At 36.9% G+C, this 103,927-nt stretch overlaps 1 protein-coding gene across 2 annotated transcripts; it reads right to left on the reverse strand.

Annotated features, from left to right (window-relative positions):
* Positions 1–12,978: 12,978 nt before the first annotated feature.
* AGL (amylo-alpha-1,6-glucosidase and 4-alpha-glucanotransferase) lies at positions 12,979–95,565 on the reverse strand. 2 transcript variants are annotated; one of them, XM_077746057.1, is made up of 34 exons: positions 95,267–95,565; positions 94,572–94,721; positions 77,524–77,734; positions 76,825–76,991; positions 75,837–76,040; positions 68,437–68,618; positions 67,968–68,079; positions 64,475–64,601; positions 64,035–64,137; positions 63,841–63,938; positions 62,812–62,951; positions 61,095–61,282; positions 59,411–59,534; positions 58,442–58,605; positions 57,782–57,883; positions 57,286–57,441; positions 57,039–57,189; positions 54,468–54,592; positions 54,264–54,376; positions 53,779–53,913; positions 50,584–50,714; positions 48,193–48,329; positions 47,806–47,939; positions 46,333–46,508; positions 42,473–42,575; positions 38,783–39,008; positions 37,466–37,577; positions 26,207–26,342; positions 24,805–24,917; positions 23,775–23,986; positions 22,442–22,539; positions 20,153–20,240; positions 19,908–20,041; positions 12,979–16,283 (listed from the first exon to the last, which is right to left on the reverse strand). In XM_077746057.1, the coding sequence occupies exons 2-34, from the start codon at positions 94,651–94,653 to the stop codon at positions 16,166–16,168; spliced, it is 4,602 nt and encodes a 1,533-aa protein (XP_077602183.1). In that variant the 5' UTR covers positions 94,654–94,721; positions 95,267–95,565; the 3' UTR covers positions 12,979–16,165. The 2 variants fall into 2 exon arrangements, with proteins under 2 accessions (XP_077602183.1, XP_077602184.1); XM_077746058.1 differs by lacking the exons at positions 12,979–16,283; positions 19,908–20,041; positions 20,153–20,240; positions 23,775–23,986 and having other exon boundaries at positions 22,451–22,539.
* Positions 95,566–103,927: the final 8,362 nt, after the last annotated feature.

Raw genomic sequence — 103,927 nt, forward strand, 5'->3', positions numbered from 1 at the left:
GTGTGTGTGTGTGTGTGTGTGTGTGTGAGAGTGAGAGAGAGAGAGAGAGAGAGAGAATCTCAACCAGGCTCCATATCCAGCACAGAACCTGATGAGGAGGTTCGATCTCAGGACTGTGAGATCATGACCTAAGCCAAAATCAAGAGTTGGATGCGTAAGTGACTGAGCCACCCAGGTGCTGCTCAGACATTCTTTTTTATTTTTATTTTAAAAAATTTTTTAATGTTTTATTTGTTTCTAGGAGAGAGAGAGAGAGAGAGAGACAGCGTGAGCTGAGGAGGGTCAGAAAGAGAGGGAGTCACAGACTGAAACAGGCTCCAGGCTCCGAGCTGGCAGTTAGCACAGAGGCCGACACGGGGCTCGAACCCACGAACCGCGAGATCATGACCCAAGCGAAAGTCGGACGCTTAACCGACTAAGCCACCCAGGTGCTCCAAGGCATTCCCTTTTAAAAGATATCTGATGGGGGTGATAATTTTTTATTATCTAAAATTTAAAAATAAATAAGTAAATAAATAAGCATAAGAAAATAGAAGATATCTGATGAAAAAAAGATATATGATGTCCAGGACTTTAAAACAACTGACCTTTTTCATAACCTCTCTATAAATGGTTCAAGTAATTTTACAGAAACAGTATCAAAAAGAGACCTTAATGGATTATTTCTTGGACCCTACTTGGCTCCACTCAGGAATTTATTCACCCCTCTGAGGTGTTCAGCAAAAAATTATATTCATTTACCTTGAACAAAAGACTGACAGTGTTGAACTTCACCTGAGCCTTGTGCCCTTGAAGAACAACCAGAGTTAAGATACTCCCCCGACCACCACACACCAATGTTTTGTGTTCCAGGAATAGGCTTATGGCAAAGACATACCCTTTCCCGTATGACTTAGATAAGACCCACTGTCCACTCTTTCTCATGACCCCTGTAAGACTTGAGGATACCTCTATTTATCTGTGACAAAGCCAAATACATACCTTTCCCTTTTCTCATGAACCTGCTGACAAGGCCAAACAGACCCTCCTACTTCTTGTCCTTTGTCTCATGATTGATTAGCTGAGATTAGAATTCTTTTCCCCTTGAAACTAACTGTGCTGGTACATTTTAGGTGTCAGCTCTGCTGGGCTAAAGGATTCTCAGATAGCTGGTAAAATATTATTGCTCTGTCTGTGAGGGTGTTTCCAGAAAAGATTATCATTTGAATTGGTGAACTGAGTAAAGCAATGGGTGGGCTGTGAGTCACCCATCCTTTGAGGGCAGAATAGAACAAAAAGAAGAAAGGATAAATTCACTCTCTGCTTGAGTTGAGACATCCATCTGCTTTGGTCTTCAGATGTCACAGCTCCTGATTCTCAGGCTTTTGGACTCAGATCAGGTTTTATATTATCAGTCCTTCAGATCTAAGGTCTTTGGACTCAGGCTGAATTATATCACTAGTTTCCCTCTTTCTCCAGTTTGCAGATTGCAGACTTTAGTCTTGGCCTTCATAACTGTGTAAACCAGTTCCTATCATGAATCTCTTCCTACACACACACACACACACACACACACACACACACACACACACACACACACACCTGGTTTTGTTTTTCTCTAGAGCCCTGACTAATACACTAGCTATCCACAGGGAAATAAAATATCCTTTCAGCTAACTAACTGAGACTTTTCCTGCTTGCAAAACAAGTTTAACTGTAAATCATTCCATCTACAACTTGTTTACTCCTCTTTATGAAACTTGAAGACAAAAACCACCTGCTGAAATACTCTGATCTTTGGATCTGAATGCTCTCTCTTTTGCAATAGCTTGAATAAAATCAATGTTCTTTCCTGTCCAGTTTTTGTCTTTGACAATAGCAAAATGAATTTTGTGGATTATTTATGGTCTCTATAATCAGTTGACTTTAAGACAGGGAGACCATACTTGGTGGGCCTAACCTAATCTACACCTGATGTTTCTACTTATTTCTTATTTACTACTGATCTGTTGTAGTGGGACTTTTTTTTTTTAATATTTTTATTTATTTCTAGGAGAGAGAGAGAGACAGCGTGAGCAGGGGAGGGTCAGAGAGAGAGAGGGAGTCACAGACTGAAACAGGCTCCAGGCTCTGAGCTGGCAGTCAGCACAGAGCCCGATGCGGGGCTCGAACACACGAACTGAGAGATCATGACCTAAGCGAAAGTCAGACGCTTAACCGACTAAGCCACCCAGGCGCCCCTGTAGTGGGACTTTTAAAGAAACATACTATCAGATTTATTCTCAGCAAGGTCAACAGTGACCTCAGTTCTGTTAAATTCAGTATATGATTGTCACATGTGATCTCTCTGTTGTGAGAAATAAGCCCACTGACCCGATCAAAGGAGGGATGTCGAGACTGGGAGCACAGTGAAGTGTTTAATCAATGTTCTTACAAGGGCAGGTGTCCGATGGGCAGGTACACTCCCGGCAGTCACAGCAGACCATTTATCTCCTAGCATGTTAAGTCCGTACCCTGCTTCCTCCTTGGCTGAGTACTACAGAGGTTACAGCCTTACTGGATGTTGCGTATGCCCATGTAATTCAAAAAGTAATCTGACTGGAACAGAGATTTTCAGTCCCTCCTTCCTCTGTTCTTTGGCACATGCTCATTGGAAAGCCTGCTAAAATAAACCTCTGAAACAGAGAGGGGAAGAATAACCAGGAAGTGAAGTGTCTAAGGGTTTGGGACTCCATTGTGTGTGTCTATGTGTGGGAGGGGTTTCGTACATATTTCCAATAGGTTGTGAACTTATTCTTAATAAGAGANAAACAGAGAGGAGACGAAGAACCAGGAAGTGAAGTGTCCAAGGGTCCAATAGGTTGTAAACCTACTGTTAACTAAACAGCACAGCTTTTATTTGGTATTTCTAAAAATGAACCATCTTTTTACTTCTTACATCTTTTTTTTTTTTTCTTTTGTGGGGGTGAGGCTGGATCTCAAGAAGAGGACTTGGAAGCTATCTGCTGAGTCAGCTCCAGGCTCAGAGCACAGCCTTGCCGGAGGGCACTTAGCAAGATGGGTAGCGGGAAATGCACTTGGGGACCTCATGCTTCTTAGTCTGAGTTGACCCAGCCTAAATCCAAGCCAGTTCTGGGCTTCAGTTCTCCTGTACACCTCCCACTCTTCTGCCCAGAACCCCTGCTCTCAGAGCCCTCAGGCAGCTCAGTGTGGGCATACTGGGGAACAGAGGTGGAATGGATGGAAGAGATCATTAGTCTCAACCTGCACTTCCCAGAGTTTGAGCCCCACATCCTGTGAGCTTGAGCTGAGCCCTGCTTCAGGTGAGCCCAGCCCGCTTCTCTCTCTCTCTCTCCTTTTCTCTCTCTCCCTGCTCTGCCCCTCTGTATTCCCTCTCTCTCTCTGCCCCTTGCTCATTTGCACCTCTCTCACTCTCTCTCTCTTTTTTTAAATGTTTATTTCTAGGAGAGAGAGAGAGAGAGAGAGAGNAACCGACTAAGCCACCCAGGCGCCCCCCTCTCTCACTCTCAAAAGTAAATCAATCAATAAACCTTCGCTATCCAATATGACAGCCACTCCTCATCTGCAGCTATTTAAATGGACATTAAATCAAATTAGAAACCCACTTTCCTCAGTTACCCTAGCCACATGTAGCTAGAGGCTCTCATATTGGACAGCACAGTCTAGGTCGTTTCTATCCTCCCTGGATCTCCACAATGCAATCCTGGGCCACACTTCCTGATAAAAGTTCAGTGGGCGGGGCCTGAAGGCCGACAGAGGCAGCTTTGCGCACCGCCCCACTGCCTCCAGAAACAAGTCAGCTTAGAGGCATCCACAGGTGAGCCCCCGGGGCCAGGCTAGCTCTGCATTCCACTGGGTGAGGCACAAACTTCCACCTCCTCAGAGAGGTCAGGCTGGTTCTCCATCTTTTCTAGCTCTTCAAGGCCCTGCTTATTCTTGGGTTGGGATGAACTGCAGACACTTCTTACCCTTCTCTAATAAGCGGTACTTATCAATAGTCTCCTGGCTTCCACAACACCACTATCTTGTCTATCCCCTCATTTCTCTGATGATTCCTTTGCTTCTTCTCAGTCTTCTTTATGAGGGGCCTCTTCTCTACCCGCTCCACGCATTAACAGTGATAGCTCCGATTTTTAGAGGTTTGGCACTCCCTTGCTACTGCACCTCACACACACTTTTGTGCCCGCACCCTCCCCCTACCCCAGCACACTCACTCTTGATTTAACTGGGATTCATTTTTTAAAAATTTATCTTTTTAAAAAATTATTTATTTATTTATTTANTCTGTTCTCTGTATTTAAGAGTCTCTTATGTTTTGTCCCCCTCCCTGTTTTATAGTATTTTTGCTTCCCTTCCCTCATGTTCATCTGTTTGGGATCATATGAATAAATTCATATGACATTTGTCTTTCTCCGACTGACTAATTTCATTAGCTTAATACCCTCTAGTTCCATCCCCATGGTTGCAAGAGGGCAAAATGTCATTCTTTTTGATTGCCAAGTAATACTCCATTATACATATATGCCATATATATGATCCCATATATATATAGATGCCACATCTTCTTTATCCATTCACCCATCAGTGGACATTTGGGCTCTTCCCACCTGGGGCTCATTTCTCATGAACAAGCTCACTTCACTGGTTGCTGCGATGGCTGGTAAGTGATCTCCTTCCTGTCACTGCTCATGCTCTCAATTGTACATAAGCCTCCCAGGGGTGGCTGTCCCTGCTCTACAAACATCATACCCCTTTCCAATGCTGCTACCACCTTTCAGCAGATAGAAACAGAACCCAGGAGCTCCAGGCCCTCCACCTCCTATTTATTTTTAATTTTTATTTATTTCCTTTAAAAATTTTTTTTAATGTTTTATTTATTTCTGAGAGAGAGAGAGGCTGCATGAGCAGGGGAGGGTCAGAGANCTCAAACTCATGATCTCAAGATCAAGAGCCTCATACTCTATACTGAACTAGCCAGGTGTCCCCCCATCTCCTATTTAAATTGGGCAGTTACATGAGCAAGGTGGGCAAACTGGGGTCTGTAGTGAGGAATGCAATGCCTCTCCCCCACTTGTTTTATCTGCAGTTAGAAGGAGTCTCTAGTTAATGCTGCTTGTTGCCTGATGCTTCACTATTTTTGGGAAAAATCATTTCTTGCAGCCTTGTCTCTCTCTAGGGCTCAGACTTAGATACCCATGGAGAAAAATGGAAATGGGGTCCAGTGTTCTCAAAATGCTGCTCCCCTCTAACGGCAGAGTTCTTCTCAGTTTTTTAATGAGTTGAATTCATTAAACTAGTTCTTCAACATTTAGGAAAAATCTGTTCCTAGGAAGCTCCGAAGACCATGAAGGCAGAGAGCTGTTGGGCCTCTCCATCATCACATCAGATAAGCCCTGATACTTCTGAACCTCCTCTCAGGGGCAACGAGGGCAAAGCTTCTCAAATGATCCCAGTGAAGGACCAATCCTTTTCTTCCCAAATCATTTTGGATTGATACTTTTGGTAAAATTCAATGAAAAGGAACTGCCAGAAAAATGTGATAAAAAACAATCTGATCAGGCAATGCCAGATCTAAGTACTTGTACTCAGTTTCTATATTTCTCTGTTTGTAGACCTGTAATACACTGTTCGTTTCTGTTCACTGGTTTGTGGAGCAGTCTGAGTAGCCCTGGTCTGTGGAGAGAACGGAGGCCAAGGTGGGAATGTTGCTTGCCATCTTGAGCTGTATCCTAGTAATATTTTTTCAGGATTTATTCTTCTCTTCCAGTTTCTGGTGAACCGGGAAGGCGATGACCATCTTCACTTCATTTGAACTCCCTGCTCTCTATTTGTGGGTGCCAAACTGTCTACTTTCTGAGTTATTATTATTATTATTTTATCATAAACGTTCTTCTAAGTCTCCTCTCTCTTTGGTTGATTGCTCCTTAGTAATGTTGACATCTCCACTGCAGAGTGTGAGAGGTATTTTGCAGGGAGTTAAACTGAATTGTTGACATTTTTTGTAGCAACTTTTGCTAGAGGTTAGGGTTAAGCATGAGTTTGGACGTGTTTTGTGAATTTCATTTTTAGTTCAGAAAAATATTACTATATACTTGATGTGAAGGATCATCCTTCAGAGCAAGGGCTCAGCTAACACAGAACAGGAATAGTCCTCTAAGCAGGTGATAGGTGTAGGGCAGGTGGGCACTGGACTCCCTTACCTCACCCTTTTCATCTATACTGCAACACTTCCCTTTCCTTTCCCAATTTTCTCCAACTTTTTTTTTTTTAATGTTTATTTTTGAAGGAGAGAGAGACAGAGAATGAAGGGGGCAGGGACAGAAAGAGAAGAAACAGAATCAGAGGCAAGCTCCAAGCTCTGAGTTGTTAGCACAGAGTCCCGCATGGGGCTGGAGCTCAAGAACCCGCAAGATCATGAGCTGAAGTCGAATGCTTAACCAACTGAGCCACCCAGGCACCCCTCTCCAACCCCTTATTGGGTAGATCAGCTTAACCTCTTGAGTTCTTTTCCAGGCTCTGGATTTTGAATCATAATGACCTGAGATCCCCAACTCAGAAGAATTGAGGAGGAGGGAATTATCCATATAAACCAAGCCACATTCACAATTGTTTTCTTTTACATATAAATCTCTGGGCCATGAATATGAAAGTAATGCTAGACCTGAAGTTCTTTTACTTCTGTTATTTGAAAACACCAACTTTGACTTTCTAGGACACTTGAGAGCAATTCGTGATCATTTTTGAGGAGAAAACAAAACCCCTTCCAGCCTCCAGGATCTTTTTCTTTTCTCCCAGGACCAAACAGAAATGGATAGATGCCTAATTCTTCCTTTACAACCTGTTGGAAGAGGTTTAAAAGGCCAGTTTTAAGAATGCTACCAGGAGGGGTGCCTGGGTGGCTTAGTCGGTTAAGCGTCCGACTTTCGCTTAGGTCATGATCTCACGGTTCGTGGGNGGTACGGTCATGTCTCATATTAAAAAAAAAAAAGTACGAGTTTCTAGACACATGTGCCCTGAAAGCCTCTGAGTTGAGTAGGAGAAGCTCTCATCCAAGATTGGCTGAGAACAAAATAGGACAGGATTGAGTTACTTTGTTCCCTAAAAGGAAAAGATTAAACTTTATAGAGTCATAGAAAATGCTGAGACATTTTATAGAGTCTACAGAAAACAGAGCTCACCTTTTTTTTTTTTTTTAATGTTTATTTCTGAGAGAGAGACAGCGTGAGCAGGGGAGGGTCAGAGAGAGAGGGAGTCACAGACTGAAACAGGCTCCAGGCTCTGAGCTGGCAGTCAGCACAGAGCCCGACGCGGGGCTCGAACCCACGATCCGCAAGATCATGACCTAAGCAAAAGTCGGACGCTTAACCGACTAAGCCACCCAGGCGCCCCTATATATATATAGTTTTAAAAACTATGTTGTTTAAAAGAAATGATTGCAATTGGAGAAATTACCGTATCGTGAATGGAAACGTGAAGAATTTGTAATTTCACTGTTGACTGTCGTAATTGGCCCTGTCTCTTACCGAGTGATTTGTTAAAAACTCATCGCATAATCAGTTAACTCCTTTCCAAGGGTAATGTCACCAGCCCCAAAAGGGAAGTGTGACTGGGAGTATTTGGAAAGGTTTATATAAAGAGTGACATGGCAGAGCAGATTAATTATGCTCCCTATTGATCCAAAAGGAAAGCGAAGTACCATTTACGAGAGGAAAGATGTACGTATTTTACCATTTATATCAAACTTACTATGTAGTTAGATATATTATGAAATGTGAAGAAAGCATGCATATCCTGAGTTCGCCTGGCAAAGGTCCGAGGTAGCTAGGGTAAAAGAGTCGGTTTCCCCAGCCGGAGGGAACAGCTCGGCCTTAGGGCAGTGCAGTCGGTGGGGAGTCGCTACGTGAGCTGAGCACACACTGCCCTCTGGTGGCGCTCTCCGAGTTTGCACAGCCTCCAGAGCTTCCCTGCGCGGAGACTGGCGCCCCTCTGCGTGTACAACGTTCCTGGATCTTCAGGGAGCTTGCAGAATGGCTCTCAAAGGCCTTCTTTTCAAAATTAAACATACGTTTAAGAATCTGGCAATAAAAGAGAAATCTTAATTGTACGTACGTTTTTTTTAAAATTTTTTTTAATGTTTTATTTATTTCTAGGAGAGAGAGAGAGAGACAGCGTGAGCAGAGGAGGGTCAGAGAGAGAGGGAGTCACAGACTCTGAAACAGGCTCCAGGCTCTGAGCTGGCAGTCAGCACAGAGCCCGACGCGGGGCTTGAGCCCACGAACCGCGAGATCATGACCTAAGTGAAAGTCGGACGCTTAACAGACTAAGCCACCCAGGCGCCCCCGTTTTTTGATTTTTTGTTTTTTAATTTTTTAATGAATTGTATGTGAGTGTTTAAAGATGGCTTTTTGTGACATTCGAAAAATGACTAGTGCTTTTTAACTGAAGAATTCTGTTTAGAATATAAAAGATTTACCATGTTCCATAGAAGTCAAAAACTACTTTAATAAATGCTCGTCTTGTTTTGATGTGAATTCTAACTTTTTTGAATTCTACGACCTCTCCACCGTAGGGTCGATTATACACCTTTGTCCAAATGACACACAATCCTCTGTTGTCACAAGAGGGCAAATGGCAGCATTCATCAGGGAAGTTGCCCAGAGGCACCCAGTTTTTTTCTTATAACTTGGAATTATAGGAAAAAGATCCCTGAGCTAGGCATCAGGGTACCTGCATCTAAAGAATCTGTGTAACATTGGATAAGGCACTTAGGTCCTATTTTTTTTTTTTTTTTTTTTTTAGGAAAGTGTAAAATGAGGGGCACCTGGGTGGCTCAGTCGGTTAGGCGTCTGACTTCCCCTCAGGTCATGATCTTTCGGTTCATGAGTTCGAGTCCCACATAGGGTTCTGTGCTGACAGCTCAGAGTCTGGAGGCTGCTTCGGATTCCGCGTTTCCCTCTCTCTCTCTCTCCTGCTCCCCTGCTCATGTCCTCTCTCTCCCAAAAAATAAATAAACATTAAAAAAAGAGAGAAATGTGTAAAAAGGGGTGTGTGTGGGAGAGAGAGAAAGAGAGAGAACTGATTACAGATGAAAAGATTTAGGATATGCTAGAAGCCTATATAAAACTCAGGCTAATTATATAAGTATAATTAGGACAAACAAGTTTATTGATCCAACTGAATAATAATTCTAAAAGGATAAATTTAGCAGAAATAAAAACAAAGACCATTTCCCACAGTAGATGGTCTCTAAAACCTTAGGTGGTAAAGCACAAAATGTAAGTTCAGTTACAATTGAAATTATGCAAGGGCTCTGTAAAGGTTTTTATGGCAAAGGTGTGGAGACTTTTTATTGATCTCTAACCTACAGAAAAGTGCATAAATCATAAGTGTGCATCTCATGTACAACTGTGACCCTTGTACAACAAAGGGGTTAGGATTCCAACCCCTCGTGCAGTCCAAAAGCTGCATAGGACTTTTTGACTCCCCAAAATCTTTAAAAAAATTTTTTTAATGTTTATTTATTTTTGAGAGACAGAGAGAGAAAATGTGAGCAGGGGATGGGTGGGGGGCGGGGCTCGGAGAGAGAGAATCTGAAGCAGGCTCTGTGCTGACAACAGGAAGCCCAATGCTGGGCTTGGACCCACAACCCGTGAGATCATAACCTGAGCTGGAGTCGGACACTCGACCAACTGAGCCACCCAGCTGCCTCATGATTCTCCCAAATTGTAACTACTAATAGCTTACTGTTGACCGGACTTACTGATAACATAAATAGTTAACATATATTTTGTGTGCTATATATATTATCTACAGTATTCTTACAATAAAGTAAGCTAGAGGAAAGAAAATGTTATTAATAAAATAGGAGAGAGGTGCCTGGGTGGCTCAGTCAGTTGTGTCTGACTTGGCTCAGGTCATAATCTCACAGCTCCTGAGTTCAAGTCCTGCAGTGGGCTCTTCACTAATGGTGTGGAGCCTGCTTAGGATTCTCTCTGCCCCTCCCCTGCATGCACTTTCTCTCTGAAAAATAAACTTTAGAAAAAAAGAAAAAAGAAAATACGTTTAAAGTACTATAGTGTATAAAAATCCATGTATAAGTGGACTCATGTCTTCAAAATTTAATGTGTTAAATGAATTTTTAAAATGTAAATATAAAATTACTAATTATAAAATCTGTTCTAATTTCAACCAAGCCATAAAATTTGCAATGAATTAAGACAATATGAACTTTGAGTCCTTGTTTTCCCAAGATCAAACTTTGGAACATGAAGGGAAAAAATAATTTGGAGAAACCACCAATTAAAATAAGTGCATAGATTATTGAACACCTCTGCTTACCTCTAGGAGACAATGAGCTCACATTACACCGGAGAAAGGACAGAATGTTTTTTGTCCACTAGTTGCTAGCCTTGGCTCCTGATGACCACAGACCAGTGTACTAGCCTTGGATTGCACACCTCTGTACCTGTCTCACTTAGACCACTGTCATTTGGGTTCTGTCACATGCCATCAAACTTTTTTTTTTTTTTTGGAGAGAAAGAGAGCATGAGTGTGAACGGGGAGGGGTAGTAGAGGGAGAGGGAGAGAATCTCATGCAGTTTCCATGTCCAACATGGAGGCTGACTTGGGGCTCAATCCCATGACCCTGGGATCATGACCAGAACCGAAGTCAAGAGTTGGATGCTTAGCCGACTGAGCCACCTCAGTGCCCCACATGCCGTCAAACTTAATCCTGATATACCATGGGTGACTGTCATGAATCTTTACTTCTCAATAAGGTAGGCATTACCATCTTTTTTTTTTTTTTTACCATTTACCATTCTTTTTTTTAAAGAAATTTTAAAATATTTATTCATTCATTTATTTATTTAATTTATTTTTGAGAGAGGGATGGGTGGGATGTACACAGAGAAAGGGAGAGGGAGAATTGCTTCTTTTAGTATTCTTCATGCCTGGGAGTGAATCCTAACTTCTTAGCAAAATTTTCATGTAGCAACTTTGACAGTTGGCCATGTCTTATGTTCTTATCTTTATTGTCTCTGACTTTTTTCTGCCTCACCTGGATAGGACACTTAAATTTGCAATGTATCCAAGTTGTGTAACCTAACCCATGCTTGGCCCTTGGGGTTCTGAATATTTAGGAATAGATCAGTTATCTTATTAAGGCAGATGGCTGCAGATACAGAATTTTGATGAAGTGATAAGGGACTATGTCTAGACCCAAACAGAGCAAGATCTAATGCTTTCTGTAATCAGGTGGCAACTGATAATAGCCATGCTTGGATGATGGCAAGAACTGTGAACATGAGCACAGAAACGTACAATTTTGAGGATCTTTTGGAGATGATTTGTAGTAGAAAGACTAAGGGTGGAGTCTTGGTTAAGTAATTTATGTGTTGTGTGACTGAGAGCAAGACTTGTTTCTTAAATGTTCATTTATTTATTTTGAGAAAGAGAGAGCGAGCGAACGGCAGAGGGGCAGAGGGAAAGTGAGAGAGAGAGAATCCCAAGCAGGCTCTACGCTGACAGCACAGATCCCAAAGTGGGGTCAGTCCCACAAACAGTGAGATCATGACCTGAGCCAAAACCATCAGATGGTTAACCAACTGAGCCACCCAGGTGCCCCAAGTCTGAATTTGTTATTCCAACTAACTGGCTATTAAGTTGAGCCAAAATGGATTACATACAAAATAGCAACAAAAAGCACAAAAATTAGTAAGAATTTCAAGAAGCTAAAAAGGTTTTTTGAATGTTGTTAGATAAGATTAAATATTGTAAATGTCAGTTCTTATCACATTAACTTACAGTGTAAGTAGGAGTTTAGTAAAAATAGTAAGAGAATACTTTTTGGATATGTAGGAATACTTAAGAAGAACAAAGGAGGGAATATAAAACAGGATTCTAAGAAAGGAGAGTAGGAGATTGGTAAGAAATAATTCTAAAAATATTAAAACAAAATATTTTAATAGTTCAACGAGTCAATGGCACAAATAATTTCAATAGTATATCCCAGAAATTAAATAATTGAAAAAAGTAATCACTACAAGTCATACTCAATTCATGAGTTTGGAATACAACAGTTTGAAAAAAACATAAGTAATGTCTCACCTCATTACTGGATACTGCTATAAAACACTAAATATTAAATCAGAAGAAAAAGCTTATTAAATTATGAAATGAGGTTGATTAAATTTTGAAGAGATAGAAGAGTTCGCAAAGATAAACATGAAAAGATTTGATTAATGAAAAATCAAATGCTTTTTGTAAGTTAAACAAAATACTTCCAATCCCTTCCAAAAAAACAAGGAAAATATTAGGGAAAAAACTGTAGCCAAAATGATAAAGTATTACTTAATAGTTCAAGGCTCATACAAATGGAAAAAAAAACCCAAACTAAACAACGTGCTTAAATTTATTATTTAGGCACATTGATCTGTTTGACAAATTCATTCATAAAACCTGTTTGATAGAAGTTTGGACTTCTAGGTTATTATTTTTTATCTGAAGATAGATATATCTCCAGTAAAAATGAAGTAATTAACGTGAATACCAAATGGACCAACTTTGGTCACTAGATGTGCTTCTTATTATTAAAAGTGAAACAATCTTTCTGGCCACTTTAGGAAGCACACATCTACATTATATCTATCCTAGCCTATGGTATTTGCCTTTTAGCAACTTGATGAAAGGTAAATAAAAAATTCATGATAGAGTAAAAGGTTTCAAGAAATACCAGGAGAGTATATAGTTGGTAACCAATCTAATTATATATCAAAAGTACATTTGCTCCTAATTTCAATATGGTTAATTAAGTAAATTGACAAAGAGCCTAAAATTCTTCTTCTTTTTGCCCTCACACATCTTGGAAAAAAATAACTACCCAGAAATAAACAGCCAAAAAAAGCAAGCCCCGAATAAATGGTAGTGGTCAATATCAAAACATTAACTGGTAAATAATGGAATGAAAGTAAAATATAGTCCTTTAGAAAATATTTTTATTTTCTTGGCACACAGACAGTCAAATGACATTTCTTACTAGATATAGCAGTTGAAGACATATTAGACACAGATTATAATTCACATAGGTTTTATTGTCCACAGATATGATGACAGGTGTAATGTTTCCTCAGCTATTCTTGAAACATTAAATTATCACAGCATACTAGTTCTACTGGGAAACTTACTTCTCATGTTAAAGAGTAAGATTGATCTGGATTAGTGAAGAACCAAGGCATGGAACCATCGCCGAAATGTCATATAATGATACTTCATCCAACATATTCAGGAATGAAGCATTCTATTTAAATGTTCTTTAGTCAAATGACATTTATGCCTCTAAAGTCTAAAACCATTATTTTAACCACTTTTGATGAAATAATATCTAACATGCCTTCTTAAGCTTTAAAAAATATCATGCAGATTATCACAATGTTCTTTCCCTAATATTCCTTATTGGAATATCAACCACTTAATTTTCTAGTACAACATGATATCCTTAAAAATTATGGAGGTAGGGGAATTGCCCTACAACCCAATATGGCTATGTTTTAGAAATTCTCAACTTTTATCTACCTACCTACCTACCTACCCATCCATCCATCCATCCATCCATCCATCTTATTTAATCATCAGCTATTACTTCTTGCTTTTATTAAGTACACTGGTTTTTCAATTATTTTTCTTACTACCTTTATTTATTATTTTAAAAATTTTAATGTTTATTTTTGAGAGAGAGAGAGAGAGAGAGCACATGAGTGGGGGAGGGTCAGAGAGAGAGGGAGACACAGAATCCGAAACAGGCTCCAGGCTCTGAGCTGTCAGCACAGAGCCCGATGTGGCTCTTGAACTCAAGGACTGTAAGATCATGACCTGAGCTGAAGTTGGATTCTTACCCGACTGAGCCACCCAGGTGCCCCATTTCCTACTACCTTTAATACAGAAGTTAAAGTACAGCAACATAACTGCATAAGCCTTTGAAGACTAATGGTTTTCTCTCTCAAGGAAGGACATTCCTTTTAACTACAAAGCTTAGAGGAAGTTATAAATTGAGCACTGAAGAAGGAAGGGAAACTTGGAAACCAATGTGTTTATAGACAGTGATCAGATTAATATCACAACTCTCCTTCAATTTCTAGATTTAATCTGCTTTAAGTTGGGAAGCCAAAAAAGCAAGCTAGTTAAAACTATTTTTTAAAAATTTTTAATGTTTATTTTTGAGAGAGAGAGAGAGAGAGAGAGAGCGAGCAGGGGAGGAGCAGAGAGAGTGGAGGACACAGAATCCAAAGTAGGCTCCAGGCTCTCAGCTGTCAGCACAGGGCTGGACCTGGGGCTGGAACCCACGGACCTCGAGATCATGACTTGAACTTAAGTTGGATGCTCAACCAATTGAGCCACCCAGGTGCCCCTAGTTAAAACTATTTCTAAAGTGCGGTCTGTTTTGAAGAAGGCTGTTCAATATACATTAAGTTGCATGAGCTTTTGAGCCTGGGAATTTGATATCTTCAATATTCATATAATTTTGCTACCTAAAAGTTTTAGTTTACTTTCTTTTCTTATTTTTATTTCTCAATCATACTTAAGATGGTTGGGTATGTTACCTTTAACTGAGAAAAGTATTATTGTACCATTATTTTATTAACTATAAATATACCACTGAATAATATTAAGTAGTGATGAAAGGATTTTTGCAACTATTTTCTTTCAACTAAAAGTATAATGATCTTATTTAAGTGTTTTCTGAGACAAAAGCAGTAAACAATAAAAAAAGTTCCATCTAGAGAATAAGTATTATTCAAAAATATCAACTCATATAAATGTTAAAAACCTTTTTCCTTTTATGACTTTTCAGATTTAAGGTAATGAACAACTTTTCAAATGATTCTTTTTGAATTCAAGAGAACTACTAAAGTCATGTCTATATTTTTATTATATTAAGATTGTTCTCAGTACTAAACTTGTCAATGTAGGCTTTAGTTAATAGGAAACTAGTATCTGCTATGATCTATCAATACACTTTCACACAGAAACTAAAAATAAGTGTTAAGTTTTAGAAAATTAATATAACACACACAAAAAGAAAATTAATATAACATTTTTTTTAAGTTCTCATAAATATGCCCAACAATGTGTATTTTGATAATGTGAACCATCTTGGGGCGCCTGGGTGGCTCAGTCGGTTAAGCGACCGACTTCGGCTCAGGTCAAGATCTCATGGTTTGTGGGTTTGAGTCCCATGTGGGGCTCTGTGTTGACAGCTAGCTCAGAGCCTGGAGCCTGTTTCAGATTCTGTATCTCCCTCTTTCTCTGACCCTCCCCTGCTCACACTGTCTGTCTCTCCCTCTCAGAAATAAATAAAACATTTAAAAACTTTAAAAAAAAGAAATAAAAACAGAATGTGAGCCATCTCATAGTAGGAAACTGGAACTCAAGATTAATTTTACAAAACTATTTTTAGGAAATAAATTCTTAAATGCTTGTGTTTTCTCATATATCCTATGTATCATTAACCTAAGCAAATTATGGCATTCATTATATTAAAAACATATTAATATTTTAGTGAAAAAAAACCCCACAATGAACATCTGTGCTCTATCTCTGAACATAACATTGTAGATAGATACTTCCGTGATTCAGTAATCAGTTAATATTTATCGAATACAGTGTAGAGGGTGCTAGGAATAATATAGTAAAAGGTGAGAACGTTAGTTAACTACAGCATAATCAATATGTATTATTACTGAAGAAAATATATACCAGAATCTAAGGATACTTTTCCATTTCTTTCATTATTACATTGTCATACTTAATTTTTACTTATGTACAAGTAGAAGATTACATGATTTTTCTGTTTCAAACTCTGGATTTCAAATTCTTTATTTCAAGACATTATAGGAATACTTCATGAATTCAAAAGAAAAACATCCCATTGGTAATGGTAGTTTTTCTTTCTGATTCAAATCAAAAGCTACCTCTGTACATTAGAAACAAAAGAAAAGAAAAAACCAAATCAATGTTTTTAAAGTCTTACCTAATTGGGCATCAATATTATATAAATGAGATTTTTAAAAATAACTTGAACCTCTGCATATAAAGCCTTTATATTATATTTTGAGCTTTCATTCCACAATACAAGTATTTGCATACTTAATACACATCCATGAATCAGCTATAAGTCATAAAGTGTTTCAAGAATAGTAGCAATTGACCAGGCTTGTGTTTCACAGCTGAAAGGGCAGTATTGGCCATTCTCATTGGTCAGTTCAGGAAGTCCTTTCCAAGGGGATCTTAAAGAAATAAAAGACATTTTATGAGATACAATCTAACACATCTTTTTTTTTTTTTTTTTTTTTGATATTTTTATTTATTTCTAGGAGAGAGAGAGAGAGAGAGAGAGAGAGACAGCGTGAGCAGGGGAGGGTCAGAGAGAGAGGGAGATACAGACTCCGAAATAGGCTCCAGGCTCTGAGCTAGCAGTCAGCACAGAGCCCGACGCGGGGCTTGAACCCACGAACTGTGAGATCATGACCTAAGCGAAAGTCGGACGCTTAACCGACTAAGCCACCCAAACGCCCCAACAATCTAACACATCTTATTTTGATTAAAAAATAGGCACTGCACTTGGTGGTTTTCCTTTCTAGTATAGAAAAACAATCATATCTAGTCATTTGCTACAAAACAGAACAGGATATCCTAAAAGATCTATGTATTAAGAATTTAGATTGAAATTATTCTTTGATATTCAATGTTTGGGATTTAAGACTTCCAACCACAAAAGATTCCTTTTTTTAAAATTTTTTTTTTAATGTTTTTTATTTATTTCTAGGAGAGAGAGAGAGAGACAGCGTGAGCAGGGGAGGGTCAGAGAGAGAGGGAGATACAGACTCCGAAACAGGCTCCAGGCTCTGAGCTGGCAGTCAGCACAGAGCCCGACGCGGGGCTCGAACCCACGAACCGTGAGATCATGACCTAAGCGAAAGTTGGACGCCTAACCAACTAAGCCACCCAGGCGCCCCAAAAGATTCCTTTTATGTATTAAAAACAGGGGGCACCTGGGTGGCTCAGTTGGTTGTGTGTCCGACTTCGGCTCAGGTCATGATCTCATGGTTTGTGAGTTTGAGCCCTGTATTGGGCTCATTGCCGTCAGGGCAGAGCCTGCTTCAGATCCTCTGTTCTCCCCTCTCTCAGCCCCTCTCCTGCTCTCTCTTTCTCAAAAAATAAATAAACATTAAAAAATGAAAACAGAAGAAACTACCATTCCAAGCATATACAGAGAGACAAATACCCTCTCACGTCTAATCTTAGTACTTTCAAATTAAGTTTATGAAATTCAAATTGTGATTATGTAAATTTTGACAAAATTTTAAAACTAATATAGAATAATGAAACATTGAGAGCTATGACTAGGAAAGCAGTGCCAATTAAAAAAAATTCTGGTGGCCCCTGGGTGACTCAGTCGGTTGAGCATCCAATTCTTGAATTTGGCTCAGGTAATGATGCCAGGGTTGTGGGATCAAGTTCTGCGTCTGGCTTGCACTGAGCATGGAGCCTGCTTAAGATTGTTCCCTCTCCCTCTGCCCTTCCCTGCTCTCATGCTCTCTCTCAAAAACAAGAACAATCTGGATTTTTATTCTAATCTCTCATTCTACTGAATAATAATACAGGTAGCATTTATTGGGCATTTATTATGTTCTAAGTGACTTATGTACATTATCTCATTTAATGCTCATGGCAACTCTGTAAGGCAAGTACCATAATCATTTGTATTCACAGAGCAGATAAGAGGTTTATAGACGTTAATTGTTCCAGGTCTCATTATCAGAACACAGTATTGTTATCCTATCAAGTTTATTCTTTTTTTAAACTTTATTTGTTTGTTTGCTTGTTTGTTTATTTAAGTAATCTGTATACCCAACATGGGGCTTGAACTTACAACCCTGAGATCAAGAGCTACATAGTCTTGTAACTGAGTCGGCCAGGTGCCCCTCAAATTTATTCTTTTTTAAAAAAGTGTTTATTTCTTTATTGAGAGAGAGTGAGAGAGACAGAGAGGATAGAGAAAATCTCAAGCAGGCTGCAGCTGTCAGCTCAGAGCCCAAACTTATGAACCACAAGATCATGAACTGAGCAGAAATCAAGACTCAAATGCTCAACCAACTAAGCCACCCAGGCGCCCCTCAGATTTATTCTTAATTTCAGTGTAATTTCTTTAAACATGAAACATAAAGTTAAAAAATCCAGAATTCTGTACTGTTTCATTTTTAAAGTTGGGTTATGGGAATGTGTTTTTTCCACCCTTGTTAACATTGTAACTCATGGCTGTGTAAAGAGCGTATGTTACATTATACTCTTCTGTAGGTATTAAATTTTTCATAATAAAAATGTAGAAAAATAATTCCCTTAGGTAAATATGGAGACAGTTTAGATAACAACCAATAATAATAACACTACCACCACTACCACCAGCTAGGTACCATATTTAAAAAACCATCATAGAGAAATTCAAAATATAGAAACTTGCTTCCAAATGATCAAGTTACTTCTGAGTAAAATGCCAAATTACTGAAGTTGGGTACCAGGGTATCTGTAGTGGGTTGAATTGTGTCCTCTTCAAAATTCATATGCTGAAGTCCCAACCCTCAATAACTCAGAATGTCAACTAGTTTGGATATAGGGTTGTTACAGATGTAATTAGTTAAGATGAGGTCATGCTGGAATAGGATGGGCCCCCAATCCAATATGGCTGGTGTCCTTACAAAAATGGAGAAATTTGGACAAAGAGATGCACACAGAAAGAAAGTGATGTGAAGACTGGAATTAGGCTGCCAGAAGCCAAGGAATTCCCAGAAGCTGGGAGACAGGGCTGGGAGAGATCCTTCCCTAGCATCGTCAGAGCGTGGCCCTACTAACAACTTGATTTCAAACTTCTAGCTTCCAGAACCATGAGGTGATAAAGTTCCTTATTTAAGCTATTCACTTTGTAGTGCTTTGTTATGGCAGAGTTAGCGAACTAATACAGTACTGAAATTAAGAAACAAAACAAGCTTATAGAACCAATAATATGCTGCTCATAGTTCTATGTGGAACTCGCACATGGAACATATCCATACTGATATAAAGAAGTCTTCTTTCCCTGCCTTTCTGAAAGAAATCCATTCCTCACATCATCAGGTGGGACAAAGTAGGAAGGCTTGATCCCATGAACCATGAGATCATGCCCTGGGCCAAAATCAAGAGTCAGATACTTAACTGACTGAGCCACCCAGGTGCCCCTATAATAAAGCATTTCTGAAAATTATTTATCGACATATCTTTATTTTTATTTCATTTATTTAGTTTTATTTAGTTTTAAGTTATTCTAATTTCATTTATTTATTTTTCAAATTATTCTAAATTTAAAAAGTTTTAACATACAGTGTTACATTAGTTACAGGTATACAATATAATGACCCAGCAATTCTATACATTACTTGGGTGCTCATCAGGATAAGTGTAGTCTTAAATCTCTTCATCTATTTCATCCATCCCTCCACCTACCTCTCCTCTGGCAACCACATAAATCTTTAAATTAGCTAACTCAAAATTCCGAGCATGAGTACTTTTAGTTTTTGTATTTATGCTGTTCTAATCATACCCCAAAATATCCACTATATTTAAAAAGTCAGACGATTCCACATGTATAAATCACACAATATCAAGTCTCCAAATCAAAATAAATAACAACCTAAACTAATTAAAGGAAGGTAAAAATTACATCATTGAATTTGTCATGTTAAATAAGAGTAAAAATTTCAAATTTTATTGCGGTACTTAGAGTATACAGAAATTAATTCTAAGTAGCTGTTATTTAACTAATATCTAATAAACTGACTAAATACTGTTATGGAAATTACATCCCTCCAAGAACTTACCTCTCAAGATGAACGTAATGTCGGGAAAGAACATTTTTAACCAAAAATACAGTCTTTGCATTAGCCTCCGGTCCCATCAATTTGGAAAAATACAATTTCGCACGAAGAAAATACCCAACGGGCCACAGCCACTCCTAAAAAAGATGATTTAAAGGTAAAGGAGGAAAAAAAGAGCTGTTAATATTTATAAAGTTATTTGAAAAATAACAAACTGAAAATTCTGAACAGAGAAATGAAATTCTTACAGGTCCTTGATGATAATTGAAACCTTTAGCAAGATTGTAGTTGTCATTGTCTAAGGCGTTGTCATAAATACCACAGTAAACCATATCACTGCAAAATTATTGAAATTTAGGTTAGAGAAAGACCAGACATCACATAAGCATTAGAAAGATTTTTCAATAGCAAAGGTAAAAGAAAGAATCAAATTATTTTGTCTTCCAAATCTATAGGATAAGCTCATCTTCCATTTAACCTTAAATTAGTATATATTGGGTTCAGAATGTCTTTTTTTACAATCCATTTAAAAAGATGTGTTTGTTTTTTAATGTTTTATTTATTTCTGAGAGAGAGAGAGAGACAGTGTGAGCAAGGGAGGGTCAGAGAGGGAGGGAGATACAGAATCTGAAACAGGCTCCAGGCTCTGAGCTAGCTGTCAGCACAGAGCTTGACGTTGGGCTCGAACCCACGAACCAGGAGATCATGACCTGAACCGAAGGTAGACGCTTAACCAACTGAGCTACCCAGGCGACCCTGTTTGTTTTTAAGTAAGCTCTCTGACCACCATGGGGCTTGAACTCACAACCCAGAGAACAAAAATCACATGCTCTACTGATTGAGCCCAGCCAGGCCTCCCCAAAATACCCCCATAATAGTGTGTGACGGAATACTGTGTGAGGGAATGATTAACAAATACTTACTGGCTAATACAAAAAAATATAGTATTCAGGTATCTTGCCTTCAAGGAGTTAGTCTGGCACTAAATATTAGTTAAATTCAATTATTTCACTAAGCTTCTAATATACTTATGATAATTAAAATATATACAAAATAAATTAGTAAACATTAAAGATATGGTTTTATTAAATATTACATATTGGAAAGATTGTTTTTAAGCTTCTCCATTAAGTTATTTAAAAATTAATTAACGTTAGTACATTATCAGATTACAAATAGTAACCAAATGGACATAGAAAATTTATACAAACTTATAAACTGAACAAAATATTACAGGCTTATTGCAGCAGATAACACAAGGTAGTTATCTATACTCAGTTTAATTTAATTGTTAGTTTTCTTTTTTCCTTTAGTGAGAGACAGAACTTGCCACATGAGTAAGCTGTATTTATTTATTTACTTATTTTCAAATGAGTAAGGTTCAACTGTGGGTTTTAGTTTTGACCAATGGCTTATAACACCTCTGAAAAATGTGCAGAACACTTCAGAATGCAGATAAGTATACATACAAAAAGTCTGCACCTCAAGATTGAAACAAGTACATAGTAAATTAGGAAAATTCTACAAAGGTGAGGGTATTATATAGAAATGCAACTCGGTCACCTATTGATATAGAAAGCAAATTAATTTTGGGCATCAAACTTTAGAAGAAAATCACAGAAGACAAATGGAGGTCATTAGAAATTCAAGAAAGTTGTAAAGGAAAAGAAACATAAAATGGTATAAACACCTAACTATAAAGTAAAAACAAAATCAGTTAATGGTCAAAAGAAAAATAGTGGTGTAATTATACAGAAAGAATGGAATGGCTGCTGGTGAGGATAGAGTTAAATCCTCATCTGTTACCACAAGAAATAACCAAACAGTGTCTAATATTTTTTTTAAAAATCAAGAAATAGTTGCATACACATATTATTTGGTAATATGGGGGGTGGCACCTGGGTGGCTCAGTTGGTTTCATGTCTGATTCTTGATTTCGGTTCAAGTCGTGATTTTGCTGTTTGTAAGATTGAGCCCTAAGCTCCGCTGACAGTGCAGAGCCTGCTTGGGATTCTCTCTTTCTACCCCTCCACCACTCACACACTCTCTCTCTCAAAATAAATAAACTAATAAAAAATTTAAAAAAGAAGAAATATGGAGGGATGTGCTAGGGGTAATACCTTGGAAAACTTTATAAAGACTATGTCGGAAGAGCCAGTATGTGTATACTTCCAATGTCCATAATAATCATGTATTACTTTTACAATCAGAAAAAATAGGCGTGAGGATATATTCATGACATATTAGTTTTATAAACATAAAACTTACTGATTATTAAATATAGGACAAGCATTGTGAACACTGATGTTTAATGAAGATACAGATGGTGTTTTTAAAAACTCAGTTTGAATGCAATTTTAGAGTTTACTGACAAGCAAAAAAATTATGGTTGATGCAATATAACATCAACAACATTCCTAATACTTATACTACAATGTACTCTGGCTCCTAATTTTTCATGCCAATATTAAATATAAATATAATTATATATAGAATACAATATGACTAATATTCTTAATATTCATATTCTAACTTACTCTGGATCCAAAGTTTTCATGCCGAGGGGACCAAGCAATTTTTTTTCTGCAATCTCCAAAGCTTTCCATGCTTTTTCTGCAGTAAAGAGCTCAGGAGCCTAATGAATATCAAAAGCGAATATTCAAACTTTATAAAATCATAAAAGAATTAGTTTCCACTCACAGTGGAACATTAACTATTCACAAACTTAGAAATGAAAATGGTTTAAAAATACAGTGTGGTTCAGAAATTGTTTCAAGTGCAGCAGCAGCTTAGCCAGATCTGACGCTATGGAGCTGATGTGGGAGTGCTGTCCTTGGCCTTAGAAGTGAGGAAAGCTGTTAGACATGATTATTTCCTTGTGTCTTTTTAAGAAAGTGTAGGAGCTTCAAAAGGAAGTTACCTCAGCTGTAATGACGGCAGAACACACTTACACCCATCTAATTTATTTTTCAGAAGATTTACAATAGCTTCCTTTAAGTATATCTAGTAGTCATTTTTTTGCTTTTGGGGTCATAGTAAAATACAGAATGACCTGCACTCTAACAGCATGAGTAAGTGTACTTGTGATATGGAGGAGAGAAAGCACTGGTGGCTAAGAATCTGCATTAATTGTAATGGTTAAACGAAATCAAATGCACACTGAATAGAAGCTATCTTTATGTACTTTTGCATTTTTTATTCTTTTTTTGCATTTTTTATTCTACTGAAATTTATAGTTCCATGTTTAATACTTTTTTTTTGACAAGGTGGAGACAACTAGGCATGCATGGAAGAACACATCCCATCTCTATTTTACTGTCCTTATAGTTTATTTTTAGACTAAGTAGAGGTAAAATAAAGAGAGTCTAGAATTCTAGAATGAATTACATCAATGCAACAAAGGAAATAGAATAGGAGTTGAAGCTACATTCATTAGTTCAGCAGTCCAGATCTTTTCAGCTGGCGTGCTCAGGCCCTGGTCAGAGCACAGGTGTGCCCAAATACAGATGCCACCAGCTTTCAAGTTGGGTGGGGCCTAGGGCTAACTGAAGCAGTTGCATGTGGCATGATCAACCTAATTCATTTAGCCCAATGTACTGTGTATCATTGTTTTCTATGTGTGCTATGATATGAAAAACATTGGTAAGCACTCCATTAGTCATCGTCTATTATTTTTTATTTTTTGATACCGAATGTCATAGGTAAAGGGTGGTATGCATAATGCTTAATTCATTTAAAAAGACTATATAAAACTAGCTAGTAAACAATTTACTTTCTGGCAACTACATGAATTTGAAAACAAATGGGAATAAAGAACTAAATACGCCCTATCACAACATTTTTGAAATTTGAAAGAAGCAATTCACTTACTACAACCATTGCTATGGTGAAATTAGGCCTGAGCTGATAGTCACACCAGGGGCTTGAAGCTCCGTAGCTATCCTTGTATATGCCGCGTTTGTGAACCAGATTAGGGTGCTTTTCGTTACAGTCGGAAGGGTCTTCTGACACATAAAATAGCTTTTCAAAGTTGTCTTGTATTTTTCTGTTCCACTCATCATATGAGATTGTCACAACCTTTCCTGAACCATGATAAAAGACGTGACAGTTTTAAACATTCAAAGAAATCCATACATTTAGTTACAGCCAAAGAGTAATATCAAGGCAATAAATTACCCACTTATTACAAGTGTCAGGGTCTTTTGAAGGACTCTAGCTTGAAATTAAAAATATTTTTTGTTGTATTACCAGAAAGAATTAGACTCCAGTGAATGATCCCTGATTTGTCTTTGTATCACTCTCAACGTGTTTGATAAAGTTACATTTACTGTGCACTTGAAATGAGGCTACTCTGAATTAAGAAGTGCCAGAAGTGTAAATATATACTGGAATTCAGAGAAAATACTCTCCCCACAAAAGAATGTAAAACAGCTCATGAATAATTTCATGCTTATTACATGTTGAAATAATATTTAGCACATATTGAGTTAATAAAGTATATTACCATAATTAGTTTCACCTGATTCTTTTTACATTTTTTAATGTGAGTACTAGAAAATTTTAAATTATATTTCTTTTGGACAGCAGAGCTCCAGAGAAAGGAATGTAAAGATTTCCTAAGTGTTAACAAAAAGCAGCTTGCTCAGTCACATTAAGGAAATGAATAGCACAATAAAGCAATTAACAATGATGCTTTTCATATCTCAGTTCAAAGCTGCTTTAAAAATATGGTTAGTAACCAGGTTTGTGACAATTTCATACTAGTAAATTAATGTTTTTTCTCTCCTCTTAATCTTAAGGGTTTTCTAATATTAGTTCATTGAGTCAAATGATTATTATGTAGATTAAGAGTATAGACCGTACATTTAAAGTCTTTTTTAAAATAAAGCGCAAAACTTACCATGTCTTTTTATGCGGACTTCATGATAAGGGAAAATTCTTTTTTTGGATAATTCCAGCAACCAACGGACAGCAGATTTACTCAGGCCCACAATTTCCACAGCAGACCCATCTCTAAAATTAAAGTAAATTTTACTCTGTGAGTTGGGTCATTTAAGCACTACTTAAATGGCATTCAGTAAACAATTCTGATGATCTATAAAATTAATATATTATAAAAATAACTAGCTATAAAAACCCTTTATTGAAATGTATACTGCATATATAAGAAATTTCTCCTCTAATTATTTTGCCACTGCTTCCCATCTTAACAATTAAAAAAAGTTGTGTGAAGTGAAATGGTGATTCTGGAGTTAAAGGAGACGGCAGCTGGAAAAGGGAAGGGATCAGAAAATACTGAAACAGAGGTCCACAGACAGCAAACATGGGATATAGGGCTGGAGACGGCCAGGGAAAGAATNCACGACCCTAGGATCATGACCTGAGCTGAAATCAAGAGTTGGATGTTCAATCCACTGAGCTACCCAGTGTCCCTGAAAGTTCATTTTTAAGGAAAATGGAAGGGAAGTCTGAGACCTAATAATGTACCCAAATAATCATGCTTTAAAAAGAACTTGCAGGGGCGCCTGGGTGGCTTAGTCGGTTAAGCGTCCGACTTTCGCTTAGGTCATGATCTCGCGGTTCGTGGGTTCGAGCCCCGCGTCGGGCTCTGTGCTGACTGCCAGCTCAGAGCCTGGAGCCTGTTTCAGTCTGTGACTCCCTCTCTCTNCATTAAAAAAATTAAAAAAATAAATAAATAAAATAAAATAAAAAGAACTTGCAAAGCATGTAACAATAGCTACAGCTTTAAAAAGAACTTGCAAAGCATGTAACAATAGCTACAATTAAATGATTTTTTTCATAGTTCTGACTGAAGATAATAAAAAAAGAGGTTCTCAGACTTGATACTATATTAAGCATTTGAAACCATAAAAAGAAATAATGGGAGAAAAGATAAAAAATTTAGGAGGAAAAAAGGTTTGAGAAACTAAAAGTATTTTATAAAGGACAGGATAATGGGTTGTTTTCTATATGTATGAAAGATGGGCATAATGAAATGTTTACAATGAAAGCATTGCAGGTTAAAAAAAGATCGTAATTAGAGGGATAATGAATCATAAAACTTCTCTTTGAGGTGCTTGTAGAGAATCACCCCATGAGAACTTCCCAAAAAGAACAAACAGCTTTACTTGATGACTTGTAACAAGAGACTTGTGTGTATTGTGGGAGAGGGAGGAGTGGCAGGGAGGAAGATTTTCACTGATTTAGTATGAAGATTCTGTGGTTAATAGAATAAAAGATTCCACAAGTACGTGGTTTTAAAAAGGGTACAATAGCAAAGGCACCATACAAATGAACACTACCTTGGAGTGGCCGGGATTCCTCTGTTTCTTGCTCTGTCACTTTCTCCCATTTTATCCATCCATGTGCCGCAATTTAAGCGATTTCCTCCATACACAAACCCTGTTTCTTCGTCAACTCCTGCGGTTATATTAAAGCCTGGAAAAGCAAAATGACACATTTATAAAATCTGAAAGGAATATAATAAACTGGACAGCTACTCTGGAGAGCAATGTGGTAATGCCTAAAGCTGAAGATGTGCAGGTTCTACCACAGAGAGATTTCATTTCTAGACACATACGTTAGAGAAATCCTTACCTATGGGCATATGAAGGTATATTTCATTTCTAGACACATACGTTAGAGAAATCCTTACCTATGGGCATATGAAGGTATGTACAAGGATATTCAATGCAATACTGTATTAGCGAGGAAATAAATAACTGTTGAACAGAGGAGTGAACAAACACCGTGCTTTATTCATAGGGTGTAAAACTCTCTACCATTTCAAATTAACGAACTAGATTTACATGAATCACAATGGACAAAACCCCCAAACAAAATGATTGAGCAAACAAAGTTGCAAAAGGATATGCAAATTAAGATATCTTTTCTTAAAAGTTTAAAATATAGACAATACTAACATATACAACCATATATGTCTATATGACTATGTCTAATACAATAATATTTGTATAAAATTTAAAAACATATAAAATAGTTATGTGTATATATTATATAATATACTGAACATATACTATATTATATACTGAATATATACTATATAATATACATTATGTTTACCATATTATATACTGAATATACTATATTATATACTTAATATATACTATAAACTATACATATATATTGTATATACATGATATACATACATAATATATTTACATATATCTTTTCACATATACTCAAACACAAATTCATAAAATGCAAAACATACATGTAAATAATAAACCCTGATTATAGCATAGTCATTAATTTTAGAAAGGGAGGGAAGAGAGAGAGATGATGAAGCTTTACATACATCTCTAATGGTTTATTTATTTTCAAAGCAAAACAGAAAGATCTGAAGAAAATATGACCAAATGTTAATATCTAATTTTATTTCTAGGTTTCAATGTATAATTTATGTTGTTTTCTCTAACTGAAATGTTTTACAATTAAATCTAAAAACAAATAATTCAGAGATATAAAAAATGTTCTTTTAAATATAAAATCTATATCTATTTAGTTTCTTACTGAAAGATAAAAAAGTATCAATGATTTTTACCAGTTCAATCAGGTATAAAATTTGTATGTTACCATTACAAACAATAAATTAAGTAAATGGAGTTTAACTATCGTTTTGTTTTGTTTTTTGAGAGAGAGAGAATGAGTGAGCAAGGGACAGAAGGAGAGGGAGACAGAGAATCTCACAATGGGTAGAGAGAGGGGGAGAGAGGAAGACTGAGAGAATCCCGAAGCAGGACTCCAACTCACCTGATATGGGGCTTGAACTCACAAACTGTGAGATCATGACCTGAGCCAAAGTTGGATGCTTAACTGACTGAGCCACTCAGGCATCCCTAACTACTGTTTAAAATGTAATTTAGAACATGCAAGAAGGAATATAAGTTTTTGAGTTTATGTCAAAATTTGTCAGTGAGTTAGTGAGTTATCTGAAATAGTTGAAATAGATCACTTAAAAAGATTATCATTTCACATTAAAAACAAGTGTTTAAAGGGGCACCTGGGTGGCTCAGTCGGTTAAGCGTCTGGCTTCGGCTCAGGTTATGATCTCGTGGTTCGTGGGTTCGTGCCCCACATTGGGCTCTGTGCTGACAGCTAGCTCAGAGCCTGGAGCCTGCTTCAGATTCTGTGTCTCCCTCTCTCTCTGACCCTCCCCTGCTCAAGCTGTCTCTCTCTCTCTAAGAAATAAAAAAAAATTAAAAACAAAAAAACAAGTGTTTAAAAAAAGAGCAAAAACAAGAGTCCATGATCCTATTACCCTAACAAAAACTATTACATTTATGTATTCCTTCCTAGTCTTTTCACATAATAGTAAAATTTTCGTAAATATTTTATATCTAACTATTTTTCATGTATTAGATTTAACACCCATATAGTTCTTAATATTTAAATATTACACAAATTATAAAAATTATAATTTGTAGGAATTACATAATTTTTCATTCAAGGAAATGTAAACAGGGGCACCTGGGTGGCTCAGTTTAAGTAACAAGCTCTTGGTTTAGGCTCAGGTCATAATCTCACAGTTCGTGGGATCGATTCCCTGTGGGAATCGAGCTTGGGATTCTGTCTCTCCCCCTCTGTCTGCCCCTACCCCTCTCATACTCACATACACTCTCTCTCTCAAAATAAATAAACATTAAAACAAAACAAATGAAGTCAATGTAAACATTTCCTCTTAGAATTATTTCATTCTTTTCTGTGAATATAAGAAATGTTATGGTCAATATCATGTAATATGGCTTTTTTGTTTTAGATGATTTCATGGACTAGATTCCCAGAAATGGAATAACTTTATAAACAAAAACATGTGAATGTTTTATAGCTCATAGAGCATATCTGGATCTCTCTCTCTCCAAGTTGCTTTTCAAGAAGAATGAATCAATTTACAATGCCATCAGTAGTATCTGAATATCTCTCAAAACCAGAATCTTTTATTACTGTTTGTTATGGATTGAATTGTGTGAATGCCCAAATTCATATGTTGAAGTCTTAACCCCAGCACATCAGAATGTGACCTTATTTCCACAAAGGAATTTTAAAAAGTTAATCACATTAAGATAAGGTCATTAGCCTGAGCTTTAATCCAATTTGACTAGTGTCCTTATAAGATGAGGAATTCTGTGCACAGACAATGCACAGAAGGAAGCTGATGTGATGATACAAGGAGAACACCATGTAACCATGAACATGGCCATCTACTAGCTACGGAGACAGGCCTGGAACATATCCTCTCTCATAGCCCAAAGGTTAAGTCAACCCTGCCAACACCCAAATTTTGGACTCCTAGCCTCTAGTACTGAGAGACGATATATTTCTGTCATTTAAGCCACCCAGTCAGTGTGTGGTGCTTTGTTATGGCAGTCCCAGCAAATGAATATGTTGTTTTCTTGCTAATAATAAACAGTAGACTTACAGCACTCACTATGTGCCATGCACTGCTCTAAGTGCTTTAACACACGTTTCATTGAATCCTCAAATCAACCTTGGGGGTAGGCACTACTGCTATCACCCTTTTACAAATGTAGAAGAGAGGGCCAAAGAGAAGTTAAAACCTATCCAAGGGAACACAGCTAGAAAATGAGCAGAGATGGGATTTTTAAGATAGCAAGTCTGCTTCTAGCATTGGCCCTTTCTTTCATGCTCTCCAGTCTCTCATGATAATTTAGTAGGGGAAAAATGGTGACCCACTTTAATATGAATTTGTTTGAGTTCTGTAAGACTGAATGCTTCTCTCATGTTTATGAATGGACTATCTGTGTATGTCCTTGGGCAAACTACCTGCCGACCTCTCCTTCCTATTCCCTGTACTGTGAGCTCAGGACAGAGGTACCAGCCTCTGGAAAATGTATGCAAAGTAATACACAAAGGCAAGGATGCTTTTAATTTATCTGATATTAAATATATGACAGTAATTGCACAATCAATAGTGGTTTTCCTCTCAGAGATTTAGAGAAGGTCAACAGAAACATACACAAAAAGGTACATCGGCTAATGTAACTATAAAAGAATGGGTTGCTTCAAATGTACAAAAAAGTACAAAGAAATCCTATTTTTGTAGTTTCTGATGAAACAGCAGAGTATCCTAAGCTATTGGCTCTCTCCCCAAAATCAACCCTAGAGAAACTACAGAAGTAAGTATGAGGTATTGATCTGAAAAATTCACATTTTGGGGAGAAACTGATAAAAGTAAATGAAAATTGACCAGCCACTCTTGAGCTTTCACTCTATCTTTGCTTTCACAGTTGTGGTGGTATAAGCTAAGGAGATTTTCTCTTTTCAGAGCTCTGTGTAGTTACTAATCATCAAGGGAACATAAGCTTATTGAGAAAAAGAAAACATTATATACCAGATGACTCTAACCACTATAAAAGAGAAAGAAGCAGGGTGCCTGTCTCAGTTGGTAGAGTGTGAGACTCTTGATCTTGCAGTTGTGAGTTCAAGCCTCATGCTAGGTATGGAGATTAACTTAAAAATAAAACCTTTAAGGGGTGCCTGGGTGGCTCAGTAGGTTAAGTGTCTGACTCTTGATTTCAGCTCAGGTCATGATCTCATGGTCATGAGACTGAGCCCTGTGTTGGGGCTCTGTGCAGGGCATGGAGTCTGCTTGGGATTCTCTCTCTCTCTCTCTCTCTCTCTCTCTCTGCCCCTCCCCTATTCACACACTCTCTCTCAAATTAACTTAAAAAATAAAATCTTTAAAAAATAAACAAAAAAAGAAACTGAGTAACATATTCTACCAGTAGCAGAATTATTGGAACAGATGGACCAATAATATAAAATAAACAAAAATAAATATTCTCAAAGACATAATAATATTCCCAAAGACATTAACCATACTGACAAAAATCATTAAAAATGACCAAGTGGAGATGTTAGGTCTAAAGTTTTTAGTAGCCTTAATAAAGAAAACAATAAAGGGACTAGATTATAAATGGATATAGCTGAAGAATGAATTAGTGAGATGGAAGATCAGATTGAAAATCCTTCAGAGGCAGCAGGAATGGATAAGGAAAAAATAGATAAGAGAAAATAGAAGAGTAGAGCTATGGGGCACCTGGGTGTCTCAGTGGGTTAAACACCTGACTTTGGCTCAGGTCATGATCTCACGGTTTGTGAGTTCGAGCAACACATTGAGCTCTGTGCTCACAGCTCAGAGCTTGGAGGCTGCTTCAGGTTCTGTTTCTCCCTCTCTCTCTGCCCCTCCCCAGCATGTGCTCTCTTTCTCTCTCTCTCTCTCTCAAAAATAAGTAAACATTAAAAACACTTAAAAAAAAAAAAGAAGAACATAGCTAAAAGCTGCGGGGGTTAGAAATAAAGAAGACAATATCCAGTACTCCCAGAAAGGAGAAAGAGGAGAGGAAATATTTGAAGAAATAAAATGATAAATATCCCAGAATTAAGAGAAGATTGCAGACTGAAAGAATAGTTAGAATAAAATCCTGAATGAAGATATAGAGATGGTTCTAAAAGCTTCGTGAAAGAGTAGATCACCAATAATGGAACAAGATCTAGGTCAACAGACCTTCAATAGAAAGATTGAAAGCAAGAACACAACAGAATAATATTTTTTTAAATATTGAGAAAAAAAGAACTTGTGGGGCACCTGGGTGGCTCAGTTGGTTAAGCATCCGAGTTCGGCTCAGGTCATGATCTCATGGGTTTGTGGGTTCAAGCCCAACTGTGCTGACAGCTAGCTCAGAGCCTGGAGCCTGCTTCAGATTCTGTGTCTCCCTCTCTCTCTGACCCTCCCCAGCTCATGCTGTCTCTCTCTCTCTCAGAAATAAATAAAACATTAAATTTTTTTAAAAAAACTTATAAAAAAATAAATCAACATAAAAAAAGTAAATAAAAAGCTTAAAAAATTTTTCCAGTCATTCAATGCCTTAGAAGTTTTGACACATTATCCAACTTTTAAAACATTCTTGGGGCGCCTGGGTGGCTCAGTCAGTGGAGTGTTTGACTTCGGCTCAGGTCATGATCTCACTGTTCATGAGTTCAAGCCCCGCATCAGGCTCTGTGCTCATAGCTTGGAGCATGGAGCCTGCTTCGGATTTTGTGTCTCCCTCTCTCTCTGCCCCTCCCATGCTCATGCTTTGTCTCTCTCTGTCTCTCAGTAAATAAGATGTTAAAAAAAATTAAAAAAAAACAAACATTGTTTTATTGGGGCACCTGGTGGCTCAGTCGGCTAAGCATCTGCCTTCAGTTCAGTTTATGATCTCACAGTCTGTGAGTTTGAGCTCTGCGTTGGGCTCTGTGCTGACAGCTGAGAGCCTGGAGCCTGCTTCAGATTCTGTGTCTCCCTCTCTCTGTCCCTCCCCCACTCGCATTCTCTCTCTCTCTCTCTCTCAAAAATAAACATTATAAAACACTTTAAAAAATAAAAACCAAAAATAAAAACTTTTATCAACAATAGCCAAACTATAAAAAGAGCCCAAATGTCCACTAACAAATGGATAAAGAATGTGTACACACAAACACAGTCACCCACACCAGACTAATACTCAACCATCAAAAAGAATGAAATCTTGCCACTTGCAATGATGTGGACAGAGCTAGAATGTATTATTCTAAGCAAAATAAGCCAGTCAGAAAAAGACAAATACTGTATGATTTCACTCGTATATAGAATTTAAGAAACAAAACAGATGAACATATAGGAAGGGGAATAAAAAAGAGAGAGAGGGAAATAAAACATAAGGACTCTTAACGACAGAGAACAAACTAAGGGTTGATGGAGGGAGGTAGATGTGAGACGGGCTAGACAGGTGATGGGTACTAAAGAGGGCACTTGTGATGAGTGCTGGGTGTTGTATGTAAGTGATGAATCACTCAATTCTACTCCTTTTTTTTTTTAAACAAGATTTATTAATTTATTTAAATGTTCATTTCTTAAAAATTTTTTTAATGTTTATTTTTGAGAGACAGAGACAGAACACAAGCAGTGGAGGAGCAGAAAAAGAGGGAGACAGAATCTGAAGCAGGCTCCAGGCTCTGAGCTGTCAGTACAGAGCCTGATGTGGGGCTCAAATTCATAAACTGTGAGATCATGACCTGATCTGAAGTCAGACACTTAACTGACTGAGCCACCCAAGTGCCCCTAAATGTTTATTTTTGAGATACAGAAGGGAACAGAGGATCCAAAGAAGGCTCTGTGTTGACTGCAGAGAGCCTGATACAGGGCTCAAACTTAATGAACTGGAAGTTCATGACCTGAGCTGGAGTTGGATGCTCAACTGACTGAGCCACCCAGGTGCCCCTGAATTCCACTCCTGAAACCAATATTGCACTGTTTGTTAACTAACTAGAATTTGAATAAAAATTTAAAAAGGAGGGGCACCTGGGTGGCTCAGTTGGTTAAGCGTCTGTCTTTTGATTTCAGCTCAGGTCATGATCTCATGGTTTGTGAGTTCAAGCTCAGTGTCTGGCTCTATACTGACAGTATGGAGCCTACTTGGGATTCTCTCTCTCCCTCTCTCTGTGCTCTATCTTTCTCTCTTTCAAAAATAAATAAACAGGGCGCCTGGGTGGCTCAGTCAGTTAAGCCTCTGACTTCAGCTCAGGTCATGATCTCACGGTTCGTGGGTTTGAGCCCCATGTTGGACTCTGTGCTGACGCGAGCTCACAGCTTGGAGCCTGTCTTCGGATTCTGTGTCTCCCTCTCTCTCTCTGCCCCTTGCCTGCTCATGCTCTGTCTCTCTCTCTCAAAAATAAATAAATGTTAAAAAAATTAAAAAAAAACAAAAATAAATAAACATTTAAAAAAATTAAAGAGAGGGGTGCCTGGGTGGCTCAGTCAGTTAAGCGTCCAACTTCAGCTCAGGTCATGATCTCACGGTTCGTGGGTTTGAGCCCCATGTTGGACTCTGTGCTGACGCGAGCTCACAGCTTGGAGCCTGTCTTCGGATTCTGTGTCTCCCTCTCTCTCTGACCCTCCCCTGCTTATGCTGTCTCTCCCTCTCTCTCAAAAATAAATAAAACATTAAAAAACTTAAAGAGAAAAATTAAAAACACTTTTGAAGATAGTGTTCACATCACAACCATAAAAACAACTACAGCAAGTTATATATCACTTTTTACTAGGCACTGTTCTGAGAGGTTTCATAAGAAACAAATAAATGAGATTAACTCATTGAGTTAACTCAAATAAATCTTGAAGGATGTTGTAAGAGATATGGAAAGAAAGGATGATCATATTACACATAAAAGTTTATTGCTGTAGGGGTGCCTGGGTGGCTTAGTCGGTTAAGCGTCCGACTTTCGCTTAGGTCATGATCTCGCGGTTGGTGGGTTCGAGCCCCGCGTCGGGCTCTGTGCTGACTGCCAGCTCAGAGCCTGGAGCTTGTTTCAGAGTCTGTGACTCCCTCTCTCTCTGACCCTCCCCTGCTCATGCTGTCTCTCTCTCTCTCCTAGAAATAAATAAAACATTAAAAAAAAATTTAAAAAAAAAGTTTATTGCTGTAGAATATATGAGGGACTCCTTGAAATCAACAAGAAAAACACAGGAATGCTAAAAGACGAGAAAAGGCAAAGAACACTAAAGGACAATTTATAGAAAAGGAAACTTTCTAAAAAGGATAATAAACCTATGAATAATACTCAAATTCATCAGTGATAGGAATATTGTAAATAACAATAATTCCATGTTACTTTACACCCATGAGATGAGTGGAAAATGTGGGTGGGCACGTGAGAGCTACTTTGATTGTTAGTGGGGATATCAACTGGTGTATAACTATGGAAAGAAACTTGGTAGTACTTAATCAAAGATCATAAGAGTATCATATACATAGCTCTGATATAGCAATGCTAAGTGCAATCAGCCAGACACAAAAGGACAAATTCTGTATGATTCCATGTACATATGAGGTGTGTAGAATCATCCAATTTACACAGGCAGAAAGTAGAATAGTGATTACCAGGGATTAGGGAGGAGGGAATGGGGAATTACTGTCTACTGGGTACAGAGTTTCAGAGTTTAAGATGATGAAAAGTTCTGGAGATGGATAGTGATTATGGTTACATAATAATGTGAATGTACTCAAAGCCACTGTACACTTAAAATGGTTAAAATGATGTATTTTATGGTAAAATGCTAAACATGTTATATTTTGCCACAAATAGAATAAACCTCAATAGTGGAAAAAAACAACACTCCAATTAAAAAATGGACGAAAGACAGACATTTCATGAAAAAGAGATACAAATGGCAAATAAGCACATGAATGGATGTTCAATACAATTAGTCATTAGGGAAATGCAAATTAAAACCACAATGGGTAGTGGTGTACCCAACTATCAGAAGAGCTTAAAAAAAGTGATTAAGGTCAAATGCTGCTGAGGATGTGGAGAAATTGGATCTATCAAGTTTGTGGATGAGAATGTAAAATCGTACTCCACTTTGGAAAATAGTTAGGCAGTTTTTTATAAAACAAAATCCATACTTACCATATGACCCAATCAAATTCTTGGGCATTTGTCCCAGAGAAATGAAAATTTATGTTCATACAAACCCCTGTATATAAGTGCTCATATTAGCTTTATTTATATTAACCAAAAAATGGAAATAACCAGAATGTCCTTCAACAAATGAATGTTACATCCATGGAAAAGAATACTACTGAGCAATAAAAAGGAACAAACTACCAATACATGCAACAGGTTGGGTGGACCACAAAGGGAATATGCTTAGTGAAAGAATCTATCTCAAAAACTTACATGCTATATGATTCCATTTATAAACATTGTTAAAAGGACAAAACTATATACTCTTAAATACAAAGAACAAACTGAGGGTTGATGGGGATGGGGAGAGGGAAAACAGGTGATGGGCTTTGAGGAGGGCACTTGTTGGGATGAACACTGGGTGTTGTATGTAAGCCAGTTTGACAATAAATTATATTAAAAAATAATTTTAAAAATTTAAAAATGACAAAATTATAGAGATGCAGAACAGATTAGCAGTTGCCAGAGACCAGGGATTGTTGGTGTGAGTCTGAAGGGGTAGCTCAAAGAAGACCTTTGTGGTGATGGAGCAGTTCTTTATCTTGATTATGGCAGTGGTTACATGAAGCTATACCTGGGGCAAAATCACACAGAACCACACACACACACACACACACACACACACAGGTACACACAAATGAATTAACGTAAGAATGGTGGAAACTGAATATAGTCTATGGTCTAGTTAACAGTATTGAACTCATGTCAGCTTCCTGATTTTGATACTGTGTTACAGTAAGGTATAGATACAGTAGATAAGATACCGTCATTGGGGAAGCTGGAAGAAGGCCTCGGGATACTCTTATGTATTATTTTTGCTTTCTATCAGTCTCAAGTTCTTTCAAAATGAAAAAGTTAAAATCTGCATGCACATAAAGCAGTATATGTTTCACAGAATAGTACATAAATATACAGCAAATGTATATGTACTGTACGCCCTGCATGTGTCTTTTTTTTTTTTTTAATATTTTTTATTTATTTCTAGGAGAGAGAGAGACAGCGTGAGCAGGGGAGGGTCAGAGAGAGAGGGAGATACAGACTGAAATTGGCTCCAGGCTCTGAGCTGACAGTCAGCACAGAGCCCGACGCGGGGCTCGAACCCACGAACCGCGAGATCATGACCCAAGCGAAAGTCGGATGCTTAACCGACTAAGCCACCCAAGTGCCCCGCCCTGCATGTGTCTTGATCTTCCTTCCTGTTAGAATGTCTCTAGGGGGATGGGTGATAACATAAATTATCACTGGCCTTGTATGGGCTGATGATGATAGTGGGCCATAAAAATAAGAATATGATAAACTTAAAAGAGGTTAAAAATATATCTATTGTAACTCTGTAGACAAACCTTTTTACAAAAAGAATCTTGTAAGAGCCTAAGTTATAGAGACAGACAGATTGTGGATGAAGTCCTAGTTCCACCACTTAGTAGCTGTGTGACTCTGGGCAAGCTACTCTGCTTCAGTCACCTTATCAATACACCTGGGAACAAAATTATGCATCCCCAACAGTCTTGGGAGCGTTAAATGGGAACAACATAGGTGAAGTAGTTAGCATAATGCCCAGCACATAGGAAGCACTCATTTATTCTTATAAGTGCAACCAACAAAACTACCTTTCAAATTGGCTGGCAAAAGATACAAAAATTTATCTTTCCTCTAGAAGCTAAAGCTAAACCTGTGAGATTAGAAACTGTGTTAATCTTTCTCATCATTATATTCTGAAGTTTCACACACAAATAAAATATGACAATTAGGGGTGCCTGGGTGGCTCAGTCAATTAAGCGTCTGACTCTTGGTTTTGGCTCAGTTGATGATCTCACAGTTTGTGGGATTGAGCCCCACGTTGGGCTCTGTGCTGACAGTGCAGAACCTGCTTGGGCTTCTCTCTCTCTCCCTCTCTCTCTGCCCCGCCTCTGTTTTCTCTCTCTCTCTCTCTCTCTCTCAAAACAAATAAATACACTTAAAAAAAAATCATGAATAATTACAAAGTTTAATTCTACCTCATCAGGAAATCTTTATTGTGTAAAATTATGTACCTTCATCCTTCATGTTTCGATCTATCTGTGGCCCAGCATTCCTTTCTCGGAACTGTATACCATGCACGTGTCTCTGCATTACTTCCTGTATTAATTCAAACAATGGTTGATCCTGTTTGAGACACAATGAATGTTATTCCTGTTAGAAATTGTGTTTTTTTTACCTTCTTCCAAATCCCACAATGGAAATTTTGTGAAAACATATTTTCCTCTGGAAGAGAAATGGGGTGGGGCTGGGAAGAAAGCCCTTACACCCCACATCAAACAGTCCACCTCTGGCATATGAGTATTTAACATACTGTAGTTTTGACTATTCATGTCTTGATATGAAATAGTTTGTAATTTTGCTGACACATGAAAATGAATCTTGTGAGTTTGTATGGTTTCCATCTGAGTGAACTATGCAGCTAATAAATGTATTTAGCTTCTACAGAAATCTAAACTTTAAGTTGGCATTGCTGTTTTTACTCATCCACACATATATAGCCATGGGGATAAACTACAAGCTAACGTGACACTTTAGGTAAAAACTTTTTTGACAAATGTTCTTTGAATACTTCCTGATAAAAATATCACGGGGACACAGATCTCTGCTAACTGTAAGATGGTTTAGAAGTCCCCACAATCACATACCAAACAAACTATAATATAAAGGTAGATCAGCAGTGGCAAAAGTACAGTATCATTGTACATTATTGACTGGGAAGAAAACCATGCAAAATGTTTATTTTTTCTGCACTTTTCATAAAATAAACTTTGAACAATGTGGTTTGATGATCAGGCTCTCCACAACCTGGTTCACTCATTCCACCATCTCTTACTACCCTGCAGGTGCCCTGCACAAAAGGTCAAAATTAGACTGAGTAGCATGTCCTAAACTGTGCTTCAATCTACCCTGCACTTTATTTTTCCTTTCATCTTTGATGTCTTCTCACAATTTCCCTCATCTCTGCTGAAATCCTACTCACCTTTTAAGGTTCAGTTGAGGTGATATTTTAGCTACTTTATGAAGCCCTCACTCAGAACCACCTACTAGATTATCTGTTTCTCTTTTATGCATGGCATTTCCTATACAACTCTTTCTGTAATGACCATAGAATGTACATGTTATCTCTTCTACCATGTTGCAAGCTCTTTAAACAAGAATAAGTCTTACCACTGCAATCATTCAAAATCCTAGCAGGTGCTAAACAAATACCAATATTGATGAATTCTTCAGATCCGGATTCTTAATTACATGTATTTTTATATTTTATATATTTTTATAGCTAGAAGTCATTTTTCAGGAAAAAGAAATTGTTTTAAAATGATTTTTACCAATGTGCCGGCAGACAAAGGAGCAGAATCATCTGTAGGATACATTCTGGAAACTGGGCACTTGAGAATGTCTAGGCCATTTGGAACGATTTTACAATAATCCTGAATACACTGCAGCCACCACCACACAGCATCCCGGCAATTGTATCTGGCATAAGTTCCTTCTCCCAGGAGATTAGGAATGAGACCGTGTCTCAGGGTACCAGCAAATGCTAAAATAATATTCCTAAAACAACAGAATTAGGTGGATCATTTGACATGAAAACAATCACTTAAAAAAATTTAAGTCCTTTTTTGTTACTACTATTCCAGATGCATTTTACTTCCTGCCCTTTGAATTTTCATGGAGAAGTGGTCATAATATGATAGATCGAGCACTGAATTAAAAGCCAGAAACTTTGATCCTACCCCTGGCTTTTTCTCTGACAATCTTACCTTCTCTGTAATAGTTTTTTCATCTGTGGACTTAAGGATTGGACTGGATGCTTTTTAGGGCCCCTCTAAAGTCTACTTCTAAAATCTGTGGTATTTCAAAATCCAGGTAACTATGAAATGAACTTTGTTATTTAAAATAGCAAATATTAAGAGCAAAGCAAATGTATATGAAAATGAGTAAAAGCTGACCTTGAAAATCATGATTTATTTTCAAAACTTGGTAGAGAATACTTTTTATTTTAAGGTATTATTGTATTGTCATTTTTACCAGTGTGCCAACTTCTCACACAGCAAAATGACAACTTCGTAAGATAGCATGGCATTACGAGGTAAGAAATAAGAAGACTGAGGTCTGAAGCCCAGCACTGCCATCTATATGACCTAGGAAAAGTTATTGTAAATGTCTAGGCCTCAGTGCTTTTTGGCTAAACCATTTAGATACTTAATTAGCTTTGTGTTTCAGTTAATGCCTATCTCTTAAATAATAGTGCAATAAAAAGCTTTCTTATAATTCTGCAGTACAAAAGTATTAGTATAGATAGTGATACTTCCAATTAATAAAAGGTCAGAATGCAGCAAACTTAGCCATCCAGAACAATGTTACACACTTGAAAATTGAATATAAAGACTTCTGTCCATGAAGACCTCTGCAGAAGGAGGAAGTAGAACTCTATCTGGTAGAGAGAGCCATTTGCCCACCAAAATGGCTTTCCTACATTTCCCAAACTATGTTAGAGGTGGCTGTGACCAGATTACTGGATTCTAAGGCAAACCTATGACTGGGACTGAAGTATGTTACATGCACAGAACAGGTGTATTTTCCCCAAGCTCTTTCCCTCTCTGCCAGCTGATTGGAGAATAGTACTCAGAGGCCCTGGGAGATGGCCGATCCTCAAGACGAAGAAACCTGTATCCTTGAATCACTATTTGGAAATCTGCCTCCTGAACACCCACTTTGGGCCAGAAGCAAGAAATAAATTTCATTTGTGAAAAACCATTGAAATTTAAGATTTGATATTTGAAAAAATTCTTTTAATGTTTATTTATTTTGGAGAGAGAGAAAGAGACAGAGCGTAAGCAGGGGAGGAGCAGAGAGAAAGGGAGACATAGAATCCAAAGCAGGCTCCAGGCTCTGAGCTGTCAGCACAGAGCCTGACATGGAGCCTGAACTCACAAACCAGGAGATCATGACCTGAGCCGAGCTGGACACTTAACTGACTGCACCACCCAGGTGTCCCAAGAGTTTATAATTTAGGGCAGCTACCCTAACACACACATTAGCCTCTTGGAATCATCTACATCACGTGGGCAAACTTTTTCTGTAAAAGACCAGATAGTAAATATTTTAGGCTTTGTTGGCCATATATATGGTCTCAATCATATATTCTTTTCCTTCTTTAATATGACTCTTTAAAAGGTGAAAACTATTCTTTGCTCCCAGGTCATACAAAATAGGTGATAGGGGCATGATTTCACTGACCCCTGATCTAGGCAGTCATATGTAAAATTGAGAAGGAGAAATTGTTGGTAGTATATAGAAGTGATAATTGAGGGCCCAGATAACAATGAAAATAATAATGATCAAAAAATTAACATTTATCGGGGCACCTGGGTGGCTTAGTCGGTTAAGCGTCCGACTTTCGCTTAGGTCATGATCTCGCAGTTCATGGGTTCGAGCCCCACGTCAGGCTCTGTGCTGACTGCCAGCTCAGAGCCTGGAGCCTGTTTCAGTCTGTGACTCCCTCTCTGCCTGACCCTCCCCTGCTCACGCTGTCTCTCTCTCTCTCCTAGAAATAAATAAAACATCAAAAAAATTTTTTTTAAAAAATTAACATTTATGTAATGCATGTGACAGATACTGTTCTAGACGCTATAACTGTATTAGCTCATTTAATCTTCACAAACCCCTGTAAGTTAAGTACTATCACCATTTCACATAAAGTACAAAGAGGATAAATAATGTGTCAGTTGGTCGTTTGGAACCAGGATTAGAGCCTGTCAGTCTGGCCCAAACCCAAGTTCTTAGCTACTACATTGTGCTGAATTCTGATGTTCCATTTCCTACTTTTTAATCATGGTCATTTAGGAGCATTTGGGGAAAAAGCAAACACTGTCTCAAATCTCTACAGCCCCACAATGGTCTCTTTAGTCAGTAAGAAATGATCTTATTATATTAGATTAGCAGGGAAGAATATAATACATTTCAGATGCCTACTTAGAAATTTTCAATTTTAAAGGATTGAAAACAAAACTTTTGTCATTTGAAGAGGCAAATTTCTTATTTTCTGAATGACATCAAAACAAGGTATATAAATTTTTTTTTGCTGAAAGTTTTAACTTGTAGAGCAGTGCTGTCAAACTTTAGCCTTGGGCTGCTGGAAACCACCTGGAAAACACAGATTTCTACCTGGTCCTCTGACCTCTCTATCCCCACATTCGGAGGTCCAGCATAAGGATCAAGAATTTGCATTTCTAACACATTCTCAGATGATGGGGACACTGATGATTTGTGGCACTGATTTGTGCTGATTTGAGTAGCACTGCTATAACCGACTCTCTTTTCTGCCTTTGATAACTTCATTCGTACTCTTGTGATGTAAGAAACATTATTTGAAGTATAAAAACAAAACTGGAGGTTCCAAGGCCTGACAACAGATAGAGGAAAGGTTGATAGTACAATTCTTTCTACAGGACTCCGTGTTCATTATAGAAGGAAAAAATGACAGAATTCAAATTTTACCTAAAGGTGAATCTGAGTTCTTATACTTAATTCAGGCATAGAAATTTTACTCTTTAGTGAGTGATGTTAGTAACATGGTTACATATTTTTAGTATTACTGAAATCAATTAGCAAACGCCAAAGATAATCTGACCTATAACATGAAGAACCAGAACTTAATAACTTCAAAAATTTTCATTACTTTGAAATTCTGTGATCTTATTAAATGAACATGTATAAAATAAAATAGGGGCAACCCAGCTGGCTCAGTCAGTTAAGTGCCTGATTTCGGCTCAGGTCATGATCTTGCAGTCCATGATTTTGAGCCCCACATTGGGCTCTGTGCTGACAGCTCAGAGCCTGAAGCCTGCTTCAGATTCTGTGTNAAAAATAAACATTTAAAAAAATTTTAAAAAACACCTAAGGAAAACATACCTCCCAACTGTTACAAACAGATGGTAAGGGTGAAGGTTTGAAGAGCATGTGAAAACCATTTAGACATAAACTTGTGCTCCAACTCTTTAGAGATCTCCTACCTGGCCTCTAAATAGCGTCCAGTAATCAGCAGTAGACCTCTCAGTGCAATAAACGTATCCCTTCCCCAGCAGCGGAAAATACCAGAAGAAAAATGAGGTAAACCTAATAGAAAACAGAACAAAGTAATATGTTAATAATACACACACAAGCCTATGAACTCCATTACTAGAGGCCAGTTGCTTTAAGCCTGGGGGACAAGAATGAGCTGTAGGGAGTCTGCAAACCCTCTAAAATTATATGCCAAATGTGGGATGCATTTATACCTACACCAAGTTTTGTGTGATGAGGTTCCATATTCTTATTACATTCTTAAGAGAATCCATCATTTTGAAGATATTAAGAATCAAGACTGGAGAGGGATACTTACCTGAACTGATTAGAATGTGAGTATTTAGACACAGATAAACTTTCTTTTAATACATTAAAGTTAAAGGTTGAAATCAGAGATCTAGTATTTAACATATAAACAAACAACACAATATTAATAATATATATACTAAGTAACACAAGTGGGAAGTTTAATAAAGTGAAAAGTACACTCTCCAGATATGAGAACAGCCAAGTTCAAGAGAGATAGAGCTATGCCATATACTAATGATACATTTGAAAAGATTCTACCTGCAATTTAAAGGCAACAAATTAACCTAATTACAAAATGATTATCTTAATGATACATAATTGAACATGTTTATTAATCTATCAGTCTATAGTCAAACTTTAATACCAAATTTCCTATTAATTAAAAACAACTTAAGAAAGTGTTACACTTTGTTAGCCAGTTTTTACAAATGTAAATAAGGATTTCAGGAGCTAAATAACTTGAACATTCTAGGTAACTGTAGTCTTTATGCATGAGAAAGATAGGGTGATTGATGGATAAAGTCTATAAATTTTATACTGAGTTTGGTTTCTTATAAGACATGTAAAAAAATGTACCAAAAATTTTTCAGTAGAAAAGTAAAGGAAATTAGCATTCCACTCAAAAAAGAACTATGCTAAAGTATAAATATAACACATTTTTCAGGAAGGGAAAATTAAGCACATAAGTAAAACGTATACAGTGTTCATTCATAACTATCTTCTGAGCACTTAACGCTCTCTGACATTACCTTGTTCGCTTGTTTTCTGGTTTGTTGAATGAATGTGTCTCTCCCTAGTGGAAAATAAAATTCAGAACAACAGAAACCTTATCTAGCCTGTTTACCAAACTATACTTATCACTAAAAGTTGTAACTGGTAAAAAAAAATTATAAAAATTTATTGAATGAATGAAATAGAAGACTAATTATAAAAGATAAGTTGGGGGTGTCTGGGTGGCTCAGTCAATTAAGCATGTGACTCTTGATTTCTGCACAGGTCATGATCACACGATTCGTGAGATTGAGCCCCACGCTGGGCTCTGTGCTGACAGCTCAGAGCCTGCTTGGGATTCCCTCTGATTTGTCTCTCCATGCTGGTGCATTCTCTCTGTCTCTCAAAATAAATAAATAAACTTTTTTTTAAAAAGGTAAATTGAGAGGTGAAAGAATTTGACTAAAATAAAAGAAAATTTTGGCCATTCTTAAGTATACTTCACAATTTAAGTTTCTGCTTATTGGATCTTCACCTTCTTGGAGCAGACATTGTTTTCTATTAAGAAGGATCGGAACTAGAGGTAACATTAGACATTTCTTTTCTACGCTGTCTCTAAAATAATGGTACAAAATTTCTCTAAACACGTTGTGTATTATCTACACATGGTTTATATATGGTTGATGATTATGACTTTGATGATGATGAGGACAGTGGTTAACATATATAATACCACTCTACGCCACACAGACTTTCTGGTATTTTAACCCATTTAACACTTTGTATGAAATATGAGTATAGATAGATTTAAGGGTGAATTTCAGTTACTATGTCCTAAAGTACAGGCAATTTGTCTTTGGTAAGGAGTCAAAACTATAAAATCTCTAGCATTGATATGGGAAATGTTTGTACTAACCTTTTGACCTCTAAGAGTACAGGACTTACAGATCACATATCTTATGAGTGATTTCTACCTTGTCAATTATTATACAATTTTACAATGATAATTTTTTGGTATTACTGTCATCCAAGGCCTTGGTATTCATTTTAAAATGAACCCCAAAAAAATCTATCTGCAAAAATGAGCACAGTCCTGTATTTTGTTAGTATGTAGTATACTAGAAGGAAATACCAAAACTTCTATGTATATATATAAACTTGTCCTTTTAGTTTCTATTTTTGTTTTCACTGTACCATATTATATCAGATATCATACCGATGTATCATCTATGATACCAGTATATCAGTATATTTATTTTGGGAGTGTTTAACAACAGCAGTGCATAGTCAAGAATGTTGAGATCACTACACTGTGCAATAGGCTTCTAAGCACTAGGCTTTAAAACCAAATTCTGCGCATCAATTTTTTTACACAATGACCCAGTTCAGTTTCATAAGCACCTGCATGGATTCACAGGGGAAATTAAGTACCAGGAGGAGATGAAATAGTTGAGTGAAAATCTAAAAGATGATTATATAACTAAAACATTCAGAGGCTTCATATGATCATTCTAAATGAAAAAGTTTCTTCTTTAGTTGTCAGGGCTTATGAAGTCTTTTTTTCTGGATCTGAGTAGATGAAAACTTAAGGGTAAACAGAGAAAAATCACATAAATATTATTATTTTCATCCTGCAATTTGGTATTTTTCAGTTTAGTTTGGAAAGTTCTAAATTCAGTGGGCTTAAATATTAAGCACTTTCTTGAAACAGTTTGAAATATATTAAAAAGAAAATAAAGCCTGTTCTTTAGCCTGTTTTGCTTACTTAGATTTGTTACTTGATATAGGTTTTAATACTACTTGCAGGAAAGGATGCCAATAAATATAGTTGAAAGCATTTTATTGCAATTAGACACATAATAAAAAATTATTTAACATTTGTTTTGTGTGTTTTTTAATTTGTAGAGGATCTTTCCATTGTCTCTTGGTAATTCACAAGGTTGAGTTAATTTTTTTAAATATTTATTTTTGAGAGAGGGAGAGAGAGAGAGAGAAAGAGAGACGGAGAGAGAGACAGAGAGAGAGACAGAGAGAGAGACAGAGCACAAGTGGGGAAGGAGCAGAGAGAGAGGGAGACACAGAATCCGAAGCAGATTCCAGCCTCTGAGCTGTCAGCATAGAGCCCGACGTGGAAGTCACACTCACAATCTAGTGAGATCATGACCTGAGCTGAAGTTGGATGCTTAACTGACTGAGCCACCCAGGTGCCCCTTGAGTTAATTTTTTAAAGTGGGAAAGAAGTGTAATATAATGTAAAAGAGTAATAAAACAAATCTGATAAAAAAAAAATACAAAAGAGTAGGAGTTGGAAAAAACAGAAACATGTTGGGGTGCCTGGGTGGCTCAGTTGGTTAAGCATCTGACTTCAGCTCAGGTCATGATCTCACGGTTTGTGGGTTTGAGCCCATGTCAAGCTCTGTGCTGACAGCTCAGAGCCTGGGAGCTTGCTTTGGATTCTGTATCTCCCTCTTTCTCTTACCCTCCTCTGCTCACACACTCTCTATCAGAAATAAATAAAACACTAAAAATTAAAAAAAAAACATGTAGAAGGATTAACGAGCCACAATGAAAACACATGTAAAAAAAACACCTGTTGCATACTATTAATTAAATAGTAAGCACAACTGTTAGTCTTACAAGTGAATAGCTATGAAATTTTACTAAGCAGTCACATAAAATCTTGGGTAACATCATGAGTTGTTTTTTTTTTTTAATAGTCATTTTCCCATAGCTTTTCCTCTTTGAAAAGTATTGACTGACACATTTTAACCTGTATGTAATTTCTTACCTGCAGCTAGAGACACACAATATTGCTCCTTTTCTTTTGTGATCTCATTTAGTCTATATGGCACATCCATAAGTGAAGGTGAAAGACGTGGCAGAGAAGGGCATTTTCCTACTCCACACATTTGCACTGATCCCAGCGAAAGGTGTTTCACAAAGGTAGAACCATTCTGAACAAAGCTATAACAAAGCGACCGAGTTTAATTTTTTTAATGTTTATTTAATTTTAGATGAAAGAGAGACAGAGTGCGAGCTGAGAAGAGAGAGGGAGACACAGATCCAAAGCAGGCTCCAGCCTCTGAACTGTCAGCACAGTCTGATGTGGGGCACAAACCTACAAGCCATGAGATCATGACCTGAGCTGAAGCTGGATGCTTAACTGACTGAGCCACCCAGATGCCCCCAAAGTGACCGAGTTTAAAATATTATTTGTAGAGGGGCACCTAGGTGGCTTAGTCGTGTAAGTGTCTTACTCTTGATTTTGGCTCAAGTCATGATCTCACGGTTCGTGAGATTGAGCCCTGAGTCAGGCTCTGTGCTGACAGTGCGAGTCTGCTTGGGGTTCTTTCTCTTCCTCTTTCTCTGCTCCTCCCCTGCTTATGCACATTCTCTCTCTCTCCCTCTCTCCTGTCAAATAATAAATAAATAAACTTAAAAAAATATTATTTGTAGAAATGAAAAAATGCGGTATGAACACTAACTTGAAATCTACTCTTAACAGAATTAAGGTGTGCAATGCAATACTGCTATTCACAGACACAATGGTACACAGCAGGTCTCTAGAAATCACTCATCTTGCATATCCATTGTTTCAAAATTTTTTAGCAGTATCCTTTAATTTGGTTTCTTTCAAAGTCTCCCTACAAAGATGTGTAACAATGGTAATACTGGTTGAAAACATTTTCAATTTGGTTAGATTTCAGAACTGCTTTCATTTCACACAGTATTACAGCTGGCTTTAAGTCCAAGGCCTTGTTGTGCCAGATGCAAGGATTGAAGTTTTGTTCTTTCTGAAATGAGGCCCAAATCAATTGGGTGGCTCTTCAATGGCACATTAGGTCTGTAATTTCATTTTAGGGAAATTCATCTCTGAGGGCAGATTTTGTTCATAATAACAGCAGAATAATTTTTTTCTTAATTAATGAAAAATTAGAAAGATAATTATATACGCATACTCTAAGCATTATCTCCGTTAACAAGTCAATGAATAAGTAGAAACAAATAACATAAAAACAATTGAATCTTCCCATGAACATTTTTATTTTTTTAGCTTTACCGAACAGATTTTAATACTGATATTTGTTTTTGTATGCTCCAGATTAAAGGATGCAAACACATTTACTATCCACTTCTAGACCTTCAGCTCTATGAGTCTATGACAATTCTTTATGTTTTGGTCTTTCAAGAGTGTGTATAAACTGACTGCATATGGTTTCTGCACAAACATGCCTATTTCCTCAAGCTTTGTTGGGTTTACCTTGACATCTGCTTCCATGCTGTGTCCAGGAGCGTGGTGTACGCACCAATCAGTATAGCATCAAAGTAACACGGGATAAGATAGCGTGGGACCTGCTTCAGGTAGAAGAACATAGCCTGCAACCATTTACCAACCTGTTATAAAATAATATAAAAACTTGATTTGGTGTGTTTACAGGCTGGATGCATTTTAAAAGGTAAATACAAACATGGAACTCTACTATCTAATAATCTATCAGCTAGATTTCCATTTATTAGTATCAGAAGATGATGAGGAAGGGAGGGGAATATTTCAGGTTAGAAAATAGTGTTAACTTTACAGATACCATAATAATATAGTCCTTATTTGTGTCCTTGTCTTCTTCAGCTAGAATACAGCTTTACTTACTTCAGCAATAGTTCCTGATCGTGAAATAAGCCGGTTACTGACATAGTCAATCATCCAATCTCCAGATCTCAGATTATCACAAAAGGGGTGTCCCAAGTCATTCTTTGGTCTTATTTCTGCCAAGACTGACATTAATCCTGAAAATTCATAGAAATATCATGCTGTTAATAGCAGGGGCAACTTGTTCCCATAGCCTGGGCCACCGCGTCCCAGTGATTTGGGGCGAACGCATGTAGACGGAGACACCAGGGCTGCAAAGGGCATGGCTACACTTCCCGTGGCTGGAGACAAGTGTGGCAACCGTGGCTGGACCTAAGACACAATGACATACTGAAGGGGACTACTGTCGCAGGAGCCATGCCAAGCTTGCCAAGATTCTTAACTTCTGGGACTCTTTTTGTTCTTTTCAATTTTAATATTTTAATAGTCAAAGGCAACTAAATGTCATAGTTTCCCTCCCCTAAGGCACTGGGGGGGGGAAAACTGGTAAGTCTGTGTCTTCTCATGTTGAAAAGTGATGGATTCATTAATATTCAGGCAATCATAGGACTGGTTTCAGAGAGATCAAGAGCATCTCTGGTTACAATCATAATAAAGCCTCCTTTGGAAAGAATCTTTGAAATATAACAAGAGGTAGCTGGGACTCAACAAACTATCAAAGTGAATATGTGGGCATATTCTTAAGTAATACTCAACAGAAACACCAGAATTCCTATGCATTCATAGCAGATTCTGTGATTTCAGTGACAAAACAATAGTACTTCTTTCATTGCCCAAACATGTAATAATTTCCACCTTAAAAATATTATACTGTTAGCCTCACCAAGTTCACTCTGATTCAATGTCTTTATATACTTAGAATTTAATTTTACTGTATATGTAGCATGTCTTGAGAAAATGAAAAGATAAATATATAAGTTTAAGATGCAGTTCTTTCTCTTAAGGGGCTCACAACCTTTTCTCACAACCTTCTTTGGGAAACAAAGCTTAAAATATAAAAAAAAAAAAAAACCTGAAAAACAAGACAGTGTAAAATAACATTTCACTTTTGCCCTAGCATTTTCAGGGAAGGCAAATATTGCTCAGCAAGTGTGAGCTCCACTTGTCACATAATGGTGACATGATGGAGCAGAGTTTTAGAAAAAGAGATCTGATACATCAGTGGGCTGGAATGATTTGTGGAAGAGGTAACAAGAGGTTGGAAAACTGGTTACTTGGTTTTGCAGACAGGACTTAGTCTTTGAATAGTGTGCTAACTACGAAAATAAAAGAATATGGTGTATCAAAGAGAACAAAGAAAAAAATCCATAGTCACAATTACTGATTGAATAGTGAAGATAAAAGGGATGGATCCAAAAATAGATTCCAACATGACTGAATATATTATTATAAGAAGTAGAGAAGAAGAGAAGGGGAATGTTGCTTAGGGGAGAGAAGGTCAATGAAGTTGTTTGGTTTGATGTAACCAGATATTGCTATTAAAAAAAATTTTTTTTAACGTTAACTTATTTTTGAAAGAGAGAGAGAAAGAGCGCACGAGAGCGTGGGGGAGGGGCAGAGAGAGACGGAGACACAGAATCTGAAGTAGGCTCCAGGCAAAGAGCTATGCTACTGGTGAGATCTCACACATAAGTGGGGAGATCATGACCTGAGCTGAAGTCATTAGAGCTTACTAAATTACTAAAATAAGGCAATATATTCCACAGGCCAAGTAAGAGGAATAATAAATTAATGCAATGGGTATCTAGGGGAGAAAGAATAACTGTGAAAATTAACAGTTAAGGAATGTTTTGTGGATGATGTAAGATTTGAATTCATCCTTAAAGATGGTTAGATGGACAAAGAAAATAAGGAGTTGCAAAGGAGGCATGATATATGAGATCCTATATGAACCAGGAACATGTGTGATAAACCAAATTTCCTAGACAAAAATCCAAGAAAAATTTCCAACCAGGTGGGCTAAACTTATAATTAAATATTTAGTTCCAAAGTCTGTCTTACAACTACTCTAACTACATAATATTTTATTATAAGTTCTCTTTGTAGGATAAAACAAATATGCAATGAAACAAGACTTCCAGTTAGATGAAAAAATAAGAGGAACGTGTTACAGTTACAACCTACTCCCATTTGGGGCCCAAATAAATCTTCTCATTTAGTCTTCAAAAAAGGCCTATGAATTAGACAGTATTAGTCACATTTTACAGAGGCAGAAATTTGAGCACAGAAAAGGGAAATTACTTGCTGGAGATCATGAATGACTAGGTAGGAAAGCCACAGTTTGAACCTAAGCAGTCAAATTCTGAACCCACACTCTTATTTCCATAAAGAAGATACCATATGACCCTTAAAAAACCCTCCAAAGGCTTAACCCTCCTTGCCTTTGCCTACCTTGAAGGCCTGCATATTTAAGAGATGACCAGTTTGGGATGTCATAACACCCTCCACCATCTTCTTGTTCTTCCGCCTCACATCGGTAAAGCACCTGATTCATCTCAGCCAAAGTTAATTTAGAGGCAATACTATGAAGTGGAAAATTAAGAGAACTGGTTAAATACAGTAAAATTTCACTTGCTGCCAATAAATCTAAAGAGGAAAATCTAAATCATACCCATGAAGTGTCTTAGCAATATATGTTTTAGGAACTTGGCATTATAATGTATGTTATAAACAATATACATTATAAATATTATTAAAGGATAAAAATTCTAAAATTTTTCTAAAAAATTCTAAAAACTGCTAAAAATTCAGTAAGAAGTAACACTTTTTCCAAACCAAAAAAAAAAAAAAAATCAATTGTCAAATTTTATTACTTAGAGTATGCTAGAAAAATTTTTTGGTAGCTACAACCTTTTTCTCACAAATTTACTTTTTTAATCTTTCTAGTTGGGCTTAGTTTTTTCTTTTCTTTGTATTCTATGTGGGACATCAATAACTTTTTATGATAATTATCTTAAAATCAAAATACTTGTCAAAGACCAGTAAAGGGATAATCACAAGTCATAGTTAACACCTTAGAAATCACATCACATCTCCCTCCTTTTCCTTTTCTCCCTTCCTCAGGTTGCATTACCCTTTGGTTGGGTTATTCAGGAAACCAGGATTTTCTTAGATAAAGATGCTTCTTGAGAGTAGTCGGAAGGAAGTGTCTATCTTTGGCTAACCTTTGTCCAGGTAGCAGTGAGACTGTATAACTGACTACACCTGAATATAACCAAAACTCTACTTTCTTGTAAGTCATTTCATTTTACCTAACTGAACACACATCCTCCTGAATTGTATGTGAACACATATCCTCTTGAATGTACTTCCTTCCTTCTCAGTTCCGTCTCAACTTAGAAAATTACCGTTGGCTGCGCTGTGTTCCCCATCTCTGCCTAGACTCTGCCCTCACAGCCAGGGCTGACTTTTCCTTTGTCTGCAGTTTGTGAATCAAGTTTGACCAAGTCAGTCAGCAGTCTCAGTACCAACTCCATTCTAGGGCAATATTTTTCAACATGTAGCCTGTGAACTTGAATATGAATACCCTGGAGCTTATTAAAATGCAGGTTTCTTGGCCTTGCCCCAAGATAACCTGAGTAGGTCTGATTTATAAGCATTCTGCAGAAACACAAAATTGCTTCATCACAGGTTTTTTTTAGAATGCAACTACTTTTCTAAGAATAGTCTGAAGAGTTAATATCCTTAATGATAAAGACAAAAAGTTGAACACAACAAAAAATGGACTGGTACATAAAATGATATTTCACTGATAACCAATGAACAACAAAAAAAATTTAGCTTGGGGGCTCCTGGCTGGCTCAGTTGGAAGAGTCTGCAACTCACTTGATATTAGGGTCAGGAGTTCAGGACCAAGGTTGGGTGTAGAGATTGCTAAAAAAATAAACTTAAAAAAATTTAGCTTAACTAATATTTAAAACAAATTAAGATGCCACTTTAAAGTAGTTTATGTTTACCAATTTGATCAGTAATAGCTAACACTCATTGATCACTTACAATCACCTTACAATCACTGTTCCAAGTGTTTTACCTAAAGAATCTTCGTAACTGTTTAAAAGAGGCACTATGATGATATCTATTAGGTTGCTTGCACAAGGTCTTACTTCTTACAGCTATGAGAGTCTGAAATTAGATTCAAATGCAGGTTGGTTCTATACTCTATGCGCTTAACATTACATTGTTAACAATATATTAACAAATGGTAATGTATTGAATTGGTAACAATGTTAGGTAATGGACACCCTTACATAGAGCTGAAACTATTAATTAATCAAATCTTTCTTGAGGATATTTGGCAGTTTTAAAAGCTTCAAATATATGGCTGTAGCCATATGAAGAAATTCACTTCTGGAAATTTATTCTAGTACTTATGAGAGCAAACATATATTTGAACATTTATTATGTGCCATTAACTGCTAAGTGCTTTCTATGCATTATCCTATTTAATCCTCACAACATTTAAGAGGTAGGGACTATTATCAGTCCAGTTCTTCAGGTGGAAACACCGAGATGAAGAAAACCTAAATATATTGTCTAAGATTATATTAGGAATGGTGAAGCTGGAGTTAAACCCATCTAAATTTCAAAACCCAAATTCTTTGATATTATGTGGTATCACCCAGTAAGGGAATAGTTAGTAAGGGAATGACTAAGAATCTATGCAAAGATGAATGTAAAAGAAAAAAAAATACATAATAGGGAATTCTTGGAAGTAGTTTAGATGTCCAAAAACTAGAGGCTGAGTAAATAGATTTTGGCATAGCCAAATAATAGAATAATATACTCTCCCCTTTATTTGGTGTTTCAAGTTTTTATTTAAATTCTAGCCAGTTAGGGGGTGCCTGGGTGGCTCAGTCGGTTAAGCGTCCGACTTCGGCTCAGGTCAGATCTCACAGATTGTGGGTTCGAGCCCCGCATCAGGCTCTATGCTGACAGCTCAGAGCCTGGAGCCTGTTTCAGATTCTGTGTCTCCCTCTCTCTCTGCCCCTCCCCCACTCATGCTGTCTCTCTCTGTCTCAAAATAAATAAACTATAATAAAAATTTAATAAATAAATAAACAAATAAATAAATTCTAGCCAGTTAGCATACAGTGTATGTTAACTCTAGCAGGGATAGAGTTTAGTGATTCGTCACTTACATAAAATACCCAGTGCTCATCACAACAAATGCCCTTCTCAATCCATCACCCATTTAGCCCACCCTATCCCCAGACCACCTCCCCAGTACAGTCTCATTTAAAAAACGATGTGGTATGGAATATGATGTATGCAACTCAGCCTCAAATAGTTCAGAAAAATTGTGTGCATGTGCATGTGTGTGTATATAGAGCTGTATGTGTGTATCTGTTTGCATGTATCCACCTACTGCTACGTACAGAGAGTGCATGAGTGAGAGACTGCACATGCAAGCATACACACAAAGGATAAAACATTAGGACAAAATGTTAATAATAGATGATGCTGATACTACTAGTCCTTGGACCACTGTCTGAGTAGCAAGGATATAGGGGACTCTTAAAACTGCTTAAATCAGGCTTGTGGTAACTGATCAGTTATTAAAATGGCAAATCTCCATACACTACTTACACAGCAAAAGGAATTTTTAAAATAGGATCTGCGTTGTCAACAGCAAGGCTTCCAGATTTAAAGTGAGGACTGAATTGTGTCAGGTGATTTCGAAGAATTCCAACAGCAACTTGTGCATGTGGATCAAGACTAACTCTGAAAATGTTAATTAAAAAATGGTTACTTTTCAGGAATGATTTATTCAAAATTAACAGGTATGCAATCTATTTTACAAAGAAAGGGGCACCTGGGTGGCTCAGCTGGTTATGGTCTGACTTCGGCTCAGGTCATGATCTTGCATTCACGAGTTAGTTCACTGAGCCCCATGTTGGGCTCTGTGCTGACGGCTCAAGCCTGCAGCCTATTTTGGATTCTGCATCTCCCTTTCCCTCTGACCCTCCCCTGCTCGCACTCTTTCTCTCTCAAAAATAAACCAACATTAAAAAAATTAAAAAATAAACTCCCCCCAAAAACAAACAAAGTCAACAGTTTGAACTCCAACATACCTGAATATAATAACACTTCCTGGAGACAAGTTTTCAAATTCTATTTCTTGAATATATTCGTTGGGTCCTTTTGTGGCAACTCCAGCTTGTTTCACAATTTTACTTTCACTAAGCTTGAAAAAAATATTGTATAAAACCATTTAACAAATAATTCTAATGGCCTTAAAATGGTTAACACACTAGTAAGATGAGAGTTCCAAATACCTGAATATGTTCTCTAATTTCTACTGTGATATTCGGCATTCCATTGATGAAATGCTCATCCTTCTGATAAGGTTTTGTATTTCTCTCAATAGTTCTAGCTTCAAGAACTACTTCTTCAATTTTGCCTAGGGATACATAAAATGTTAATGAAATTTCATATTAAACCACCTGAAGTTAGGAATTGCTAAAGGGATTTTAAAATCACTTAAAGTTGAGTATGAAATATCAGTCTGAGAGTAGATGATTCTACTCAAGATACATTTTTCACACAATGTTTTTGTTTTTAAAATCATAAATCAACAAAAATTTATTTGAAAACAGATCTTATTCAAGTAATAATGGCTTAGTACTTAGGAACAATATATAACCTTCTTAATTTTGAGCAGAGAGAAAATAAATCACTTAAAAGACATATTAAAAAATGGAAAATTTCAGAAATACAAAAAGTAGGGAAAAATTTAAAAAACCCAGGTCCTTACTTCCTAGTTTAAGAAAACATTACAAATGTGTACCTTTTCTTCCCCTTCCGAGGTAATCACTACCTACATTTTGGCATTCATTGATCCGGTGCACTTTTACTACATATGTCTGTTTTCCAAAACAATATATTTTCCTATTTCCAAGTTTCATTAAAGTGGATTCAGATAATATACATAGTTCTGCAACTTGCTTTCTATTAAACAACACTGTATATTTTAGATTTGTTCACACTGCTACATTAGCTGCAGCTCATTTGTTTCAAATGACAAATAGTACTCCACTGTATGAATATACCAAATATATTCCAGTATTCGTCTTCTAATAAAATACCTGAGAGTTTTTCAGAGATATACCTAGGGCATAAGTGCTGCTGAGTCAAAGGATATATAAAACTTGAATTTTATTATTTATTATTTTATTATTTATTATAAAATAATTTAAGCTTTAAGCTATTAATCTGACAATAGTAACAATACCCNTTATTCAAAAGAAAAAATTATTCCAAAAAAATTATTCCTAATGTATATTCAAAACTTAAATAAGAATACTGCTAAACATACAAAGAATATTAAAAAAGAATACTAACATAATAAAATATGAAATACTGAACATAATGAAAATCACAATTTTGTGGACAAAATGGGGATGTTTTAGTAATGATTGGTGACCAAAACAAAACCTGAGACAATACTGTACACACTGATTACAGCCATGTAAAACTATATATGTACATTAGCAATAATTAGACAAGATTACTGAATAAACACTTGTAAACAGTTAAAAATAACTACTGAACATTTAGTCCTAAAACTATTCAGGTTGATAATTTTTAAAAATTGGAGTCATACATATTTAACAACTAGCAACCAATATAGAATACGATTGTTTTTATAAGAATCTTCATCTACCCTTATAAGTGATAGATTGGGACAGCTGTTAATATGCACAGGAGAATGTTTTGCTAGAATATATGCTATATAACAGTAAGTAAGGAGATAAAATATACACATTTAGAAAAAGAAATCTAGCAATAATAAGGGTATATCTCAGGGATACATTTTATAATTGTCAAAGAAGAGATATGGAAAGACTATAATTGCCATATGTTCACAAAAGAGAGAAATTATTCAGTACTTAGAAAAGGTTTTTCGGGGCGCCTGGGTGGCTTAGTCGGTTAAGCGTCTGACTTTCGCTTAGGTCATGATCTCGCAGTTAGTGGATTTGAGCCCCGCGTCGGGCTCTGTGCTGACAGCCAGCTCAGAGCCTGGAGCCTGTTTCAGTCTGTGACTCCCTCTCTCTCTGACCCTCCCCTGCTCATGCTGTCTCTCTCTCTCTCTCCTAGAAATAAATAAAACATTAAAAAAAAAAAAGGAAAGGTTTTTCAAGGGAGGTGGAACTTTAGTTCTTGAAATATGTGAAAAATACATATATACAGATATATAAGTGTTAATAAGACTACTTGAGGACCAATGAAAATACCTATTTGGTTGAAATAGCGGAGTGACAGAGGGCTAGGAAGGTAGCTGAGGATAGATTATGAAGAGACTTAAATATTAAATTATTTTTCACTTTGGTTTATATATGTATGTATATACAAGCACATACACAAATACACACTTAAACACACTTACAAATATACAAACACATGAATATACACATATATTTCCTGGGTATAAAAGAAATATATGTAGGTTTCATATAAGTTAGGAAATATGGGAATGTATTAAGATGAAAATAAAGCTATTTCACAACTCAAAAAATATTAATATTTGAGCATATTTCTGTCCAGGTTTTGTTCCATGTAGTAAAAATGTAAGTTCCCCCAAATTAATTCCTTTCTTCTTTTCTTTAAGGTAAGCTCTATACCCAACATGGGGCTTGAACTCATGACCCTGAGATCAAGAGTCACATGTTCTACTAACTGAGCCAGCCAGGTACCCCAAGAAACCCAAAATTTCAAATTTTTTTTCTCAACTACAGCTATACTTGCAATGTGTTATAATATATGCTATATAATGACAATATAATATGACATAGTACATTAATATAACAAAGTAATATAATCACAGTAATGTTTTTAGATTGCATTACCAGGGATGCACATTTGAGGCACTTCCTTGCTGTAAAATGAAGTCTTAGGATTCCTAAAAGCAGTTCTAGACACAGACACGACAGACTGATGAATACTGGGTGAATGTCTTGTTACTGCCACTATGTCTTCATCAACCTGATCCACATACACCTGAGAAACAGAAAGATATAAAACATCAGCACTCGAACTGGGAAGACTTAACTCTGAAATTAAACCTTAAGAAACTGACAAAATTTAGTTTCTTGCCTGAATGAAACCCTTGGCCCCAAGCTCTTGATGAAGTTTATTGATAGCACATCTGGCTGCAATAATTCCACTTTGGAAATTAACTTCACTTGTATTTGATGGAGACGTTCCGGGGTTCCACTTAGTATAAAACCGTTCTTCAGAAACCACTGAAATCTAAACAAAGTTAAAACTTAGCCATGTATACATTTTAATCATAATGAAAACTTTCGGTAAAAATGCTCAATGTTGTTGGCCATTGTGGATTAAAAAAACAACAACATGGGCGCCTGGGTGGTTTAGTCGGTTAAGCGTCCGACTTTCGCTTAGGTCATGATCTCGCGGTTCATGGGTTCGAGCCCCGCATCGGGCTCTGTGCTGACTGCCAGCCCAGAGCCTGGAGCCTGTTTCAGAGTCTGTGACTCCCTCTCTCTCTGACCCTCCCCTGCTCACTCTCTCTCTCTCGCTCTCCTAGAAATAAATAAAACATTAAAAAAAAAAAAACACATAAACATACCTGATGAGGCACTAATTCATCATAGCCTTTAGTACTTCCACTAGCACAACATGCCATAGAAACAATTGTGGTACTTGGGAGAGCATCATATTCTGACCTATGCTAGAACACAACAAAAAAAAATCCAAAGTTTATTTTCTTTTAAATGCAAAGTGAAGTAAAGGATACATAGTTATATATTATAAGACATCGATATGCTTTAAAGCAAATAAAACATTAAAAAGCTATGTACCATAATCACTTATAAATCTAAGATATGATTTTGAGGTATGTGGATATTATTGCCACTAAATATCAGAGAACTAAATATCAAAACATTTACTTATTTATTTTTCCTTTTTCAAGTTTTTGTTTAAATTCCAGTTAGTTAACATACAGTGTGTAACATCAGTTTCAGGTGTAGAATTGAGTGATTCATCACTTACATACAAGACCCAGTGCTCATCCACAAGTCCCCTCCTTAATACTCATCACCCATTTCATTTAGCCCATGCCCCTACTTACCTCCCCTCCAGCAACCCTCAGTTTGTTCTCTATACTTGAGTCTGTTTTATGGTTAGCCTCTCTTTTTTTCCCCTCCTATGTTCATCCATTACATTTCTTAAGTTCCACATGAGTTCAGCAAAATAAATAAATACAAGAAAGAGATTAGATGCTTACCACTATAGGACACTCATTATCATGGGTAATATCCATAAACAGGGCATGTGCAATAGCTGGCATTAAAGGCCTCAGACAGGGCTGAACAAAGGATCCGACAGGTTCTCCTCCATACCTATAAACTAATCTGCCTTCTTCATGGCTATTATATGCACTCATTGCCTCTGCAAAGTATTACAGAATATTTTAACAATCTTCATTATTATTGTCCAAGAAGAGGTTAGGTTTCTTATAACCAACTTTCCAAAAAAGGCCACATATATATTATAGAAAATAAAACTATAAACATTTAAACAAATGTCTATTAGTTTAAGTGACAAAAAAGTCTTCTCTGTAATGCAGCTGAAGAAAAGGCTTATGTAGGTAAAAGGGAACATATGTTGTTTATTAGGATGTTGGTTATATAAATCTATGCAAAAAACCCTAAAATTATATCATCTGTCCAAGTAGGAGATGAAAAACAGATTCGTGTATTTTCAAAACTGAAAAATACTTTTATTCATGAGTCATCAGTTCACCCTACTGGTCTTTCAATTTAAAATGAGATATTTTGGGGACGCCTGGGTGGCTCAGCTGGTTAAGCCTCCAACTTGGGCTCAGCTCATGATCTCGTGGTTACTGAGTTCAAGCCCCGCGTTGGGCTCTGTGCTGACAGCTCAGAGTCTGGAGCCTGCTTCAGATTCTGTGTCTCCCTCTCTCTCTGACCCTCCCCTGCTTGTACTCTGCCTCTCTCTCTCAAAATAAGTAAATAAACATTGAAAAAAATGTTTAATGAGATATTTTGCCCCAAAGTGGAAATTTTCCCTAATAAAAACAGACTGAGTTACAGAAAATTTTGTATAGAGTATTTAAAAGAACATTAACTATGTTTAAAGTTACTAAACATTGTATGTAGAGCTATTAAATGCTCTTAATCTACTTAAAGAAAAACTAAAGTTTTAGATGGGAAATACACTTCAAGAAGCCTACCTCTTATTAGGGAACTAATGCCCAGTCTAGTGACAAACACATTGTCCAGTTCTTCGCTTCCTGTGAACAGTTCGGCTACTACATACAAATTGGGTTGCAATTTCCTAGCAGCATCCAACATGTACTGCAAAAAGCACAGTCACAAATGTAACACAAAGAGAAAAGCAAGTAGGGGGAAGGAAAGGAGGCAGGACTAGGCATGGAGTTGACATAGGAAAATATCGTGGAGCAAGACAGAATGGAAATCCAAGAGGAATTTCCAAATAAATTTAATTGTACATATGTAAGAAAACATAAAACAGACCAGTACACACAGGAAACATGAGAATTTATAAAGAGAATAAAACAGTTAAAAAGGAAGATTAGAGTTTGCAAAGATATAGAGACACAAAGGGGGGGGAGGAAGAAGAAAAATGTTAGTGTCACATTAAAAAATGTAAACCATACTGCTATGATTCTGTTAGGCTTTCCCCCTGCTTTATGTGTGTTTTGTTTTTAATACTCTAACCAGACTATCAATTTGCAGGCAGTTGACGAAGCCATTAATGGGAAACTCCCTGCTGGTGAATCATTTAGCTAATGCAAAGATTAGGTCTGACCAAACTAAAGCTAGCTTTCCCTACAGATGGTAATAACTCTTAATCAGAAATTAAATCAGTTCCAATTTTTTTCATATAACATTTTTAAAAAGGTTAATAAAATAATTGAAATTCTATCAGCTAACAAGTAGAATCCTAGATGATTTTGTAACTCAAAATTAAGCAAACTGAGTTTTAATTTTCTGTCTTGTCATAATAACAATCTTAGAAATACACATATTTTGCTGTTGCTAAATGTACAATTTAAAAAAACCCTTTGCTAGTTTTTCTTGTTAAAAAATGTGCTACCACATTAACTAATGTTCACTAAATGTTTCTAATCAAATCAATTTTTCATGATAGGACTTGAAACATATTCATTATAATATGGCTTTAAAATAATAGATATTTTCCAGATAATCACACCTTCTGAAAGAATAGTAAGTTGTCACTAGGAAGTTATCAAAGGTCTTATAAACAGGATGAAAATTGTGTTTTCAAAACTGTATTAGGTAGATGATAATGCTATAAATTTTGGCACTGTTTCAGTTTCTGTAAAAAAGCCCAAAGAGGAATAAACAACCTTTATGTTTACACTTATATTTTTTATAAATAATCAATAATTGAATCAAAGAGGCTAAAACTAACTTCACTATCCTGTAGTTAGTGCTTAAATAATAACATAATATGTAACAAGTGACTTCACAGTATCAATATATTAAAAGCAACCTAAGAATAACAATAAGACAAATTGAAATTTATATACTATTGAAATATTAATATTTAAAAGTTAATAGTAAAATAGTAATAATATTTTAATACTATATATGACACTATGGTTATGTATACATTATCAGAGACAGTAAGATCTACTTCCCTAATTTAAATAAAAATATTAACCTGTCAAACATTTTATAGCCCAGTATTCCATAACAACTGCATCAAAAGATTCTGTTACAATTGTGAAATTGTGCCAAAGTGTTAAATACTCCCACCAAATCAATGCCAGTGTCCATTTGGACTAGTATTTGTATGTTTTATTTAAGGAAAGCGATGAAAGAACACTACATTTCTTTTCTTAACGCAGATGAATTGTTTTTCTGTACCTCGGCTACATGAAGGGGTGTCGAGTGGCAGTTATCCAGACGCACTCCCTGGAAATAAGTCGCAGTTATTTCAGTGTATTTTCTCATGTGTGCCCAGAGATAAGGACAGTCGTCTGGTTTATTCCCATAGCGCAATTTGACGCTGTCTCCCCAACAAATAAGTTCTCTCCTTAGATAAACATCTGAACCTGTTAAGAAAGGAGTTGGCTTTCAGTGGTTCAAGAAATAGAATAAAATCAATTACTCCAAGGAAACACTGTTTTTATTTTTTATTTTATTAAAATTTTTTTTTATTGTTTTATTTATTTCTGAGAGAGAAACACACAGCGTGAGCAGGGGAGGGTCAGAGAGAGGAGATACAGAAACGAAAACAGGCTCCAGGCTCTGAGCTGGCCGTCAGCAGAGTCCGACGCGGGGCTCAAACCCATGAACCATCTGATCATGACCTGAGCCGAAGTCGGACGCTTAACTGACTGAGCCACCCAGGCGCCCCTAGGAAACACTTTTTAAATCACACTATTTCTACCACAAACCATATACTGGTAAAAATTATGTCTAAAATTATGTCTAAAATGGTATCAGTATCTAAATTTATGAAGTTTTAAAAAGTTAACATTAATTTATATCTCATATCTATTTCACTAAAATTCTAGCTTATAGTCTCTTCCAGAAATGTATGCTTGATGTCAAAAATTCAAGTTGCTTCCAAAAGGGAAACAGTAATAGTAGCATCATAGGTCCTTTGAAGACAGAGTTCTACAAAAACATTTAAGCCTGCCTTTCTACCTTGTTACTCATTCTTGGCAATAGGTTACATTACACCCACAGCATACAGCAAATGCCTTTTTCATTTAGAATAACTAGAAAGGAGAAAACAGAGATGATTAAACCCAAAGTATGTTCTTGTTTAAAAAATGAGATTTTTTTTAAAAAATATTTTTATTTATTTCTAGGAGAGAGAGAGAGACAGCGTGAGCAGGGGAGGGTCAGAGAGAGAGGGAGACACAGACTCTGAAATAGGCTCCAGGCTCCGAGCTGGCAGTCAGCACAGAGCCCGACGCAGGGCTCAAAGCCACAAACCGCGAGATCATGACCTAAGCGAAAGTCAGACGCTTAACCGACTAAGCCACCCAGACACCCCTAAAAAATGAGATTTTTAAATTAAATTTAATGTCATTAAAATAGACTTCTGAAATGTTAAGAAACAAATATATTGATGGGTTCCCAGCAAAATTCTTCCTGGCAGAGAAACAGCTGTAGAAAAATAAAATGCTAGGAGAGAGAGGGAACCTAAAAGCTGATTCTAGTGTAACTACTGTTCAAAATACCTTAATACACCTCTGGCTACTGAGTGAAAATCTCTCTTAAGGCAATATAATTGTAATAGCAATAGTTTCAAAGGTATTTTAAAAATGTAATAGATTAAATTTTTAACCCAATAAAATCTTACACAGAACCACAATATAAATTAGATAAAAGCCATTCTAGTTGAGCATATGAGGAGAAGGAGGGGAAAGAAGAGGGAGAGGAAAAGATGAATCCCATCTTTTTGTCAATCCCTTCTCTTCTCCTTCAAAGTATATGGTACCTCTGTGATGAAATAGTTTAAGAACCATTAGCCTAGTGAGGAAAAAAAGTCAATGAAACCGTTTATATTCTGAGCTTGCCATAAACTTTTCTTTCCCTGTCCACAGAGAAGTTAACAAAAATGATGTACCTGGTTCAGCAAAGTTTCGAAGGGGATCATCTCCCATTACCCACCCATTATGTGCCATCAGAAAACAAGCTTTATTTGGGAGATGCATCATAGATTCTTCTGTAGAGGGGGTCATTTCTTCAAATGGGAAAGTAAAATATCTATGGAGATACAATTAAATATTAAGTCCACAAAGAGAAACTCTTTGGAAATAACGTAAATTAGCACTATTAAAATATAACTTCCTTGCTAACAAATAAAATAAGATTAGTTTGACATGATTTATAGAAAATAAGCTTCATTATAGATCAAAACTCTTCAGAAGATTTTTTTTTTATTAAAAATTTTTTTAATGTTTATTTAGTTTTGAGAGAGAGAGAGAGGGGGGAGTGCCGGGGCAGAGAGAGAGAGAGGGAGGCACAGAATCTGAAACAAGCTCCAGGCTCTGAGCTGTCAGCAAAGGGCCTGACACAGGACTTGAACTTGGGAACGGCAAGATCATGACCTGAGCTGAAGTCAGACGCTTAATGGACTGAGCCACCCAGGTGTCCCCAGAAGATTTTCTGAGTAAATCTACTAAGATCTGAGAAATGGATAGTTAGCATTATAGCTTTCTCTGGTTAACATCTTAAATAATACCTTAAAAGAATCTCATAAAATTACTAAGAAAATCGCTGGGGTACTGATGTTACTTTGCAAAAGCTGTTACTACACTTCAGTTGGCCTAATCTGTGCTGCACAAGACCTACAAGATAAGGAGCTAAATGCTGGCTCAATTTGATGGGGATTGAATTTACCATAGTAAGTGCACAGTCTTCCAGAAACATTACTGTAAATGATTATAAATTGGTTCACAGTGATGACAGTTTCTCTAAAGATTGGCCTAACAAAATTAATTAATATTAAGCCCAGTTACCACATCAAAACTTCCATTTCAATTAAAAAATGTACTGGAGTCACACATTAAAGGAAACATTCCCATTAACTTGAGAAGTTAAATACAATTTTCAAGTTTTAACCTTTAATGAGAAGAAAACAAAAATGGAATACCTGGTAACTAAAGGACGTTTTCTAGTGACAGGTCCTAGTTTAGGACCATGGCCAGCCAGTCGTTCATAAAACACATTTCCCAAAAGGCAATTAACTGCCTAGAATACATCAAATGAGGTTACGTCAGTAAAACCAACAACAACACACAGTATGAAGACCCAACGAGAAACAGAAGTTCAAAAGTAGGTGAAAACCTGTTCCTGATGATAGTTCACGAGTTGATGCTTCTCTGAATTTAATTCCTCAATTCTCTTACGGAACCAGTTACAGCATTCATCAATTGCGGCTGGCCCGTTGCTAGAGCAGAGAGAGCAATACACACTTAATATTGAATGGTTTTAAAATTCTACCTTTAAACATTTTCTTACAAGGGTCATAGAAACTTTAAATATATGCATCAGGATCTTAATTATAGCTGAGGAAGTTTTCCAATTGTAAAAATTTTTTATATACATATATAGGAACATGGAGCAGTACATAAAAAATAGAGGAAAGCATCATACATTTGAAGTAGTAGAACTATGGTGAATTAATTAAATTTTCTATTCATGATTCTAATAAACAGCATGATACTAATACTTGCCATGAAGTATTAATATCATCCTTTATTTCATAAGAAAAATACATAACATACTCATGTGGTATGAAAGTTGCTAGTGCAATGTTCATATCTACAGTACAGCCAAGCCTTCTGTATTCAGGATCCTGAATAATCTTAAGGTGTTGCTTTGGATCAGATCTGGTTGTTATTTTCCTATTTTCTGAAAGCAAGAAAAGATGATATATTAAAGGTAAATATCCACAAGGAGATAATAACCACTACTGATTCCAAACTTTTAATTTATAATTTTTTCACAGAAAATAAAGTATTTATTTCACAAGCATCCTTTCTACTCCCATCTTCCTGCACACCACCTAACACACACACACTCACACATGTATATCCACAGAGAGGGAGGGGAAGGGGAGAAGAGAGAGAGAGAGACAAGAACATTATAGAAGAAAAACACAGGGATTCCTATCAGTTCAAACACTTCCCCACTTCTCTGCCTCAGTCAGCATTCACTTATTCTACTATACATTTTTAGGGCAGTAAGGATGTTGGTGGCATAAATTTTCTTTCTAGGTGTTAGCATATACACTAATAGCAGGAGGTCTTTTTCTTCAAAGACTGCTTTCTATTCAAAAGTGTTTCTTTACGTTTTCTGAAAGAAGCACACAGGAGTATTTTTATACTTTTTCCTTTTTCATCAACAAGCATATTCCTTTCATAAAAAGAAATGAAAAAGTAAATGAATGCTTTGTGGGAGGAATTTTCATCCTTTTTCTGGATCTTGTTCTTAGGTGTTGTGCAGGACTGTCCCTACTGGGCTTGATTTTATAATTACTAATTAATATCTGGCTTATTCTAAAGAGACCTTGAAGTGGCTTATAAAAGCATAAAATAAGATAAAATATATATAAATTCTTAAAGTCTAATTTCTGAGGTTCACCTGGAAGAGTAACCATATGAAAAGTGCTAAGAAGTGTTTGGAAAAAAAAAGAAAAATCTACACAATTAGTGTAAATGATAAAATGATCTTCAGTATTGATAGAGTGAATAAAAGATCACTGGAATAGTGCAGAAAACAAATCCATGTTAATTTAATATGACTATACTATGAAGTATTTATGAGGGTACTATAAATTGGTAAAAAAAGGATGGATTATCAATTCAATATCATTTTTTGAATAAAAATAAATACCTTACTTATATAATACACAAAAATAAATTATGGGTGTATTGAACATTTAAATGTAAAATACAAGTAAGATTATTAGAAGAAAACAATGTTGATGGAAGGATTTTTCTCAGCATGATGTGAAATCAGAAGCCATAGAAGATAAGACTGACAAATTTGACTACATGGAAAAAAATATCTCCGTAATCAAGAGTTAAAGGATCAATAGCATACTAGGAGGACATATGTGAAGCCAGTATAATAAGGTAAAATCAATAATAAGAAGTCAATGTGAAAAAGAAAAAAACAACTCAACCCAATAGAAAAATAGGGAAAGAACACTCATATACAATTAACGGAAAAATGGTAAAGTAACATGTGAAAAGACACTTCACTAATGAGCAAAGAGCTGCAAATTAAAATAAGGACTGTTTTGTCCAACTGACAAAGATTATAAAGATTAATGGTATCTAATGTTGGTGATGGTATATTTAGTGATAATGTAAATTGGTAAAACTTGTGTTGAAAAGCAACTGGACAATATCTATTGTAAATTTATCATTAAATTTGTATACTCTTTGACCCAGAAATTCTATGTCTAACAATTTATCCTGCAGATTTTATTCACATTAAAGATAATGCGTACAAGGATATATTTTCTATAATACTGCTTATAAGGATATAAGTTCTACTAAAGTAAGGGCTTGCTATATTTACCACTGAATCCTCAGGCTGGGAAAAGTGCCCAGTACATAGTAAGTAGGTGGTACAAAAGATATGTATTAAATCAATGAATGAATGATGAAAAAACTGGGGAAATAATCTATCAAAAAGGCTAAAGAAGTTCAAGTACTTTAAAGCAGTGTGTTGCTCTCTAGAGGTTAAAAGAACTAATAATATCTATAATAAAATCATACTGTCAACTAAAAGAACAAGTTGTTCAACAGTCTGTAAGCTGTAGTCTTCTCTGTGTATATAAAAGATATAAAACATATTTAATTTATATATACACAATTATAAAAAATATATATAAAATTTTAATTTCTTTCAAATTGAGTCTGAAAAGAAACACAAAAACTATTANAAGCCACACATTTTTTTAATTGTATTTTTGTACTGTTTTTTTTCTTTACTATGAGTACATACTGATGCATTTAAATAACAGCTTATAAATATCAGAGAGAAGAGAAGATAGAGGCCTTTTAGTAAAATGAAACATGAAGAAAAGTTAATATAAAAAATTCATGTATCAAGATGTTACACAATTGGGAAAGCTGAAGTGTGAATCTGACCCTAAGTTCCTAGACTTCAAGTCATACTGACTTTTCCTTTCTTCTTGTTGTTTTAAGAGGAAATGGTTTTTATTTTATTTTATTTTATTTTTTGAATTTTATTTATTTTCTTTTTTGAGAGAGAGAGAGAGAATGAGATGGAATGAGGAGCAGAGGTAGAGAGAGAGAGAGACAGAATCCCAAGCAAGCTCCACTCTCAGTACAGAGCCTGACACAGGGCCTGATTTCATGACCTGGGGGTCATGGCCTGAGCTGAAATCAAGAATCAGCCCCTCAACCAAGTGAGCCACCTAGGTACCCACCAACTTCTCCTCTGAATGCAGTATTTCTCGGTATTATTATTCTAGTTTCTAGATGAGGAAGAGAATTCGTTATTTTAAGAGCCAGCAATATCCTTGCTGTTGGGTTGTCCTACACTAATTGTAGATACATCTTTATGATTCTAATTTGTCTCCTGAAAACACTCTGAGCATGGCGTTTCCTCCCCACCTTTGTCAGGGACACAATGTATTAACTTCTTCAGTTTAATTATGTCCTGAACTGAAGATTTGCTTCTTGCTGGTATCTAGGTCAGTCTCACTAGTGGGGAGGTGGCCTTAACAGTGGGCCCCGTCAGCTGGAAGTGCTTCTACCTCATTTAAGATTCCTACTTGAGCCAACAGAATAACACTACATTTCTCTGTTTCAAAGCCTGCTTTGGGCAAAAAAACAAAAACAAAAAAACAAAAAACAAAAAAAACAAAAAAACAGAAAACAAAAAACAAAGCCTGCTTTGGGCATTTGGCAGCTGAAATAATCTGCTCTGCTTCCCTCCCATTCATGTATTTAACAAACATATATTGAGCTCTATTATATTCTGAGCATTGTGCTAAGGAACCAATAGTAAGAAACAGTCCCCAAGGGAAATACTTATGTATTATGACATACCTCTTTGATGTCTCTGCTAACTCTCAGCCTTCCAGAATCAGTTTATAGTAACACAAATATCATATAATAACAATATAATAATAACGGATTTAATAATGCCTTAACAGGAGATAAGAAGAGCTATCCCTTTAAGAGTAATAATAACTTTCTTAAAATTGTTAAGAACATTCTAATATATATGATTTACCTTGTGTAAGAAGTCTTCTAAATTGCTCAACTGCTTGGTGAACGTCCACTTGGAAAAATTCCCAGAGGTGAATCTTTGGAAAAATATCCTCCCAAATTATTTTTCGAATGCACTGAAAAATTTCAATAGTTGAAAAAAAAATATTTAAAATCTTTTCACTAAACATATTTATCATAATAAAGACAGACTCTAAGTAATTTTCAACCATACATTTAATTTGTATTTTAAGAATTCTGTTATTCTGAGAGAGGGAGGGAGGCAAACCACAAGAGACTCTTAAATACAGAGAATAAACTGAGGGTGGACGGGGGAGTGGAGTGGGGTAGACGGAAAATGGGTGATGGACATGGAGGAGGGCACTTGAGATAAGCACTGGGTGTTGTATGTAAGCCAATTTGACAATAAACTATATTTAAAAAAGAAATTCTGTTATTCTGTTTTAGTGTGGTATTCTTCTATACATACTGACATTCATGTGATGATCATTTTCAATCAAAGCAGGAACGCCTCTTTCTTTGTATTTCCCTTCCGCAACATCACAGGATAAATGCCACAGAGCTCTGTCTAAGACCCAGGCAGGTTTTAGGTGTGGAGAGTTTACAAGGTTATATGCACTTTCTGGATGTTCCTGGATCCATTTACTATTAGCAGCTTAAAGAAAAAGGAAACACAAAGGAATATCTTGTAATTAAACTCAAGTTAGTATCTATGTTAAATTTTAAGATGAAATAAAATATCAACATCACCATTCATTTGCTTGCTTCCTTCCTTCCTTCCTCTTTCTTTTCTTTTCTCTCTCTCTCTCTCTTTCCTTCAAGTAGGCTTCACGCCTAGCATGGAGCTCAATGTGGGGCTTGAACTCACAACCCTGAGATCAAGACCTGAGCTGTGATTAAGAGCTGGATGCTTAACAGACTGAGCCATCCAAGTGCTCCCACCACTGATTTTCTTATATATTAGAATCAATATTCAAATATTATAGAAATTATATATTTCATATTAATGTGACATTTTATATTAAATATTTGATATTAATTTAAAATGTTTAGAGTAATTTATGAAGCTGCAATTTGAGAAACTTTTTTTGGCTGTGGTATCCTGTCATCCACTTCACCATACCTTTTTTTTACTGTTGTAGGAATTTTTTAAAAACAATTTTATTATGTTTATTTTTGAGAGATAGAACTCAAGTGGGGGAGGGGCAGAGAGAGAGGGAGACAGAATCTGAAGTAGGCTCCAGGCTCTGAGTTGTCAGCACAGAGTCCGACGTGGGGCTCAAACCCATGAACCATGAGATCATGACCTGAGCCGAAGTCACATGCTTAACTGACTGAGCCACCCAGGTGCCCCTCTTCTCATTTCCATTAAACCTCATGGGAGTCTTGTTACATCTTAGTCCCTCTCTTTCTCTAAACATGCCCTTCCTCATCACAGCCACTCTTCTTAGCAGCCACGTCTCAAACTTGTCCAGCTCCAGCCAAGGCCCAGGCACATCTACCCAGGCACTTGATGGGTAGCACTGCCTGAGGACAGCATGTTACGTCAAAATCCATTTGTATCTCTGCATGTATCTACACTTAAAATGTGTTATATCCCAGGCACTGCTCTGGCAGATGGATATTCTCCAGCAAAAGTGAGCAGGGCTCCTGTCATCGTGGAGCTTTTTCATTCTAGAGAGGTGGGGCTTTTTATCTGTTTATTTGTTTGTTTGATTTTATTGTGCTTAGACAATCCTGACAGTTCTCTCACAGGCAATCTCTTTGTATAGCTAATCTTGAATGATTAATAAGATTTGTTGTTTTGGTAAGACTGATAAAAGCCAGGCTCAGAAATTGCTAAAAAGAAACATACTCGGAGAACAAGGGTGTAGTTTACATTTTATAGTCCATTTGTATCAGTAAGTTTAGAATCAGAACCAGAGTTCTGCAAGGTATTCTAAGTATTTGCAACATTAAAGAACATTTGTTTTAATTTTTACATAAACAAATAAAAGTTATACATCTTTTGTTTCATCTTTAAAATAGAGTAATGACCCTGAATTCACACAGAGGAGCATGAGTGGTTAATGTACATGGAAGAAAAAGTAATAACAACTATTGAATGCCTACCATATGCCAGGAACTCACCTAAGCAGTTAAATACATTAATTTATTAATCCTTATGTCCTATCGCATAATGTAGGGCATACAGTTATGTTCCTTTACCAGGGGAGGGACTGAGGCACAGAGAGATAAGTAGAACTCAGTCAAAGTCATACAGCCAGGAAAGTACTTGGGCAAGTTGCTTCAAACCCTGTGATCTTAACCACTCTGTTCTTCTACTGAGATGAATGTGTTCCTGCCTTATTCACTCAGTTGAGCACCATTACAATCCTTACAGAGTTTAAAAATCATTATTATTTTTAGTTTCATTTATTTAGTAAATAATGTAGTACACAATTTATTTACTTATTACTTATTCACATCCATAATAAACACTTGGATGAAGACAGGATATATAAGAAGCACAGATGTTATAATAAGTTAAATTAATAATTCTTCAATTCTGAATCAAGCTGTGGTTCCCTAGATTCATCATCATAGTTATTAGAATTCAAGATGTAGGAGAAAAAGTTAATGATGATTACATCTAGTTAGGATTTTCATTTATTAAGAATACTAAGACAACTCTTATTTTTTAAATGGTAAAATCCTGAAGCTTTGTAACATCTCAATTTTTTTGAACAAAATCAAGTGTAAAATTATAGCATTCTAATCATTAACTAGTAAAGTATTTTATATAATTCTACCTGAAAGAGAAGTCAAACCAAACTGTATCTTTATATCAAAATTAAAAATGAAACATGGATTTCTAGCGTGGTGTAGTGTGGGACTTAGTAGACATTCTCCCCATGAAAACCACAGTTTAAACAGCAAAAATTATAAAATACAATCATTTACAGTCTCTGGAAATTGTCCTAATGGCTTTCAGCATACGAAGTTACATGTACAAAACATGTAACTCTTGGCAAGAATAACAAGAATCTGTGGCATTTGAACTACAACCTGCTCCCTTAACTCTCGCAACCAGCCATGTGTTATGGAAGCTCTATGCCGGGTGCTCTCCTCCAGGAAGGTATGGCCAACATGGAGACTCCCCCTTTCCATAACTTCCAGTCTGGGGTCACAGTTTCTTGCTGGGGGAGGCAGGTTGCCTGGGTTTCTCACTCCCTCCAGCCTCATTTTGTAGAAGCTCTATTCTAAATAGGCAGGCGGAGAGAATCTCGGCTCCCTTCCTCCACCTAGTCCCCACTTGCAGGGTGGATGTTCTACCCAGCTGCAGGAGGCCTAGAATACGAGGACTCCAATCATCCCTGAGAGCTGGAGCTCACCTGGAGGGTGAAAGTTCTACATGGGGAGGGCGACTGAAAAGACCAGGGGCAGCCACCTCCTGCTTCAAGTGTCCTCCAGAATGAGATGGTACTTGGGGAAAAGTGGGCTCATCCCCAGCTCTGGAGCAGTGGCACAAGTGTTCTGCTCAGGGAGAGAGAGAGTTCATGAGGATGAAGGGCTCTGCCTGAAAGGACTGACTTTATTTGGAACAGTGAGTGAAGAACTTCACGCCAAAGGTGTTGTTGGAAATAACGATGACCTTGGGGGGGAGCAGTTAAGAGAATGCTGGTAGCTCCATGATATAACAAAAACACCGTAGCAAACAGAACAGAAATTTAATAGAGAACTAGGCAACGAGAAAGCAGAGGACAGCCCTCCTGGGATCACAGGCAACAAAGGAGGTTGAGAAGGCTGGGTGTGTGCACACGAATATATCCACTCAGGAGAAATTCTAACAGGATATGGGAAAGACTTGAAAACATTCCCCAAATGCCATACAGAGCCATCACCACGGGTCAACTCCCTGGCAAAGGGACTTAAACACAACCTGTAACCAAACATGGAGTGAACACTAAACTACTGTGATCCAGGAAATCCTAGGAAGCCAGGCTTAAAAATACACATTCACCTCTGGCAGTCTGGAAGACCATATGTATGCCCAAGGCTGAGCTGTCTCCGGAACAAGCAGAAAGGGAACCTCCAAGCTCCCAGCCCTTGATAAGTCTATTCATCCTTTTACTGTCAACCTATTTGTACCTTTGAATCTAAAGTATGTTGCCTGTTGGCAGCATATAGTTGGGTCTTGTTTTTTCAAATAATTTTGACAACCTCTGTCTATCAAGATACAGGCACACCTCAGAGATACTGTGGATTTGGGCCCAGACCATTGCAAGAAAGTGAAAATCACAACAAAGTGAGTCAAACAATTTTTTTTTTTTTTGGTTTCCTAGTACATATAAAAGTTACTTTTTTTTTTTTTTTTAACAGATGGAGAGAGAGAGAGGGAGGGAGAGTGAGTGGGGGAGAAAGGTAGAGGGAAAGAGAATCTCAAGCAGGCTCCACACTCAGCATGGAGCCTGACACAGAGCTTGATCCCATGACTCTGGGATCATGACCTGAGCTGAAATCAAGAGTCAGACGCTCAACTGACCGAGCTGCTCAGATGCCCCCAAAAGTTATGCTTATACCATACTGTAGTCTGTTACGTGAACAATAGCATTATATATTAAAAAAAAAAAAGTAAATCCCTTAAATAAAAAATACTTTGAGGCTGAAAAGTGTTAACTATCATCTGAGCTTTCAGTAAGTCAGAATCACGAATTACACATCACCATAACAAATATAATAAGGAAAAGTTTGAAATATTGCAAAAATTACCAAAATGTGACACACAGACATGAGAAGTGAGCAAATGGCTGTTAGAAAAATGGCCTCAATAGACTTGCTCAATGCAGGCTGCCACAAAACCTTCAATGTGTAAAAAAAAAAGCAGTAACTGAGAAGTGCAATAAAGTGAAGCACAATAAAACAAGGTCTGCATTACTTTCAGAATTCCCTGGATCTCTGACTTCAAGGAATTTTACTATGAAGTGCTTGGGTATGTCTATCTTTGTGTTTATGTTACTTAAAGTTCACTGAGGTTTAGGATGTATAGATTAATGTTTGTTTGTTTTTTAATCAAATTTTAAAGGTGGGGAAGTTTTCAGCCATTACTTAAGAAGGTGTTTTTTCTATTCTTTCTTTTCCTTCTGGTATTTCATTTCTATGATGTGTATTGGTGTGCATGACATCTAGGACTTTTCAAGGTGATTTTTGTTGCTTGCTTTTTTCTTGTATATGGATCACGTTTGTGGGTTTTTTGCATGACTCAAATTTTTGTTGCAAATTGGGCAATTTAGATAATGTATTGTAGCAACTCTGGATATTGAGCTCATTCCTTCCAATTCTCATTGGTTGCTTGTTTTTAACTTGGCCATACAATTTCAGTGAAGTCTATTTCCCTGACAATGTGCAGTCACTGATGTTGCCACTCAGAGGCTGTAGAGTGGGCCATCAGCAGTCAGTCTGGGATGACTGTGGTTTTTAGCAGGGCTCTCACAACTGTCTCCTTCCCTGAACTCCGTTAAGCTCTTGCATCTGCTGGAATCACATTTAGCTGTTATTCTTTTGTGCTATTATTTTTGATAATATGCTGAAGCATACATTGCTCCACAATATGATCCAATTAAATTTGCGCCCTTCAGCAAGGCTGGTCTCTGAGGCCAGTCTTTGAGACTTGTCTGACTCCAGGAGGGCTGTTCTTAGCTGTCTCTTTCTCTGATTCTTCGGTTTAACGACTAGCTGGCTTGTGGTGTAGTATGTTGCTCTCAAGGTGATAGCAGCCTTCTCTTGTTTACCACCAAAGCCTCCATCGTTTTCAACAGTGTCCCATGCTATGTATCAATAAAGTCAATTTCATTCTTACTCTGTTCTTACCGCACATCTCTTCCCCTGGCCAGAACACCTGTGTCACTGCTGCACAGCTGGTGTTCTTGTCTTACGTCTCTAGGTGTGGAAGCTCCCCCGCACCAGCAAGCGGGGACAAGGGCATCTAGGGCCCAGAAGTCTTGCTCTGCCGCACATGGAGTAGAGCTTTCCCTCTATGAGTAGGGCCTGGATGAAGCAAGGGAGTCCCAGACATCTCAGGTGCTCTTGCCCACAACAGAGTTTCTACAACAGAGTGCTGGAGTTGGGAGGGACATGTTGGTAGGGAGAAATGTTGGAAGCCTCCCCATTCAACTGAAAGCTGGGGAGAAAAGGAACCTATTGTTCCCACCTGTACATGCCAGGAGTAGACCTATCATCTCTCTGAACTGGGGCAGGGAGAAGCAGGTCCTGGTTTGAATGTCACAGATTATCACTGCTCTTATTGAGAGTCAGGAGATTATCTTGCATAAATTCTTTTCCATATGCTGAATTCTCTTAGAACAGTTTTCAAAGACTTTAAACAGTTCTTTTAAAAAATAATTTTTACCAGTTGTTTTGCTGGGTAGAAAACTCTGTAAGGCCCTCACCCTCACACTGCCAATCTGGAAGTTGACTCTCCCTGGACAGTAACTTTTTAGTGAAAACCTGTTTCACAGAAAGCACATAATTTGCAACATTTTCCAATTTAAGGCTGAAGCAAAGTTTACTCCTTTTATATTGCACAGAATCTCTCAAATGCTTCAGAAATAAAGTCTCTGATAGAAACTGTTTCTGTACCTCAGTTTTTTTCTCCCTTTGTTTCTTTAGTAACAGAATTCCCAAGGTTCAGTTGTACACATGGCTGACTGACTACATTGCAAGGTGTGACAACAGACAGAATCCTACCTGATAAAATATGAGAAGTGATATATATATATATATATCTCACATATATTTATTGTGGAGTTACACATATATATCTTATATATATCACATATACACACATACTAGATCATGCCCTTAAAGGCATGACTTCTCTTCTACCTTTCCACTGGGTAGAAGGTGATATTGGGACGTGGAGTGGCCATATTTGATTAACAGTTGGAAGCAAAGTATTGGAGATAGAGCAGCATGAGAGAAAGAACCTCGTTCCCTATCACCACTGAGCTACCACAGCAGTCTTGGGATGCCCGTCTAATCTTTTATAAGAAATAAATAACAGTTTCAGTCTTTAAGTCACTGTATTTTTGTTTCTGTTACAGCTGCCTATGCCATATCCTAAACTCCTTTAATGTCATTATGTAGTTTGATAAACTTGATGTGAATAATATTATAGATATTACAGCAATTATCAATAATGTCAAATTTTCAAGTGAAGAATAATGAGATCTAAGATATTAGGAAGTTTTCACTGCGGCACACAGGGAAGATAATGTTTGCAAGGTACACTGGGTTAAACTGAAAGCTGATCATGGCCAGTGGCTTCTCCAGGCCCAGTTGTTCTGACAGGCGAGACGAGGAATCATCTCCCTGAGGATCACCAGTGGGAGGTTCTGACACTTTTTATTGAACTGTATATTGGTAAAGGATCTTGGGATCCAAACAGGTTAACTTTAAGAAGCCCTTCTAACATGTAAAAGATATAATTTTTAGATTTAACTTCTAAGAGTTTACCAATAGTTTTCTCTCTAAATAATACTCGTTTTTTTCAAATAGATACTACAGTACCAGAGCTGCTGCTATATGCGATTCACAGGTTGGTCTGCAAAGTACTAATACTGCAAGTTGAATTATGTGATCAAATGTCCCTTCTATGATTGTCTCCTGTTTTTATAATCATCACAGGCAAAATAATTACATATTGATATATCTTCAACTAACACTTATTTTCTTTGAAAGAAAAAAGTGGTACTATATAAAGTGATTTTTAAATTGAAGGACACCTACACATCATTGTTTTCAAATTTTATATTATATAAAACAGCAAGAAATAAAGTAATCAGAATATAATATTCTCATCAAAATGAATGGAAGTGGTTAATTAAGCTCATACCAGTATGGTTGTAGACAACATCAGTAATACAAAGAACATTCCATTCCTTTTTCAATTTTTCCACCAGCTGTCCAACATCATTCCAGGTATACTTTTTATTAGGTCTTGAAAAGTCAGGACTGAATTCTAACTGGTTAGCTAGGGAGTAGCATGACCTAGATAGTCCAAGAGTCTGTAATGGGGTAAAATGAATCATGTTGTAGCCTGCAATGCAAGAAAATAACAAAGACAACTGTAAGAAAACTAACTAAAACTAAGGAAAATATAATTTTAAACTTCCTTAAGTAGTTTCACATAGCAAGGTAACCATGTAACTAGAAAAGGAATCAAAGACTAGGGTTCAAATCCTAGCTGTACCACAAGTGACTTCAAGCAAGTCTACTTAAATCTTTCAGGATATCAGTGTCCTCAAAAATCAGACAGAGATAATGAAATAATGCATTTGAAAAAATTGTACACAGTGCCTAGTTACTACTGTTGAATTTATATTTGTTGGATGGATATATTTACATGTAGAGAAATACAAGTATATCAGCATGTCTTGCTCCTACTTTAATGTTCCACTGTCTTGTGTTCTGTTTCAATTATGTCAATACATTCATCTCTTTCTTCATATTATGTTCAGTTTGAAACTAGAAAATATTACCTTTTGGTATGTACGGCGGCACACACCTTCCACATGGAAGACAGTTGATCAATGTTTAACCATTTTAATAGTTTACTACTAATTTTTTTGTGTCAAAGTAAAGCCTTAGATATAATAATGATCTTATTTATTAATAGAGTTCCTTAATTTTCTAAGTTGGACCATATAATTTGCTATTTTTGCAGGTTAAAAATGGTTATGTCTTAACAGCTTTATTTGATTCTATTTCTATTACTAAATATACTAAGAAACAAAATTAAAAGAATCAAAGCTCTTAAAACCTATATCACAGAGGATAATTACATTTATTTTAAGAAAGAAAGAAAAGATAGCTGACATTACCTGATTCTTTTGCAACCCTAAGTCTGCTTTCCCATTCATCAAAGGGTCCCAGACACTTAGCTAAAAATGTCTGGAGAGTAACACAGTCCAAGGGTAACACATGATTGTCAGCACCAACATGTAAAATAGGATCCACAACTATGTAACCCCCACCACTTTTTTCATTTCTAAGGAAAAAACAAAACAAGAACTTCTCTCAATTAATGACAGAAAAAAAAATCCTCATCTAATAGTCTGACTCTCTAATGGGAAAGTGAATTGTCCCATTTTAAAATATATTTCTAAACACATAAAATCATATAAAAAGTTGCAATGAAACTCAATGGAAAAGCCCCATTTTATCCTTTTCCAATCTCTACATAATGATATAATACATATAACATCTAATAATGTTGCTTTAAGGAAAAATAAGCATACCTATCAGTAATAACAAGGGCACTCAAGCAAATAGCATCTTACAATGAAGTTATGTGAAAAGACTATTCAAGTGGTTACTTAAAAACAAAAAATGAATCTGCAATGAGTCTTACAATTAATTGCTCCCTAGGAACTTAAGAACCATATTCTATTTGATCTCAAAAAATCCTGTAAAAAATTGCACTGCCATGGTTTATATAGCAACTTTTCTTAGAAGCTAGATAATTTAACTAGATAGAATAAATTAACTTTCCTCCCACACATATAGAACACCTGACTTACCCTTGAAGGAAGTAATACTGAAATGATCCAGCTTGCTGAAGATTAAGTTTACAGTATTTATCAGAATCATCTTCTCTTTCTGTTGGATTTTCCCATTCCAGGGAACGGAATTTTTCTCGATTAAATGATTCTCCAGGAAATGGGTAATTTGTATATACAGTAACTGCTTTTCCCTGTAAAGTGGGGCCTAACCGGAACTGTAGTTCAAACCCTAAACAAAAAACACATTTCAATAAACTTCTTGTAAGAACTTAAATTACCACATTAGTAAATAAAAGATTTATTTAAGGTTTTATAAAAACTATGGCTTCTCAACTATGTTTAAAATAACTCCTAATATACAATGCTGTTGGTTTTGGAACTACTTTGCATTCTAATTTAGTTGAATTTGATATTTTAACATAAAGTATACAACATAGAACTGCCTGCTCTGTATCTTCCCTCTCCTCTCCTTCTGGATGCTGATTCTGATTTGTATGGCTACTTGGGATATGAAAGTTCTTTTCTTTCCTCTTTAATAAGATGTCTTCAAGTTTATTGAGAGTACTTTTAGAAAACTAGGATAGCACTAAAGTAAAAAACAAAATGAAATTTTACTGAACTTGAAACCTTTCTTTTTAATTCCAGTATAGTTAACATACAGGGTCATATTATTTTCACATGTACAATATAGTGATTCAGCAATTCTAGGGGTGCCTGGGTGGCTCAGTCGGTTAAACACCCAGCTTCAGCTCGGTCATGATCTTGTGGTTCATGGATTTGAGCCCTGCATCGGGCTCTGTGCTGACAGCCAGCTCAGAGTCTGGAGCCCATTTCAGATTCTGTGTCTCCCTCTCTCTCTGACCCTCACCTGCTCATGCTGTCTCTCTCTCTTTCTCTCAGAAATAAATAAAAACATTAAAAAAACCAATTATATATATTACTCTGTACTCATAATGATAAGTGTATTCATTTTTAATACATTTTTAAAAGTTTATTTATTTTGAGACAGAGAGAGTAAGTGGGGAAAGGGCAGAGAGAGAGGGAGACAGAGAATCAAGCAAGCTCCACGCTTAACATGGAGCCCGATGTAGGGCTTGATAGGATGACTGTGAGATTATGACCTGAACCAGAACCAAGAGCTGGATGCTTAACCAACTGAGCTATCCAGGTACCCTGTGTATTCTTAATCCCCTTCACCTATTTCATCCATCTCCCTACCCACCTCCACTCTGATAACCATCAATTTGTTCTCTGTAGTTAAGAATCTGTTTTTGGTTTGTCTCTTTTCTTCTTTTGTTTTATTTCTTAAATACCACATATGAGTGCAATCATACGGTATTTGTCTTTCTCTGACTGACTCATTTCACTTAGGATTATATTCTCTAGATTCATCCATGTTGTTGCAAATGGGCATCTAAGTAGAGACCTTTGCTAATATTTTCCAAATAGTAACAGAGAAAGTGAGTTTCTCTGTGGTGTCAGAGTATGTGATAGTATGTAAAGCTTGGGAGGTATTATGGAACAACTATCTCACCATATAGAGAAAGCCAGTCTTCCTGAGAGAAGACAACCTCTAGAGAGGCAGGATTCAGATTTCTAAAAGGAGTTCTAGAGACATGTGAGCCCCTGACACCAGTTGTTTTTGATGTCTGCTCAAATCCAGAAGTGTGGTAATAAAGACTTAACATGTGACTACTGTGTGAAGCTGAGGTTGGGGGTTGGAGGGTACTGAGCCCTGATTTACAGTGTTTCCTTTTTTCCTAGTAGAAATAAGCTCCCTATGTTCAACCTCAAGCTACCAACATGACATCACTGAACATGGAACTGGGAAAAGATATGCACCATGAACTCTTGGGAGCCAACACAAGCAGTTCCAGCATACTACTGCTTATTTCCCTACTCTTCATGTTTTATTATTTAAGCCCTTTTTGGAATTCTGAGGGTCAAAACATTCCCACTTTTGCCTAAGTTAGGCTATTTCTATTAAAATGTATCTGAGACTTCTAGAATGTACCACAAGCATTTTTCCATGGGAGGCAAAAAAAGAAAATTAACATATTATAGTTAAAATTTAACTGTAAAATAAAATTATGGTTGGTTCAGGGAAGATTTTAAATCTTGATACAATGATTACAATGTGAAAATTCTGACTACAGTCCATTAGAAATATAAAGTGACTAAGAGTATACTAATGATGAGCATTGAGTAATTTATATTGTTGCATTACTATATTGTACACCTGAAACTAATATAACATTGTGTATTAACTATACAGAATTAAAATTAAAAAATAAATAAAATAAAAAAAGAAATATAAGGTCTAGAAATTTTAATCATGAAGGTAACAACACTTTAATCAATGATGGGCAATAATAACCAATGAAGGCAGGAAAATTTAGTTCTGCTGATTATAATCTTTAAACTTAAGGAAATTTTAAAATTTTATTTTATTTTACTTTTTATTTATTATTAATGCACAGGTAACATTACTTTCAGGTGTACAACATAGTGATTCAACAATTCTACACATTACCCAATGTCTACCACAATAAACGGTCACCATACAGCATTAGTACAGTATTATTGATTCTATTTACTGTGCTGTACTTTTCATCTCTGATTTATTTTAAAACTGGAAATTTTTCCGTCTTAAGAAACTTTTTGAGAAGAAGCATACTATTATCTATACTTTTAGTGTTCAACTTACGAAACACCTAACAAAGTATAAAAATTATGTAATGAGTGCATACCATGTATAGGAAACAAAATAGACAATGATCTCTTCCCTTGTGGGGCTTGAGTTCTAACAGGCGAAGGCAGTCATTGAACAACGAAGATGATAAGTAAATAAGAAAAAACAGTATATCAGGGAGGGATAAATGCTAAGAAAAAAAAGAAAAATCAGAGCAGTGTGAGGAAAATCGGGATAAAGGAGAGGTGGGGAGGTGGTAGTAATTTTACTTTTTTTATTTTTTTTAAATTTCTTTATTTATTTATTTCTAGGAGAGAGAGAGAGAGAGACAGCATGAGCAGGGGAGGGTCAGAGAGAGAGGGAGTCACAGACTGAAACAGGCTCCAGGCTCTGAGCTGGCAGTCAGCACAGAGCCCGACGCGGGGCTCGAACCCACAAACCGCGAGATCATGACCGGAGCAAAAGTCGGACACTTAACCGACTAAGCCACCCAGGTGCCCCAGTAATTTTAAATATTAAGAAGCTGAAGAGCTTGAGGGAAGTGAGGGAGCTAGCCACATGGCTATGCATGGCCGTCTATGGAATGCATTGACCAAGCAAAGGAAACCAAGAGGACTTAGGGTAGAAGCAAGTCTGGTGATTCCAGAAATAATAAGAAACTCAGTGTGTGTGAACTGGAATAAGCTTGAAGAGAAGTGGTAGAATATGAGGAAAGAAAGGTAACGGGGGTGCCAGATCATGGTCTTGTAGCCCACTGTAAGTATTTTGGATTCTTCTCTGACTTAAACAAGGAGCCAGTGAACAGTTTTGATCAGAGAAGTCACATGACCTAACTTGTATATTAAATCACTTTGTATATTAGATCACTCTGATTATGTCTGCTTCTGGCCATCATGGAATAACTGGTATTAGACTTGTCCTCTGCTGAGAAACTAGAAGAAATATATGAGACAACTGTTTTTAGAAATAAGGAATGAGGACTGTGATGCCCAAGAGAATGGTGATTCCTACAAACCCTCTAGCTTTCAGACTAGGGGAACTTTCTTTCTGTGCTGTGACAAAGGAAGCAGGAATAGTAGTCTGACTTCAGGAGACAGATATTAGAATTTGAGGAGGGTGAAGAAACTGTAATTTTCAGGGCAGAGTATGGCACAGAAGAAACTATGCAAAGAAAGAGCTCCAGAAAATTACTGAGGGTCATCTTGAGTCTGCCTGAAGACCAGGCTGACACAAGTGGTGTTTGAATCCATGAGGCTGGGCAAAGAATGACCACTAGGAGCTATCAACTGACCAATTCCCAGAGCTCACTCAGGCTTGGGAGGCATTATAATTTTCAGAGTGAACAGACTTCATTGAACACCTGTTGTATTCAAGACTCATGTCTTATGTAGTAAGGTTAACCTGGCCCTACAGTAAAAACTACTATACCTATCCTGTCAAAGATTAGAACAGCCTCAAAAGGAGGGAGGTTGGGTGGCTCAGTTGGTTGGGCATTCCACTCTTGATTTTGGCTCAGGTCATGATCTCACAATTCGTGGGACTGAGCCCCATGTTGGGCTCTCTGCCAATCTTAATCCTCATAAGGATTAGCTGATCCACAGTTAATGTAAATGGCTGCCAAAATAAAAGACACTACTATTTTTTTTTTTTTTTGGTGCAAAAAAGGTGGTTTTGTTAAAGCACAGGGACAGGACATGTGGGCAGAAAGAGCTGTCAGGGTATCACTGCTTTAAAGGAAGACAAAAAAAATACATAGATACAGCAACAGAACATTTACATTGTCCAGCATCCAATATAAAACTGCTAACCAGTAACAGGAGGTAAGAGCCCTGATGACACAGATACCTACAGTAGAGCATTCCACACAGAGCAAACAGAAGATGTAAAGGACTTGAGACCTCTGCTTCTGGCAAAGATGGAATGAATAACAGGGACTGGATTTATGCTCTTCCTTGAAACTTGAAAGAAAGAAACCAAGAAAAACCAGACAAAATATATGAAATCATAGTTTTCAAGCCTAGACATCAGGCAACAAAGTACAGTGATCTATAAGAGACAGAAAATAAATAATTGTGAAGCCTACATCTGCCCCTTCTTACTACCTCAAAAGAATGTCCAGGTTGAGGCACAAGGAGGAGAAACCCAGGCAGAGCTTAGCTAACTTCTAAGCTGAGATGATAGAATTAAGAATCTATTAAGACCAAAGCAGCTAATTTGCAGATGACAGTAGTTAGTGAGGAGGAGAAAAGTGCCCAAAGACAGAATTCCAGAGATTTGCAGAAGGTCTCCCTTCTGTACTTTGCAGAGTACTGATCAGTGCATGTCTGTGACCAGGAATAGTGTTTGATTTGAAAAATCAAGTGCCAGATTGTGAAAACTCATAATTCAGGAAGGATTGGGTTGAAAGTTCAGAGGATATTGCTTCAGAAGTAAAGAACAAAGAGCCCTAGACAGGGCATAGACTGTTTAGCAAATCATAAAAGCAAAACTCAAAAATATTATAATATTTCCAAGTAACTTAACTTCATTCCAAAGAAAAGACAAAAAATTTATAAGAATCCAAAACACCCAATATTTTTGGTAAAACTCAGTAAGGTAAAACTCATAATGCATGGCATCCAAAATAAGATTACAAGACACACAAAGAAACAAGAAAACCCAACCCATAACAAAGAAAATAATCAATTAATGAAAACTGACTCAGGAATGACATAGATATTGAACTAGCAGATAAGGAAGGACATCATTTACCATAAGTGTATTCCATATGTTCAAAAAGTTATGTCAAGACATGGAAAATATTAAAAAACAAAACAGAACAAAGATCCAAATCAAATTTTTAAAATGAAAACTACAAGGTCTGAGACGAAAAATCTGCAAGATGGAATTAATGGATGGTGAGACATGGCAGAAAAAAAGATTTGTAAATTTCAAGACACAGGAATAGAAATATGCAAAATGAGGGGTGCCTAGGTGGCTCAGTCAGTTAAGCCTCCAACTTTGGCTCAGGTCATGATCTTGCGGTTTGTGAATTTGAGGCCCACATCAGGCTATGTGCTGGCAGCTCCGAGCCTGGAGCCTGCTTCAGATTCTGTCTCTCCCTCTCTCTGCAACCTCTCCCACTCGCAGTCTGTCTCTCTCTCAAAAATAAACAAACATTAAAAAAAAAAAAAAGAAATATGCAAAAGGAAACCAAGAGAAAAAAAAATCTAAAAATTGAAAAAGCATCACTGATCTGTGGAACAATTCAAGTGGCCTAAGATATAGGCAATTTGAGTCCTCAAAAAAGAAGAAACGGGAGATCAAGTATTTAAAAAAATAATGGGCAAAAAAATTCCCAAATTTGATAAAAACAACAAATTTACAGATCCAAAGAAGTTCAATAAATCCCCACTCAAGAAACATCACACTATGAAACATCAAAGTCAAATTGCTCAAAACCAGTGACAAAGTGAATATCTCAAAAGTAGCTGGGGCTGGGTGGGGGGGAAATGTCATATTAAGTTCAGAGGAACAATGATAAGGATGATAAATTTCTCATGGAAAACAAAAACAAGAAGACAGTGGAGAAGCATCTTTAATGGTATAGTTGATTGTTGGACAATATGGGTTTGAACTGTGCAGGTCTATTTACACGTGTTGTTGTTTTTGTTGTTGTAGTTGTTGTTTACAGTACAGTCCCATAAATGTAAATTTTCTTTTCCTTATGATTTTTAAAAAATGTTTATTTATTTTTTGAGAGAGATAGAACATGAGGAAGGGAGGGGTAGAGAGAGGGGGACAGAACCCAAAGTGGGCTCTGTGCTGATAGCAGTGAGCTCAACGTGGGGCTTGAACTCACAAACCATGAGATCATGACCTGAGATGAAGTTGGATGCTTAACCAACTGAGCCACCCAGGTGCCTCTCCTTTTGATTTTAATAACATTCTCTTTTTGCTAGCTTACCTACTGTAAGATTGTAGCATATAATACATAGACAGAATATGTTGTATCTGGAAAGCTTCTGGTCAACAGTAGGCTATTGGCAGTAAAGTTTTGGGGGAGTCTAAAGTTACACTTGGATTTCTGGCTGCATGAGGGGTCAGTGCCCCTACTCTCTCCATTGTTTAAGGTCAACTGTAACTTAAAGATTAAAACTGTCAGCCTAGAATTCTATACCTGGTGAAAATATCTTTCAAAAACAAAAGTGATGAGGGCCAGTTTTTCTTTTTTTTCTTTCTTTCTTTTTTTTTTTTTTTAAAGTTTTATTTATTTAAGTAATCTGTACACTCACTGTGGGGTTTGAACTCACATTCCTGGGACCAAGAGTCATGCATGTGTTCCTCCAACTGAACCAGCCAAGTGTCCCAGACTTTTCAATGTTAGAGAAAGATGTTACAAATAAGGGGGAAAGCTACAACAAACCCTGTTGTGGTGGATATGAAGCATAGATATCATTATGAACTGCTATTTATATGTATATAAAGAATGTCAGTTTGATTCCAAGCAAATCCTGAAATGCAGAACATGCAGATATGTCATGTCATGTCTAAAATTGTTCTGGTAGAAGTAAATCCCTCACGATGATGTTCAACAGATGGTAAATTCGACACCACAATATTAAACACTGGGAAGCTGGTCTTTATGAGCAAAGTATTTCAATAAAAGACATTAAAAGAATGCTGGATTCTTTCAATTTACTGTAGTCCAATCGAACACCTCTACCTTTGCCTAGATATATACAAATACTCTGTTTTGCACACTGAAGTATGGATAATGTGAGGGATGGAAGTTTTAGGCATTCCTGCAAAAAAAAATTATAATTTAGTGATAAGTACTGCTATAAGTACTTGGATTATACTAAATAACGAATATAAATTTTTCACAGCAAATGACTTTAGCAGGTAAAACAAATGATCCAAATGGTATTATTAAGTAACTGTAAAAATCCAGGGACTCACTTCTATTTCTCACACTGTATAATGAAAACTGATACTTTCTTTTCGAAGTAGCTATATACACAAATTTTTCTATAAGTAATTGGCATAAATATTTTAAGAGTATTAATAAGACTTATGTTGACTTAATAATTTCATATGGAGATATATTTTCTGAAAAATTAATCAGTGATGTAAACACAGACTATATTCATAACAGCTTCATTTACTATAATTAAATTGCAAACAAACTAAATATCTAATGATTGGGAATGATTAGATAAATTGTGGTACAAAATGGTCTTATGTAAGCTAGAATATTATAAAACCATTATAAGTTGTGTTATCTAAAGATATTTAATAACATGGTTACTTTTATCCTGTTTTGTTCATTTTATGCATCTATAAATCTTTTGAAATCCTTCCTAGATGGCTTCCCAGGGGAATTCTACCAGACATTTAAAGAAGAGTTAATTGCTTTTCTTCACAAATTGTTCCAAAGAAAGAAATAGAAAGAAAACTTCCAAATCATTCTATGAAGCATTACCTTGTTTCCAAAACCAGAAAAAGACCTCACTAAAAAGGAGAATTACAGGCCAATATCCCTGATAAACATGAATGCAAAAATTGTCAAAAAGATATCAGCAAATCAAATCCAATGGTACATTAAACTATTTACCATGATCAAGTGGGATTCATTCCTGGGTTGCAGGAGTGGTTCAATATTTGCAAATCAATCAACATGATAAACCACATTAATAGAAGAAAGAATAAGCACCATACGATTCTGTCAATAGATGTGGAAAAAGCATGACAAAATACAGCATCCATTCTTGATAAAAACCCTCAACAAAGTAGGGATAGATGGACTATACCTCAACATTATGAAGGTCATATAAAAAAGGCTCATAGCTAATATCATCCTCACTGGGGAAAAATTGAGAGCATTTTCCCTATGGTCAGGAATAAGACAAGGATGTCCATTCTCACCATTACTATCTAACATAGTACTGGAAGTCTTAGCCTCGCAATCAGACAACAAAAAGAAATAAAAGGCATCCATCTTAGCAAGGAAGAAGTCAAACTTTCACTATTTGCAGATGACATGATACTCTGTAGAAAACCCGAAAGACTCCACCAAATAATCGCTAGAATTAATACAAGAATTCAGCAAAGTATAGATATAAAGTCAACATGCAGAAATCCATTGCATTTCTATACACCAATAATGAAGCAGCAGAAAAAGAAATGAAGGAATCTATCCCATTTGCAATTGCACCAAAAACAATAAGGTACCTAGGAATAAACCTAACTAAGGAGGTAAAAAATCTTGGGGTGCCTGGGTGGCTCAGTCAATGAAGCGTCTGACTTCAGCTCAGGTCATGATCTCACGGTTTGTGGGTTCAAGCCCTGCACTGGGCTCTGTGCTGACAGCTAGCTCAGAGCTTGGAGCCTGCTTCAGATTCTGTATCTCCCTCTCTCTCTGACCCTCCCCTGCTCACTCTGTGTCTTTCTCAGAAATAAATAAAACATTAAAAAATAAAATTAAAAAAATAAAGAGGTAAAAAATCTGTACTCTGAAAACTATAGAACACTTATGAAAGAAATTGAAGAGGACACAAAGAAATGGGAAACATTCCATGTTCATGGACCAGAAAGAACACTTTTAACATGTCTATGGTACCCAAAGTAATCTACACATTTAAAGCAATACCTACATCAGCACTTTTCAGAGCTACAACACCCTAAAATTTGTAGGGAACCACAAAAGACCCCGAATAGCCAAAGCAATCCTGAAAAAGCAAAACAAAACTGGATGCATCATGATTCTGGATTTCAAGCTATATTACAAAGCTGTAGTTATCAGGACAGTATGGCACAAATACAGACACATACATCAATGGAAAACAATAGAAAACCCAGGAATGGAACCACAAGAATATGGTCAACTGATCTTTGACAAAGCAGGAAAGAATATCCAATGGAAAACAGTCTCTTCAACAAATGGTGTTGGGAAAACTGGATGGCGACATGCAGAAAAATGAAACTGGACCACTCTCTTACACTATACATAAAAATAAATTCAAAATCAATGAAACACCTAAATATGAGTGTTTCATATTTATGAGATGGGAAGCCATCAAAACCGAAAAGGAGAATACAGGCAGCAACCTATTGGACACTGGTTGGAGCAACATATCCTTGAATGCAAGGGACACAAAAGCAAACATGAACTACTGGGACTTCATCAAGATAAAAAGCTTCTGCACAGAGAAGGAAATAATCAACAAAACAAAAAGGCAGCCTACAAAATGAGAGAAGATATTTGCAAATGACATATCTGATAAAGGGTTAATATTCAAAATCTATAAAGCACTTATCAAACTCAACACCCAAAAAACAAATAACCCAGTTAAGAAATGGGTAAAAGACACGAATAGACACTTCAAAAGAAGACATAGATGGCTAACAGACACATGAAAAGATGCTCAAAATCACTCATCATCAGGGAAATACAAGCCAAAGCCATGATGAGATACCACCTCACACCTGTCAGAATGGCTAAAATTAACAACACAAGAAACAACAGGTGTTGGCAAAGATGTAGAGAAAGCGGAAGCCTCTTGCACTGTTGGTGGGAATGTAAACTGGTGCAGCCGCTCTAGAGAGCAGTATGGAGGTTCCTCAAGAAACTAGAAATAGAACTACCCTATGATCCAACAATTGCACTATTATGTACCCAAAGGATACAAAAATATAGATTCAAAGGGGTACATGTACCTCATTGTTTACAGCAGTATTATCAACAATAGCCAAACTATGGAGAGAGCCCAAATGTCCATCAACTGATGAACGGATAAAGAAGATGCAGTGTGTATATATATATATATATACACACACACACCATGGAATATTACTCAGTGATTAAATAGAACAAAATCTTGCTATTTGCAACAATGTGGTTGTAACTAGAGTGTATTATGCCAAGTGAAATAAGTCAGTCAGAGAAAGACAAATACCATATGATTTCACTCATATGCGTAATTTAAGAAACAAAACAGATGAACATATGGGAAGGGAGAGAGAAAAAGAGAAGAGAGGGAAACAAACCACAAGAGACTCTTACTGACAAAGAACAAACTATGGATTGATGTAGGGAGGTGGGTGGGAGATGGGCTAGATGAGGAATGGGTAGTAAGGAGGGCACTTGTGATGAGCATGGGATTTTGTATCCAAGTGATAAATCACTGAATTCTACTCCTGAAACCAATATTGCACTGTATGTTAACTAACTTAAATTAAAAAAAAAAAAAGACACCCCATTAAAAAAAAAGGAAATCTTTTCTAGATAAAAGTATGGCTGAAATGTGGCAGTAATCCAGAATGTAGAATTCAGAAACTATTATACTATAAGCAGATTTCACCTTGCTTGGTTAGTATAAACCCAATTTTGTTTTGAAACAAAGAGCATATAAAAAAGGCTTTTTCTACACATGTATAATTTAATTAATGTATTTATTTTAAAAATATTTTTATTTTTAAGTAATCTCTACACCCAATGTGGGGCTTGAACTCACAACCGTGAGATCCAGAGTAGCATGCTCTACTGATTGAGCCAGCCAGGTGCTCCTACACACTTGTGTAATTTTATAATTGGAGAAACATAATTTAAAGTTAGAAGTAAAGTTGTGAAGAGACAGATGGAAAAATAATTGTTCAAAGAATTAAAACATGAAATTTTAATACTCAGTGATTGTGAGAATCCTAAATATCTACATCTCTAAAATAATGATTAAAATTATTACAGAAGACATAGTATCATTTTAAGCAGGTACAAACATCAGAGATTAGCTGGATGAGCATATTTAAACAACCTGCCTGTTGTTCAGTTTATACAAATATTGTTTTTATCATTACACAAGGATTCAGAGAACTTGTAGTACAAAGGTTAAAACTTATCCAAAATCTCAAAACAGTATTTGGGTCAGTGGTATACCCTGAGAAAAAAAATTGACAAGCATTCTCTAAATATAAATGTTTATTTATTTATAGAATATACATGTATGATGATTTAACAGATTATATAAGTTACAAAATACAAAAATGGGATAAGATGTAAATAAAATAAATCATATTTTAAATAACCTAATTTTACCTATTAATGGATGGAAAATATCTTTTAGCTCTCACTAAAAATTAATATTGATAATACCTGTCAGTGAAAGCAATGCAGCTAATAAATTTCATTAACTTTAAGTCTTGGTTTAATATTTTATGATAAAGTCATTTAAATATTCTATTATTGATACTGAGTTTAATGGCATCAGACTTGAAAAAATACCACACAAAGATACCCAAATTCAAATGGAAGAAGCTCTTAGTGACCATGTTTACTAATTCATGACATTAACTTTTCAATCCCATTCACCAATTATGTAAAGATTTTTGTTGAAATATGCTAGTAAATATATTTTTTCCTCTGTTATCATCAATTGTTTTTGTAAGCTGATAAGATATTCTAGATTTACATATTAAATAGATGATTTGAAAAATAACCGATATCCTTCATTTGAAAGATTTTAAACAGATTGTAAAATATTGTTATCAAATTTTTAAAAAGGGTAGGTATTTATTTTTATGGCTACAATCATATGATGGAAGTGTTACTAAAATACATATTAAAAATGCTCTTGCTATAGTAAGGGTCAGCAAACTATATCCAGCCTGTTTCTACAAATAAAGTTTTATTGGAACATATTCATTTATGTGTTGTTTATGTTTGCTTTCATGATATAATGGCAGAGTTGAGTAACTGCAAAAGAAATGCCCCGCAAAGCTGAAATATTTGCTATCTGAACCTTTAGAGGAAAAAATGTGCTCACCTCTGCTCTATGGTATCAATTTTCATCAAAAAGCAGTTAACTTTCTCACTCATGTTTACATCACAGTTAAATTGTGTTTCCTCTTTCAGAAAATATTTTCTAAATATCATACTATTGAAAGCTACATCATTCCTGAAAAGGACAAATCTCAAACAGCAAATTTCAAACACTTTCTAATTCATCTTTAAGTTTGACAATATCCTGAGGTAAAAGAGGCATTTATGGTTATTGTACCTTTTGTTATGAAATATTGAAAGACTCTACTATTTAAGGTATTATAACTTGCATATATACTTGACCTGGATTAGGTAAAATTGTAACCCAATGCAACATATCTCAAACAAACCAGTGATGGTATGTATGACTGTCAACCCCTTCCAGACTTACAACCTCTACTATTTTCTCAGAATATGTCTTTTTTGTTTCTAATTTATCTGACACACAAACTGAAAGCATCAATGTCAATTTATACATTAGCAAAATTTAACTGATTTTTTTTAAGTTATTTATTTATTTTTTAATAGTCTCTACACCAAATGTGGGGCTCGAACTCACAACGCTGAGGCCAAGAGGTACATGCTCTTCTGAATGAGCCAGCAACGTGTCCCAAAATGTAATTACTTTTGAAAACAAAAACAGATGAAAGAAAAAAAAAAGAGAAAAGAAAAATCCTGTACTTTCTTTCTTTGTTCTACTAGATAGATCAGAGCATAACCCCAAGAGTACACACCTACTCTGTAGATGTCCAGTACAAGTCCCCAAAACTAAAATTTTTATATACAGTAAATGAAACATTAGAACACCTAGAGTATGTCAGATTCCATAATGACTCACTCAGTTTGCTAAAATTAGTTTAGGGCATAGCAGTACATAGTGTGGCTATCTTATTCCTCAGAGAACACGAGGAAAACTTTACTCAGATTAGCCATATCCCTCTCGTAGGCAACTAGTAAAGTAAACGATTAAAATTACTGTAAACTAAATTTTTCCATCTTGTTCCCTCCACTAAATTTATAGAAACTCAAATTCCTAATCAAGAAACTTTTAAAGTATTTTCTTCCAAAAAAAAAAAAAAATTAAAAGTTGAAATTTGACCAACCTATATGAAAACAGAAGAACTCCAGGTTCAGCCAAAACTGATTTTGTTCATTATTCTGCCACTGAATGAAACAGGAAATATAGGGAAAGGCTATGATTTGGCTAGAAAAAATATTATTTGATCTTCTTGAGTTAGAAGAGTCTATAGAGATATTAGCCTTGAAAATAAGGAGGAATCCTTTCTTAGGGAAAAGTGAAAAAAATGAAGAAACTTGATGACCAACTAAATATGAAAGAACCAAAGTTTTTCTTCACATCTAATTGGTCACTAAGTCCTATGAATTTAAAATGTCTCATACTCTGGGACACTTGGATGGCTCAGTTGGTTAAGTGTCCCACTCTTGGTTACTGCTCAGGTCATGATCTCATGGTTTGCAATATCCTGGCAACTCAGAGCCTGCTTGGCTCTCTCTTTCCCTCTCTCTGTCCCTCTCTCTGCCCCTCTCACTCTCTCTCACAAATAAATATTTTAAAAAATATTTTAAAAAGGGGCGCCTGGGGGGCTCAGTCAGTTGAGCGTCCGACTTGACTCAGGTTGTGATCTTGCAGTCTGTGAGTCTGAGCCCCACATCAGGCTCTTGTGCTGACAGCTCAGAGCCTGGAGCCTGCTTTGGATTCTGTGTCTCCTCCTCTCTCTGCCCCTCCCCCGCTCAAGCTCTGTTTCTCTCTCTCTCTCAAAAGTAAACATTAAAATAATAATAAATAAAATAAAATGTGTTGAATTCTAACTCTGAACATCTTGATTCTGATGTAGTTAAACCCTTATTTTTAACCAGATGTGTTTTCAAAATAGCCTTCTCAAGGATTCATTTCTTGTCTCCAATGTCCCTTCATCTTTCACATTATAATTATCTTCTATAGTAATATTAATCACCTCATTACTGCACACAAAGAAAATTGACATGTTCCCACTTATATCAGTTGGTTGGATTTACTGATTTTAACTAGAGTTACAGACTCAACCACATCATTCTTATTTTATAAGCCCTTCAGAGCTTTCTCTTCAAATAGTTTGGCTGAATTTAACACTTTTTGTTAGCTTTAACTGGTGTTTTAGCAATCAATCAGCAAGGATTTAATGGCTGTTGTACACTGCACTAGGTTTATAATACTTTCCCTATCCTCACAGATCTTAAACTAGTTGGACGCTATGAGACCAATAAGCTTTTAGACACTGCTATATTGTTCAGTACTTAATTGTTCTGTGCCTATTGTATGACTGGAAATCAAAGAAAGGAGATAACAAAAAAATTAAGAAAAGATCTCATAGAGGAGGTAGAGTTTTAGCTGAAAGTTGAGAGGTAGACAATACACAGAATGATAGTAAAGGGATTTAATGGATATAGAGGAATCTGATGGGGGTGAAGGTGTCAGGAGAGCTATGAGAAAAGCCAGGAGAGAAGGATTGACAGGGAAACTGTAAAGATGTAGGACACTAATAATGGGGAACAATGAGATACAATCTTGGCTAATGAAGGTGGATTCCATTAGAGAATGTCTTTCTTTTTTTTTTTTTTTAATATTTTTATTTCTAGAAGAGAGAGAAAGAGAGAGACAGCGTGAGCAGGGGAGGGTCAGAGAGAGAGGGAGTCACAGACTCTGAAACAGGCTCCAGGCTCCGAGCTGGCAGTCAGCACAGAGCCCAAAGCGGGGCTCGAACCCACGAACCTCACGAGATCATGACCTAAGTGAAAGTCGGACGCTTAACCGACTAAGCCACCCAGGTGCCCCTAGAGAATGTCTTGAAAACCCTCCAGAGGCATTTATATTTGACTAGTTATATAGACACCAATTAATGAAAAGGGAAGAGATGGCATAGAAGATTATTCTAGCATCCATGTTCAGGCATACGGAGGAGACAGGAAAACAGACATTTGGAAAGAAATTACAGGGCTTCAAGAGAGATTGCAGTTAAAGAGAAGAAACTGTCAAAGAAGAGTACAAAGTTTCTGGCTTTAGAAACTATGAAAATGGAGACATCACTAAAATAAACAGGATGGGAAACAAAGAAGGTTTAAGAATGGGGAGTAGGAGATGGTTTTGGACATGTCAGTTGTAAGCCTACCAAGTGGAGAGCTACCCTAAGGCTATTCTATAGTGTAATACTGGATGAAGCCAAGAATCCACTGCAAAAATAGATAGGTATAGTGATCTATCAAGGCCTGATACCTGTTTAGGACTTTAAAGCCTTTTATTACTAATTTTGAGCCTCAACAACCAGGAAGATAGAAGAACAAAAATTAACACCTTCATTTCACGAACTAATTAATGTTTAGAATTCACGTGACTTGCCCAAAGTCAAAGAAGTTGTTAGCAGGAGAGCCAAGAAAATTCTAGTTCCTTACTCTCACCATTATACTCCTGGCTTTCAAGAATCAAGCAAAATTCAAGGCTCTTCTTCCAAAAAGAGACATCAGCATGGAGGCAACAAATGAGGCCGTGAGAATGTAGAATTCTTTGAGGGCAGAGGAGAAAAAGAAAAGATCTCTTGCAGATAGATACAATTAATTAAAATAAGGAAGGGAGACAGCTCAGCAAGAGACACCACCACGTTGACAGGAGTACTCAAGAGGGTAGGAAAAAAATCAAACCCATGAAAGTGCCGAGTCAGGAAAGCCAAAAATGGAGTAAGTACTCAGTGATCCTAAATGCCAAAGTTGGAAGAAGGTGATTTGGCATGGAGGTTAACACATTTGACGGTCGATTTGTTTTTCTTCAAAAACTTAACTCCTGAGATATTGCGGTGGGGGGATTCCTTCAATGTTTACCATCAGTGTGTATCTGTCACACTATTAAAGGGGGCTGCATTTTATTTTTCATACACTAAACTTCTACTTCACAAGTTATACTAACATAAAACAGTGTAAGATGTTTTTCAATGTTGAAAAATTATAAAGTCTAAAGAGAAAGCTCAAATATAATTCAACATAACCTGATTAGTTTTTTTTTTAATTTTTATTCAGCAAAAAAGTATTTTCAGCTTTTATCTTCTCTACATTCGAAAGGCTTTTGATAAATATAAGTAATAGTTCGCTTTTTTCTGTTATCTACTTTACTAAATCAAAGTTTCAGTAAAGGAAAAAAATGAGGGCTATGAAAAAGCAAAACTGTAGATATCCTCCAAATAAAATTACATAGGAAGTAATTTACCACATTTTATAATAATCAATAGCAATAATATGATAAATTTCTTGATCATATATGAAACTTCTGTCTTAAGTGGAAGTAAGCACGGAAACAAAAGTGAACTATTTTATCCTGACATGACAGATATAACGTTTTCAACTTTATAACTAAAATCAACTTTCATTAGTTATATTTTTAAAATACAGCACTGTCTTTGCACTAGTCGAGTTTAGAAAGGTCCTTGGAAATTATATGTCCTAAAGTTAAAAAAATTAGAATGGGTTTTAACCTGTTAGAATAGGTTAAAAATGTAAAAAGACACAGAGATAATCAAACAACTTGCTACTGACCTTGTTCAAGTCTGAAGAGGGTCTTTTCCAGCTTTTCCATTTCGTTCAGAAGTAAAATTCTAATTTGTTTACTGTGTCCCATTTTGGCTTCTAGAAGATTTGAAATCTTTCAGAAGAATTAAAAGAACTCCGAAATCGAATGAGTTACCCCTATGAAACAAAAAGGAATTAAGATAAAGAAAATAACTATTACCTTAAATTCTTCAAGGCTGACAGTCGCACTTACATGTTCTAAATATGTTTTAACCCTAGCAGAGCAAAGAGGAAGAATGAATCCTATAAAGACGACCTGAGAAGGTAAATTAATAGCTGTTTCCTCCCTTCGAGCACAATAGGACCAAAGCAAAACAATTGTATTATAGACTCTTACAATTAAAACAAAAACCAAAACTAAATTTTTCTCAGAGAAAAGCAGTACGTTTTGGAAAGCCTGGATTTGGGTAGGGGGGAGATNAAAAGGTTTTGAAGACTACAAATGGCACTTCTGCTTACAAGAGATTAGTCCGCTCAAAGATAACAGGTGGGAGAGCTCCCCATTCCCAAATTCGGGTTGGAAGCCACCAATGGGGAGATGAGAACAGAGGGAAGCAGTTGTTGCCCCTGGAATAGCTGCTGCAGACATAGGATGTACAGACGGAGCTATAGATAGAAAGAACCCATTTCCCTGAGACGCCAGAGGCATTCCTAGCACTTACGCGGAGCAAGTTATACGTGCAGCCTCTGGGACACTGCAGGACCCGCGACTCTGGTGTTGGAGTCGGGGGAGGAGACGGGAAAGAAGGCAAACGGGGAAAGGCAGGCTGCCCAGGCGCGAGAGGCAGCCCCACACAAGGAGGGCCGGGCGCCGTGAAGGGCAAAGGGCGGGGCAGCGGCGGCAGCCGGGCCAGGGCGAAAGCTGCTGTGTGAAAGAGCGCTTCTCCGTGGCTCCGCCTCGCGCTGGTCCCCGAGGAGACCCTCGACCCACCCGGACTCGAGTTCACACCCCCGGGTGGGAGCTGACAGGTCCCCTCGCCCACTTCCGGGAGGCTCCACACCCTGCACGCCGCGATCGCTAGTCTCGCGAGACTGTGGTCAGCGGGGCCGGGGTCTCGGAGGCGGCTGCGGCCCAGGTCCTGGGCTTTTTTTTTTTTTTTTTTTCCCTCCTGTCGGCGCTAGGAGGTGCGAGGTTTGGAGGGTGCATGCACCTCCTTTAGCCGCTGCGAGCTCGTAGTTGAACACTAAAATGCTCCAGTAGAAGGCTGCCAGCTAGGTTGAGCTGCGTAGGTTACAGGGTCGTTTTGTGAAGCGACTGAATGGTGGGAGGCGAGAGACCTGGCTTCCTGTGCTTTTTCTACCAAGATGTGTTTTGTGTCTTTGTTTTGATTTTTTTAAATATATTTTTATTTATTTCTCGAAGAGAGAGAGAGACAGCGTGAGCAGGGGAGGGTCAGAGAGAGAGGGAGACACTGACTCTGGAACAGGATCCAGGCTCTGAGCTGGCAGTCAGCACAGAGCCCGACGCGGGGCTCGAACCCAAGAACCGTGAGATCATGACCTAAGCGAAAGTTGGACGCTTAACCGTCTAAGCCACCCAGGCGCCCCTGATTTTTTTTTTTTTTAATGTGGCCTAAGTTTACGTGGCCTAAACTCTCTGAGTCTTGATTTCCCCATGTTTAAAGTAAGGGGCCGCCTGCAATCTCAGACATTCCATCCTTCGTGTGTCTGCCATCTCTAGTGCTAACATAGGGCACATCTTGAATGCAGCCACGGAATTACTAGGTAGGTGAAATGTGGCCAGTTTGCAAACAATTGAGTGTGCAAATACCACTTGTACAATGTCTGGTTGTATGTGATGTACACTGCATAGACGTGAAGATCATATGGGATTAAGGATCTGTATTGGCTGCACATATTGTAGGCCAGAAATTTAGGATCTGGTACAGATGTCTGAGATTTTATGCCTGAGGAAAAGAAAACCCTTCTAGAGCTTTTTGAGGACACCTGTGGATCATGAGAAAAAAGACAAAGGGTTTGGAGTGCAGAGAAAGATCTTGCTTTGTTTACTATGGAAAAATTATAGGCCCAAAACAATAATGGTTAAAAACTAAAGACACTGAAATGTTTGTTTCAGTAGATTTCTGAGAATGGCTAATTGCAAGTGGTCTAAAACTGAGTTTGGAAATCTGTAGTTCATTTATTCATTCAACTAGTATTTATTGAGCACCTAGTGGTTGCCAGGCGTGAAGGTGAATCAAAGTTACTGCCCTCATGAAACTTATATTTTGTTGGTGGGAGGCAGATAAATAAATAAAATAAATAAATTATATAAGATAATTAAAGGTTGTAAGAAAAAGAGAAGTGGGAAGCGTAGAAGAGTCAGGAAAAGGAAGTTTGCAATTGTAAATACAATAGCCAGTAAAGGACTTGCTGGTGAGTTGACTCTTGATACCAGTCAGAGAAAGAGCGAAGAAGATACGCAGGGCAGAGGGTTACATGCAGAGGTACAGAAAGTACAAAGGCTGTGAGGTAGGAGCACAGTTGGGGGACAGGGAGACCAATGTAGCTGAGTGAAGAGAGTGGTAAGAAATTAGGACAGATAATGGGGTGGGTTTGTCAGCCATCTCTTGTAAGGCTTTGTAGGCCATTGCAAGGATTTGGACTTTTAATCTGGGCAAAAGAGGCATTGGAGGATTTTGAACAGAGGAGTGATATAATCTGATAAACCTTTAAAAAAAATTTTTTTAAGGTTTATTTATTTTTCAGAGGCAGTGAGAGACGGAGCGTGAGGGGGGAGGGGCAGAGAGAGAGGAACACACAGAATCAGAAGCAGGCTCCAGGCTCTGAGCTAGCTGTCAGCACAGAGCCTGATGCGGGACCCGAACTCACAGACCATGAGATCATGACCTGAGCCGAAGTTGGATGCTTACGGGACTGAGCCACCCAAGTGCTCCCTCTGATAGACCTTTTAAAGGATTACTCTGCAACTTTATGGAGAATAGCTAACTAAACTGTAGGGTGTGGTGAGGAAGGAAGTGAGACCAGTTAAGAAGTTATTTCAATTAACCAAGATATAATGATGTGTGTATGTGTGTGTAAAGAAGGTATAGCAGTGAAGGTTGTAAGAAGTTATTGAATTATGGATTTATTTTGAAAGTAGAGCTTATACTGATGATGAGAAAGGAGTCATGGATTATTCCAAGATTTTTTTAGCCTGAGCAACCAGAACATTACTGTCCAAATGAAGTATAATAAAAAAAAAAAGAAAAAACAAAGCTAACGTGTCACATAGGCAGTAAAAATCTTTCAAGTAACCACATCAAAATAAATAAATAAATAAAAAGAAACAAGTAAAATTAATTTAAAAAATGTTTAATGTTTATTTATTTTTGAGAGAGAGAGAGATACAATACGAGCAGGGGAGGAGCAAAGAGAGGGAGACACAGAATCCCAAGCAGGCTCCAGGCTCTAAGCTGTCAGCACAGAGCCCAGTGCAGGGCTTGAACTCAGGAGCCATGAGATCATGACCTGAGCTGAAGTCAGATGCTTAATTGACTGAGCCACCCAGGTGCCCCAGGTAATAATATATTTTATTTAACTCTATATCTTAAACATTATTTGAACATGCAATCAATATAAAAAGTTATTGATGAGATATTTTAGGTTCTTTTTTCCTACTAAGTCTTCGAAGCTTGGTGTGTATTTTACACTTCTAGCATGTGTCAGTTACAATAGATACATTTCAAGCCTTCTATAGCTTTGTATGACTAGTGGCTACTATATGGACAGTGCAGAAGAATCTGCCATTTAATGAAAGGAAGAAAAGGGAAGGAGCATGATTGAAGTGTGAAATTCAGGAGTTTGGTTGTAGACTGTCAATGACCAAGTGAAGATGACTGTTCGTTTTTTTTATATGACTGTCAAACATCCAAGTGAAGATATCAAATGATCACTTACAGCCCTGGTCTCTAAAGCAGTGTTCTTCAAATTGTAAGTCATACCCATTGAGGGCTATAAAAGTAATTTATTAATTGCAACCAACAATTAAAGAAAATTTTAATGTTATTTATTTTTTTATTTTTTGAGAGAGAGAGAGAATGCAAGCAGGGGAAGGGTGGAGAGAGAAGGAGGCAGAATCCAAACCAGGCTCCAGGCTCCAAGCTGTCAGCACAGAGCCTGATGCAGGACATGAACCACTAACCTGAGATCATGACCTGAGCCAAAGTCAACTGCTTAACCCAGGCGTTCTGCAACCAATATTTTTTAAAGTAAAATAGGAAAGATCTGAGGGCACTGCATCTGATAAGACTATTATTTCAAGAAACTTCTGTTTCTTTGCTGTAGTGGGTCCTGAATTCCTACTGGGAATCATAGTCAAAAACATGTTTGACCACCGCTCTCAAAAATTATGCTATGTAAAAGCATAATCATTCATGATTATGAAATGTGCCTGCATTTTAATCCCAGCTCTGCCACTAACTAGCTGTGCAGCTTTGCAAGATACTTGACCTTGTGTACCTGCATGTCTTAGTCCGTTAAGTGTCTGACTTGGGCTCAGCATGATCTTGAAGTTCGTAAGTTTGAGCCCCCCATCGGACTCTTTGCTGTCAGTGCAGAGCCCGCTTCAGATTCTCTGTCCCTCTCTCTGGCCCCGCTTGGGTGCTCTCTCTCCCTCTCTCTCAAAAATAAATAAAGATTAAAAATAAATGGGAGATACTCAACTTTTTTGTGCTTTGGTTTTTACAACTGTAAAACGGGGATAAAAATAGTACCTTCTACTAATTAAATGAGGACTTAGAACTGACCCTGAGACATACCAGGTACTATGAAAGTACAAGTATTCGGATGGGACCCTGACTGATGTGAAATACAGTTTATGTTTATGTTTGTCTTCAGACTCTCCTTCCCATATCCTTCTCCTCCTTGAGTCCCTCTTATGACTCGCTCATCACACTGCCCACCTGTTGATCAGTCTTCTCCAGCGCTCCAAAATTATCTTTTCCTGCTCTCCCTCCGCCAGCAAAACTGTCACTTTAGGGCCCAATATTCCAGCTAAAATAAGGAGTAAAATAGACTGACGAAATGAATTCCTTTCTTGGTGAGCTATTTTTACACAAATGTTGCATTTTAAAAGATTCCTCAATCCAAATGATCTTAATTTTGGAGATTTCATAGTGTGAAAGAATGTTAAGTAATGAAAATATTATGATTCAATGTGATGCATCTCAACAATTACATTTACAAGCCACATAGTGTCCTTTTAAAAAAAGAAAAGTCACGCTGAGTGTGCTGTTTGTGAAGTTCTTGGAATGCCAGTGAATCTGCAGTCTAGGGCTACAGTGGTGCCATGTGCTGCCTTCACTTTGCCGAACATTTGTCATGTGCCTGTCCTGTGCATAGCAGGGATCTATATATACACAATAATCTCATGCTGGAGTTGTCAGGAGAAGAATCTCCTTGGAGAACATCGCATGGATAATCTCAGCTATTTGGCAGTGACCCTAGTGTGTTCTAAAACATTGATATTAATGTATTTGGAGAATGAGAGAAGGGCTGTGGTCAGAAGGGCCAGAAAATACGAGAGTGTTTCATAAGGTCTGTGTATGTGTATATTTAAAGGAGTTATGTAGGGTACTATGTATAGTTTGTTCCCAGTCCTGTGAGGTCTTGGATCTGAAGTGGTTGGGTCTGCCTTATTTGGCTCTTATATTCATCCACATTTTATGTGTATTTTATTTGGTAGTGATAACATACTGACATTATTAATAATATTATTTTGTAAAATTTGGAATTGTGTTTTCAAAATCTCTTCTAAGTGGAACAATTTATTCTGCACTTTTGGGAAATATCCAGATTTAACCAGGGAAGAGAAAGGAAGATGGAAAAGGAGATAGAGTTGAAGTCAGACAAGAAGGACCTCATATGATGATAGAGGTACAGAAACCAGAGATTTTTCAAGAAAGGATAGTACAACAAAGAAAATGAGCTTTGTAAACAAACCAGGGATTTGTTTTAATCTCTCTGAATTACAGTTGATTCATCTGTAAATTGGAGAGAATGAGGCTTCACTTGGAGGGTTGTTGTGAAGATTAGATGAAATAATGAAAGTATTCAAGGCATTGATTTTGTAGCTCTTGGTAAAAATCAGGCTTTTAATAAATGATAGCTTAAAAAGAGAAGGGCTGATGGCCAGTTGTTTTTTCTGGGTCCGTGATGGCAATTAGACCAAGCAGATGGAGAGGAGGCTCCCAGAGCCTGGCAAACAAAAGAACAAAAGGTCTCTTATCTTACTCTGTGAAGACGGAATAAAAAAGGTGAACTCAGAAAGTGAGTAGGAGCCCAAGGTTTTAGCCTAAATCATACAGAACAGAGGAAGCACATAAAAAAGAAGTAAGGTTTTGTTTCTGTATAATTAATATTTGTTAGAACAATTATTGAGATGTACATGTATTAGAGGTAAAGATATATTTTATTTTAAAAAAAGAAAAAAAAAAAAAGCCAAAACTTGCATAGGAAAAGTCCTTTAAAAAGTCCTAAGCATTGATATAACAAATTGACCACAAAGAGTGTACGGAATGCTTCGAAACCGTAATAGGAAGAAACTCTAGAAGGTTTTTTAGTGGTGATGTTTTCTTTTTTCTAAAGATGGGTCCTTTAAAATGTTCCTTGGCCCCAAATTTAAAGCTAAATCATTTTACCCTTGCAAACAAATTTAACTTCCTGTTGAAATCCTGCCTCCAGAGTCTCCCTGTAGAAGGGTGTAAAGTTGGCAGTCTGATTGGGGAAAAAGGATGAGGGAAGGAGGACTTGAACTGATTTTCTATATTTCTCAGGACGACTTCAGCTGCATATGACAGAGGGCAAAAAAAAAAAAAAAAGGAACAGTGGCTTAAACAAGAGATAAATGTGTTTCTTTCTCACCTAAAAGTTTAGAGGTGAGCAATTCAAAGCTGGTGTGGCAGCTCTGTAAAGTCAATAGGAAGCCAGGCTCTCTCTAGCTCACAGTTTCCTCCCTCTTATGATGTGTATTACCATAGTACAGTAAGGCTGCCAGAGCTCCAGCTATCGTATCCACGTTCAGACAGTATGATGGAGGAAGAAGAAAAGAAGGGTGCACCTCTTCCCTTTAAGTGTTCCTGGAAATACCAGACAGCATTTCTGCTTCTATCTCATTAGCCAAAACTTGGTCACAAGGTACACACAAATGTGACTTGTATCTGGGCAGCAATGAAACGAGCCAAAACACCAGTTTTGTTATTAAGGAAAGAGAATGAATAGCTAGTAATGTCTGCCACAGTTTGTGTGGTACTTTATTTTCCATTTTAATTGCTATCAAAGCAATGCAGTTTGGAGCAAGAAGATGGAAGGCCCAGGAAGAAAAAAATGGAACTGTTTAATGCACTTGACCTCATGGACAGATGTTTCACAAACACCTTAGTTTTCTCTCAGGAAGTGTGGGGGTGATTCAGCAAACAGACTTCCCCCAAACTTTAAAAAGTGCAGTTGGAGACTGCAGCTATAGATCTAGTAGCCAAGGGAGCTGGTTACAGCTGAACTCCAGAACCAGCCAGCTCACTTTTCCCATCATGGACAGACTGGGGAAATCATGCTCACTGCATGTTTATTCTCAGAAAAGGACAGAGGTGGGACGCCTGTGGGGCTCAATGGGTTGAGCATTCAGCTTCAGCTCAGGTCACGATCTCAGGGTTCCTGAGTTTGAGCCCCACATCAGGCTCTCTGCTATCAACATAGAGCCCACTTCCTATCTTCTGTCCTTCTCTTTCTCTTCTCCTTCTACACTAGCTCTCTCTCCAAAATAAATTAGCTTAAAAAAAAAAAAAAGACAGAGGTAAACCAAGCTTACCAGTTATTTTCCCTAAATTTATCAGCCAGGTAAATCACTCCTCCCTCCTCAGAAATGGAGTGAGTTAACTAGAGCAAAGAGAGGCCAGAGGTTTGTTTAGGGAAGCTCTTTCTTTAAAAAAAAAAAAAAAAAAGGAATTAGGGGAAAGCATTCTTCTTCAGGGATTACTTAAGTCCCTTAAGTTCTTTTGTGTTCTAATTCCTAAGCTGTAATTTATCTTTCAAGGATATGCAAAAGTAAAATGTCTGAAATGTTTCAAAAATTAATATATACCCTATAAATAGTTAATAACAATGAATGTTTAATGAGCATCTAGGAGGTGCCAGGCGCTGTTCTAAGCCCATTACATGAAGTAACTCAATTCCCAAGACACTATTGTTACCCTTGATTTAAAGATATGTAAACTGAGTCCCCAAGGGTAAGTAGTTTGTTTAAGGTCACAAAGGGATTGAGTGGAAGAGTGGGATTTCAGTTGTATTCTCAGTGATTCTGTTCAGTAAACTCTAAATCTGAGAGCATCGATGTCATCCCTGTGGACTGGAAATCAATCAAGGTTTTATAAATACAAGTTGGATATTGCTGACTTTATGGCTATGACAAGAGTGAGTTTGTTTTCTTCTAGGAATATTCTGGCTAATCTAATACTCAGTCATCTCAGGACAGCTCCTTCAGGAAATCTTTCCCTGCCTTGCCTTCCTCCTTAGGTGTTCCTTCTTCATGTCCTCTGTTGGTGTGATGTATCATATCATGTTGAATAAAAACTGCCTTTTCTTTCTTTCTCACTAGAGTCTTTGAGGCAGGGATTGGGTTTCCTGTCTCTGGATGACAGAGTTGGAAAATTACTTACACTTCTTAGGTATACTTGTTGCAGGATTCTCGCTCAGAGAGTCGTGACACCGAGACTTTTCTTTCCAGGAAGCAACTTTATTTTGCCGGCACCGCTCAGTTGAGTTCGTACCCAAAAGAACTGAGCGGCCCACATCATATGGCATAGGGTTTTGTATGCATTTTCTATTTCTTTGTCTCCCATATATGGTAATACACATAAACATGTAGTCTGATTAAGTTGTTTCAGTTTACAGGAACATGGGGGATGTAGGCAGCTGGACTCATATCTAGGTGACCTTGAAGTCTTCTCTTCTCTCTTCTTCAATTTTTTTCTTTCTCCTTAGGGAGGGGTTCCTACCACATTCCCCCCTTTGATGCTCGGACCCCTCTATTTTGGGTCAAAGAGCATCATCCTGGCTTAGAGGTTTATATTTCCATAACATCATTACATGAGCAGCCGTTTTTCTCTCAACTATAGTCTCAATGAGACTGGAGACTGATCGTATAATCAAGGGNTGTTCCATCATAAGGCTCGAGGGGATTTAATTCTCTGGCTTCCCATGGCCATTGATCCCCCATGTTGGTCCCCCCACATACATAGCATGAAGAGATATTCAGAGTCTGGGCTATAGTCTCTGCCAGGGCCAGAAACAAATTCTTTGCTGTGACTGAAATGGGAGGGGGACTA

The sequence above is a fragment of the Crocuta crocuta genome, unplaced genomic scaffold (assembly GCF_008692635.1).
Source record: "Crocuta crocuta isolate KB4526 unplaced genomic scaffold, BGI_CrCroc_1.0 scaffold48, whole genome shotgun sequence".
NCBI lineage: Eukaryota > Metazoa > Chordata > Mammalia > Carnivora > Hyaenidae > Crocuta > Crocuta crocuta.

What these genes read in the sequence shown, in the direction of transcription:
- AGL (XM_077746057.1), bottom strand. Translation starts at nt 94,653, where the DNA reads ATGGGACACAGTAAACAAATTAGAATTTTACTTCTGAACGAAATGGAA. An exon ending in GGGCCAAGGGTTTCATTCAG is followed by an intron (nt 57,190 to 57,285) that starts GCAAGAAACTAA and finishes TCTGTTTCTCAG; the next exon opens with GTGTATGTGGATCAGGTTGA. An exon ending in AAATTAGAGAACATATTCAG is followed by an intron (nt 54,377 to 54,467) that starts GTATTTGGAACT and finishes ATTTTTTTCAAG; the next exon opens with CTTAGTGAAAGTAAAATTGT.